Consider the following 144,179-nt stretch of genomic DNA (forward strand, 5'->3'; position numbering starts at 1 on the left):
GCATGGGTATATGTAAAATGACACCCCAAAACACATTCCCCACCTTCTCCTGAGTACGGAGATACCAGATGTGTGACACTTTTTTGCAGTCTAGGTGGGCAAAGGGGCCCATATTCCAAAGAGCACCTTTCGGATTTCACAGGTCATTTTTTACAGAATTTGATTTCAAACTCCTTACCACACATTTGGGCCCCTAGAATGCCAGGGCAGTATAACTACCCCACAAGTGACCCCATTTTGGAAAGAAGAGACCCCAAGGTATTCGCTGATGGGCATAGTGAGTTCATGGAAGTTTTTATTTTTTGTCACAAGTTAGTGGAATATGAGACTTTGTATGAAAAAAAAAAAAAAAAAAAATCAGCATTTTCCACTAACTTGTGACAAAAAATAAAAAATTCTAGGAACTCGCCATGCCCCTCACGGAATACCTTGGGGTGTCTTCTTTCCAAAATGGGGTCACTTGTGGGGTAGTTATACTGCCCTGGCATTTTCCAGGGGCCCTAATGTGTGGTAAGTAGGTAAATGACCTGTGAAATCCTAAAGGTGCTCTTTGGAATGTGGGCCCCTTTGCCCACCTAGGCTGCAAAAAAGTGTCACACATGTGGTATCGCCGTATTCAGGAGAAGTTGGGGAATGTGTTTTGGGGTGTCATTTTACATATACCCTTGCTGGGTGAGAGAAATATCTTGGCAAAAGACAACTTTTCCCATTTTTTTTATACAAAGTTGGCATTTGACTAAGATATTTCTCTCACCCAGCATGGGTATATGTAAAATGACACCCCAAAACACATTCCCCACCTTCTCCTGAGTACGGCGATACCAGATGTGTGACACTTTTTTGCAGCCTAGATGCGCAAAGGGGCCCAAATTCCTTTTAGGAGGGCATTTTTAGACATTTGGATACCAGACTTCTTCTCACGCTTTGGGGCCCCTAGAATGCCAGGGCAGTATAAATACCCCACATGTGACCCCATTTTGGAAAGAAGACACCCCAAGGTATTCAATGAGGGGCATGGCGAGTTCATAGAAATTTTTTTTTTTTGGCACAAGTTAGCGGAAATTGATATTTTTAATTTTTTTCTCACAAAGTCTCCCGTTCCGCTAACTTGGGACAAAAATTTCAATCTTTCATGGACTCAATATGCCCCTCACGGAATACCTGGGGGTGTCTTCTTTCCGAAATGGGGTCACATGTGGGGTATTTATACTGCCCTGGCATTCTAGGGGCCCTAAAGCGTGAGAAGAAGTCTGGAATATAAATGTCTAAAAAATTTTACGCATTTGGTTTCCGTGAGGGGTATGGTGAGTTCATGTGAGATTTTATTTTTTGACACAAGTTAGTGGAATATGAGACTTTGTAAGAAAAAAAAAAAAAAATTCCGCTAACTTGGGCCAAAAAAATGTCTGAATGGAGCCTTACAGAGGGGTGATCAATGACAGGGGGGTGATCAATGACAGGGGGGTGATCAATGACAGGGGGGTGATCAGGGAGTCTATATGGGGTGATAACCACAGTCATTGATCATGCCCCTGTAAGGCTTCATTCAGACGTCCGTATGCGTTTTGCGGATCCGATCCATCTATCAGTGGATCCGTAAAAATCATGCGGACGTCTGAATGGAGCTTTACAGGGGGGTAATCAATGACAGGGGGGTAATCAATGACAGGGGGGTGATCAGGGAGTCTATATGGGGTGATCACCACAGTCATTGATCACGCCCCTGTAAGGCTTCATTCAGACGTCCGTATGCGTTTTGCGGATCCGATCCATCTATCAGTGCATCCGTAAAAATCATGCGGACATCTGAATGGAGCTTTACAGGGGGGTAATCAATGACAGGGGGGTGATCAGGGAGTCTATATGGGGTGATCACCACAGTCATTGATCACGCCCCTGTAAGGCTTCATTCAGACGTCCGGATGCGTTTTGCGGATCCGATCCATCCATCAGTGGATCCGTAAAAATCATGCGGACGTCTGAATGGAGCTTTACAGGGGGTAATCAATGACAGGGGGGTAATCAATGACAGGGGGGTGATCAGGGAGTCTATATGGGGTGATCACCACAGTCATTGATCACGCCCCTGTAAGGCTTCATTCAGACGTCCGGATGCGTTTTGCGGATCCGATCCATCTATCAGTGCATCCGTAAAAATCATGCGGACATCTGAATGGAGCTTTACAGGGGGGTAATCAATGACAGGGGGGTGATCAGCACAGTCATTGATCATGCCCCTGTAAGGCTTTATTCAGACGTCCGGATGCGTTTTGCGGATCGGATCCATCTATCAGTGCATCCGTAAAAATCATGCGGACATCTGAATGGAGCTTTACAGGGGGGTAATCAATGACAGGGGGGTGATCACCACAGTCATTGATCATGCCCCTGTAAGGCTTCATTCAGACGTCCGGATGCGTTTTGCGGATCGGATCCATCTATCAGTGCATCCGTAAAAATCATGCGGACATCTGAATGGAGCTTTACAGGGGGGTAATCAATGACAGGGGGGTGATCACCACAGTCATTGATCATGCCCCTGTAAGGCTTCATTCAGACGTCCGGATGCGTTTTGCGGATCGGATCCATCTATCAGTGCATCCGTAAAAATCATGCGGACATCTGAATGGAGCTTTACAGGGGGGTGATCAGGGAGTCTATATGGGGTGATCACCACAGTCATTGATCATGCCCCTGTAAGGCTTCATTCAGACGTCCGGATGCGTTTTGCGGATCGGATCCATCTATCAGTGCATCCGTAAAAATCATGCGGACATCTGAATGGAGCTTTACAGGGGGGTGATCAGGGAGTCTATAAGGGGTGATCACCACAGTCATTGATCATGCCCCTGTAAGGCTTCATTCAGACGTCCGGATGCGTTTTGCGGATCCGATCCATCTATCAGTGCATCCGTAAAAATCATGCGGACATCTGAATGGAGCTTTACAGGGGGGTGATCAGGGAGTCTATATGGGGTGATCACCACAGTCATTGATCATGCCCCTGTAAGGCTTCATTCAGACGTCCGGATGCGTTTTGCGGATCCGATCCATCTATCAGTGGATCCGTAAAAATCATGCGGACGTCTGAATGGAGCTTTACAGGGGGGTAATCAATGACAGGGGGGTAATCAATGACAGGGGGGTGATCAGGGAGTCTATATGGGGTGATCACCACAGTCATTGATCACGCCCCTGTAAGGCTTCATTCAGACGTCCGGATGCGTTTTGCGGATCCGATCCATCTATCAGTGGATCCGTAAAAATCATGCGGACATCTGAATGGAGCTTTACAGGGGGGTGATCAATGACAGGGGGGTAATCAATGACAGGGGGGTGATCAGGGAGTCTATATGGGGTGATCAGGGGCTAATAAGGGGTTAATAAGTGACGGGGGGGGGGGGGGTGTAGTGTAGTGTAGTGGTGCTTGGTGCTACTTTACTGAGCTACCTGTGTCCTCTGGTGGTCGATCCAAACAAAGGGGACCACCAGAGGACCAGGTAGCAGGTATATTAGACGCTGTTATCAAAACAGCGTCTAATATACCTGTTAGGGGTTAAAAAAAACACATCTCCAGCCTGCCAGCGAACGATCGCCGCTGGCAGGCTGGAGATCAACTCTCTTACCTTCCGTTCCTGTGAGCGCGCGCGCCTGTGTGCGCGCGTTCACAGGAAATCTCGGCCATCGCGAGATGACGCGTATATGCGTGACTGTGCGCAGCGCTGCCACCTCCGGAACGCGATCCTGCGTTAGGCGGTCCGGAGGTGGTTAAGGACCAGTTCAGGTCTGAAGTCACTTTGTGAGGCTTACATAATAGAAACCACCCAAAAATGACCCCATTTTAGAAACTACACCCCTCAAGGTATACAAAACTGATTTTACAAACTTTGTTAACCCTTTAGGTGTTCCACAAGAATTGATGGAAAATGGAGATGAAGTTTCACAATTTCACTTTTTTGGCAGATTTTACATTTTAATCCATTTTTTCCAGTAGCAAAGTAAGAGTTAACAGACAAATAAAATTCAATATTTATTACCCTGATTCTGCGGTTTACAGAAACACCCCACATGTGATCGTAAACTACTGTACGGGCACACGGAAGGGCGCAGAAGGAAAGGAACGCCATATGGTTTTTGGAAGGCAAATTTAGCTGAACTGGTTTTTAGATGCCATGTCCCATTTGAAGCCCCCCTGATGCACCCCTACAGTAGAAACTCAAAAAAGTAACCACATTTTGGAAACTATGGGATAAGGTGCCAGTTTTATTGGTACTATTTTGGGGTACATATGATTTTTTATTGCTCTATATTACGTTTTTTGTGTGGCAAGGTAACAAAAAAATTTATGTTTTGGCACCGTTTTTATTTTTTATTTTTACAGCGTTTAACCGAGGGATTAGGTCATGTGACTTTTTTTTATAGAGCAGATTGTTACGCACGTGGCAATACCTAATATGTATACTTTTTATTATTTATTTAAGTTTTACACAATAATAGAATTTTTGAAACCAAAATAATGATATTTTAGTGTCTCATAGTCTGAGAGCCATAGCTTTTTTCGTTTTTGACCAATTCTCTCAGGTAGGGTCTCATTTTTTGCGGGATGAGGTGACGGTCTGATTGGTACTATTTTTGGGGGCATATGCCTTTTTGATCACTTGCTGTTGCAATTTTTGGGATGTAATGTGACAAAAATGGCTTTTTTTTTACAGTTTTTTTTTTACGGTGTTCATCTGAGTGGTTTGGTCATGTGATATTTTTATAGAGCTGTTTGTTACGGATGTGGCGATACCTAATATGTATATTTTTTAAAATGATGTTTTAGTGTCTCCATGTTCTGAGAGCTATATTTATTTTTATTTTTTTACTATGCATTCTGTATTCAGAATGCTATTATTTTCCCTTATAACCATGTTATAAGGGAAAATAATAATGATTGGGTCCCCATCCCGATCGTCACCTAGCAACCGTGCGTGAAAATCGCACCGCATCCGCACTTGCTTGCGATTTTCACGCAGCCCCATTCACTTCTATGGGGCCTGCGTTGCGTGAAAAACGCACAAAATAGAGCATGCTGCGATTTTCACGCAACGCACAAGTGATGCGTGAAAATCACCGCTCGTGTGCACAGCCCCATAGAAATGAATGGGTCCGGATTCAGTGCGGGTGCAATGCGTTTAACTCACGCATTGCACTCGCGCGGAAAACTCGCCCGTGTGAAAGGGGCCTTAGTATTTCTTGCAGGGCCACTTTAAGTTTCCAATCCACCACTGACTGTTAGGGCTCATGCACACGAACGTATTTTCTTTCCATGTCCGTTCGGTTTTTTGGGCAGACCGTATGCGGAACCATTCATTTCAATGGGTCCACAAAAAAAAAAAACTGAAGTTATTCTGTGTGCATTCCGTTCTTCTGTTCCGCAAAAAAATAGTACATGTCCTATTATTGTCCGTATTACGGACAAGGATATGACTGTTCTATTAAGGCCAGCTGTTTTGTTCCGCAAAATACGGAATGCACACGGATGGACGCAGACCGCAAAATACATACGGTCGTGTGCATGAGCCTTTAGACTGCATGTACTGCACTATTTATGAAAACTATGAGGGAAGAATCAAGACTTTCCCTCCTTGCACTGCACCCCTCTCCTGACAGGACCCAATGTAATACTAAACTGAAGGACCAGTATTATTTGTATAACATACCGAGAGCATTTATTAAAAACGTACTGCAGAAAACCAGCTCCATAGGAAATCTTCTACAGTTGACCTCATAATCCGCCCCTCTGCGCATGCGCCACAACATAACACAACGCCAAGGTACTTGATCCCGAGTGTGACGTCGAAGTCAGCCCCTTGCTGGCTTGTTCTGCGCATGCTCGCCGTCACCTTGCTCAGCATTGGTTTATTGGCGGATATTCCCACGCATGCTCACAGTGAAATAAATGTACTGCGCATGCTCGGTGAGCCGGGCCAGGCGCTGGAGACGGCAAAATGATCATGGCGCTGAGTAAAACATTCGGCCAAAAGCCGGTGAAATTTCAGCTGGAAGAAGATGGGGAATTTTACATGATCGGCTCCGAGGTATTAGACTATTAAGTTCGGGGGTAGAACCCTAAAACACCGCAGAACTGAGCGGCTTAGAGCAGCCTCAGAGACAAAGGCTGTGGAGGGGGTGGGGGGAGCTGTGGACAGGAATATGTGGAGAGCATAACAAAAGGGTGATTGTTCCAGCTCTACCTGCATGGCCTCTTCCCATCTCCCTTGGTAACCATATTTTGGGGTACACGGGGTGACTGGCTCATGCTGGGCATATTACAGGGGGGTCTCCTATGTGTAGGGTCTGACAGATGTGTTTCTGTTCACAGGTGGGGAACTACCTGCGCATGTTTAGGGGTTCACTGTACAAGCGGTACCCCTCCCTCTGGAGACGCCTGGCCACAGTCGAAGAAAGGAAGAAAATTGTCGCCTCTTCACACGGGAAGAAATGTAAATGTCGCTTTTATGGTTTTCTTGCAGAACTGGTGTATGTGCCATAGGTTTATAGCCCAGCAGGGGGAGGTCTGCAGAAAGCCTGTGCCCCCTCGTTAGATTCCTTCTTATAGGACAATCTACAGAAAGTGTCTGTGCCCCAGCATTAGATTCCTTGTTATAGGACAATCTACAGAAGGTGCCTGTGCCCCCTCGTTAGATTCCTTCTTATAGGACAATCTGCAGAAAGCCTGTGCCCCCTCGTTAGATTCCTTCTTATAGGACAATCTACAGAAGGTGCCTGTGCCCCCTCGTTAGATTCCTTCTTATAGGACAATCTACAGAAGGTGTCTGTGCCCCCTCGTTAGATTCCTTCTTATAGGACAATCTACAGAAGGTGTCTGTGCCCCCTCGTTAGATTCCTTCTTATAGGACAATCTGCAGAAAGCCTGTGCCCCCTCGTTAGATTCCTTCTTATAGGACAATCTACAGAAGGTGTCTGTGCCCCCTCGTTAGATTCCTTCTTATAGGACAATCTGCAGAAAGCCTGTGCCCCCTCGTTAGATTCCTTCTTATAGGACAATCTACAGAAGGTGTCTGTGCCCCCGTGTTAGATTTCTCTTCTTATAGGACAATCTGCAGAAGGGGGTCTGTGCCCCAGCGTTAGATTCCTTCTTATAGGACAATCTGCAGAAAGCCTGTGCCCCCTCGTAAGATTCTTATAGGACAATCTACAGAAGGTGTCTGTGCCCCAGCATTAGATTCCTTCTTATAGGACAATCTGCAGAAAGCCTGTGCCCCCCCGTTAGATTCTTATAGGACAATCTACAGAAGGTGTCTGTGCCCCAGCGTTAGGTTCCTTCTTATAGGACAATCTGTAGAAAGCCTGTGCCGCCATGTTAGGTTCCTTCTTATAGGACAATCTGCAGAAGGGGTCTATGCCCCAGCGTTAGATTTCCTTCTTATAGAACAATCTGCAGAAATGGTCTGTGCCCCCGTGTTGGATTCCTTCTTATAGGACAATCTGCAGAAGGTGTCTGTGCCCCCGTGTTAGATTCCTTCTTATAGGACAATCTGCAGAAGGTGTCTGTGCCCCAGCGTTAGATTCCTTCTTATAGGACAATCTGCAGAAAGCCTGTGCCCCAGCGTTAGATTCCTTCTTATAGGACAATCTACAGAAAGTGTCTGTGCCCCCGCGTTAGATTTCTCTTCTTATAGGACAATCTGCAGAAAGCCTGTACCCCAGCGTTAGGCTACTTTCACACTAGTGTTAATATTTTCCGCTATTAACATCTATCATTGGGTCTCAATACCGGAAAAAAAAAATGCTTCCGTTTTGTCCCTATTCATTGTCAATGGGCCTAAAACATAACGGAACGGAGTGCTCCAAAATGTATTCCGTTCCGTTCTCATACCAGAGAGCAAACCGCAGCAAGCTTTCAGTCCTGGGATGTGGAGCAAGATGGATCCGACATGACCCACAATGCAAGTCAATGTGGACGGATCCGTTTTATCTTGACTTTCAATGGAGTTCATGGCATCCGTCTTGGCTTTGTTAAAGATAATACAACAGGATCCGTTCATAACGGATGCAGATGGTTGTATTATCAGTAATAGAAGTATTTTTGCTGAACCCAGCCAGATCCAGTAAAAACGCTAGTGTGAAAGTAGCCTTAGATTTCCTTCTTGTAGGATAATCTACAGAAGGTGTCTGTGCCCCAGCGTTGGGCTACTTTCACACTAGCGTTAATATTTTCCGATATAGAGATCCGTCATAGGGTCTCAATACCGGAAAAAAACGCTTCCGTTTTGTCCCCATTCATTGTCAATGGGGACAAAACGTAACTGAACAGAACGGGGTGCTCCAAAATGCATTCCGTTCCGTTCTCATACCGGAGAGCAGCATGCTGCGGTTTGCTTTCCGTCCTGGGATGCAGAGCAAGATGGATCCGTCATGATCCACAATGCAAGTCAATAGGGACGGATCAGTTTTCTGACACAATAGAAAACGGATCCGTCCTCCACTGACTTTCAATGGAGTTCATGACGGATCCGTCTTGGCAATGTTAAAGATAATACAATCGGATCCTTTCATAACGGATGCAGATGGTTGTATTATCAGTAACGGAAGCGTTTTTGCTGAACCCTGCTGGATCCAGTAAAAACGCTAGTGTGAATGTAGCCTTAGATTTCCCTTCTTATGGGACAATCTACAGAAGGTGTCTGTGCCCCCGCGTTAGATTTCCTTCTTGTAGGACAATCTGCAGAAAGCCTGTGCCGCCATGTTAGGTTCTTTCTTATAGGACAATCTGCAGAAAGCCTGTGCCCCCTCGTTAGATTTCCCTCATGTCACATTTGTCATTAGGAAATGGTTGTGGCTCTGGGAGACGACTGATGCACGAGGGCCACACTATTCCCTTGCTATGGCTACAATCTGTATAGGATGTAATACAGGAGATTGCTTAGTGTTCGTGAATGGTTGAAAGCTGCAATAAAATTGTCCCTTTAACCACTTACCGTCACGCTAACGCCGAAAGGCGTCATTTCTGCGGCGCTCCCAGGTCACACTAACGCCAATAGGCGTCATCTCGCGTGAGCCGAGATTTCCTGTGAAAGCGCGCACACAGGCGCGCGCGCTCACAGGAACGGAAGGTAAGAGAGTTGATCTCCAGCCTGCCAGTGGCGATCGTTCGCTGGCAGGCTGGAGATGTGTTTTTTTTAACCCCTAACAGGTATATTAGACGCTGTTTTGATAACAGCATCTAATATACCTGCTACCTGGTCCTCTGGTGGTCCCCTTTGTTTGGATCGACCACCAGAGGACACAGGTAGCTCAGTAAAGTAGCACCACTACACTACACTACACCCCCCCCCCGTCACTTATTAACCCCTTATTAGCCCCTGATCACCCCATATAGACTCCCTGATCACTCCCCTGTCATTGATTACCCCCCTGTCATTGATCACACCCTTGTAAAGCTCCATTCAGATGTCCGCATGATTTTTACGGATCCACTGATAGATGGATCGGATCCGCAAAACGCATACGGACGTCTGAATGGAGCCTTACAGGGGCGTGATCAATGACTGTGGTGATCACCCCATATAGACTCCCTGATTACCCCCCTGTCATTGATTACCCCCCTGTCATTGATCAACCCCCTGTAAAGCTCCATTCAGATGTCCGCATGATTTTTACGGATCCACTGATAGATGGATCGGATCCGCAAAACACATACAGGCGTCTCCCTGGAGCCTTCCAGGGGGGGTGATCACCCCATATAGACTCCCTGATCACCCCCCTGTCATTGATCACCCCCCCTGTCAGGCTGCATTCAGATGTCCGTATGATTTTTACGGATCCACGGATACATGGATCGGATCTGCAAAACACATACGGACATCTGAATGGAGCCTTATAGGGGGGTGATCAATGACAGGGGGGTGATCACCCCATATAGACTCCCTGATCACCCCCCTGTCATTGATCACCCCCCTGTCATTGATCACCCCCCTGTCAGGCTCCATTCAGACATTTTTTTGGCCCAAGTTAGCGGAATTTTTTCTTTTTTTTTTCTTACAAAGTCTCATATTCCACTAACTTGTGTCAAAAAATAAAATCTCACATGAACTCACCATACCCCTCACGGAATCCAAATGCGTAAAAATTTTTAGACATTTATACTCCAGACTTCTTCTCACGCTTTAGGGCCCCTAGAATGCCAGGGCAGTATAAATACCCCACATGTGACCCCATTTCGGAAAGAAGACACCCCCAGGTATTCCGTGAGGGGCATATTGAGTCCATGAAAGATTGAAATTTTTGTCCCAAGTTAGCGGAAAGGGAGACTTTGTGAGAAAAAAATAAAAAATATCAATTTCTGCTAACTTGTGCCAAAAAACAAAATTTCTATGAACTCGCCATGCCCCTCATTGAATACCTTGGGGTGTCTTCTTTCCAAAATGGGGTCACATGTGGGGTATTTATACTGCCCTGGCATTCTAGGGGCCCCAAAGCATGAGAAGAAGTCTGGTATCCAAATGTCTAAAAATGCCCTCCTAAAAGGAATTTGGGCACCTTTGCGCATCTAGGCTGCAAAAAAGTGTCACACATCTGGTATCGCCGTACTCAGGAGAAGTTGGGGAATGTGTTTTGGGGTGTCATTTTACATATACCCATGCTGGGTGAGAGAAATATCTTGGTCAAATGCCAACTTTGTATAAAAAAAATGGGAAAAGTTGTCTTTTGCCAAGATATTTCTCTCACCCAGCATGGGTATATGTAAAATGACACCCCAAAACACATTCCCCAACTTCTCCCGAGTACGGAGATACCACATGTGTGACACTTTTTTGCAGCCTAGGTGGGCAAAGGGGCCCATATTCCAAAGAGCACCTTTCGGATTTCACAGGTCATTTACCTACTTACCACACATTAGGGCCCCTGGAAAATGCCAGGGCAGTATAACTACCCCACAAGTGACCCCATTTTGGAAAGAAGACACCCCAAGGTATTCCGTGAGGGGCATGGCGAGTTCCTAGAACTTTTTATTTTTTGTCACAAGTTAGTGGAAAATGATGATTTTTTTTTATTTTATTTTTTTTCATACAAAGTCTCATATTCCACTAACTTGTGACAAAAAATAAAAACTTCCATGAACTCACTATGCCCATCAGCGAATACCTTGGGGTCTCTTCTTTCCAAAATGGGGTCACTTGTGGGGTAGTTATACTGCCCTGGCATTCTAGGGGCCCAAATGTGTGGTAAGGAGTTTGAAATCAAATTCTGTAAAAAATAACCAGTGAAATCCGAAAGGTGCTCTTTGGAATGTGGGCCTCTTTGCCCACCTAGGCTGCAAAAAAGGGTCACACATCTGGTATCTCCGTACTCAGGAGAAGTTGGGGAATGTGTTTTGGGGTGTCATTTTACATATACCCATGCTGGGTGAGAGAAATATCTTGGCAAATGACAACTTTTCCCATTTTTTTTTTATACAAAGTTGGCATTTGACCAAGATATTTCTCTCACCCAGCATGGGTATATGTAAAAAGACACCCCAAAACGCATTCCTCAACTTCTCCAGAATACAGAGATACCAGATGTGTGACACTTTTTTTGCAGCCTAGGTGGGCAAAGGGGCCCATATTCCAAAGAGCACCTTTCGGATTTCACTGGTCATTTTTTACAGAATTTGATTTCAAACTACTTACCACACATTTGGGCCCCTAGAATGCCAGGGCAGTAGAACTACCCCACAAGTGACCCCATTTTGGAAAGAAGAGACCCCAAGGTATTTCGTGATGGGCATAGTGAGTTCATAGAACTTTATATTTTTTGTCACAAGTTAGTGGAATATGAGACTTTGTAAGAAAAAAAAAAAAAAAAAAAAAAAAAAAATCATCATTTTCCGCTAACTTGTGACAAAAAATAAAAAGTTCTATGAACTCACTATGCCCATCAGCGAATACCTTAGGGTGTCTACTTTCCGAAATGGGGTCATTTGTGGGGTGTTTGTACTGTCTGGCCATTGTAGAACCTCAGGAAACATGACAGGTGCTCAGAAAGTCAGAGCTGCTTCAAAAAGCGGAAATTCACATTTTTGTACCATAGTTTGTAAACGCTATAACTTTTACCCAAACCATTTTTTTTTTTTACCCAAACATTTTTTTTTTATCAAAGACATGTAGAACAATAAATTTAGAGCAAAATTTATATATGGATCTCGTTTTTTTGGCAAAATTTTACAACTGAAAGTGAAAAATGTCATTTTTTTGCAAAAAAAATCGTTAAATTTCGATTAATAACAAAAAAAGTAAAAATGTCAGCAGCAATGAAATACCACCAAATGAAAGCTCTATTAGTGAGAAGAAAAGGAGGTAAAATTCATTTGGGTGGTAAGTTGCATGACCGAGCAATAAACCGCTAAAGTTGTGGAGTGCCGATTTGTGAAAAAGGGCCTGGTCTTTAGGGGGGTATAAACCTGTGGTTAAAGAGGACCCGTCACCTCTCCTGACCTGTCTGGTTAGTAACTACTTGCATTTCCCATGTAATACCAATTCTCTAGCATCTATTGTTATCACTGTGATGTGCCATTCCTTTATTATTCAGGCTGTACAGGGACACACGCCCAGCTGGTAACACCCGTCTGGACCTTTATTGCAAGCTGCTAATAATTCTCATAAGTTCTAATGGCAATAATAATGGAATGGCACATCCTAATCATAAGAACAGATGCTCCAGAATGATTACATGGGGAATGCAAGTAGTTACTAAACAGACATGTCGGGAGAAGTGGCAGATGCTCTTTAAATTATTTCTTACCGATGGCAAACCTCAGGGGTGAGAAGGATCAGACAGTTGGATTTCAACATGCTTGATCTTTTTATACTTGAGGATGTAAGGCATTGCCATTGGTGTCTGTCAGTGGCTTACTCCCTAACCCCATTCAGAGCACATGCATGCTCAGCTGAGCGGTGTATGGGGAGAGGTAAAATAACTTTTGGCCAAATGAGCATTCGACTGACAGCTTCTGACATGTATGGTCAACTTGACTGGTGACAACCAGTTGGGGCTCGTCTTTCCAGACTCCTGAATGGCAGATCTGCTTATTGCTGTATGACGAAGCTTTTGGGGTCTGAGAAGACTAGATGATAAGCTGTGAGATCACTTGTGGCTTTGGTGGTGGCCACCTCTGTAGAAGCTGAGATGGTGGTTAGGTTGTTTGCCACCCACATTCTTCAGATACTTAAAGTTGAATGAATATTTGACGCAATGTTTTTTAAGGCTTCTTGTTGGAGTCCCTAGCTAAGCCAGCACTAGAATGGCAGGTAGTAGTGGCCGCTGCTTGGTATTGTGAAGTTGGTATAACATGTGTTTTTTTATTCTTTTGTAGATCACGGGTACACAACATTAGCTACTAGTGTCACCCTGTTGAAAGCATCAGAAGTAGAAGAGATTCTTGATGGGAATGATGAAAAATACAAAGCGGTTTCTATTAGCACAGAGCCTCCAACTTACCTCAGGTAAGCAGGATTTGGTATACTAAAGTTTTAAGCTGCCCATACACCTTCGATAGCCGTGGCTGGCAGCTATTCCTCCCAGTACGCATGCATGCTCAGCCAAGGATCTGACATGTTTAAAGGCAACATGGCAATTCCTTCTTTCCCATAACATCTGCTGTTATAGGACAGTAGGCACACCTTTATAAATACAAGAGGGTCAGCTGGCCCTGCAGAATTTGGCAGGTTCGACAACTTTGCTCTCTTTCTGTATGGTCGATTTTACGCCAGATCTGCATAAAGCGCAGTTTACGAATAGACTGATTGCACTCTGTACGGTTTGTGCTAGAAAGCGGCAGTAGCGTTGAATGAGCGTTCTGAGAGTAAGGCCCCTTTCACACTGTTACGTATTCTCACGGTGCGTTCAGTGAAGCTCACACAATTTTGCAAGCAAATTCGGTCAGTTTTGTCTGCAATTGCATTGTGTTTTTTTCCGTATAGGTGCAATCAGCTTTGCGTTTTTCAGAGTTACATCCTAGCAACCATCAGTGAAAAACGCATTGCACTCGGACTGCATCCGGATGCAATGCATTTTTCACGGAAGCCCTATTCACTTCTATGGGGCCAGAGCTTCATGCAAAACGCAGAAATGATGTGTGAAAACCAATGCTCCTGTGCACAGACTCATTGAAAGGAATGGGTCAGCATTCAGTGCGGGTGCTATGTGTTGACATCACGCATCACACCCGCGCGGAAAACTCGCTCGTGTGAAAGGGGCCTAAGGGTCCTTTTTTGGCCAATTATTGGGAACAAGCATCTAGAGGAATGCTCTTTCCCAGTGATTGGCCCATATAATCGATCAGGTGATGAATGAGAGCGCTTTTTTGTCGGCTGATGGGCATCTATCATCAGGCTGAAAGACACCTGATAATCGTCAGTATGTCTCCCTGTGTAATAAGGGACGCGCTGATGATAATATTCAATAGAACTGAATGAGGGAGGAACAACTGCAGTAGCAATGCTTCCTCCGACATTCATTTTGCATCTGTCTGTGTAATCAGACTGGTACAAACGAGCGCTGATGGATGTGTTATCGGGCAGTGTAATAGGAACCTAAAGCACAAGTCTTCTCAGTCTGTGTACATGCAAACAGGGATAGTGGAAATGAATCACGAGGGTTGAATGGCATTTAAATCTAATATCTCAGTATGGTAAATTCCAGATGGCCACAATATTGCTGCATATTATGGCTCATATTACAGCAGCAAACAACCTCCCCTAATGTTTTAATGAACTGACCATAGAGCTGTGCAGTCACCTGAAATACCAGCCCGCCAGGTCATTGTAGCACCCCCCCCCAGCGTCCTCCGTGCTACAGATGTGGACATGGACCATGCTGGTAAGTTCATGGAGAGGACAGCTTTCGGCAGTGATCACGTGCTATTGATCTTCTTTTGACATAGTCTGTACTTGTGGTCCCTGTTTGGGTATACACTGCTTGTGTACTTTTCAGCTGCCCAGAAAAATAAAATGGCATAGTATTGTGGTGTCACGCTAGCTGGCAGCCATATGTAGTGTTGGAGCAGTGCTGATTGAACGCTATTTGTTACTCTGCTGGTACGGATTTGACAGTAGGAACACTTCATGTAAAAAGGATGGACACTATAATAAATCCCTGACTGACCCCAGTGTGGTGGTTTGGGCACCATTTGTATCCTATCATGCAGTGATCTAGAAGAGCTTGGTGACATTCATTATAAACCGATGCCATGACCCAGATGTGAACCGGGCTAAAACCCCTACTATATAGTTTACAATGGCCTTCTTAGAAGCATAGATTTACCTGCACTTGCGTTCTTTACGATGTATACATGTATTATTTGCTCTTCTTGGGTTCCATTTTTTTGGGATGTGCCTCAGCTACATGTATGTTTTCACTGTAGGGAACAAAAAGCAAAAAGAAACAGCCAGTGGGTTCCAACTCTGCCGAACAGCTCTCACCACCTGGATGCTGTGCCCTGCTCTACTACCATCAATAGAAACCGCTTGGGTCGTGACAAGAAGAGGACCTTCCCGCTGTGGTGAGAGGCTTACTTTTTTTTACATCGTTGTGTATCTATTATCAACATTAGTGCTTTTTAATGTGGAACCTATCAGTATTTCATATTGCCCTTAGTTAAGGCAGCAGGAATCTGACAGGTTCCCTTTTTAAGGGGTTTTCCAGTGGTATAATATGGATCATCTATCCTCAGGATATGTCATCAGTATCAGAGCAGCGAGGGTCCGACACCCAGCAGCCCCGTCGATCAGCTTCTTGAAGGGGTTGCAGCGCTCGTGCGAGTACTGTGTCTTAAAGGGTTTCTATCACTTCGTTTGACATATTTAGCTGTCAGACACTAGCGATCCGCTAGTGTCTGCTCTAACAAACCATCCTAATATAATAGGTTTTGGGGCAGCCGTTTCGCTAAAAAAAGAACTTCTATCTATATGCTAATGAGCCTCTAGGTGCTATGGGGGCGTCATTAGCACCTAGAGGCTCCGTCTACCTTCATAAACTGCCGCCGCCCAGCGCGTCCCTCCAGCCCGCCCATCTCCTGCTGAATGCGATCCTCCCCGTGCGCGTCTCTGTTCGGCGCATGCGCAGTGAATATCTGACCGCTTCCCTGCTCAGACATCTCCACTGCGCCTGCTCCGATGACATCATAGTGCTCCGAGGAACAGGCGCAGTGGAGATGTCTGTGCAGGGAAGCGGTCAGACATTCACTGCGCATGCGCCGAACGGAGACGCGCACGGGGAGGATCGCATTCAGCAGGAGATAGGCGGGCTGGAGGGACGCGCTGGACGGCGGCAGTTTATGAAGGTAGACGGAGCCTCTAGGTGCTAATGACGCCCCCATAGCACCTAGAGGCTCATTAGCATATAGATAGAAGTTCTTTTTTTAGCGAAACGGCTGCCCCAAAAGCTATTATATTAGGATGGTTTGTTAGAGCAGACACTAGCGGATCGCTAGTGTCTGACAGCTAAATATGTCAAACGAAGTGATAGAAACCCTTTAAATATTTACCTGCACACATTGTAGTGGTGGCGCAGTACAACTGCTTGTCCCATTGAAGTGAATAGGAAGAGTAGGTTTGACGGGAACCTGTCATATTGAACATGATGTCTGAGCTGCAGGCAGCGTGTTATAGAGCAAGAGGAGCTGAGCAGTTTGGTATTTAGTTTTGTGGGAAAAGATTCAGTATAAATTATAATTTATACATTTAAATTCCTGCTCGTTCTGGGTTTTAAAGTCAAGGAGGCGGTCCTATCGGTGATTGACAGCCTTCACTCTGACTGTGTATACAGAGATAGCTGTCAATCACTAATAGGACCGCCTCCTTGACTTCAAAGCTCAGAATGAGCAGGAATTCAATTCTATACATTATCATTTATACTGAACCACAAAACTATATATCGGTCTGCTCAGCTCCTCCTGCTTTGCTGCCTGTAGCTTCCATTGCATTTTCATGGTGACAGGTTCCCTTTAATTACAAGAGAGATGGCATGCAGTTAAACTTTGAAGAAGATGCAGCGCTAGCATGAGTACTGTAGCCCCTGCCCCATGCTGATAGGATAGTGATAACCTGAACAACTTCTTTAATCCCTTCCCGACCAGCGCCGTAATAGTACAGCGCTGGCCTGGTCTTTAAAGATAGCGCCCGCCCCTGAGCGCAGCAGGCGCCATAGCCACGGGGGGCCACCTGCTTCCTATAGCGGACAACCGCGGTGCATGTCCACAACCGGCAGTAATGCCGATCGCGGACATTTTACCCCTTATCCTGACCACGGCATCTGAGCGTGCTGAAAACTGAAAGCACTCGCTTCCGGTTATGCTCCGGCTCCCCCGTGCAGCGATTGGAGGAGGTGGAGCATGTGTGCAGCAGCCCCTTTCTTTGTGAATGACAGGAGGCTGCTGCATAGTATTTCCTATGGAGCCCTTGCCTGTAATAGGGCTCTATAGGAAAGTAGTAAAATCATCATAGATTCCAATGCAAGTGCATTGGAGTCTGAGAATAGCAATCTAATGATTACATGTTATAATTCCCTATGGGAACTATAAAAAAGTGTAAAAAACAAATTCAAATCACAAAATAAAAATAAAAGAACAAATTATTTTTTTTTTTTTAAATACACATCATGGGTGTCACTATGTGCGAAAACGCACATAGTATAAAAATATATTCCCCATACGGAAAAAAGCCATTTTTGGTCTCCATTTTCTACAATTTTTATATTTTTTTTTATAAAAAGTGATCAAAAAGTCATACACACCCCAGAATGGTATCCATCAAAAGTTCAGATCGCCCCGCAAAAAATTAGCCCCCATACAGCTCCGTACACATAATTACAAAAAAGTTATAGGGGTCAAAATATGGCGGCAAAAAAACTGATTTTTATTTTATTTTTTTCCACTTTTTAATTTTCAAAACGCAAGAAAAACTATACATATAAGGTATTGCCGGATTCGTACTGACCTGTAGAATAAAAGTAACCGGTCAGTTTTATCGTACATCGAACGTCGTAAATAAAAAAACTCGCGTCCGGGTCTGCAGTTCCGTTCCCGAAAAAATAAATAAAAATAGAACATGTCCTATTCTATTAGTGCCGGCGATGTGCGGTCCGCAAAATGCTACCTACATGTGAATGGAGCCTTATTCTCAATCTTTACCTTACAGGCTGGAGTTGCACCGCTCAGTAAATCTTCCTCCCATTAGTTGTATATCACAATAAAGTTGTCTGAGTTGATTGCCCATATTACATAGCAATACGTTTTCATGTTTTGATTTTTTTTTTTTTCTCATAGCTTTGATGATCATGATCCAGCAGTGATTCATGAAAATGCTTCTCAGCCAGAGGTGCTTGTTCCTATCCGACTGGACATGGAGATTGATGGGCAGAAATTGCGTGATGCCTTTACATGGAACATGAATGGTACTTTTGGCTTCAAATCAAATGTGTTGTATTTTGTGATCATTGTTTTGTAAAGCGCCTTAACTGAAAAATGCATCACTGCAAGTAGAATTTACTGGTAGTTCATCTAAAAGGAGACTTCACATGGTGGTTTCGTTTCCATAGGGTATATTGTGTACTACTTATAAGGCCATACAAATATACACATTTCCTTCAAAATAATGTATGTGCACACAGTCAGTTACTTCAGACAATACTCGCTTGTTGGTGGTCAGAACGCTGAGATGTGCACTGATCACTAGAACACTTCAGAGATCTTCAGGAGAATGTCTTCACACTTTTTTTTTTTTTTCTCTCTCGACATGTCACTATCCATATAAAACAAAAAAGTTTAAATCCTGCAGTTCTTACTTTGGCCACTGCATAAACAGGTTGCAGAGCATGTCGAGAAAGCTCCCATAGTAGTCAGTCATCTCCTGTCTATTGTGTCCTGTTGTCCATTTGGCTGCTGTAAACTGTACGTCTAAATGCAGAAAACGGCAGCTAAAGTAAGAAGGCTTTCCCCTCAATCATGTAAAAACAAAATCGACAGAGAAAAAGGAATATGCATCTGGTTTTAGTCACTGTATTTTTTGCTTCATAAGACACACCTGACGATACACATGTGGGTTTTAGAGGAGGAAAAAGAATTCCTCAGAACTGACCCCAAACCAGACCCTTAATCTTCATCAGACTTCGGACCCTTTTTAGAGCTCACGTTAGACATCAGATCAGATGCCCATCAGAGATAAAATAAATAAATTCACTTACCTTTCCTGCTCCGCCACTACTCTCCAGGTCTGACTATCTCTGCTGCAGCTGCTCTCCCTTTTCTTCTCCGGCCTGCACAGCACTGTCACCTGACTGCATGCAGTGTCTGGGCATACTGCACTCATGTTCTGATACTGTACACCAGGCATCCTCAAACTGCGGCCCTCCAGCTGTTGTAAAACTACAACTCCCACAATGCCCTGCTGTAGGCTGATACCTGTAGGCTGTTTGGGCATGCTGGGAGTTGTAGTTTTGCAACAGCTGGAGGGCCGCAGTTTGAGGATGCCTGCTGTACACAGTCAGAGCAGGGCAGCGTACTGCCATTTCCCCCCAACTTTTGGGGGTTAAAAATGCGTCTTGTAGAGTGGAAAATACAGTGTGTGTATATATATATATATGTGTGTGTGTGTGTATATGTATGTGTATATATATATATATATATGTATGTGTGTGTGTGTATATATATATATATATATATATATATATCTCTCTCTCTATATCTCAACATTGCTCTGGACTTACACCATAAGGCATGGACTATAGCCATTCCAATTAAAGAGGTTTTCCAGGACTACAATATTGATGGCACAGTTCTATATTCTTTGATATGCCACCAATATCAGATAGGTGCAGGTACCTATTTCTAAAACCGGGGGCCCCAAAGTAAACAAGAGCACATGCAAACACGGCCACCCTCCGTTCATTTCTATGGGAGTTCTGAAAATAGCTGAGCTCCGGCTTGGCTACTTCCAGAACTTCTATCGAGGTGAATGGAGAGGTAGCCGTGCATGCGTGGTCTGTGCTCTCCATTCGCTTCTATGGGAGTTCCAGAAATAGCAAGGCGTGCCCACTCTGCTACTTTCAGAAATCGCCTTAGTGAGTGAAGGGTGGCATGGTACACTCTCCTTTGCTTTGGGAGCCCCGATCTAGGGATAGGTGCAGATCCTATGTAGCATTGAATCAAAACGACAGCTCCCGATGCCTGGATATGTTGCGCGGGAAGGAGCAATCCCCATACACCTGGTGAAGAGATAATCTCAGCAACAATTTCCCAAATTGTTGCTGGGATTATCTCTTCACCAGGTGCAGATCCTAGGCATATGCCACCAGTGTCTCAGATAACATAATATCTCCACTGTGAGAAGTTGTACATGGAGTAGTATCGCATTCATCTGCTCTTCATTTTCTAACCAAAGCTTCCCTGTGGACCCAAAGCCAAAAAGTGTTGACCATGTGGGGAAGTTTGAGGCTTGTTGCAGAATTGAGATGTTAGATGCTTTGATATGTATGCTGTTTTTAGTATGTTTTGGGTTTTCTGGGGGTGATTGTTTTTCTTTTCTTTTTCATCTACAGAGAAATTGATGACTCCAGAAATGTTTGCAGAGATTCTCTGCGACGACCTAGACCTCAACCCTCTTGCCTTTGTCCCAGCTATTGCTTCAGCTATCCGCCAGCAGATAGAGTCTTATCCTACTGACAGCATTCTGGAAGACCAGTCTGACCAGAGGGTCATCATCAAGGTACATCTGACAATGTAATCGGTCTTCACCGTGTGCCTTAACATTGCAACAATGGCTTATGTGCATTTTCAGCTGACTCCATTGCATGTTGTTGCGGTGTGTTGCATGGGTTTCTTAGAAGCCTACAAGATTGCATATTTAACAGTTTGATTATCCATGGACATTGTGTTGTTTTCATACCTGGATGATGTTTTTTTTTTTTGCATGGCACTTGTGTATGAGTATTTTCCTAACATCAAAAGGCTGGCCGTGTGTGTTCCGAATCTGCATAATGTCTCCGTATCGAGACTATTGCTGTGTTGGTGAATGAAAGATAGCGGCCTCACTTTGTGGTTTGCGGTTTTTCTCCTTTTGCTCTTCCTCAGCTAAATATCCACGTTGGGAACATTTCCTTGGTTGACCAGTTTGAGTGGGATATGTCAGAAAAAGAGAACTCCCCAGAGAAGTTTGCCCTGAAGTTATGTTCGGAGCTTGGCTTGGGTGGCGAGTTTGTTACCACTATTGCATACAGCATTCGTGGGCAGCTCAGCTGGCATCAGAAGACTTATGCATTCAGGTAGGAGATGCTACTGGTGCAAGTACAACAGCAAATTGTGGCAAAACGCATGTACAAACACCTTGTGTGAATGGAAGTTGATATTTTTTTAATTTGATACTGGGGGAGATTTATAAAAAAAAAAAAGTGATGTAAAGGAAAACTGGATTAGTTTCCCCTAGCAGCGAATCAGAGTTCACCTTTCATTCTCCAGAGGAGCTCTGAAAAATGAAAGGTGGAATCGAATTGGTTGTCATGGGCAACTAAGCCAGTTTTCGTCTACACCACTTTTGATAAATCTCCCCCACTGATAATTATTTTTTTTTTTTTTTAGCTAAAAGATGCACTTAAAAGGCAAGAAACGGCCCGACTAGATAGGATTGTCCAGCCATACTTTAGTCTTGGGTCTTATTAGAAATAGAAAGATGTAACTGTATGCTGGGTGGGTCAGGTTGCGGAGCCAATATCGGTCTCCCCAGCAAATATCCTGTACAAGTCCCATTCATTTGAGTAGGACCTGTACACAATACCTGCTGGGCATCCGATCATTGCCATGGTAAGCTGACCACCCATAATGCACTTGTGGCTCTCTGCGCTCCGCCGCCTGGGCTGGAAATGCACATGCAGTTTTTGAGGCAAAGCCAGAAGTGAGTCTTGGAGGAAGCAGAAGTCGTTCTTATATATTTCCCGATCCCTTTGACGTTGCCTGCTCCCATGACCACTGGTCAATCACAGGCCACAGCAGCTTAAATGGTATATCTCTGCTGTGATGTAGCATTCAAGTCGCTATGAGATTAGCCCTGTATTCGCTGTAGGATTTCTACAAGACTGTGCCAGGATCTTGCAGAAAATGCCGTAGGCTTGTAAACGGTGAGGGCAACTATAGCCGTTATTCCACTGCAAGGTACTGGTTCTACCATACTATACTGTTTTGGTACCTAGCAGTTTGTTTTCCACTGTAGATATGGTACCTTCTCAGTATAACAGTTAGCTGTGTTTTAACTAATCACCGGTGTGGTTATGTAACCTTCATGGTGCCGGCTTGGAACCTACTCATATGTGATTCCAAACAAGTGCTAGGTACTGTCTGCAGCTTTACTTTTTACATTCATTTCTAGTTTTAGTTTTACTTTTAAAGGGGTATTCCCATCTTAGACAATGGGGGCATATCGCTAGGATATGCCCCCATTGCCTGATAGGTGTGGGACCCGCACCTATATCGAGAACGGAGCGGGGAGCGCTGTGGCTGGAGGACCCCAGATTTCCCGGGGTCCGTCCACCACCAAGCGCTAATCCCCACCTCTCCCATAGAAGTGAATGGAGCGTGCCACACATGCGCGGCCCATGCTTCCATTCATTTCTATGGGGCAGACTGCAATAGCCGAGCCAGTGCTCGGCTATTTTCGTCGGCCCCATAGAAATGAATGGAGGGCGCATGCGCAGTGCGCTCTCCTTCACTTTCGGTGCTCCGTTCTTTTTATAGGTGCGGGTCCCAGCGGTGGGACCCGCATCTATAAGACAGTGGGGGCATATCCTAGGGATATGCCCCCATTGTCTGAATGAGAGAATCCCTTTAAGGGTAAATGCACACGTTTAGGATTTATGTGCGGACAAATTGGTGCGGATTTGCATGCGGATTTTCCTGTCCGCATTGAACTAAATGGAGAAAATCCAGACAGGAAAAATAAAATAAATTGACATGCTGCGGATTTTAAAATTGGCGCGGGAAAAATCGCCATCTTGTGCAGAAAATCCACACACAATCCTGATTGTGTGCATTTAGCCTTAAGGATTGTCCCACAATAAACACTTAGCCAAGCACTATCCTGTGGATAGGGGATATCCTTTGCTGTCCATGGAGCGCTGATCCCTGCTGAGCTGACACTTAGCCGCTATACACAGGCTAGGGGATAAGTGTTTGTCGTGGGACAACACCTGTAAGGAGGTTTTTCACTTGTTTGCCTTTTTAAGTGTTTCAGTTAGGGTACTTTCACACTAGTGTTTTTGATTCCGGCAGACAGTTCCGGGAACTGACTGCCAGATCCGGCATGCCATGTACAAACGGACAGCCTTTTTTTCCGGTTCCGTATCATCCGGAATAACTGATCCAGTATTTAATTTTTTTCAAAGATCAAAAGTTAAAAATAGCTCCTCCTAAGTCCTGGCGCATGCGCAGACTGGAAAACCGGATGCGGCAATTTACGAAACACTTGGTACCGGATCCAGAATTAATACATCTCTATGGAAATTAATGCCTGATCCGGCAAGTGCGGTATTGTTCCGGTATTTTGGCCAGAAAAAATACTGCAGCATGCTGCAGTATTTTGTCCGGTCAAATACCGTACAAGGGACGGAACAGAAGACATCCTGATGCATACTGAACGGGTTGCTTTCCATTCAGAACGCATTAGGACAAAACTGATGCGTTTTTTTTTTCCGGCATTGAAACCCTTTTACTGGATTTCAATACCGAAAAAGAATAACGCTAGTGTGAAAGTACTCTTAGACATGTCACAGAAGTTTAAAAGGTGGCATCCAACAACTGGGACACCCTTGTCTGGAAAAAAGGGACACCGTAGCCATTCTATTTGAACAGTGACAACATGTGTGTCTCTTTCACGAATTCTGCTTCCATACTACTTCTGATTTTGTTTTTAGAAAATGGAAAGTCACATGCTGCAGATATATTTTATGCTGAGAGTGCGCAAAGTGTTAGTATTTTTGTGGATTCTTTGGGCACAAGCAGGATGTTTTCAGATTATGCAGCATTTGTGGTTAACTCAAGTGTTCTCGTGAATTGCTGCGTGTCTACATATTCTGGAAAAGTGAAACAGTGTTTTTGTGTCACTGTCAGGATGGAATGCAGATGAATCCCTTTTACCCTCCTTTAAACTCAGCACAAAATAGTTCTCCCTTGGGTCCTTTCCAGGAGAATTTGTGATTAAAACTTAAAGGGTTTCTGTCACCCCATTAAACCGTTTTATTTTCTTTACTAATAATCCCTATAGTGCGATCTCATGATACATAAGCAAATTAATCATTTTGGTTCAGTAGAATTTGCTAAAAATCGATTTTTAAAATATGCTAATTACCTTGCTACCAGCAAGTAGGGCGGCTACTTGCTGGTAGCAGCCGCATCCTCCGATGGTAATGACGCCCCCTCGGCATGCTGATTGACAGGGCCAGGGAAGGGAATCGTTCTCTGCTGGCGCTGTTAGAATTTGAAATCTCGCGCCTGCGCCTTACCTGTCTTCAATCGGCGCAGGCGCACTGAGAGGCGCCGCTCTCTCCGACCGCTCCATCCTCAATGCGCCTGCGTCGATGACGTCATCAAGTACACCCGGAAGAGATTTATTATTAATAATCGTTGGTGGTATAGTGTTAATAACTGTCATTTTTATAAAATTATTTATTCCCATTTCGTTGGTGGTTTTTGTGGCAGCATGCTTATTATGTACATACTTACCTGATTCGAGCATCCAGCGACGTCACCAGACTCTCCGCCTCCTTCCAGCGATGCCGGCGTCTTCTCTTCCGGGTGTACTTGATGACGTCATCGACGCAGGCGCATTGAGGATGGAGCGGTCGAGCGAGCGGCCGCCTCTCAGTGCGCCTGCGCCGATTGAAGACAGGTACGGCGCAGGCGCGAGATTTCAAATTCTAACAGCGCCAGCAGAGAACGAGTCCCTTCCCTGGCCCTGTCAATCAGCATGCCGAGGGGGCGTCATTACCATCGGAGGATGCGGCTGCTACCAGCAAGTAGCTGCCCTACTTGCTGGTAGCAGGGTAATTAGCATATTTTAAAAATCGATTTTTAGCAAATTCTACTGAACCAAAATGATTAATTTGCTTATGTATGATGAGATCGCACTATAGGGATTATTAGTAAAGAAAAAAAAAAAAAACGGTTTAATGGGGTGACAGAAACCCTTTAAAGGGGTGGCCACTTTACGTACTGTTACCAGCACATGCGAAGTAATATCTACTGCTCTGCTGGGGGGTGCTCCTAATTTATCATGTGATTTATGCTGCAGGCATGTATTACTATAAAGGAAACAGAAAATTATATTACTTGTAAATGTGTGCAAATCAGCATGTGTGGTATATAACACCGGGGGGGCTGAAAAAAAATGCAAATGGATGCATCTTTACGGTATGGTTTATGTAATTTTTGCATACAGTGCTCACACAAAACACAAGGTAACATACTTAGAAGCCACCTTCTGGGATTTTTTTTTATTATTGATTTACATATTTTGTATTGGAGGTTTTATTACAAACATTGCGCCATTTGGCTTGTTATACAGTGCATAGTAGCTGGACAAAGCTGTTCTTTGATAAACTTGTTTCAGACCTAAAACAGCTTAGAAGATCCTTCAGGAGAAGTTGGAGTGGGCTGTAGGACAAGCAGCCAGCCTGACGGATCGATCACTGAACAGCTTTCTGCACCCGCTATATGGTGTGAAACGCAGAAGCCAGCTAGTGCAAAATCTTAAATAAAAACCTGTTACAAAAATGGTTTTGCTCAAAATGCATGTAAATCCAGTATTGAAAAGGGTGTCTAAGTTAGGAACACATCTTTTGATTTAAATATGGGATGGATGCAAATAATAGGGATCATGGTAACCCAAATTCTTTATTTACTGACTGGAGACAAGAGACATTACCTAGCTTTTTTTCAGAATTGTGGCATATGCAGTTCTGTACTAGATCTATATTTGCCTATGATCCAATAGAAAAAAACTGATAAGGGTTTAACAGAAATAAACAGTTATTTCTATAGAAATTTTTTTTTTTTTTAAGGTCTCATGCACACGAATGTTGGCGGCTCGTGCCTATATTGCACCTTCAAACAGCGGGTCCGCAATATACAGGCATCGGCCGTGTGACCACCGTGTCACTGATGCAGACCCAGTCACTTGAATGGGTCCATAATCCAGAAGTTGTGGTGTGGAACGGGGGCACGGAACCCCACGAAAGCACTACGGAGTGCATGTAGTGTATGCACTACATTTTCGTGGTGCGTATCATGGACCCCATTCAAGTGAATTGGTCTGCGTCTGCAGATGGTGGGCACAGGGTCGGTGCCTGTGCATTGCAGACCACAGTTTGTGGTCTGCAGCACGGGCATGGCCGGCACGTGGTCTAAATATTTGTAACTGAGGGATTGCCAGTAGCAGCTGATACCTTATTGTTGTGGAGTCTGTCGTTTTTCTGATATTTGTCACATAACATCTTAATACTTTATTTCAGTGAAAACCCCTTGCCAACAGTGGAAATCGCTATCCGAAATACAGGTGACGCAGACCAATGGTGTCCTCTTCTGGAGACCCTCACAGACGCAGAAATGGAAAAGAAGATCCGTGATCAGGACAGGAACACCAGGTGCCACCGTCGTTTCATACGCTTTTCCTTCCGGGCTTCTCGCCGGGGTAGAATATAGACAACCATGTGGCACTTCCTCGGAGCATCCGCGAGGAAGACTTTTCAGCTTTTGCGCACCAGCCTATGAAGTGATGTGTGTCTATCCGTGTCTGTGCTGTCGTGCTTCAGCCAGTGGAGCTGCTCTTTTAATTATCGCACTTTGCAAGTGTTGTGTTGGTATTTCATTTGACTATAGCTGGTGGGATTGGACATTTCTCCCAGTGCTCGCCATTAGCTTAGTAGCACCATCTGTGCCCAATTCCCCTGATTAGAAAAGTATTTCTGTTTAAATGCTAATCCCGGTTCTTGGCCCTGAGGCTTAATGCACTTATAATTGATTCCCAACTTCTAGCATCTTTGTCTCACATTGAGATAGTCACCCTCTTGCCTCATAATTATTTTTTTTTATTCCCTCTTACTGGGACCTACAATTTTGCAGGTTCCTCTAGCAAGAATACATCCCTATGACTAAAGAGTGCCCACAGCAGAATCTTTAATGTTCTTTAGTATTCTTTATATTGATAGGTGATACTTAAACCTGGTGCCAAAAATATGCGTGTGTAATGTCGATATAGATATAGCTTTGCTGCTTCAAACGCTAACCATAATCCTTTAACTTTTGCTAGTTCCTGTAAAGTATAAGGCTACTGGTACATGCTGGGTTAATGGAACATGAATCGCCACTGATTATATTACAGGTGGCGGCTTTATGAAGTACTTATGTGCAGTATTAAGACTTGTAATTTTCCTTTTACGTGAAATGGCAGTGTAGTGACAGTATTAATGTTTTCATGGACGGTTAGGAGCTATGTTTTGGGGAAGGTTGGCTCACGCTGGTCGGAGAGCCTCTTTCGGCAGAAGTCAGAATTTAAACGGTACACATGGACGGACGGATTTATCTGAGGTTTAGAGTTCCTTGATTTTTCCTGTGCATTACTTATCATAAAGTTGATCAAAATTGGAGCAACTCATAGCAGATATCCCCCCCCCCCCCCCCACCCCCCCTTGAATTTAAAGGGCTTATGGACACTAATGACTGTAGCACTCCCCTCGTTGTTGTATAAGCCGGAATTGCATGACTAATCGACTTGCTGGTATTGTGAGAACCTACGTGTAGCTTCTAGTTTTTGATGATTTCTTTTTTTTTCTTCAGTCATTGAGGACATTCGGATCTATATTGAATGTAGGCATGAGAGTTGGGTTCCGTGTTTTAGTGGAATACTTTCTTATATAATCTGCAGCAGCACGTGCCTTTTGTGAAGAGTGTATGTTCTTGTGGTTGATGTTTGCCCAAATAATGGTGGCAGAGATGGCTTGGAAGAGCACAAGAGGTGTAGGTCATGTTTCCTAGTAGCTGTATTGAAATATCACAGAAAACGCTGTGAATGTACTAACATTTTGAGTCTGTACATAAATGCCTTACCTACCATAGGGAAGGAGATCCTTCAGTTTGGCACTTTACCTAGTAAAAAAAAAAGTGACCACGATGAAGGAAATTTAGGGGTATTTTTATTGCCTCCAGTGTTCTACTTATACACAAATGCATGTGTAAATCTGTTCCAGATAGGTTTTCTCTTTAAACTAATAAGTAGGTGGTTTTGATTTTCATTTTAACCCTCAGCACTTATTGTGGTAGGTCATAGCGGTAAAACACACCACCATGTTGAAATCAATGAGCCTGACCATTTTAATAAAGTAGTGCCAAGTTGTGCACTAGCTGACTTCTCCTAGTACTGTGGTTTTTAATAAAAGGCTCCTTTTAGGCCTCAGTATTTTCCATCATCAGGTGTGCGTTTTCACTTCTCCAGCACTAGGCTGTGAGATTACAAGGATGTCATTCCCCATCAACTTGATCTAGAGCAGAATTGTCTAACGTTTGGCCACTGGCATGCAGACGTGTATACAATGGCCTTAGCAGTTGGCATTTCACATTTTGAAGTGGTGCCATCGTTACATTTTATGCTGCCGTTTTGTATAACGTGACTCTTGGCAAGACAGTTGATTAGGAGATGGAGGCTAATTTTGGGATGCTGGTTTTTGGTTTTATGTTGGCTTGTTGGAGAGCGCCTGGAAGGGTATCTGAATTATATATTCAGCAAAGAATGTTTTTTTTGTTTTGTTTTTCAAGTGGCCAGTGTGAAACTAAAACCCCTCCCCCATGAACATAACCTGATCCTCTGCCTTAGTGTTAAGAAAACGCCTACAACCTCCTTATCATTTACCTTGCCCCTCTTCTCTTTTCCTCCCTATAGGCGTATGAGACGTCTTGCCAACACTGCACCAGCCTGGTAAACAGTCCCCTCCCGACGAAACTTGCGGTTCACATCCTGGAGATGGAACCTCGCCCCATAAATAAACAAAAAAGTAATCATAAAAAAAGAAAAGAAAAATGTAAAAAAAAAAATTCTAAGACTAAAGAGTTGTGGAGGAGAGGAGGGTTACCTTAGCACCTCTTGAGCCCAAATCAGAAGGTGTAGAGGACCCACACATTCCACTTTCAAAGCAGCTGGGTGCTGCCTAGTTTGACTCCCTCATCCTTTCCTTCCATGTACAGAGTGTGAAGCTTTAGTGCTACCTGACTACCGGAAGACCTGAGACAGATGTCCCAAGCCCTCCTTTATACCTGTGTACGTGATATGTAAAGCTTTTTTGTGTTCTATTTTTAATTTGTATAGGTGCATCATGCACTTGTAGAGAACTTTTTAAATAAACCTAATGCTCAGTATTTTGTATTGAGGGTTTTGCCTTTTCTTTCCTATTCCTTTTGCTCTAACCTGGCAGGTCTGTCCTGCTTAAAATCGCATGTTTGGTAATAGATATAATCTGTGCTTCATCCAATTATTACTGTTGTGAATGGATCAAGCTACGGTAAGAATCGGACCTATTTTGTTGACCATTAAATTGATGCACAAGTCTAAAGATTAGAAAACGTATTTATTTAAGACGTCCAGGAAATTTGGGTTTAAAGGGAACCTGTCATCACCTTTGTGCTGCCCATACTAACGGCAGAATAAAGTAGTGACAGGTGAGATGATTTCGGCGGTCTCATTTTTAAGTTAAAAGTAAGTGGTTGCCGAGAACAAACATCACAATCATTGCAGACTGGAAAAGAGTCACGGCCACCTGAGAAGAGTCCTGGTTATTTATGAATTCCTGCTCTCCCGCCCACCTGCTGATGATTGACAGACTTCTACCTAGTTTTCTCTCTAGGAGAGAACTGCCAATCATCAGCAGATGGGTGAGAGAGCAGGAGATTAGGAATAACCATGACTCTTCTCAGGTAGATTTGACTCTTTTCAAGGCCTGGGCTGCAATGATTATGATGCTGGTTCTCAACAACCACTTACTTTTAGCTCACAAGTGACACCCGGCTGAAATCAGCATTTCTGTCACTATTTTATGCTGCCCCCAGTGAGGTCAGCATAAAGATGATAGGTTCCCTTTAATACAGTTAGGGTATGGCCACATGGGCAGGTTTCCTGATGCAGTTTTGGAAACCAAAATCAGGAGTGAATAAAAAAAATAGTCGTATACGTTCTCTCCTTTTATGACCCAGTTTTGATTTTGGCTTCCAAAACTGCATGGAGAAACCTGACCGTGTGGCCGTACCCTTGCTTTAGTCATCTTGAGGCTGTTGATCAGTGTCCCATTGGTTTCTTATATCTTCTGGTAAAGGGTTGTAGTTGGGGTCTGAGGGAGGATCATCAAATAGTTGTTTCCTGCAGAAGACATTAAAGACAAGGCTGCTCATCATAGCACAATGAATAAAGTTCTTGGTTGTATTCATACTTCAGAAGGTAATAGGTATGCTTGGTTTTTCAGAGTGCACTCCTTGAACACGTCCTTGTCTCCATGCCATATTTTGTTTTAATACAGTGCATTATCCAGTACAAGATGTTCTGATTTAAAGTCTCTGCAAATAGTGTCTTAACGCAACCACTGCCTATTAGCTGAACTCCTGCCAGCATACTATATCAACACATGGCTGAAGTTAGGACACGTCATCCGGGTTTATCATACTCACAGAATTAATGGCGTAACTAACAGCTTCTTTCCCCCTGGTTGGTTTGGGAAAACATCCTCAAGAAAGAAGTAAATGTGCCCAGCTGCGATGCCTGAAATAGGGAAAAAACCATTCAAATGACGTGGTGTGAAAAGAGAGCCAACTGTGAACATGTGTAACATAAGGTTATAATGACTTCACAGTACACCTAGAAGAAATAGATCTTACCTAGTGCATCCACAAGGATGGAATCGCCCACTAGTACGGAGATGCATATAAACACCCAGGGCAGGTAAGGGGCCTGAACTGTCACAAGTCCAAGGATGTTGATTCGGACCAAAGGATTTCTGCGGCACCAAACGTACATCAACATCAGAGTAAAAGCCGGACCCAGGAACAAGAGATTGACAAAAAGACCAAATGTCTGTCTCTTGTTTAGGAGAAAAGGGGGATAGTGAAATATTTAGGTATACATGATTAGATTATTAAAGGGGTTTTCTGAGATTTTGATAATGATGATCTATCTTCAGGATAGGTAATCAGTATCTGATGGGTGGGGTTCTGACATCCGGGACCCCTGCCGATCAGCTGTTTCAGAAGGCATTGGCGCTCCTGTGAGTGCTGTGGCCTTCTCGCTGCTTACCAAGCACAGGCCGTACATTGTATAGCAGCTGTGCTTGTTATCTCGCACAGCCACTGTATAATAATTATATCCTGTTAATGAAGTCACTGGCCTATTGTCCGGATACACATTCACTTTTATACAGTGTTGGTACCAACAGAAAATGTCTAGGTTCAACAATTTTGATCAGTCTTAGGGCTCATTCAGACGGCTGTATGCTGTCCGCAGAAATGCGGATCCGTATTTTTTTTGCGGATTAGATGCTGTCCCATTCACTTCTATAGGGCCCTTTTCTTCCATTGCTCGGCAAAACAAATGAAACATGAACATGTCCTATACTTGTCAGTGAAAATCAGGACATGGCCCTATTGAAGTCTATGGATCAGCAAAAAAAACGGATCCGTCTGAATAAGCCCTTATGATAAATGAACTGGGCACTCTCAGGATACAGGGATCACACAGATATTTATTAATATATAAGGCAAAAAACGACAATAAAAGAGAGAATATGGCCCTCCTGTAGGAAAGCTATGTATAAAACAACACTTGCTCACTATAACCGGCACTCTGACTCTAGATGGATATTATAAACTACACATGGCATATTCTAACATTAAAACGACAATAAAAAGGTACATCATAGATTATTCACACAATAAAAGAATCGCACAATTAAAACGCATATATATCGCAAATGCTGAATTTTTACTGGGAAAACTACAATTGCGAGTTGTTCCCCAACTCACTGGCAAAGTTGTGAAGCTCCAAGGTAACAGTTAGAGGCACCGTGACGTGATAGTCCCACAACAAAACAGGTATAGCGGCGTCCCGCTCTATATTCAACCAGTAGCGTCCCACTGGGCTAATAGCATTTGAGTCTTGTTAAATCTCTTGTCAGCAAATATTTGATGAAAAAGATAGTCTTACCGGAAAGATTCTCCTCACCACTTCGCTGCACACCGTCGCTCTGCTGGGTCGTGTTTTTAATTACCTCCAGGCTTTTTTGAGCGGTCAGGTTGTTAAAATCCCACGTAGGTAAAAGTTTGGCATGTGCAGCCCGGTCTCTGCTGTAGGCTGTCACGAATTCTTTATACTTGAACCTTATCGTGGTGTTTAGCAGTATGGACAGCCTTAAGGAGTGAGGACCAATAGATAGTGCCGGAACCTCGCACCATACTGCTAAACACCACGATAAGGTTCAAGTATAAAGAATTCGTGACAGCCTACAGCAGAGACCGGGCTGCACATGCCAAACTTTTACCTACGTGGGATTTTAACAACCTGACCGCTCAAAAAAGCCTGGAGGTAATTAAAAACACGACCCAGCAGAGCGACGGTGTGCAGCGAAGTGGTGAGGAGAATCTTTCCGGTAAGACTATCTTTTTCATCAAATATTTGCTGACAAGAGATTTAACAAGACTCAAATGCTATTAGCCCAGTGGGACGCTACTGGTTGAATATAGAGCGGGACGCCGCTATACCTGTTTTGTTGTGGGACTATCACGTCACGGTGCCTCTAACTGTTACCTTGGAGCTTCACAACTTTGCCAGTGAGTTGGGGAACAACTCGCAATTGTAGTTTTCCCAGTAAAAATTCAGCATTTGCGATATATATGCGTTTTAATTGTGCGATTCTTTTATTGTGTGAATAATCTATGATGTACCTTTTTATTGTCGTTTTAATGTTAGAATATGCCATGTGTAGTTTATAATATCCATCTAGAGTCAGAGTGCCGGTTATAGTGAGCAAGTGTTGTTTTATACATAGCTTTCCTACAGGAGGGCCATATTCTCTCTTTTATTGTCGTTTTTTGCCTTATATATTAATAAATATCTGTGTGATCCCTGTATCCTGAGAGTGCCCAGTTCATTTATCACAAGTTGCACGTTATTTTTAGTGGACTGGGTGAGTCCACTTTACTGAGTGCACCTCTGCTTGGTCTTTGTGTGTTCCTGTGCGCCTCATTTACTACTTTTTTTACTGAATAAGCCCTTAGTCTATGATTTTTGCAGAAAGGCAAAAAAAAAAAAAAACCTGAGGTAAGAGCCTGCACAAATAAATCCATGATGTAGGTAATCTGACTGATACATGTAGGAACTATACAGGCATGGCAGTGCAGGAATTGGCAGGATAGTGGCATTTTTATTGAACACTAGGTGACTATAGGTATTTCATTTAAGGCTGGGTTTACATCAGCGTTATGCATTCCATTATAGTTTTCCGTTATAACGGAATCCTTAAGATGGAAATCAAAATGGAAGCCTTTAAGAGGCATTCTGTTTTGATCCGTCATAATAGAAGTCTATGGGCAAGCATAACTGATCCGTCTGGTTTCCGTTCTGCAGGACAGAAAACAAAGTTCTGTCGACAGGGCTTTGTTTTCCGTCCTGCATAACAGAAACCAGACGGATCCATTATGCTTGCCCATAGACTTCTATTAATGACGGTTCAAAACGAAACGCCTCTCAAAGGCTTCAGTTTTGCATTCCATTCTATTCGGAACCTATAACGGAATGTCCTAACGCAAGTGCGAGCCCACCCTCACTTGATGAATGTGTGCACCACCATACAAGCTTGGTGCTGTGTGCATGAGGCCTAAGACTGCTATCACACGGTCTTAACACATGCATTCTAACATCCATATTACGGCACAAAACCTGACCTTCAGCAGTCAAGCAATCTGCGCTTTTTTCGCATAAAAGGATACGGTAATGATGAGTCCTCCAAAGAGAAACATGAATACAAAATCCGCTGTGCGCCCCCTAAAGGACGTTTCTTCTAACATTTTAGAATATCTATACCTGGATAGAACAAAATATCTGTAAAGGAAACTAACAAGATGACAGAACCAAATGAAAGGAGTTGTCTGATTGGGGTGGCAGGGCATGGGCTGAAAATAAAATACACTCCTCACCTTGTCATAGCCTTCTGTCCATGTGTATATTCACGTCACACTTTTGCTTCAGCAGGTACCATTAAACCTGGGCTACACTGACTTCACTGACTTTTTGTAGCTAGCCTGATTGATTTTAACTATTGAGTGACAGCAGCAGTCCACAAGATTGTATTCAACTGAATGCATTCGTTTGGACTGCAGTTGTAGTTCAACAGTTAAAATCAATCAGTCGCACTACAAAAAGGTGAGAGAGAGAGAGAATTTTTAGATCTCCGGCAACAAATTATAACTTTTATATGTTGTTCCCTTTCTCCAGTACCTCTGCTAGAATTTTTAGAATAAATTCACAACTGGTTGTTACCAGTTGGGGGTGTGTCCCTGCACAGTCTGCCACTGGCAGCACAGATTGGATAGTGTCAGACTGTAGGGACACACCACCAACTGGTACCACAATGATGGGCCTTTATTTGTGAACTTCTAGCACAGGGATGCTCAACCGGCGGACCTCCAGCTGTTGTAAAACTACAACTCCCACCATGCCCTTCTGTAGGCCGTCCGGGAACGATGGGAGATGTAGTTTTGCAACAGCTGAAGGTCCCCAGGTTGAGCATGCCTGTTCTAGCAGGAACAAGAGAGGAATGCCCAACACAGTCATGAGAATAAATCCTCCAGAACTAACACATGGAATACTTATTTACTAAAATGGGCATAACAGAAGAGGTGACTGGTCCGATTTAAGATCATGCATTGTAGGCTACTTTCACACTCACATTTTGGGCAGATCCGTCATGGATCTGCAAAAACCGATCCGTTACTATAAGGCTACTTTCACACTAGCGTTCAGGTGTCCGCTCGTGAGCTCCATTTGAAGGGGCTCACGAGCGGTCCTGAACGCAGCTGGACGGCCCTGATGCATTCTCAATGGAGGCGGATCCACTGAGAATGCATCCGCCTGCCAGCGCTCAGCCTCCGCTCCGCTCAGTGAGCGGACACCTGAACGCTGCTTGCAGCGTTCGGGTGTCCGCCTGGCCGTGCGGAGGCGAGCGGATCCGTCCAGACTTATAATGGAAGTCAATGGGGACGGATCCGCTTGAAGATGACACCATATGGCTCAATCTTCAAGCGGATCCGTTCCCCGTTGACTTTCAATGTAAAGTCTGAACGGATCCGCTCAGGCTACTTTCAGACTTAGAAAATTTTCTAAGTTATAATGCAGACAGATCCGTTCTGAACGGATGCAAACGTCTGCATTATAGGAGCGGATCCGTCTGATAAAACATCAGACGGATCCGCTCCGAACGCTAGTGTGAAAGTAGCCTAATACAACCGCATGCATCTGTCTTCGATGGATCCGTTACAATAATACAACGGCATGCATCTGTCGGATCTGTTTGTATGATCTGTAACATAGCCAAGACTGATCCGTCATGAACTCCATTGAAATTCAATGGGAGACGGATCTGTTTTCTATTGTGTCAGAGAAAATGGATCCGTCTCCGTTGACTTGCATTGTGTGCCAGGATGGATCCATTTGCCTCCGCTTCATCAAGCGGACAGCAAAACACTGCAAGCAGCGTTTTGGTGTCCGCCTCCAGAGCGGAATGGAGCCTGATCGGAGGTAAACTGATGCATTCTGAGCGGATCCTTTTCCATTCAGAATGCATTAGGGCAAAACTGATCCGTTTTGGACCGCTTGTGAAAGCCCTGAACAGATCTCACAAACGGAAAGCCAAAATGTGAGTGTGAAAGTAGCCTTATCTTGTCACATTAATAAGGCCAGTGACATACCGTATATTCTTTTTATTAAACTTGTCATTATTTAGAGGTCAGGTCCTTACTTATAGGTGAGGATACGTAAAAACCATATTGAAAAGAAAACTGAAACTCAGCTCTCCAAAGTACAGAAAATTGGTTACTAATCTCCAAATCTGTGAAAAGAAAACATCAAAATATTAATGAACTTATTGATCATAGTTTTCTCTTTGGATATGCACCGAGTATATTTGTAAAAATGAATAAATACTAAATAAGGAATAATAATAATAGTGCTGGGGAAAAACAAATCTCTTGCAAGCCAATAGAGCAAATTTACTACAAATGATGATGGCTCGGGCACTATTTAAAATATTAAAATATGCAAATCACTTCACTACCAGCAAGTAGGGCGTCTACTTGCTGGTAGCCGCCGCATCCTCCTTTTAAAAAACCGCCCCCTCCTCCTGTTGATTGACAGGGCCAGCGAGCGCTCTCCTCCTCCGGCTGGCCCTGTCAGCATTTCAAATCCCGCGCCTGTCTTCATTCGGCGCAGGCGCTCAGAGAAGGACGCTCGCCTCCTCAGCACTCCCTCAGTGCGCCTGCGCCGATGACGTCTTCTCTTTTGGTAACGTCATCAGCGCAGGCGCACTGAGGGAGTGCTGAGGAGGCGAGCGTTCTCCTCTCAGAGCGCCTGCGCCGAATGAAGACAGGCGCGGGATTTGAAATGCTGACAGGGCCAGCCGGAGGAGGAGAGCGCTCGCCGGCCCTGTCAATCAACTGGAGGAGGGGGCGGTTTTTTAAAAGGAGGATGTGGCGGCTACCAGCAAGTAGACGCCCTACTTGCTGGCAGTGAAGTGATTTGCATATTTCAAAAGATCGATTTTTTTATGAAACGAAGCCACAAACCAAGGTAAGAGTCCTATATAGGGAATAGTCGTTCAAAAAGGATTTTAACAAGCCCAAAAATGATAAATGTGTTTTGGGGGTGACAGAAGCCCTTTAAAGAAATACTCCCTGATACTGATATATGACTGTATTCTAAAGATGTTATATATTGTTATATGAAGTAAAAAATTTACAATAAAAATCTAATATAAAAAAAACGACTCCCTTTTTTTTTTTTTTCGACTTGCATTTCAAATAGATATTAGAACTCTTTTACTAATAGTTACATCTTTAGATGCTTACTTTATACAAATTCACATTTATTTTCAGTTACTGCATCATGTGGCTTAGACAGGACTAACCATTCTGTCCTTCTACTTGTAGTGTAACTGTCATGTTTCCATATAAAAAAATCTATGTTGGCATATGTTACTGCTGCTGCAGCATTATACATAAAGCAATCTTTAGTTTCTTCACATAACACTGGTTTCCTTGAGTATTTCTCTTAGTTACGGTTGTTTTGAATCCTCTGCCAGTTCTGAGGCCAAAGCTGCCTTCCCGAACTTGACATACACACTTCCTTTTTCCAGCAGCCAATCAGATTGGACTACTGAGACACGCTTCGTCCCTCTGTCTTCTGTTTATACTAAAGGACCGGCAGACAAGCCATAGCAACAATCTTTTAAGGGACCAGTGGAAAGTGACAGGGGTCATTAATGAAAGCTGTTCTTATAAGATAATTACAGATCTTTTGACAATCACTGACAGACTAACTCAGGTATACATGCCTAGCTCTAATAAACTAGCAAATAAAAATAAAAAATTAGTTTGTGTACCCCAGAAAGTAATTTTCTCTCCTTCCTGTGCAAAGAGAAACTACAAGCAGAGTCTGAAGGAAGATTATCATCTGCTGTATCTCCGCCACTCAGCAGCTCTTCTTTCTTCCTACTACAGCCCCCACCTCCTCCACACCAGCATAGAATGCCTAGGATCACTAAGGTATGAAAACATTAGATATTTCACGAAAACTTAAGTGTGATCATCGCGCTATTAAGAGATTTGTGGCTGATTCAGAGCACAGACAGGTTTGTGCATATAAAGGCACATTGAGGAAGATTTCTGCCAGATCCATGCATCGGATCAAGAGAGCAGTTGCTAAAATACCATTACATAGCAGCAAACAGATATTTGAAGCTGCTGGAGTCCCACGGACATCAAGGTGTAGAGTCCTCTAGAGTCTTGCAACTGTGCATAAACCTTCTATTCGGCCACCACTAACCAATGCTCACAAGCAGAAACGGCTGCATTGGGCAGAAAAATACACGAAGACTAATTTTCAAACAGTCCTGTTCACTTCGGCAGATTATATCCCCTATATACTGAACAAGAGCCACATCCACGGCACCTCCCTTTCGGAAACTTCTTAAAAATGTGATTATCCATTCGATCCTGACAACAAAGGGATCCCTAGACTCGCCCATTTCAGCATGCTACCAAGTCATAGGGACAGGCAACTTCCTGGCTAAAGCTGAACTTGAACACTTCTGCAAAGCACTTATCGCTAAATTTACCCCAGCCCAAGATCCTACATGGTTTGAAAGATTGGCACTGGGCCCAGCTACCCCCGAAGCAAGCATCTTATCTCCATTCTCTATAAGGCTTTAAATTCTCCATCAGAACAAAGTACTCCTGACTATATTAGAGCTTGGGAGAGGGATTTAACAATCACTCTTTCAGCACCTGACATAGCAAACGTCCACAAGAAATCGCATGGCTTTTCTAGGTGTGTAAAAGTCCAAGAGCATTCCTTTAAAACCATGACGCGTTGGTATAACGACCCCAGTAAACTTAATAGGATGGGACTGAGGAGCTCTAACCTATGTTGGAGACGCAAACAACACGAAGGGACCCTGCGACACATAATGTGGTCTTGTCCCAACATCCGCCTCTTCTGGGACCAAATAGAACAAACAATTAATAAGATTTGTAAGTCTAGAATCCAGCTCGCACGGTCATCAGTCCTGTTGTGGCTACCCTCCCCCACCTGGAAACCGTCGATATCAGACCTACCAACAATATTGGTTCAGGTAGCAAGGCTACTGATTCCAATGCACTGGTTCCAAGCAGAACCTCCCACCTTGGAGCAGTGGTTGTCTAGGGTTGACCAGATATGCCTGATGGAGGAATTGGCGAACTGGGCAGATAGGTGACATTCTAAATACCTTGGAAAATGTTCTGCAAGCAAAAAGCATCATAAACGCAAACACGCACGCCAGATAACACACCCGAACGTCAGCTTATTTCAGTTCTATGGCTCCGGACATAAGGGGATCAAATGCAAAAAGGCTTCCATGCCAGAAACTGTTTGCTGCTCCCTCTTTTTTCTATTTATCCTGGTATCCCTGGGAAATCCATTTTAATGCCACAAGTTTACCTAAGTTGAATGTTCTAAATGTTTAATCTCTACATTTTGCAGTGACCTGTTGCTCCCCTCATCATCTTCCCATACCCCTTACTGTCTCCCCCTTCCCTCCTTAATTTCTACCTTCTCCCTTACCACCCCCCCCCCTTTTCGCAAAGAAGGTCTAAAACTTCTGAGTTATTGAATGCTCATGTTATTGCCGCTTATTCACCCTGTAATATTTCAATATAGTCTACTGAAAAACTCTTAATAAAAAGAGATTTGTTAAAAAAAACTGTCCTTTTCATTGATGAGTGCCGTGCAACCCTGGATGGTCCAGATGGATGGAGTAGTGGATGGTTAGTGAACGGCCACCCTGTTCCAACAAGGCTGCAACGTCAGCAAGGCGGTGGTGGAGTCATGTTTTGGGCCGGAATCATGAGAAGAGAGCTGGTCGGCCCCTTTAGGGTCCCCGAAGGTGTAAAGATGACCTCAGCAAAGTATGTGGAGTTTCTGACTGACCACTATCTTCCCTGGTACAGAAGGAAGAACTATGCTTTCCGTAATAAAATCATCTCCATGCATGACAATGCACCATCTCATGCTGCAAAGAATACCTCTGCATCAATGGCTGCTATGGGGATAAACGGAGAGAAAGTCATGGTGTGGCCTCCATCCTCCCCTGACCTTAATCCTATTGAAAACCTTTGAAGCATCCTCAAGCAAAAGATCTATGAGGATAGGAGGCATTTTACATCCAAACAGCAGCTCTGGGAGGCTATTCTGACATCTTGCAAACAAATTCAAGCAGAAACTGTCCAAAAACTCACAAGTTCAATGGTTGCAAGACTTGTGAAGCTGCTATCAAATAAGGGGTCCTATGTTATAATGTAACGTGACCTGTTAAAATGTTTTAAAATAAAGTGTTTTGAAACTTACTGTGCGTAATAATTTGGAACAGTGCATTGTAAGTTTTTTATGTTTAAAAAAAATACTGTTATCATTAGGTTTGTTCAATAAAATTTGAATTGTACTCTTAATAGTTGATAACATGAGAATTTAGGTAAATGAGAAAAATAGCATAATAATGTGGAATAGGGTGTAGAATGGACGGTGCTGTGCTTGGTGAGAATGGAGAAGGCCGCAGTGTTTTACTTTTAAGTGTTTTACAGCTCCTATAAACTACAAAGGAGAAACAGTATGCATGCATGGTCACCTCTCTGAAATGCAGAGCATAGGACCTGAGGACCTCTTTCTCCCAATATAAGGGAGTCCAGGAGAAAGGACTTGCACCTCTCAGATATCTATGGCATACCTTCTAAATAAAAGATCACATTGGGTAAAACACTACTGCACAGCCTGAGGGTTAATGCATGAGACAGGGATTCAAAGAACACCAAAGAGAGAATACAAGTTGGGTTGAGCGAACCCGAACTGTAAAATTCGGGTTCGTACCGAACTTTTGGATTTTTGGACCCCAAACTTTTCAGTAAAAGTTCGGGTTCGGTGTTCGGCTATTTTATGGCTCTTTTTGAAAGGCTGTGGAGCAGCCAATCAACAAGCGTTTAACTCTGTGCCCTTAGAAGATTTCACAGCCATGCCTACTAATGGCATGGCTGTGATTGGCCAGTGCAGCATGTGACCCAGGCTCTATATAAGCTGGAGTCACGTAGCGCTGCACGTCACTCTGCTGTTACTAGTGTAGGGATAGGATGCTGCTGCTGTGAGGGAGAGAATAGGAAAGAATCTTTAATCAGAAGTGCTTGTTAACTCAGTGATCTACATAGATTTAGTTGTGTGGGTGCAGTGCACAATCTTTTTACCCTGCCCTGAGCCCAGTGACACAGAAAAATAACTTTTATCCATCTGTTAGTTAGGTGGGCGGCGGCGGCCATTTTATGCAAGCTCAGTGCACTAGCATAGCATATGTGCTTTTGTGACATTCAAATCCAAGCTTGAAATACTTGTCAATGTGAAATAGAAGTAGGGGTGGGCGATAAAGACGATATAGACGATATAGGCAATATGCGATATAAATTTGTGCCACGATATGGATTTTGAGCATATCGCCTATATCGCCGGACCGCGATATGATCCTGAGCCGGCACAGTGGAGAAGGAGAGAGTCCCTCCCTCCCCACTGTGCGCGGCTGCCGCTGACCACCAATGACAAAAGAGGAGGAGGGGAGGGACTGACAGTAAATCATTGAGTTTTCACGATCTCAGTGAGCGCGTGAAAACTCAAATCCGATGGTATATTCTAACCCCCAGGCGTTCCCATGGTGACAGGGACGCTTGCCTGGGGGTTAGAACATACAGGGCCACGCCGCTGACAGTAGAACATTTTAAAAACTAATCAGTAACTTTAACTTTATTAATTGGTGATCTCTTTACTGTATACCTTACTAGGTCTTCGCTCCGGTAACAGCAGGCAGTGCGGGGGGCGGCGCTCACTCACTGACGTCACGCGCCTACTCCTCCCACTAGGCGACGCAGGCGCGTGACGTCAGTGGGTGAGCGCCGCCCCCCGCACTGCCTGCTGTTACCGGAGCTAAGACCTAGTAAGGTATACAGTAAAGAGATCACCAATTAATAAAGTTAAAGTTACTGATTAGTTTTTAAATGTATTCCTGTGAGCGTCGGGGGGGGGGGGGGGGGGGGATCTGTGGATGGCACCGTTTAGGGGGGGGGGAATCTGTGGATGGCACCGTTTGGGGGGGGGGGGGAATCTGTGGATGGCACCGTTTAGGGGGGGGATGATCTGTGGATGGCACCGTTTAGGGGAAGGGGGGGGGGGGGATGATCTGTGGATGGCACCGGTTAGGGGAAGGGGGGATGATCTGTGGATGGCACCGGTTAGGGGAAGGGGGGATGATCTGTGGATGGCACCGGTTTAGGGGAGGGGGGGGGATGATCTGTGGATGGCACCGTTTAGGGGAGGGGGGGGATGATCTGTGGATGGCACCGTTTAGGGGAGGGGGGGGATGATCTGTGGATGGCACCATTTAGGGGAAGGGGGGGATGATCTGTGGATGGCACCGTTTAGGGGAAGGGGGGGGGGGGTGATCTGTGGATGGCACCGTTTAGGGGAGGAGGGGGATGATCTGTGGATGGCACCGTTTAGGGGAGGGGGGGATGATCTGTGGATGGCACCGTTTAGGGGAGGGGGGGGGATCTGGGGATGGCACCGTTTAGGGGAGGGGGGGGATCTGGGGATGGCACCGTTTAGGGGGATCTGGGGATGGCACCGTTTAGGTGAGGGGGGGGATCTGTGGATGGCACCGTTTAGGGGGATCTGGGGATGGCACCGTTTAGATGGGGGGGGGGGGGGATCTGTGGATGGCACCATTTAGGGGAGGGGGATCAGCTCCCTGCTGTTGTGTGCACAAAGCACAGGGCAGCAGGGAGAGTGTAAAGTCCTATTCACCCTAATAGAGCTCTGTTAGGGTGAATATGACAAGGGTTCTAGCCCTTAAAGGGGTTGTCCCACTTCATTAAATACGGTTACATTAAATCATTGCCCCCCACTGAACATTTCTTCCAATACATGTAATTAAAAAAAACTTAGCATTCAGCCTAAAAACGCTCCTTTCTCTCTCCTTTGTTTGTGCTGGTATCCCATGGATACGGCCACATCTCGCCGGCCGCATCCATGCCGCACCTGCGCACTGGTAACTATTGCGATCCTACAGCCGGCCTCTCCCTCACACTGTGAGCGCGCACGTCCCATAGTTTTGCGCGGGCGCCCAATCATAGCAATGTATTACTGTTTTCTGGCAGCAGGAGGGAGCGCACAGCGTCATAGCAACCGAGGACGCCGTGCGCTCCCTCCTGCCGCCGGAATACAGTGATATACTGCTATGATCTATAAGAGAGTATCACTGTATTCCGGCAGCAGGAGGGAGCGCACGGCGTCATAGCAACCGAGGACGCCGTGCGCTCCCTCCTGCCGCCGGAATACAGTGATATACTGCTATGATCTATATGCTTTTTATCCGGGGCCAGGGTCCCGAATCAAACTACCACTGCCCCGAACCTCGCAACAAAGTCAGCAGGAGCCCCAGCATCTTCTCCTATACCTTGCCATGCGACATTCGCAGCTCCAGCCGCCGCATCTGCAGAGGCAACGGGACGGGCTGTGACGTCATGCTGAGCGTCCAATCAGCTGGCGGCCATGTCCTTCTACTCCGGTCCTGTGGTAGTTCTTACCTCATAACCATGAGTGCTGTCGGCGAGCCGCCTGGGAGCTTCAGCAAGAGGCTGCTGGTGACCGGCGGGGCGGGCTTCATGTAAGTGACTTGGCCCGCCGCCAGTGCTAGTAATCTTCTGATGACAGCCTGTGGGTGCAGTGTAGGGACATTACTGGGGGCAGTTTGGAAAGTTACTATGGGCACTATAGGGACATTACTGGGGGCATGAACATTACCGGGGGCAGTTGGGGGTCATTACTGTGGGCGTTATATAGAGACATTACTGCAGCCGGAATACAGTGATATACTGCTATGATCTATAAGAGAGTATCACTGTATTCCAGCGGCAGGAGGGAGCGCACGGCGTCATAGCAACAGAGGACGCCGTGCTCTCTGGTGCCCAGAAGGAGTCCAGGCGGCAATCCACAGATGCCCCCCACCCCATAAGTGCCATCCACAGATCCCCCCACCCCATAAGTGCCATCCACAGATCCCCCCACCCCATAAGTGCCATCCACAGATCCCCCCACCCCATAAGTGCCATCCACAGATCCCACCCACCCCATAAGTGCCATCCACAGATGCCCCCCCCCCATAAGTGCCATCCACAGATGCCCCCCCCATAAGCTGGGTAATAGGTCAGTGATAATATCAGACACCGGGAAAGCTGGGTAATAAGTCTATAAGACTTATTACCCAGCTTTCCCGGTATCAGATATTATCAGATACTTATTACCCAGCTTTCCCGGTGAACAATATTATTACAGACTTATTACCCAGCTTTCCCGGTGTCAGATATTATCGCTGACTTATTACCCAGCTTTCCCGGTATCAGATATTATCACTGACTTATTACCCAGCTTTCCCGGTGTCAGATATTATCACTGACTTATTACCCAGCTTTCCCGGTGTCAGATATTATCACTGACTTATTACCCAGCTTTCCCGGTGTACAATATTATTGTACACCGGGAAAGCTGGGTAACAAGTCTGTAATAATATTGTTCACCGGGAAAGCTGGGTAATAAGTCAGTGATAATATCTGATACCGGGAAAGCTGGGTAATAAGTCAGCGATAATATCAGACACCGGGAAAGCTGGGTAATAAGTCAGCGATAATATCAGACACCGGGAAAGCTGGGTAATAAGTCAGTGAATATATCTATCTATATCTAGCACAGATCATATGGCTACTAGCTAACATGCATTTGGGCTGTAGTGATTTATTGTTTTTGCTGCACAGAATGGGTTTGTAACACAGGTTTTATGTGTAACAGTGTATTAGAATGCAGGACAGCCACAAGTTACTACATTAGTTCACTATCATTGGTCAGTGGTCACTGAGTGATTCCCCAGCAGGGGGATGGGCTTTACATACTCTGCAGGCTCCAGAAGGATGACTCATCCACATGAACGAGCATGCAAGGACTGAACTCTCAGGGTGAGTCATGAGGAGGCGTGGCCAGCCTTCACTCAACTGCCTGAGCCAAACCAGGAAGTTATCAGGACATTTACTGTTCGTAAGAATGAAAAAGCAAAGTGGGACAACCCCTTTAAGGAGACTAATAGTTATTAAATAAAAAGTAAAAAAAAGTTTAAACACGTCCCCCCAAATATAGAAAACAATATATCGCAATATATATCGCATATCGCACATGCTTAAAATTATATCGCAATATAGATTTTAGGCCATATCGCCCACCCCTAAATAGAAGCTTGCAATACTTCAATAATTTTCTGGGTTTAAAAAATCACCCATTTTTTGCAAGACCATACATCTGGGGCCTTTGCAGCATTTGTCAGTGTGAAATCCGATCTTGAAATACTGCAATAATTTTCTGGGTTTAAAAAACACCCATTTTTGGCAATACCCTACATCTGGGGCCTATGCTGCATTTTTTTTTTTGTGAAATACAAGCTTGAAATACTGCAATAATAATCTGGGTTTTGGCAATATCCTTCATCTGGTGCCTTTGCAGCATTTGTCAGTGTGAAAGATAAGCTTGAAATACTTCAATAATTTTCTGGGTTTAAAAAAACACCCATTTTGGGCAAAAAACTTAATTTGCAGCCTTTGCTGCATCTGTCAGTGTGAGATACACGTGTTAGATACTGGTGTTCTATTCTGTTATTTAAAAAAACACCCACTTTGGGCAAAATACTTAATTTTGCAGCCTATGCTGCATTTGTTAGTGTGACATACAAGCTAGAAATACTGCAATAATAATCTGGGTTTACAAAAACACACATTTTTGGCAATATCCTACATCTGGTGCCTTTGCAGCATTTGTCAGTGTGTAAGACAAGCTTGAAATACTTTCAATAATTTTCTGGTTTTAAAATAACACCCATTTTTGGCAATACCCTACATCTGGTGCCTTTGCAGCATTTGTCAGTGTGAAAGACAAGCTTTAAATACTTCAATAATTTTCTGGGTTTAAAAAAACACCAATTTTGGACAAAAAACGAAATTTGCAGCCTTTGCTGCATCTGTCATTGTGAGATACACGCATTAGATACTGGTGTTCTATTCTGTTATATTAAAAAAACACCCATTTTGGGCAAAAAACTAAATTTGCAGCCTTTGCTGCATCTGTCAGTGTGAAATACACGCGTTAGATACTGCTGTTCTAATCTGTTATTAAAAAAACACCCACTTTGGGCAAGATCCTAAATTTGAGAAATATGAGGAGAGCGTCAAATAAGGGTCGTGTTGCTGCTGGTGGAGCTCCTGTTGCAGGGAGAGGAAATGGTCGATCTGTGCCAGCTACACGCACAAGTGAAACACCTTCCTCAGGTGGGAGTAGGCGACAGAACCTTCAGCGTTATTTGGTCGGGCCTAATGCGGCTCTACGAATGGTGAGGCCAGAACAAGTACAGGCTTGCTGACAGTGCCTCCAGTTCCTTTACATTGTCTCCCACCCAGTCTCCTTCTGAAAGATCAGAGTTGGCACCTGCAGCCCATGGCCATCAGTCTTTTACCTCACCCCCTTGCAAATCAGCCAAGCAGTCTGAGCCCCAAGTCATGCAGCAGTCTCTTCTGCTTTTTGATAACTCTGCTAGCAGGGTTTCCCAGGGCCATCCACCTAGCCGTGCCCCAGAAGTGGAAGAGATTGAGTGCACTGATGCCCAACCACTTATGTTTCAAGATGAGTACATGGGAGGACCACCGCAGCATGTCTCGGATGATGACGAAACACAGGTGCCAACTGCTATGGCTTTCGAAAGTGTGCAGACCGACAAGGAGGGCAGGGGTGAAGACTGGGTGGAAGATGATGTGGAGGACAATGAGGTCCTCGACCCCACATGGAATCAAGGTCATGCGAGTGACCTGTGTAGTTCGGAGGAAGAGGCGGTGGTCGATCAGAGCCACCAGCACAGCAGAAGAGGGAACAGGGTGCAAAAGCGGAGCGGCCGTCCCCTAGACAGTGCGCCTGCTACTGCCCACCGCAGCAAGGGACCGAGCACACCAAATCCAGCTCCAAGGAGTTCCCTAGCGTAGCAGTTCTTCAGACAATATGCTGACGATAAGACACGAGTGGTTTGCACGCTGTGCAATCAGAGCCTGAAGCGAGGCATAAACGTTCTCAACCTGAGCACAACCTGCATGACCAGGCATCTAAGTGCAAAGCACGAGCTGCAGTGGTGTAGACACCTCAAAAACCAAGAAAGGTCTCTGGCTCCTCATGCTTCCTCTTCTGCTGCAGTCTCGGCCTCTTCATCCACCTCTGGAGTGACAGTGCCACCTGCCACCCCGCAAACAGAGGATCTGCCAGCAACACCACCAACTGGGTCACCAAGCATCTCCACAATGTCCCACGGAAGCGTTCAGCTCTCCATCTCCCAAACCCTGGAGCGGACGAGGAAGTACCCCCCTACCCACCCGCGATTCCTGGCCCTGAATGCAAGCATTTCAAAATTACTGGCCTTTGAAATGCTGTCATTCCGTCTGGTGGAGATGGAGAGTTTTAAAAGCTTTATGGCGTGCCATCCCTTCCCTGCACAACCAAGTGGGGGACAAAATCAGGTGTGCACTGCGCAACGCCATCTGTGGCAAGGTCCACCTAACTACGGATAACGGTCAGGGATGTTATATCTCCATAACAGCACACTGGGTAAATGCAGTGGCGGCTGGGCCTGAGGCGGATAGCAGTTTGGCGCATGTCCTTCCACCACCGAGGATTGCAGGGCACTTCAGTTTGCCTCCTGTTGCTTCCTCCTCCTACTCTGCTTCCTCATCCTCTATTGGCTCCTCATCCGGTCAGCGTAACACCTTCACCACCAACTTCAGTACAGCCAGGGGTAAACGACAGCAGGCAGTTTTAAAACTTATCTGTTTGGGGGACAAACCCCACACCGCGCAGGAGCTGTGGACGGGCCTTGAACAACAGACCGATGAGTGGTTAGTGCCAGTGAGCCTCAAGCCTGGCCCGGTGGTGTGCGATAATGGGCAAAATCTCGTAGCAGCTCTGGGACTAGTCAGTTTGACGCACATCCCTTGCCTGGCGCATGTGCTGAATTTGGTGGAGCAGAGGTTCTTTAAAAATTACCCCAATATGTCAGAGCTGCTGCATAAAGTGTGGGCCGTCTGTGCGCGGTTTCAGCGTTCTCACCCTGCTGCTTGCCTGTCAGCGCTGCAGCGTAACTTCGGCCTTGCAGCTCACCGCCTCATATGCGACGTGCCCACAAGGTGGAACTCCACCTTGCACATGCTGGCCAGACTGTGCGAGCAGCAGAAGGCGATAGTGGAGTTTCAGCTGCAGCACGCACGGGTGAGTCGCTCTGCAGAACAGCACCACTTCACCACCAATTACTGGGCCTCCATGCGAGACCTGTGTTCCTTGTTGCGCTGTTTCGAGTACTCCACCAACATGGCCAGTGCCGATAACGCCGTTCTCAGTGTTACTATCCCACTTCTATGCCTCCTGGAAAAAACGCTTCTGGCAATGATGGAAGAGGATGTGGCACAGGAGGAGGAAGAGGGATCATTTCATAGGGTTTCCGGCCAGTCATTCACAAGTGGCTCCGAGGGTGGGTTCCTGCACCCACAAACGCCAGGTACACAATAGTCCAGCCAGGGCACAGTTCTGGAGGATGATGAAGTGGAGGATGAGGAGGAGGAACCGTGTTCACAGCAGGGTGGCACCCAAACCAGCTCATGGCCATCACTGGTGCTTGGCTGGGGGGATACAGAGGACACAGACGATACACCTCCCACAGAGGACAGCTTTTCGTTGCCTCTGGGCAGGCTGGCACACATGAGCGATTACATGCTGCAGTGTCTCCGCAATGACCGCCAAGTTGCCCACATTCTAACTTGTGCTGATTACTGGGTGGCCAAGCTGCTGGATCCCTTTTACAAGGACAAAGTACCGTCTTTAATTCCGTCACTGGAGCGTGATCGTAAGATGCGCGAGTACAAGCGCACGCTGGTAGACGCACTGCTGGTGGCATTCCCACCTGACAGCAGGGGCACAGTGGAAGCACAAGGCGAAGGAAGAGGTCGCCAACGCAGCTGGGGCACCACCAGCACCTCAGAAGGCAGGGTTAGTTAGCATGGCCGAAATGTGGAAAAGCTTTGTCAGCACGCCACAACAACCAGCACCACCAGCTGATATGGAACGTCTTAGCAGGAGGCAGCATTTCAGCAACATGGTGGAGCAGTATGTGTGCACACGCCTACACGTACTGAATGACAGGTCTGCCCCCCTTCAACTTCTGGGTCTCCAAATTGGGCACATGGCCTGAGCTTTCCCTTTACGCCTTGGAGGTGCTGGCCTGCCCTGCAGCCAGTGTATTGTCTGAACGTGTGTTTAGCACGGCAGGGGGCGTTATCACAGACAAGCGCAGCCGCCTGTCCACAGCCAATGTGGACAAGCTCACGTTCATTTAAATGAACCAGGCATGGATACCACAGGACTTGTCCGTACCTTGTGCAGAATAGACATGTATACCGGCCTTACCCAGCCGTTGTTATACAACAGCGCTATTGATCATTGTTTTATTCGGGATCATTTTCAGGTGAAATTCACAAATTTTGGGCTGTGATATACCACTGCTATACTTAGTAGACAATTAAAAATATTCACTAATTTGTTACATTTTCGGGTAAAATTCACAAATTTTGGGCTGTGATATACCCCTGCTATACCTAGTAGACTGGTAAACAAATTTCACTAATTTGTCTGTTACATTCTCAGGTGAAATTCACAATTTTTTGGCTCTGATATACCCCTGCTATACCTAGTAGACAGGTAAAAACATTTCACTAATTTGTCTGTTACATTCTTGGGTGACATTTGACAATTTTTGCCGTGATTAAACCCCTGCTCTGCATAGGTGACAGGGACATAAATTTCTAAAAATCGTCTGTTACATTGTCAAGTGACATTTTACCAATTTTGCAATATACAAACCCCTGCTCTGCATAGGTGACAGGGAATTAAATAAAAATAATCTTCTTTAATTGACGCGCGCCCCCTCCTTTCATTCAATGCTTAAAGGATAACTGTCATATTTATTATTTTTTTTGCTAATGTGTAGGGCAAGTGATAGGTAACAATTTTGCAATAGACTTTATTTAGCCAAAACGTTTATTTTTGGTAGAAAACTGGGGCTGAAATGGCCCTTAGCAGCACTCTTCAAATGTGCGTTGCTAAGAACCATCCGTCTCCTGATGACAAAGGGGAGACGGGCTGTGCAGACGCTATGCTTTAGCCTCCCGTGCTTCCCTGGGAGACAGAAGGCTGGGCACAGAAGTCTTGGGAGTTAAAATTACATTTATATTCAACCTTTCTATGCAATCTAATGCTCCGTTACATTCACTGACCTGCGATCCCTGTGATAATAATTAATGAAGCAGTCGCCGGAAGTAGAATCACTGTGCGCAGTGAGCCGGCTGCTGCTTCATGAATTATTATCACAGGGATCGCAGGTCAGTGAATGTAACGGAGCATTAGATTGCATAGAAACGGGGAATATAAATGTAATTTTAACTCCTAAGACTCCTGTGCCCAGCCTTCTGTCTCCCAGGGAAGCACGGGAGGCTGAAGCATAGCGTCTGCACAGCCTGTCTCCCCTTTGCTAATAGGAGACGGATGGCCCTTAGCAACGCACATTTGAAGAGTGCTGCTAAGGGCCATTTCAGCCCCAGTTTTCTACCAAAAATAAACGTTTTGGCTAAATAAAGTCTATTGCAAAATTGTTACCTATCACTTGCCCTACACTTTAGCAAAAATAAATAAATATGACAGTTATCCTTTAACAACTTGTCCCACATTTGCGCTTCCATAATTTGTTACACTTTTCCGCTCGATCATATTTAATTTCAAACAATTAACCTCCCTTGGATGTGGTATCCCTTTCTCACGCTCCCTCTCCGGCGTGGAACCCTGATTCGCTGCTAACCGTGATCAACATCGTTGGCGCAGAAAAGAACATCGAAAGTTGATAGAGCAGATATCCAATTGGATCGTGGACATCACGGGAACGTGCGACATGGTGGAGCAGTATGTGTGCACTATTCAATAAAAAAAATCCTATTAAAAAAAAAGTACGCTTTTTTTCCATTGGAAAGACACTTTTCAATGAAAAAAATGGCAAAAAAAAAAATCTTCCCCATATGTTTGATATTGCCGCATCCGTAACGACCCGGACTACATAAGTATCATGTAAATTATCCCCATAAAAAAAGACAGAATTTCTAATTTATTCTTAGTTGCCATCGAAAAAAAACGTAATAACAGAGGCAGGTGGCAGCAGGCCACGCACAGAGGCAAGTGGCAGCAGGCCACGCACAGAGGTAAGTGGCAGCAGGCCATTCACAGAGGCAAGTGAAAGCAGGCCATGCACAGAGGCAAGTGGCAGCAGGCCATGCACAGAGGCAAGTGGCAGCAGGCCATGCACAGAGGCAAGTGGCAGCAGGCCATGCACAGAGGCAAGTGACAGCAGGCCATGCACAGAGGCAAGTGGCAGCAGGTCATGCACAGAGGCAAGTGGCAGCCATGTACGGAAGCAGATGGCAGCAGGCCCAGCACAGAGGCAGCAGGCCACAGACACGGAAGCAACAAGCCGGGCACAGAAGCCCTGAGGCGACACACCGGGCACAGAAGCCATGAAGCGGCACGCTGAGCACAGAAGCCGTGAGGCGGCACGCTGGGCTGCATACAGAGCGTTGGTAAGGAGAGGAGAAAAGGCCCCATTCCAGCTGCTGACTTTTTCAGGCGCACTGAGGCGAGATCCTACTGAACTCCACATGCACAGAGGCAGGGTTAAGGAACAGCGGATCTAACCACCAGCTGCATTACTCACTTCATCAGGGTTAGGAGCAAGCCAGGGGACCTCCGCATAAGAGGGCCATCAGAGAACCCACCTAAAGATTCGGACTCCACAGAGTCAGGCAGTAAGCCATGCACCGCCAGGTGGGTTTCGGGCTGCTAAGAGACCTCTACCCCGAGAGGTTTTAGCAAGGCTATTCGAGACCTGGAAGGAGAGGCCCGACACCTCCCAATCCTAGTGCCAGCCTTAGGCCCTAAAAGTTCTTGTAGAATCTCTTCAACTCTAGAGCAGAGAACCTCTCTGAGTCCTTCCAGGAACAGGACAGGAAGAACACTGGTGAGTGGAGGTGGGAGGGACCTTTTTAACCTCTCTGTTTCCTGTCCCAAGAAGGTCAAAGGGGAGCATCCTCCTGTTATGCTGTCATGAGGGATGAACTGGAAAGTAGTAAAATGTAAAAAAGACTATATGTATTTAGGATCACTGTAATCGTACTGACCCAGAGAATAAAGATATTATGTTATTTATACCGAAAAATAAACATCGTAAAATTTATAACGTAAAAACGCAGTGGCAGTATTGTTGTTTTTCCCATCTCCCTCCGAGAAAGAGTTAATAAAAGTTAATCATAAAGTTATGTGTATAACAAAATGGCACCATTAAAAACTACAACTTGTCCCGCAAAAAACAAGCCCTAATAAAGCTATATAGACGGAAAAATAAAAAAGTTATAGTTCTTGGAACACGACGATGAAAAAAGGAAGAAAAACGCTTGGTCAGTAAGGCTCAAAACAGGCTGGTCACTAAGGGGTTAACCATCTCAGATTTTGTTTAAAAAAAAATATCTGAAGAGAGAGATCAGTTCAATCTTAAAAAACACAGTGGTTTATCTTTTGAAGTATTATTAAAAAAAGAAACATCCATAGACCGATCCGTGAGGAAAGAGTCAATAAAAAGGTCTGCTTCTTTTCTTAAGGACATTTTTTTAACTGGACTCCGGTCCCAATAGAAGTGGATTGTCTAGGGTGATGGCTAACCTCCAGCACTCCAGCTGTGGTGAAACTACGACTCCCAGCATGCTCCGTTCATTTCGATGCAGTTGTTAGAACAGCGAAGCAAGTGTGCATCTTCATGGTCGTAGTTTTACCACAGCTGGAGTGCCAGAGGTTAGCCATCACAGGTCTAGGATCTTTTGCCACAGTCCAAAGGATATACATTACATACCCTGATAGTTGTGTCTTCCTGCACAACAACTCTAGGTGAGTGTGTTACCATATCTACCTACAAACTGACATGTTTGCTACAATCTTGTCTGTGATGAGTTCCTCTCTTTTTCTATTGCACACCACTGTTATGGTATATAGAGTGAAGAACACATGAATAGATAGCTTCCTGCTATGGAGGCATTTGGCACACCACGTCTTACACTGTTATCATCCAAGCAGAGGTATTTCGTTCCCAGGCGTCAGATCAGACAGGTCACTGGCTGCTACAGGACAAACTTCCCTCCATAGTATGAACACTATGCAAAGAAGAGGAACAGCTCAAAGTCCAACCCGCAGAGAGCCTTCAGCTGAAGATGGCACCGAGACAACGTTTATCCTGTTTTCTCTTGCATTGTCTCAGGACAAATATGTGCCGTTCTGTTTCACTGGAAGAATGAATGTCACATTATCTGACCATAAAGAAAAGGTAATGCTACTGAACGTGCCCTACATGTTGTAGGTGAAGGACAATGAGAAGCTTTAAAGGAAATCTCTCCCCACTTCCCAGTGTATAACAAATGGCCATACCTTCTAGTTCACTTTACCATCATGGCAATTATACCTCTGTTAGGAATATCGCTGTTTCCTTTCTGCAGAAAATCAAGTTTGTTTGATATGCTAATTAGCCTTCAACGACAGGGCGTGATTAATGGTTGTAAGTGCCCAAGCCCATCTCTACTCAACTTCGCATTGCTGCCCTTTGCGCCTTCATGTTCGCCCCCTTCCCTGCAACGTCACGATCTACACAAAACTCAACTGCTCTGCACATGTGCAATATTTCAGCGAGACACACAATAACCAGGTGGGTAGAGTTTTGTGCAGATTGTGACATAGCAGAGGAGGGGCAGACATGAAGGCGCAAGTGGCGGCACTGGAAACGTAAGTAATGGCATGCCTGGGATCTTCATGAAGGAATATCTGGGCGCTTGAAGGGGTTGTCCGCTTTTTTATATTGATCACCTATCCCAGAGGTGTATCCAGGCGTAGTGCGGCGCGCAATTATTTTTACCCTTTACTCCTATAACTCCGCCAAACTCATAACTACAAAGCCAATCCCCTTTTCTATCAGACACACACTTGTGTGTCTACTGTCTGATAGAAAATGGGGATTGACTAGGCCACTCCAGAACCTAGATATGCTTCTTACGGAGCCACTCCTTGGTTATCCTGTCTGTGTGCTTCGGGTCATTGTCATGTTGGAAGACCCAGCCACGACCCATCTTCAATGCCTCTGACTGAGGGAAGGAGGTTGTTGCTCAAAATCTCACAATAAATGCCCCCATTCATCCTCTCCTTAATGCAGTGCAGTCGTCCTGTCGCCTTCGCAGAAAAGCACCCCCAAAGCATGATGTTACTACCCCCATGCTTCACAGTAGGGATGGTGTTCTTAGGATGCAACTCATCCTTCTTTTTCCTCCAAACACGACGAGTGAAGTTTAGACCAAAAAGTTCTACCTTGGTCTCATCTGACCACATGACTTTCTCCCATGCCTCCTTTGGATCATCTAGATGGTCATTGGCAAACTTCAGACGGGCCTGGACATGTGATGACTTGAGCAGGGTAACCTTCCGTGCAATGCATGATTTAAAACCATGACAGCGTAGTGTTCTACCGATAGTGACCTTTAAAACTTTGGTCCCATCTCTCTTCATGTCATTGACCAGCTCCTCCCTTGTAGTTCTGGGCTCATTCCTCACCTTTCTTATCATCAGTGATACCCCATGAGGTGAGATCTTGCATGGAGCCTCAGTCCGAGGGAGACTGACAGTCGTCTTTAGCCTCTTACATTTTCTAACAATTGCTCCAACAGTTGATCTATTTTGCTGCTTGGCAATTGCCCCGTAGCCTTTTCCAACCTTGTTGAGGCCCACAATTTTGTCTCTGGTGTCTTTTGACAGCTCTTTGGTAGTGCTCCTGGTAGTAGTTGGCATCTGACTGACTGTGGGGTGGACAGTTGTCTTTAAAGAGCTCAGACAGGTGCTACTAAGTTAGATTAATCAGTGGAGTAGAGGTGAACTTTTTAAAGGCACAGTAACAGGTCTTTGAGAGCCAGAATTCTTGCTGTTTCTCATGTGTTCAAATACTTATGTTCAGCAGTGCAAGACAAATCCATTCATTAAAAATCATACAATGTGATTTCCTGATTTTTTATTTTTTTTGTCTCTCAGAGTGGGAATTCACCTCCAATGTGAATTTCAGACCCCTTGCAAAATATCAACCTCATGGTATAAAGTGTGAGACCAAACTAAGTAGGGAATGCAGTAATGACCATGGGCTGCATCTGACAAGAGGTGTGGTCATTAGCAAACAACAACACTGAGAATCAAGAGACTGTCAGTTAACCTCATGTGCAGTCAGTCTCTCCGATCTTCAAACCTCTGTCACAGAAAGTATCGTGACAGTACCCACCGACATTGCTTGATGCCGGTGGGTACAGCAGGGGCCCCTGGGCATGGCTGTCAGCAACTGACTGCCGGGGGAGACACCAACCTCTGATCAAGAAAATGCAGTTTCTGCAACCGCTTGATCAGTGTGTACTGTGCATAGCATGAGCCAGGAAGGGGTTAATGTTCATGGAGGGGGGAGTGTTTCTATCCCTAGAGTCTGAGTAACCACACCAATATAGGGTAAAAACATGGTGGCAATACTGGTACATACAAGACACTGGCTCTGTACTATATAATTGTACATTGCTTGCTCTTGCTACAGTTGAGTCTATAATGACTGTCTGTGCCCCGTGCCTGCCCCTGGGCTGGCTGAAGATGGAGGGGAGACAGTGGGGTCACTTGACTACAGCCTACAGGCCACTGGCCAGGCCAGTCAAGTTGGCAACACCAGGGCAGAGCTTCTCCAGGCTCCTCTTGGGAAACACAGCAGGGCGGGACCACTGTTCCCACATAGAGATGGCCTTGCGGTTCGCCCGGCGGTCGTTTCGCGGCAAACTTTGCTTGTTCAATTTTCGCCAAACATGCGAACATATGGCGATGTCCGCCAGCGCCATATTCTTTTGCATTGCGCCGAACTTTGACTCATGACACATCCATCAGGTAGGACAGGATAGCCAATTGAGACGTTTCAGCACATGTACACACCCCCTACCCTATAAATAAACCCGATCTGGTCGCCATTTTACATTCTGTCTTTTGCCAGTGTATGGAGAGGTTGCTGTGTGAAGCAGGGGCAGACTGTTAGGGACACCAAATGCTAGCTAATAGGTTCACAAAAGTATTTTTAAGGACTGGTATAGGTGTGCTATCGATAGGTGTGACATACTGATGGGTGTGATATACTTATAATATACTTTCTAACATAGAAACTATAATATAGTGCATTTGTATTGTGCAGCAGTTGTGTGCGGTTCTGCTGCGATACTGCAGTTATACAGAGGGACAAACGCTATTGGAATAACTAATTGCAACTGGTGTGATATACCAGTTGGCCCCAAAAAAAACTGATTGAGGCAGGAGTGTGAGATACCTATAATATAATTTCGATATAGTGGATTTGTATTGTGCAGCAGTTGTGTGCGGTTCTGCAGCGATACCGCAGCTATACAAAGGGACAAAGGCTATTGGAACAACTAATTGCAACTGGTGTGATATACCAGTTACCCCCAAAAAAACTGATTGAGGCAGGGGTGTGATATACCTATAATATACTTTCTACAGTTGCAAGAAAAAGTATGTGAACCCCTTCGAATGATATGGATTTCTGCACTTATTGGTCATAAAATGTGATCTGATCTTCATCTAAGTCACAACAATAGACAATCACAGTCTGCTTAAACTAATAACACACAAAGAATTAAATGTTACCATGTTTTTATTGAACACACCATGTAAACATTCACAGTGCAGGTGGAAAAAGTATGTGAACCCCTAGACTAATTACATCTCCAAGAGCTATTTGGAGTGAGGTGTCAGCCAACTGGAGTCCAATCAATAAGATGAGATTGGAGGTGTTGGTTACAGCTGCCCTGCCTTATAAAAAACACACACCAGTTCTGGGTTTGCTTTATACAAGAAGCTTTGCTTGATGTGAATGATGCCTCACACAAAAGAGCTCTCAGAAGACCTGCGATTAAGAATTGTTGACTTGCATAAAGCTGGAAAGGGTTATAAAAGTATCTCCAAAAGCCTTGCTGTTCATCAGTCCACGGTAAGACAAATTGTCTATAAATGAAGAAAGTTAAGCACTGCTGCTACTCTCCCAAGGAGTGGCCGTCCTGTAAAGATGACTGCAAGAGCACGGCGCAGACTGCTCAATGAGGTGAAGAGGAATCCTAGAGTTTCAGCTAAAGACTTACAAAAGTCTCTGGCATATGCTAACATCCCTGTTAGCGAATCTACAATATGTAAAACACTAAACTAGAATGGATTTCATGGAAGGATACCACAGAGGAAGCCACTGCTGTCCAAAAAAAACATTGCTGCACGTTTACAGTTTGCACAAGAGCACCTGGATGTTCCACAGCAGTACTGGCAAAATATTCTGTGGACAGATGAAACCAAAGTTGAGTTGTTTGGAATAAACACACAACACTATGTGTGGAGAAAAAGAGGCCCAGCACACCAACATCAAAACCTCATCCCAACTGTAAAGTACTGTTGGGGCTGCTTTGCTGCATCAGGGCCTGGACGGATTGCTATCATCGAAGGAAAAATGAATTCCCAAGTTTATCAAGACATTTTGCAGGAGAACTTATGGCCATCTGTCCACCAGCTGAAGCTCAACAGAAGATGGGTGTTGCAACAGTACAATGACCCAAAGCATAGAAGTAAATCAACAACAGAATGGCTTAAACAGAAGAAAATTGTCATGGTCTTACCTTCTTGCTGTTCTCCTTCGTTTGACATGTGCTGGCGGCCATCTTGGTTTCTGAGTTTCTTGTAGCCTCCACCCTGCGGCTCCTCCTTCCCACTGGGAGGAGCTGGATGCCTAGCTCATATATATAGGAGGTCTGTGGCTTCAGTTCCTTGCTTGGTCCTCCTGTGTTCACATGCTTCTAGACTGCTGCTGCTTCTGGTTCCTGATCCTGGTTTCGTCCGACTACCCTGCTGGTTCCTGATCCTGGTTTCGTCCGACTACCCTGCTGGTTCCTGATCCTGGCTTCGTCTGACTACCCTGCTGGTTCCTGATCCTGGCTTCGTCTGACTACCCTTCTGGTTCCTGACCTCTGGCTTCGCAAAGACTCTGCTTCGGTTTCGCCATCCGTTTGGACTTTTGCTTTACAGCTTTATTTTCAATAAAGCCTTCTTATTTTCACTTATCCCTTGTTGTACGTCTGGTTCATGGTTCCGTGACAAAAATACGCCTTCTGAAGTGGCCCAGTCAGAGTCCTGACCTCAACCCGATTGAGATGCTGTAGCATGACATAAAGAAAGCGATTCACACCAGACATCCCAAGAATATTGCTGAACTGAAACAGTTCTTTAAAGAGAAATGGTCAAGAATTACTCCTGACCGTTGTGCACGTCTGATCTGAAACTACAGGAAACGTTTCGTTGAAGTTATTGCTGCCAAAGGAGGTTCAACCAGTTATTAAATCCAAGGGTTCACATAATTTTTCCACCTGCACTGTGAATGTTTACATGATGTGTTCAATAAAAACATGGTAACATTTAATTCTTTGTGTGTTATTAGTTTAAGCAGATTGTGATTGTCTATTGTTGTGACTTAGATGAAGATCAGATCATATTTTATGACCAATTTGTGCAAAAATCCATATCATTCCAAAGGGTTCACATACTTTTTCTTGCAACTGTATATAGTGCATTTGTATTGTACAGCAGTTGTGTGTGGTTCTGCAGCAATACCGCAGCTATACAAAGGGACAAACGCTATTGGAACAACTAATTGCCACTGGTGTGATATACCAGTTGCCCACCAAAAAAACTGATTGAGGCAGGGGTGTGATATACCTATAAAATAATTTCTATATAGTGCATTTGTATTGTGCAGCAGTTATGTGAGGTTCTGCGGCGATACCGCACATATACAGAGAGACAAACGCTATTGGAACAACTAATTGCAACTGGTGTGATATACCAGTTGCCCCCCAAAAAAACTGATTGAGGCAGGGGTGTGATATACCTATAATATACTTTCTATATAGTGCATTTGTATTGTGCAGCAGTTATGTGCGGTTCTGCAGCGATACTGAGAGAAAACCACTATTGGAACAACTAATTGCAACTGGTGTGATATACCAGTTGCCCCCCCAAAAAAACTGATTTAGGCAGGGGTGTGATATACCTATAATATAATTTCTATATAGTGCATTTGTATTGTGCAGCAGTTGTATGCGGTTCTGCATCGATACCGCAGCTATACAGAGGGACAAACACTATTGGAACAACTAATTGCAACTGGTGTGATATACCAGTTGCCCCCCAAAAAAACTGAGGCAGGGGTGTGATATACCTATAATATACTTTCTATATAGTGCATTTGTATTGTGCAGCAGTTGTGTGCGGTTCTGCTGCGATACCGCAGCTATACAGAGGGACAAACGGTATTGGAACAACTAATTATAACTGGTGTGATATACCTGTTGTTGCCCCCCAAAAAACTGATTAAGGGGTTTGATATACCTAATTCCAGCAAATAATCATTAAGGGGTTCTATATACCTGCTTCAGAAAATACTGCTCTTCTATAGGGATTTTGTCACAGGGTCATTTTAAAAATGACAGGCAGAGGAAGAGGCAGGACATTCTGCAGGGGTGGTAGGGGTCGGGCAGGTGCACCAGGCCGTAGCCTAATAGGGAAGTTGTAGAAGGTGCGTGCGATTACGTCAGTCTTCCACCCTCCTCATCCTCTGTATCAGCACCCTCCTTACTCTCTGCTGTGTGCACCCCCAAAGACACCACCACCACGATAGCCCCTCCACTCGAGTCAGAGGAATTATTTTCCCATCCATTACCAGACCTTACCGATGCGCAGCCATTCTTGGCATCGGATGAGGAAGAGGAGGTAGCAACGGCCGCCACCCAGCGGTCTGACGATAGTACCCAGATCAGCCCAAGGAGGGTGGTCCCCGCTGTTGCTGCCTACTCCGAGATCTCTAATGTCAGTGGTGGTGAAGGTCACGATGATGACGTGTCGATGGAGGTCACGTGGGTGTCCACAAGAGAGGAGGAGGAGGGGAGTTCAGAGGTAGAGACGGAGCAGCAGATAGGGAGGAGAAGGAGGAGACCAGGCAGTGCACAGGAGGCAAAAAGCAGACTGCAAATGTATCTGGAGCGAGCTATCCACCATGCACGGTCACCTATGCTGCTCCCAGGACTCCGGCACATGGCTCAGCAGTGTGGGCTTTTTATAACGTGTCAGCTGCTGACAATAGTGTTGCAATCTGCAGCCTGTGCTGCTAACGCATAAGTCGTGGTAAGCCCAACACTCACCTTGGGACAACCATCTTAAGAAGGCACCTGGCCTCCCATTACCGAGCCCAGTGGGAGCAACACCGTCAGAACCCACAAAGCCACACTCCCGGTGCTCCATGTCCTGCCTCTTCTCCTCTCTCCTACCATTTGTCCTCCACTCCACCTTCCACCGTGCCATAGTCGCATTCATCTGGCAAAAGGCAGGCTTCCGTGGCCAAAATGTTCGAACGTAAAAAGTTGATGACGCCGGATAACCCTCTTGCCCAATGGCTGACCGCCGGCTTGTCAGAACTGCTAGCCTGCCAACTACTGCCATATAAACTGGTGGACTCGGAGGCCTTTAGAAAATTTGTGGCCATTGGCACACCGCAATGGAAGGTCCACGGAAGGAAATATTTCTCCCAGAAGGGCATCCCAGAACTATATGGCCATGTTCAGCAGCAAGTGAATGTATCTCTGGCACACAGTGTCGGTGCCAAGATACATCTTACCACAGACATGTGGTCTAGCAAACACGGGCAGGGAAGGTGCATAACTTTTATTGCCCACTGGGTAAACCTTCTGATGGCTGTCAAGCATGCAACCCATGGCACCCGTGTGGATTTGGTGTTACAGCCACGGATTGCATGCAGGCCTGCCTCTTCTTCTCTTCCTCCTACTCCATCCTCCGTATCCTCCTCGGCTGACTCCTCCTTTTCCACTGCTACCGCGTCTTCCGCTGCACCCCCTCAGCTCCCCAGAACCTATTCGACGTGCCAGGTGAGACGTTGCCATGCTGTGCTGTGGCTGTTGTGCCTGGAAGCGAAGGGCCACACCGGTCCTGCACTCCTTTCAGCTCTGTGGTCACAGGCCGATCAGTTGCTAACCCACTCAATTTGACAGTTGGAAAAGTGGTGTGCGACAACGGTGCCAATCTGCTGAGCACACTGAAACAGGGCAAAATGCATGGCACACGTCCTGAACTTAGTCGTGCAGCGATTCGTTGCCAAATACCCCGGGGTCCAGGACGTCTTGCGGCAGCCCAGGAAAATCTCTGGCCATTTTAGAAGATCTTACACGGCCATGCGGTGACACCACTTGCCCGTCAGACGTCTGATTTGTGACTGTCCAACGCGCTGGAAGTCCACCTGTTTGATAGGCTGCTCCAGCAGAAATGTGCCGTTAATGACTACCTGTACGAACTCTGCGGCAGGACAGGTTCTGGGAAGCTTTTTTTTTTCTTTCACCGTGCCAGTGGCTGCTCATGCACGAAGCATGCAGACTTCTGCGGCAATTTGATGAGATCACCAAACTGGTCAGTCGCAGCCAGGGCGCCATCAGTGACATCGTACCTTAGGCCTTCTTTCTGGAGCATGCATTGCATCGTGTCATTGATCAAGCTATCGAAGAGCAGGAGCAGGAAGATGAGGAAGTCGCAATGCTGAATGAATTCCCAGGGGGGGGGCTACTACATCTGAGACAAGTCAGCAGGAGTCTGAAGAGGAGTCAGAGGAGGATGGTGCCTGGAGGGAGGAGGAGCAAGAAGAGCAGGCTTTAAACCTTTCTGGGATGCCTGGTTTTGTCCGTGGATAGGGGGAGGAGACGACATTCTCCTGGGCTATGAACAGGAGCCAGGCCGCTCCGCCACTTTCAATTTAGTGCAAATGGGGACTTTTATGCTCCAGTGTTTGAAGAGGGACCCCCGTATAAAAGCATGAAGGCCAATACTGGGTGGCAACATACTTACACCCCCAGTACAAACACAAAATGGCGGACATGTTACCAGCATCACAGACAGCTGTCAGAATGCAGCATTTCCAGGCCTTGCTTTGAGAGATGCTGCATTCTGCTGTTTCGGGCTCTGGCAGTGGAATTTCCACCCACAAAGAAACAGTTGCGGGTACCAATCCTACCGCGCATGCAAGAAGAGAGCGGTTTGAAGATGTGTTGGTCACTTCGAATATGAGATCATTCTTGCAAGCAACCCATCGACAGCCGCCCTCCGGATCCAGCCTCAGAGAACGCCTAGACCGACAGGTGTCCGACTACATCGGGTTAACGGCCAATGTGGACGCTCTGAGAAGCGAGGAACCCCTTGACTACTGGGTGTGCAGGCTTGACCTGTGGCCAGACCTGGCCCAATTTGCCATGGAACTCTTTGCTTGCCCCTCGCCCAGTGTCCGGTCCGAAAGGACGTTCAGCGCAGCAGGGGAATTCGTGACCAATAAGCGCACTCTCCTAGCTCACAACAGTGTGGACTACCTCACATTTCTAAAAATGATTGAGACATGGATCTCAAAGGAATTCAACACCTGTGACGACCATGTTTAAATGAATTTCACCGATTACCATTGGGGGGTTTCAAGAGGGGGGATTTCGTTAGCCATGTTTTTAATCCAATTTTATATTTTAAGTTCTTTTAAACAAATGTATTTGACATGTATTTGTACTGGCCTGCAGTAAAATTGATATCCAATGACCGTCTCATATACCTCCAGCCACATAATCACTTGATGTTTTATGTCCGGTGAATGCCTAATGTTTGGCGCCTGTACTCCACTGGTCTGCAGTAAAATTGATATACAATGACTGTCTAATATACCTCCAGCCACATAATGACTTGATCTTTTCTGTACGGTGAATGCATAATTTTTGTGGCCTGTAAACTAACTGGCCAACAGTAAAATTGCTTTACGGTGACCGCCTAATGTACCTCCGGCCACATAATCACTTGTTCTTTTCTGTACGGTGAATGCATAATTTTTGGGGCCTGTAATGTAACTGGCCAACAGTAAAATTGTTATACGGTGACCACCTAATGTACCTCCAGCCACATAATCACTTGATCTTTTCTGTACGGTGAATGCATAATTTTTGCGGCCTGTAATGTAACTGGCCAACAGTAAAATTGTTATACGGTGACCACCTAATGTACCTCCAGGTACATAATCACTTGATCTTTTCTGTACGGTGAATGCATAATTTTTGGGGCCTGTAATCTAACTGCCCAACAGTAAAATTGTTATACAGTGACCGCCTAATGTACCTCCAGCCACATAATCACTTGTTCTTTTCTGTACGGTGAATGCATAATTTTTGGGGCCTGTAATGTAACTGGCCAACAGTAAAATTGTTATACGGTGACCACCTAATGTACCTCCAGCCACATAATCACTTGATCTTTTCTGCACGGTGAATGCATAATTTTTGGGGCCTGTAATGTAACTGGCCAACAGTAAAATTGTTATACGGTGAACACCTAATGTACCTCCAGGCACATAATCACTTGATCTTTTCTGTACGGTGAATGCATAATTTTTGGGGCCTGTAATCTATCTGGCCAACAGTAAAATTGTTATACGGTGACCGGCTAATGTACCTCCAGCCACATAATCACTTGTTCTTTTCTAAAGTCAAAATATTTTTATTGAAGTATATTCATAAAAGAACAGAAGTACAAAGTACATACGTGTAAATGAATATATAGTACAGCTAGAACTGTTCAACACACGCAGGTGAGCGCAGTTATAGATGAGCAACAAATCCCTTTTCGAGGGAGCGGAATCACAGGTCTGCATAGATGGTAAATATGAGTTTACAAGTTGTACAGAAATAATATACAAAGAAAAAATCAAACAATAATAATAAAACATAGGCTCTACAATTCCTCAGAGTGCACCAGAGAGGGGGGAATGAGGACATACATGGATGCAGAATAGTCTTCTGCCAATTTTCCTAAGGAGAGCAGGAGATCAGGGGGGGAGCATATATCTAGAAGACTTCCAAATACCCCATGTTTTTTCATATTTTTTTGTGTTACAGGTTGTGTTGCTGGATGCAGAGGCCATGATTTGTTCATATAGACAAGTTTTGTTAACCCTTTGTGTGACCTCAAGTATAGTGGGCGGGTATGGAGATTTCCATTTGGAGGTGATCGCCAATTTGGCTGAGAGGAGGATATGACAAACTATACCTCTAAGTGAGCTAGGCAGAGAAGAGAATTCGGATTTTAAGTCTTTTTCCCACGATATCAACGGTGTGGATTTATTGAAGTTATCTTTGTTACTGAGTTGGGAATAAATAGGGCGAAGGGTTTTTGAGATTTGAGTAGGAATTGACCAGATCTCAATTAGTTGTCTATTGATGGATGGTAAAGTGGGGTTTTCAGTTAGGAAGTGCCTGATTCTAAGGTATTTGTAAAATTCAGTGTTGGGAACCTTATATATGCTATGTAGGCATTCGAAGGACTTTAGGTTTTCATTCTGATAAAGTTGGGGGATTTCTGTCAGACCATATCTTCTCCATGTACCTACACCCAAGTCGGGGATAAGATGGTCAAGGACCGCTAAAGGGGTTGGATTCATATTGGAAGGAGCCTCTTTGCTAGTGAGGGAATGATATTTTATCCAGCATTTTAGGGCATTAGAGGCAAGGAAAGACAGTTTAGGATTGATAAACTTTTCGGATAATGAGGCTATGAGTATATCTTTGAGGTTTCCTCCTATCACTTCTGTGGAGTCAATGTGAGTCCATTGTTTAGAAAAGTCTAATTTCCACCAGCTCTCCAGGGGGCTTATTTGTGACGCTAAGTAATAGTCATAGATATTAGGTAGGCTAATGCCTCCTACTTGTTTCCTGATGTGTAGGATTTTGGATGCAATTCTAGCCTTTTTCCCATGCCATAGGAAGGCGTTCAGTACCTTATTACATTGCGAGAAGTATGCTATAGGGATTTTGATGGGTAGGACCCTGAATAAATAAAGGAATTTTGGTAATGCGAACATTTGAAAGGTGGCCAGTCTGCCAATCCAAGACACCTCAAATTTATCATATTGGTCAAGGTCTTTTTTGATGTTAGATAGCAAGGAGGGGTAATTAGCTAGAAAAAGACCATGGGTTGAGGAGGTAAGGTTAATACCTAGATATTGAATTTGGTTAGGTTGCCAATCTAAAATGAATTTTCCTTGGAGAGGCTGGATTGTTTGGGGGGACAAGTTAATGGGTAATGCTTGGGATTTGGAGGAGTTTAGTTTGTAGTAAGATAGTTGGCCGAAGTGAGTAATAATGTCTAGGGCTGAGGATAGGGAGGATGTAGGGTCTGTAAGCGTGAGTATTATATCATCAGCGTACAAACTCAATTTATGAACGCGGTCTGCTATCTGTACGCCTAGTACTTTCTCCTCCATTCTTAGGGCTTGGGCAAGGGGTTCGATGGATAATATAAACATTAGGGGGGACAAGGGGCAACCCTGTCTGGTTCCGTTGGAGATGGAAAATGGTTTGGACAGAGATCCATTTACCCAGACTCTGGCAGATGGGTCTTTATATAGGGCTTGGATACACTTGTTCTTTTCTGTACAGTGAATGAATAATTTTTGAGGCCTGTAGTCCTCTGGCCTGCAGTAAAATTGTTATCCAATGACCGTCTAATATACCTCCAGCCACATAATCACTTGATCTTTTCTGTACGGTGAATGCCTAATGTTTGGGGCCTGTACTCCCGTGGCCTAAAATAAAAATTGTCTAGGCTCCAGCAGGGCACATTTTTTAGAGTTTCCCTTTAAGACGCATAAGGCTACTTTCACACCTGCGTTAGGTGCGGATCCGTCTGGTATCTGCACAGACGGATCCGCACCTATAATGCAAACGCTTAGATCCGTTCAGAACGGATCCGTTTGCATTACCATGAACAAAAAAATAAATAAATATATATTTTTTGTTCATGATAATGCAAACGGATCCGTTTTGACTTTACATTGAAAGTCAATGGGGGACGGATCCGTTTGAAAATTGAGCCATATTGTGTCAACTTCAAACGGATCCGTCCCCATTGACTTACATTGTAAGTCTGGACGGATCCGTTTGCCTCCGCACGGCCAGGCGGACACCCGAACGCTGCAAGCTGCGTTCAGGGGTCCGCCTGCTGAGCGGAGCGGAGGACAAACGGTGCCAGACTGATGCATTCTGAGCGGATCCGCATCCACTCAGAATGCATTAGGGCTGGACGGATCCGTTCGGGGCCGCTTGTGAGAGCCTTTAAACGGAGCTCACAAGCGGAGCCCCGAACGCTAGTGTGAAAGTAGCCTAAAAATGGCCCCTGATTAAAATACATATTTTTTGTGGGATTTTTTGTCATTGGTCCCCCTCTAGTATGTCACTGTCCATGTTGTGGGACGATTTGTGCACTTCTAGTAAGTATTTTGTGGCTGCAAATATGACCTGAAGGTTTTTTTGGTTCGTCTGCCATTAAAGTGAATGGGGCCCACCGCTAACTTTTGGTTCGCGAACATTTGATCGCGTTCACGAATCATCCCGGCCGATGTTATTCCATCACTATTTCCGCCCTCCTCTCTCCCGCCTGTTTTATGCCCGGCCTGCCAGGGCTGCGTCTCAGTCACTGGCGTTACCACGCACTGAGCGCAGCCCTGGCTGCCTGATGGATCATGCCTAGTAGAGGCTGTCAGCAGCAGCCTTTAGCAACCAAGCTAACAAACTGTGATCAGTTGTTCTGAAGTTCAGAAGGGGAAGGGGTTGCGCCCGCGCAGGCATGTAAATACTGTATTCCGTGTGAGCAGGATGTCTTCCTTCCACCTTGACTGTGCGGCCTGTGCCATCAATAGAAAAAAAGTAGACAACCCATTTAACTGCTTATTTTCATATGAAATAAAACTACTTTCTCTCTAGAACAAAGCCAGTGAGTGAAAGGTATCATTACATTCAGTTGAACTAGCCCTACAAGGCTTTGTGCCTGGTTTAAAAGTGAATTTCACAGTGATAGATTTAAGAAATCTCATCCACACACTGTAAAAAAAACTGACCTGCGATGCAGAAGATGACATCCAAATCTGCAGTGGAAAATCTGCGGTGTATCTAGCCAAAATCCATAACACATTGTGCAGATTTCGATGCAGCAACTCTGAGGACCTGCGATATATAATGACATGCTGCCAATTTAAAATCCACACCACAGATGAAGTTATGGGCGAACCCTCCGCAGGGCGTGGATGACTACTTACGGTAAAATCTCATCTGTTTCGCTGCTACTATAAGGGTGGGTTCACGCTAGCATTAGGGATTCCGTTATGGCTTTCCGTTATAACATGGATATAACGGAAAATAACAGAATACCCAGACAGAATGCAAAACGGAAGCCTTTAAAAGGCATTCCATTTGCTTTCCGTCCTAATAGAAGTCTATGGGAGAGCATAACGGATCCGTCTGGGTCCCGTTATGCAAGACGGAAAACAAAGTCCTGTCGACGTTTTGATTCCCATAGACTTCTATTAGGACAGAAAGCAAACAGAATGCCTTTTTAAAGGCTTCCGTTTTGCATTCCGTCATAATACAAGTCTATGGGCAGAAGAACGGATCCGTCCTTCCTTCTTATGGATTCCGTTATAACCATGTTATAACGGAAAGCCATAATGGAATCCCTAACGCTAGTGTGAACCCACCCTAAACGGTGCAGACAATTCCACTAAGAATATCTTAGCAGTTAGGGCTCATGCACCTAACCGTGTGTCGGCCGGGCCTGTATTACGGCCGGCAAACAGCGGGTCAGCAAAATACGGGCCTGTCCATTCTGGCACCGCATCACTGATGCGGACCCATTCACTTAAATGGGTCTGCAATCCGGAAGGTCGGTGTGGAACGGAGGCACGGAACCCCACGGAAACACCATGGAGTGCTTCTGTGGGGTTTCTGTCCGTACCTCCGCACTTCAAAAAAGTAGTCCATGCACTCCTTTTTTGCAGTGCAGACTGTCGGATGCGGATCGCAGACCCCATTTAAGCTAATAGGCCGGTGCCCGTGCCCTGACCGGCACACGGCCGCATGCATGAGCCCTTACACTGTGCAGATGTATTCATAGGTCGGGTCCACACGTGACTGATTAGCTATGGATTTGCTGTCATGGATTCTCAAGCGGCAAATCCACTGAGTTGTACTGTACTAGGAAAGCGGATGAGAATTTTTCAACTCTCATCCACACGCTGCGTACAAAAAGCGCAGCATAAACTGACTTGTGGTTTGGAATTTAAATCTGGAGTGCGTCAATTTACACCGCGGATGATGTCCGCTGGATTTTCAGTCACTTGTTAACCTAGCCTAAGGCCTCATTCACATTTCCGTTTTTCACCGACGCGTGCTGTCCGCATTTTCTGTGGACAGCACATGTACCAATTGATTTTAATGTGTTTGTTCACATATCAGTATTTTTTGACTGACTGTGGTTCAATGAAAAATCCCGGAGACAAGCACTACTTTGGTCTCTGATGTGGCCCAAACACGTCCATTATAGTCTATAGGTCCGTGAAAAAACACAGACACAACACAACGTCTGTGTTAGGTTCGTGTTTGGTCCATTTTTCACTGACCACCAATTGGAGATGTTTTTAAAAATAATAATTTCAGCTGAGCAATGTCCGTGGAATACGAATGGCACAAAGAGGGCAAAAAAACGGACACACGGACCAAACACGAACATCTTCACCAATGAAACATGGAATGGCTTTTTTCACGGGCTTGAAACAGACACGGAAATGTGAGCGACGCCTTAGGACTCATGAACACGAACGTGTGCAGCCCGCAAACAGCGGGTCCACAATATGCGGGCACCAGCTGTGTGCGCTCCGTATCATGGATTCACTTGAATGGGTCTGCAATCCGCAAGATATGGAGCGGTGCGGATCGGAGGTATGGAGCAGAAGCACTACGGATAGCTTCAGTGGGATTTTTGTCCGTATCTCCGCACTGCAAAAAAATAGAACATGTTCTATTATTTTGTGGTATGGACTGAATCTTGCACATCGTGGACCCATTCAAGTGAAAGAGTACGCAAATGGCGGGCACGCGGCTGGTGCCAGTGCATTGTGTAGCGCTATTTGCGGCTTGCTGCACGTGACGCAGACGACTGTGTGCATGAGGCCTAAGGGCTCATGCACACGACTGTATGTATTTTGCTGTCCGCAAAACATAGATCCGCAAAAAAATACGGATGATGTCAGTGCGCATTCCGTATTTTGCGGAACGGAACAGCTGGCCCCTAATAGAACACTCCTATCCTTGTCCGTAATGCGGACAATATTAGGACATGGAACAGACACATGGAAATTGAATGCACACAGAGTCATTTCCATTTTTTTGCGGCCCCATTGAAGTGAATAGTTCCGCATATGGGTCCCCCAAAAAACGGAACAGACACGGAAACAAAATACCTTCCTGTAAGTGAGCCTCTGCTGACCAAACACCATGGGTCCATGAAAACTGGGCATCGTAGACTTGCCTATACCATATATCAGGGATGCCCAACCTGCGGCCCTCCAGCTGTTGCAAAACTACAACTCCCAGCATGCCCTTAAAGCCTACAGCAGGGCATTGTGGGAGTTGTAGTTTTACAACAGCTGGATGGCTACAGGTTCAGCATCCCTGCCATATATGATACCCCCTGCTCTGTGTTTATGGGGAATACCAGTGTATGGGCAGTGTTCTCGGGGTCATGGTCTTGGTCACTGACCAGTGGTTACACACCAGTGGGCACCTCATGTGGCACTTCCAGCTGCTTTACAGACACGCACCTGTAGCCTTTTGAAGATCAGATCTGGGTTGAAATAAATCTGGAATGGGCTGACCAGTTGCATCTGCTGCAGAGGAGACAAGGACCGAGGTCAGTCACAGGGGATCACATCTGGCACTGGATGACAGGTGGCAGCGGGCACTTACCACAGCGGCTGTGGTGAGGAAGCAGGCTGTGGTGTACGCCCGGGTGACGCTCGGAACGTGCTGCTGAGCCATCGCTCTCGCCCGGTGCCCGCGGTTCTGGAGCAGCTGCTGCGGTCCGGGACAGTCGTGTTCTTCCCGGTGCCTGTCAGAGCAGGTGGCTCCCATGGCATCCTCATCGGTGAGGTGAACCCTGGAGGCGCTGGCCCTGTGCCAGCACTTCCTGCATTACCAGTCTGCCCTGCTGTATACCTCTCCTTGTATTAGGGGAATATAATCCCCTTCATTTCAGAGGAAAATCATTGTAATCGTTTGAGGAGGATTTTTGTAGCGGATTTCAGGCTGAAATCAAATCGGTGATCATCCGGTATCCAGTGCAAGAAAGGGGCATTATAGACCATGGGCCGAATATTACAATTCTATTTTATATTAGAATGCACTAATATTACAATTATATTTTATATTACAATGCACTAATATTATAATTATATTTTATGAGGCTCATATTACAATTATTCTGTGTGGATTTTCCACCTGAATTTTTGTGTGGAAAATGCACATCTAAATAGATAAGATTTTTGTACATGGTGCAGACATTTTTTACGTGGAAATTGACCTGCGGTATGAATTTTATAATTCACAGAATGCCAATCGTTTGTGTGGATTTTTCAGTGCAATGAAAAGGGTGAGATCTGTGGCTAATCCACATTAAAATCCGTGACAAAATCTGCAAGTAACACATGTAGATTTTGATATGGATTCAGAGCAGAAACGCAGCAAAAACCACATGAAAATCTGCACAGAAAATCTGCATAAACTGCACTGCTGTGTGCATATAACCTTCCTGAGGTAGATTTCCAAGGAAGAATATGGTGTCTTACGGAGGCACCTGTAGTTACTCTGGATTCAGCTCTGCTGAACCCGGACACGTCCCAATTTTCACCCAGGCAGGTCAAGGGAATTTTCTGGAGATCCGGTGACGTACCGGGCTCTCCATAGGGTAAGCTAGGCGGAGGCTTTCGCCCAGCTGTGAGCCCGGTGACGTCAGCAGCACTGATGGGTGGGCTTTAGCGCTGCCCTAGCCTGTAAAACGGCTAGGGCAGTACTAAAGCCTGCCCATCAGTGCCGGTGACATCACTGCCAACACCGGTAGGTGAAAGCCTTCGCCTAGCAGTGTGAAAATCTAAACAAGCAAGCACTTGCCCTGCACGATTCAGCACAGGGACAGGGAGGGCATCGGGGCATGAAATGCTCATGTCAGAGGGGCTGCCTGGGTGAAAAAGGGGATATTGTCCGGGTTCCTTTTTTTATTTTATAAATACTTTTTTTTTTTACACTTCTTTTCATAGTTTCCATAGGGAACTATAACAAGCAATCATTGGATTGCTATTCTTATAGACTCCAATGCATTAGCATTGGAGTCTATGAGGGTTTTACTATATTTCTATGGAGCGCTGCTACAGGCAGGGGCTCCATAGAAATGACTAAGCAGGAGGCCAGGGGTTGCTGCTAACACTCCCCGGGGGAAGCCCGAGCACACCCGGAAGTGCCCGCTTCTGGGTTTTCAACATTCAGATGTCGTGGTCAGGATTGACCATGGCATCTGAGAGATCAAATGTCCGCGATCGTCATTACCGCCAGTCTCAGACATTAGCCGCGGATGCCTGCTATATGAAACAGAGCAGAGCAGGCATCATACTTAAAGTCCTGACCGTCGATGTATATAGCCGTATGGCGGTCGGGAAGGGGTTAACAACTTATGTCTGGACCTCACAGTTCAGGGTACTGCAATGAAGGAGCCATGGCACTTATACTTTAACCCCTTAACGCATAATGCCATACATGTACAGCAATTTTATGGAACAGGCTGCTACAGTTAGCGGCAGGCATCCGACTGCAGTGACAGGGAATGGCCATAACGCTGAAACCCGTAATTTAACCCCTCAGATGCCGTGTTCAACAGTGATTGCTGCATCTGTGAGGTAAGGCAGAGGTAGGCGGCTCCCTCTGCCGTCCGATCAGAGCCCCCACAGTGAAATCGTGGTGCTCTGATTGGTTACCATGACAGCCCTGGGGCCTGCTGAGGCTTCCTAGGGCGGTCATAGTAAACTTCCTGCTCAGCTGTGCATGAGGCACAGTTCAGTTGGGAGCGCATCAAAATACCATTGGGACAAGGGATCAAAAAAAATCCCAGTTTCTAGCCCCCTAAACGGTCTACCAGTTATTAAAGGGAATCTGTCACCAGGATTTTGTGTATAGAGCTGAGGACATGGGTTGCTAGATGGCCGCTAGCATATCCGCAATACCCAGTCCCCATAGCTCTGTGTGCTTTTATTGTGTCAAAAAATCGATTTGATACATATGCAAATTAACCTGAGATGAGTCCTGTCCCTGAGATGAGTCAGGCTGCAAGGCACCAGTGCTAATCACTGAGCCACTGTGCTCAATCAGAGCCCTCATTGGAGAAAGATCTTCGTAACCTACTGTAAATGGCAATTTCTCCATTGACAGCTTCAATCCACAGGAATAGACTGGGGGGATAGTTATTTACTCCTTACATTCCCGGAGTCATAACTTTTTTATTTTTCCGTTAATATAGGCCTATGAGGGCTTCTTTGTTGCAGGACAAGCTGCACTTTCTGATGTCATCATTTAATATTGCATATGATGTAGTGGGAAGCTGAAAAAAAAATTGCAATTGCGCTACAGATTTATGGGTTTCATTTTTACTGCGTTCACTATGCGCTAAAACTGACCTATTAGGCCAGCTCCACATATCTCCGGCGATCCAATTCAATTCCGCTCTGGTGTGAGGTAGAAAATTCCAGAGGGGAACTGAAGCCAGAACTGATCCCATAGTTTTCTACAGGATCATTCATATTTATCCGATGCATTACTGATAAACAGTCAAATGTGCTGGACAGAAAAACGCTACATGCAGTGTTTTCATGTCCGGCGCTATCAGATTATAGATGCCAGATCTATGCACTGAATTGCTATGCACATGCCATATTTTTTGCCCTATAAGACGCCCTTTTTTCTCCCAAAAGTGGGGGGGGGGGGGGAGAAATGTCAGTGTATCTTATGGGAAAAATACTAAGGAGCACTTCCTTTATGGAAGCACTCATTAGTACAGGAGGATCGGGAAACGGTGAATGCAGCGCTCCCCGGGCTCTGTACTCACTGCTTCCTGGTCCTAGGTTGCTCACTGTGCTGTGACTGTGAAGAGCGTGAGGATGTTGGCTGCTGTGACCTCACGCTGTGCATGTTGGGTCACAGCACAGTGCTCAGCAGGCTGAACTAGAAGAGTGTGGATGTGAGGAGCGGCAGAGGTGTCCAGAGCAGGAGAGGTAAGTTAATTGTTTATTAATGTTTGCTCTGAGCCTGGGGGTCTGATCTGAGGACTTCTTGGGGGTCATTCACATCCGGCTCTGATCTGAGGTCTGCTTGGGGGGGTCATTCACATTGGGCTCTGATCTGAGGTCTGCTGGGGAGGGTCATTCACATTGGGGGTCTTATCTGAGGTCTGCTTGGGGGTCATATTCACATTATGGGTCTGATCTGAGGTCTGCTTGGGGGTCATTTACATTGGGGGTCTGAATGGGGGGTTCTTATTCACATTGGGGCTGTGATCTGAGGTCTGATTGGAGGTCTTATGAACATTGGGGGTCTGAGCTGAGGTGTGATTGACATTGGGGGTCTGAATGGAACTCTGAGCTGAGGTCTGATGAAAAATATTTTTTTCTTATTTTCCTACTCTAAAACCTAATATTTTTAAAAACTCTTTTTCTTTTCTAAGGGACATGAGGGTGCAATGATTAGATTGCTTCTCACATACACTTGTGAATTAATACAGTAGTATATATGTGGGCTGCACCTAGGCCACATGACCAATGGTCGTGACATGTCATAGACCAAGGGGTCACAGTGGAGGCTACCCTTGTACAGTCCTGATCAAAAGTTTAAGACCACTTGAAAAATGGCAAAAAATCATATTTAGCATGGCTGGATCTTAACAAGGTTCCAAGTAGAGCTTCAACATGCAACAAGAAGAAATGGGAGTGAGACAAAACATTTTTTGAGCATTCAATTTAATGAAAACAACGAATAAACTGAAACAGGCTGTTTTTCAGCTGATCAAAAGTTTAGGACCACATGCCTTTAAAAGGCCAAATCTGTGCAAAGATGTGGATTCATTGTCATTTTCTGTCAGGTAGTCACACATTGTGATGGCAAAGGCAAAAAAACTCTCCCTTTTTGAACGTGGTCGGGTTGTTGAACTGCATAAGCAGGGTCTCTCACAGCGCGCCATCGCTGCTGAGGTGGGACGCAGTAAGACAGTCATTTGGGATTTCTTACATTCTTAAATGATCCTGAGGGTTATGAAACAAAAAAGTCAAGTGGAAGACCCAAAAAAATTTAATCAGCACTGAGCTGGAGGATCCAATTGGCTGTCCGCCAAGACACTGGACGATCCCCGACCCAAATCAAGGCCCTTACTGGTGCTGACTGCAGCCCCATAACCATCACACGGCATCTGAGACTGAAGGGCTTCAAAAACAAAAAAAAGTCTTTAAAGACCTCGTCTCCTTGAACGCCACAGAACTACTCGTTTGGACTTTGCAAGAGAGCACCAAACATGGGACATTCAAAGGTGGAAGGAAGTTTTATTCTCTGATGAGAAAAAATGTAACCTTGATGGTCCTGATGGTTTCCAACGTTACTGGCATGACAAGCAGATCCCACCTGAGATGTTTTCTACGCGCCACAGTGGCGGGGGCGCCATAATGGTCTGGGGTGCTTTTTCCTTCAGTGGAACAATGGACCTTCAGGAAGTGCAGGGGCGTCAAACGGCCGCTGGCTATGTCCAGATGTTGCAGAGAGCATTCCTCATGACGGAGGGCCCTCAACTGTGTGGTAACGACTGGGTTTTTCAACAGTACAACGCTACAGTACACAATGCCCGCAGGACAAGGGACTTCTTCAAAGAGAATAACATCACTCTTTTGGCCCATCCTGCGTGTTCCCCTGATCTAAATCCAATTGAGAACCTTTGGGGATGGATGGGAACGGAAGTTTACAAAAATGGACAACAGTTCCAGACAGTAGATGGCCTTCGTGCGGCCGTCTTCACCACTTGGAGAAATGCAGTACGCAGCCCTGCAGGGTATTGCGATGGTGAGGTCACGGTTAATAGGCAAACGAGGGTTGCTCTTGGTTACTCACAGTTCATAGGAGACCCTGGGCAGGCATACAGCAGTGATGGAGAGGCTGGCACAGAAGTCCTCTGGGGCACTCTCAATGTATAGGGACCAGGCCGGTGGTAGGTGAGGTGCCCTGGATGTTGCAGGTTTAATGTACCGCTGGCAAGATCCCTTTAAGTTCGTGACGCCAGTGCCGGTAACAGTGGCACACCGATTTATAATAGGAATAATTGAGGAACACGTTGTTGTGGTGAACCAGAAATTCCTTTTATTGAACAGTTAACTATTTACAGTCTTTTGGTAAAGTTCCATATGTCACAGTAGCAGTCACAAGCAGGCTTATATAAATGGCAGGCACAATGTTCTTGCAAGATACTCAGAGGGTTAACACACTTACAGATCAGGCCGTACTTTTCCTCAGAAATCCTGTCTGTCTTTATCCCAAGGCCCGTATGCCCTATTGTTAGCTTTATCCTTGGTTAGGGAATCTTCCTCAGGTATATATCCTTGCTTTCCTATAAAATCCTTCTGCCCTTCAGCTCTCTTGTCTGGCTGGAATACTGGCTCTGCTTTGCTCTGTTATGGGAACTTGTTTTTCTCAGAAGGCAGACCCTTCTCCTGGTGGGGCAACTTCTGAGCTTGCTTTACTCAGGAACCTCAGGCAGGCTAGACTGAACTCACTAGCCCCCTGGACTACACTGTCCTGCTCTTTCCTGTCTGGACCTTACTATATATATTAGGTCCCTCTACTGTCTTGGAGGTGGAACTACACCCTAACAGGCCTGACACAGGAAATACACAGGAAAATCACATTAAACATCATATAAAATACAATGACCATATTGACCCTTGTGTAGTGCCCACCATTACCTAGTGGGACACTACATACCCCGTTGCTTTGACGTTGCCCGTCCTCGGCGCAACACAAGGGGCCCGCCCAGCTGGAGACTGCAACCTGAAAGACAAAATGAGAAACAGGCATATACTACGAACACAACTCTTTGCAATATAAATATATCAGGCAGCTCTGCTGGCAAAAGAACAAGTGCGGTGAAAAGGAGCGTCGTTCTCTTCATACAGGATAGAATAGGGAACAGGGGCGCTGACCTGGTACAGCGTATCAGGAATAACCAGGATAGTCCATAATGATAGTCCATAATGATAATGATAGAAAATGCAAATATCACATAAGTTCCTGGAGGCTCAAAAGAACAAAATGAGTCCGTACCCGGGTCTTGTAAATAGTTAAACAGGGGTTTCCCGGGAGGGGCTACTCTGGCCCACAATGTAGTCTCCGAATCTCACAGGTGGGTGCCCCTTAGTAGACCGCGTGGACCTTCTTACTGGCAGAGGTTCTTCCTGCCTTGGTTCAGGAGGGTCAGAGGAGTCCACAGGCTCTGGGACAGGTCATCCTGGGGTTGAGGACTAGCAGGAACTGGAGCTGGTACCACCAAGTTCAACCAGGGTGTGAGGAACCAATGAAGTGGCTCTTTATCATGTATCAGCTTTACAACAGCCTGCATAGGATCAGCAGATTGGGCTGGCAACTCAGGCTCAGGAGACTCTGGCTCAATATCCCCTGCTGCAATTTCTCCTTTTATGCAGGGTTTTAAATGATTCCTGTGTACAATTTGGGATCCTTTATCTTCTCTGGAAATTTGATAAATGTGGGCCTCAGCATTAGGGTTAGCAGAAATGACGTAGGGAGTCCTTTCCCACTTACTGTCCAATTTACTGGTTCGGTGGTTATTTTTCAACCACACCATGTCTCCTAAAGCTAAAGGTTCCGCATGAGCAACCAGGTCATAGTCTCTCTGCTGTCGCTCTTGGGCACTTTCCATGCGCTCCTGAACAATTTCCTTAGCATTAAAGAGGACCTTTCATCAGAATCAAGTATGTAAACTGAATATGCATACATGGAGAGCGGCGCCCAGGGATCCCCCTGCACTTACTATTATCCCCGGGCGCCGCTCCGTTCTCCGGTTATAGGCTCCGGTAAAGTCATAGTTAGGCTCCACCCATTTGAGCCTGCCGCAGTCTCCTTCTCCTATGCTGTAGCGCTGGCCAATCGCAGCGCTCAGCTCTTAGCTATGCTATGAGCTGAGCGCTGCGATTGGCCAGCACTACAACATAGGAGAAAGAGACGCCGGCAGGCTCAAATGGGTGGAGTCTAACTATGACTTTACCGGAGCCTATAACCGGAGAACGGAGCGGCGCCCGGGGATAATAGTAAGTGCAGGGGGATCCCTGGGCGCCGCTCTCCATGTATGTATATTCAGTTTACATACTTGATTCTGATGAAAGGTCCTCTTTAAGGAGACGTTTTTGATGCTCCACCACCCAATCAGTCTTTGGTAGTGGATTGATGACATCAGGCACCTGTACATCCAGGGAGTGGTCAGCAGGTAGCCTCCCTTGACGGCCGAACATCAGATAGAAGGGCGTGTACCCGGTGGAGCAGTGAATTGTATTGTTATATGCATACATGAGTTGTGGCAGCAGAGTAGGCCAATTACCCCTTGTCTCAGGGGGTACTGCTCTCAACATTTCAATGAGAGTTTGATTCATCTTTTCACAGAGTCCGTTACCTTGCGGATGATAGGCGGTGGTCCGGACTTTCTGGCAATTATGTAGCAGGCACATCTCTTGGAACAACTGTGATTCAAACGCAGACCCCTGGTCGGTGAGGATCCTCTCTGGGCAGCCGTAGGGCAGGAGGAAATGCTTCCAGAACGCCTCTGCCGCAGTCTTGGCTGTCAGGTCTTTCACAGGCACTGCTACGACAAACTTAGTGAAGTGATCAATAATGGTCATGGCATAAGTATACCCTGAGCGACTTGGTTCCAACTTCACATGATTAATGGCAACAAGTTCTAAGGGAGTTTTACTCACGATAGGATGGAGAGGCGCTCTCTGGTCATGGCGTTAACTTCTCCCTACGGCACAGGCAGTACATTCCCGGCACCATTTCACAATGTCTTCACTCATCCCGATCCAATAGAACCTCCTGCGAATGGTGGCCTCAGTTTTCTGCACGCCGAAGTGTCCGGACTGGTTATGATACATCTCTAACACCAGACTGGCGTCTCGACGTGGTATGAGGATCTGGTACACCCTATCGCAGGATACTGGATCCAGGCTCCTTCTAAGCAATATGCCTTTTTGAAGGAAGAGTTGGTGGCGATGTCTCCACAGTCTCAATAGTTCTGGGTCTGCACTCTTCCTGCGGACTCTCTCAGGAGTTCTCCCACTAGTAAGGAAGTCGAGCAGTTCACCGAGGACTCTACTTTCTGACTGGAGCTTAATTCACCTTTCTTGTTCGCCCCTGGACTCAAGAATATTTGATGAAGAGGAATCAGCAGCTGAGTGATCTTCAGTGCAAACATTATCCTGCTGAGCAAATTTGTTGTAAAACGCCGGCATCTCCACCTCTTCCCAGGCATCCTTAGGTTCATCTGGTGCTTCTGTAGTGGGGAGCCGAGACAAGGCATCAGCATTATCATTAGAGCGGCCTGCCCGATATTTCACAGTGAAGTCATAGTTGGCAAGGCGGGAGGCCCATCTTTGCTCCAGAGCTCCCAACTTGGCTGTATTCAGATGTGCCAGGGGATTGTTGTCCGTGAAGTCGACAAACGGAGTGGCAGCAAGGTAGTCCTTGAACTTTTCAGTCACAGCCCACACTAAGGCAAGGAACTCCAGCTTGAAGGAACTATAATTCTGATCGTTTTTCTCAGCTCCCCTCAGGGATCTGCTGGCATAGGCAATCACCCTCTCTTTGTTGTCTTGCACCTGAGCCAACACGGCTCCTAGCCCTCTTTTACTGGCATCCATGTAGAGGTGAAACGGCTTCTGATAATCCGGGTAACCCAGGACAGGGGGTTCAGTCAGCTTCTTCTTTAGGAGCTGGAAGGCAATCTCCCATTCTTCATTCCATTCAACAGGGATAGGAGTCTTTGGACTCTTCTTGGGATGCCCCCTTAGGAGTTCCTGGATCGGATCCGCAATTTGTGCAAAATGCGGGATGAAGCGTCTATAATATCCTGCAAAGCTGAGGAAACTTCTTACCTCTTTCACGGTGGTGGGAGTAGGCCAATTACAGACAGCAGCAAGTTTATCAGGATCAGGCTGGACTCCTTCGGCACTAACAACGTGCCCTAGGTACTTTACTGCTGGTTTCAGCAGATGGCACTTGGACGGCTTGATTTTAAGGCCATATTTAACAAGGACTTGAAACACTTCAGCCAGGTGTTTTAAATGATCCTCATACGTCTTGGAGTAGATAATGACGTCATCCAAGTATAGCAGTACAGTCTCAAAGTTCTTATGGCCTAAACAACGCTCCATCAACCGCTGGAACGTCCCTGGAGCGTTACACAGTCCGAAAGGCATATAATTAAATTCAAACAGACCCATAGGCGTAGTGAAAGCGGTCTTCTCCCGATCTTCTGGGGCCATAGGTACCTGCCAGTACCCACTGGTTAAGTCCAGAGTGGAGAAGTAGGCTGATGACCCCAGGGCAGTCAAGGACTCTTCAATGCGTGGCAACGGATAAGCGTTTTTATGGGTGATTTGATTGATTTTTCTATAGTCCACGCAGAACCTAATGCTGCCATCTTTTTTTCGAACAAGAACTAGGGGCGCAGCCCAGGGACTATGACTGTCCCGGATTATATTAGAGTCTTTCATTTCCTGTATCATCTCTTTCACGGACTGATAGGTAGTAGGCGCATGGGTCTGTATCTCTCCTTAATAGGAGGATGAGAGCCAGTGGGTATGGTGTGTTTGATTATACTGACCTCTCCGTAGTCCGTGGAATGCTTGCCGAAAGCCTTGTGGTGCTCTTTCACCAAATTCAGGACTCCCTCTATTTGCTCCTTCGGGGTGGATTCGTTCCCCACATGAAGTTCCTCCCACCAGGTTACTGAAGAGGCGCTGGCAGGTGCGCTGCTGCTCTGTGCGGTTTGGAACGTCTCCGTGGCAGGCAGACGGATAACATCCTGGAAGGATATCTGGAAAAGCTGAGCAACGGGGCAGTGCTTAGAGAGAGTAACAGGGTGATCACCAAAATTAATCAAACAGACAGGCACTTTACCTTGGGATACGGTCACCAGGCTCTTGGCTGCTCGCAAAAAGGGATGATTCTCAATTTTGATAGGCTCCACTAGGGCTTGATAGTCCAGGTCCTGGATCCCTAGCACAGCGCGGCACCATAAGATGATCTGGGAATTCGGTGGCAGGATTACCGGTCGGTTATCCGGGCAGTACAGATTTCTCCTTTTCCATTTGCGAATCTTTGCTGAGCACACAGCACACTGATAGTCTTTTGAATGACTCTTTTGGAAGCAGGTGAAGCTGAAGGTATGGATTGGTTCAATGCCTCCAGCACCTCGGAGTAACAATTTTTAAAGACATTAGTCCCTAGGATCACGGGGTGTCCCCCTTTATCTCCGGCTTGCACCACAATCACACCTTGCTGTGGTAAGGTGGCTTCTCCCACCTGAAGGGTAGGTTCACAGTGCCCATGAACTTTCACCGGCTTGCCATTTCTGGCAATCAGGGCCGGTGCAAGGATTTTTGCCAACACAAGCGAGGCTACATTTTGGCACCCCCCCCCCTCGCAGCTCACCTGGCCCTGGTCCCGTCTGCAGCAGCTGGCTTCTCCTCTGAGTGGTCCTGGTATCTTCTCTCTGCTTCAGACAATCGCTGGTTTGAGGACCGTATTTTTCGCCCTCTAAGACACACCTAGGTTTTAGAGGATAATAAGAAAAATATATTTTCCATTACACCTCAGGTCAGACCAACAATCAGACCCCCAATCTTAATCAGACCTCAGCTCACAGCCCCAATCAGACCCCCAATCTTAATCAGACCTCAGATCAGACCCCCATGTCAGACATCAGCCCCCATCCATCAGCCCCCCATGTCAGCCATCAGCCCCCATCCATCATGCCCCCATGTCAGCCATCAGCCCCCCATTTCACATTTCTCCCCCTCCATGTCAAATCACCCCCTATGTCACATCAGCCCTCCATGTCACATTTCTCCCCCTCCATGTCACATTTTTCCGCCCTCCCCCAGGGTGCGCCCTAAGGCAGCCGCTTGGTCTGCCTTATGGTAGCACCGGCCCTGCTGGCAATGATATCCAGCCAGGATTCTGGTGGCTGGGTAAGGAGACTTGAATCCTAGAATTTATCAAAGGCGGGTCGTTGGATGGTGGTGACCTGAGACCCAGTATCCAGCAGGGCTTCAAAAGGTATCCCGTTGATGCTTATGTTAATCTTTGGACGAGATCCTACGTATCTAGGCATCCAACTTTGATCCTTCGGACCTACTGTTCTACCTCCCCAGGGGCGGTCCTCGGCCTCGGGGGTGGCCCGTTTAACTGCCAACACGTTGATTCAGTATGTCCATATTTTTTACAATAGTGGCAGACAGGTTGCTTGCGGTTCTTAGACCGGTAATTCGGTCGTCCATCCGGTTCTTTGGAGTATACCTCTTTATATGCAGGTGGGAGGAGTCTTTGAGGTAAGGGGCTCTAGTCTTCCAAGAACAATGGTCTTTCCCATTCCTCTATTTTCCTGCACACCTTTTCCAGGCTTTTAGTGAGATGGTTAACTTGCTCCATTAATGCCGCCACCACATCTGTTACTGGAGCCTGGGTGGCTTGACTGGCTCCGGACTGCCTCACATTAATAGTCTTTGACTGACAGGCCTGAGGTTCAAGGGAGGCCGCTGGCCCCGTGGGCGGGTTTTGGCCTAGGATACTGATGGCCAGCTCTTTAAAGTCCAAAAACGCACAATTGGGGTGTTGGGCCGACAGCATCCTCAGCTGGCCCTTTAAGTGCTCAGTGTTTACACCCGCTATGAACTGCTCTCTCAGAGTCCGGTCCTGGTCCTCCGCCTCCCTGGGGTCCACCTGGACCACGGCCCTCAGGGTCTCTTGCAGGGACAAAGCAAAATCACGGAGTGACTCACCAGGCTGTTGCTTCCTGCTGAAAAATTGCATCTTAACTTCGGACACCGTTCTGGCCTCAAATATGGTGCCGAGGCGATCAAAGATCTGTTCCAGGCTACTCTTTTCAGAACGGGGCCATGACATGACTTCCCTGCGGGTGGCCCCTTCTAACTGTGCTAAAAAGGATCTCCATTTGTTGCTCAGCAGAGATAGGGTAGAGCCGGATCTGGTCTCTAAAGTCCTTCAATTTATGGGCTTCCCCGGAATATCGCGGGAACCAGGGGGCCCCAAAATTATATGGCATGGTCAGTGGCATCAGGCTTGATGCTGCCGCAGCGGCAGGCGCCCTATTATCAGCTGCGTGCACTTCAGAAGGCATATCGGGGGCCATCTGCCCCGCTTCTTCAGGTGCGGACATATCGTTGCTAAGGGGGCTATGGGGTGAGTATGGCCCTTTAAGGAGCAGCGGAGCAGGCCAAGATCCGAATCGGATGTGTTCTCCTCTGGATCAAGTCTCTTATTTCTAAGAAGGGACCTCCCCTCAGCTTCCCAGCAAGATCGGAATTCACCCGGTGCTCAAATATCAAGAAATCGGTGCGTACCGAAAGTTTACTTACTCCGGTGATGCGCAGTCCAGGTCTCGCGAGGCACGGGATTACGTCGTGCGGAGGTCCCACGCGCAGCGTCAGGATATAGGCGCGGCCTCTCGGAGCTCCGGGATTCAAGGTAGGCGGTATCTTTTCTACAGACAGGGTGGTACTTTTCCTCTCTTTTCTGCGCCAAACGGACACAACGAGGCGCACTGATAGTCCAGTTAACTTAAGCGGCCATCTTTGAGTATAACGCTGTCTATTCACTGACAGCAAGCGGTGACTTAGAAGCGGCAAAACAGTCCACAGAGATAAAATTTTCACACCGCGATTTTTACAGTTCTTGGCCCAGCAATTTTGCGAATAAACAGATAGGGCTTTATCACTTTATGGCAATAACGGCACACAGTTTATATTCCACAATGGCGTAGGAATGATCGGATCCTGTTCGTGACGCCAAAATATGCAGTACGAAGCCCTGCAGGGTATTGCAATGGTGAGGTCACGGTTAATAGGCAAACGAGGGTTGCTCTTGGTTACTCACAGTTCATAGGAGACCCTGGGCAGGCGTACAGCAGTGATGGAGAGGCTGGCACAGAAGTCCTCTGGGGCACTCTCAATGTATAGGGACCAGGCCGGTGGTAGGTGAGGTGCCCTGGATGTTGCAGGTTTAATGTGCCGGTGGCAAGATCCCTTTAAGTTCGTGACGCCACTGCCGGTAACGGTGGCACACCGATTTATAATAGGAATAATTGAGGAACACGTTGCTGTGGTGAACCAGAACTTCCTTTTACTGAACATTTAACTATTTACAGTCTTTTGGTAAAGTTCCATATGTCACAGTAGCAGTCACAAGCAGGCTTATATAAATGGCAGGCACAATGTTCTTGCAAGATACTCAGAGGGTTAACACACTTACAGATTAGGCCGTACTTTTCCTCAGAAATCCTGTCTGTCTTTATCCCAAGGTCCGTATGCCCTATTGTTAGCTTTATCCTTGGTTAGGGAAACTTCCTCAATCCAGAGAGCAGGAACAGCTCTTACAAGAGCTAGTAGTTATGCCAGGGGAGTATAGCAAATCTTCAGCGTATAGCAATCCCCCAGCTGTCGATCAGTTACCCAAACACCAGCCTCAACTTGGTAAAGGGTAAAAACAGGAACACTTTAGTGAGGGCTACCCGCCCGTATTTATGCAGGTCCCCATCTGGTGGACACTCCCCTAGGGGACCAGATGGAAGACTGTGACACAGGACAGATATGCAGCAATTCAGGATACACAGACACAATACATCCCCACAATGCATCATGGTTTCCTCCTCTCTGCCCTGGAGACACCCGAGGAGTAATTCAATTATCTCTCAGGACAAAGGGAAATCGCCAATACACATGTGGGGACAACAGGACAGAAATCACCATTTAAAGGGTTTCTGTCACCCCATTAAACCGTTTTTTTTTTTTTTCTTTACTAATAATCCCTATAGTGTGATCTCATGATACATAAGCAAATTAATCATTTTGGTTCAGTAGAATTTGCTAAAAATCGATTTTTAAAATATGCTAATTACCTTGCTACCAGCAAGTAGGGCGGCTACTTGCTGGTAGCAGCCGCATCCTCCGATGGTAATGACGCCCCCTCGGCATGCTGATTGACAGGGCCAGGGAAGGGAATCGTTCTCTGCTGGCGCTGTTAGAATTTGAAATCTCGCGCCTGCGCCGTACCTGTCTTCAATCGGCGCAGGCGCACTGAGAGGCGGCCGCTCGCTCGACCGCTCCATCCTCAATGCGCCTGCGTCGATGACGTCATCAAGTACACCCGGAAGAGATTTATTATTAATAATCGTTGGTGGTATAGTGTTAATAACTGTCATTTTTATAAAATTATTTATTCCCATTTCGTTGGTGGTTTTTGTGGCAGCATGCTTATTATGTACATACTTACCTGATTCGAGCATCCAGCGACGTCACCAGACTCTCCGCCTCCTTCCAGCGATGCCGGCGTCTTCTCTTCCGGGTGTACTTGATGACGTCATCGACGCAGGCGCATTGAGGATGGAGCGGTCGAGCGAGCGGCCGCCTCTCAGTGCACCTGCGCCGATTGAAGACAGGTACGGCGCAGGCGCGAGATTTCAAATTCTAACATCGCCAGCAGAGAACGATTCCCTTCCCTGGCCCTGTCAATCAGCATGCCGAGGGGGCGTCATTACCATCGGAGGATGCGGCTGCTACCAGCAAGTAGCCGCCCTACTTGCTGGTAGCAAGGTAATTACATTATTTTAAAAATCGATTTTTAGCAAATTCTACTGAACCAAAATGATTAATTTGCTTATGTATCATGAGATCGCACTATAGGGATTATTAGTAAAGAAAAAAAAAAAAAACGGTTTAATGGGGTGACAGAAACCCTTTAAACATACAATGTCACAACCCTTACACAGACATTTAACATATCCCCAGATAGCTCAAGTCTGAGTGCATATTATTAGGTGAATGGCACTCAGACTACACGAATACAATAAAATTAGCTATCTGGGTACCCTCACATAACATACAATACAATTCCAAAGACAGATGGTTCTGTCACACACCTCAAAACCCCACATATCCCCATAATGTATACATCCATGGATAGCTCTGATCTGGGTGAACAACATATCCAAAAGTCACTCAGATCCGAGCAGGGGTTCGAGAATTCCATGGAAGTCACATTTGGCCACAGTTTCACAGATTTAAGCTGTGCGGCCAGTCTGTCTTCTCCTTCAAAGTTAATATGGGCCATAATCCTGGGGCAAGAGGCTGGCAACCAGGCCCCTCCAAAACCCAGTGGCGAGGTTGGTTTCGCCACACATCTCCCCCTCCCAGGGAAGACTAACCAGATACCTGACCTCACGCCGGTCGGTATCTGAGTTAGTCTGGCAGTCCACCCACAACCCAATACTGGACCTGTTGAATTTTGGGGCCTGGCTCTGTTCTGTATGTCCCCAGCTGTTGAGGGGGCATCTGCTACTCCTTTCTTCCTTGTTTTTCTCTAGCTTGGAGCTGTAGGTACTTGGTGGGCAGAGGCCGACTGCTCTCTGCCCAGATGCCAGCTTTTCCGCTGGGGTAGCCTGTGGGAAGTCCGGCTCTGGAGAAGAGGCTAGAGGAGGGCAGAGGCCAACTGCGCTCTGCCCAGATGCCAGCTCTTCCGCTGGGGTAGCCAGTGGGGAGTCAGGCTCTGGAGAAGAGGATAGAGGAGGGCAGAGGCCAGCGGCGCTCTGCCCTGATGCCAGCGCTTCAGCTGGGGTGCATGGTGCCAACTCCTGCTGGGTAGTAAATGAACGGTTAGGGCAGAGGTCAGCGGCGCTCTGCTCTGATGCCAGCTCTTCTGCTGGAGAGGGGTCAGTGGGGTTTAAAGCCTTACCCACTACCCCCAGTATTGGGCTGGGAGAGAGCTGTGGAGGGGGGCTATCACTTACCCCCTCCTCTGGATACCCCATCTGCCGCTGGGGAGAGAGACCAACTGTCTCCTCTCCCTGAAGAGTATACTGCCGCTGGGTAGTGAGACCGACTGTCTCCACTACCAGTGATTCTGGTTGTTGCAGAGATGAGGGACCGACAATCTCCTCTCCCTGTACTCCCAGTGGCAGTTGGGGATCTGGGCCGCCTGCCCAGCCACCCTGTTGGGCCGGTGGAGTGACTACGGTTCCATCTCCACCTGCCGACTGGGGTTCCTCCCAGTACCAGTCTATGAAGTCCCCTACCTCCACAGTTGGTGAGGAAGTAGGGGATAACTCAGCTGCAGGTCTGGGACTGGTATCCAACTGTCTTGTATCTTGCGCTGGGCTTGAATGGAGTGAAACAACTGTTGATAATCTTGCTCCAGCTCCCACTCCCTTTGGACCAGAAAGGTCCGATCTGCCCTCACCCCACTAGTTGTAGGCCAATTGTGCAAGTCCCCCCTGTAGTCAGTAATGTCCCAAAATCTAGACTCTTCTGTGCTTCCAAAGTCAATGTCTTCAAAAGACTCCCACAATAAACCAGGGCCATTATATTCCTCACCCTCGGGCTTGGCGTACTCCTCCATCCATGGAGACTGTCGTACTGTGTCCCACCATAGTGCTTGGTAAGCGTCATCCAGCCAGGTTTCCTGCCATACCAGTGTCTCAAGCTCTGACACCCACTCCGTCAATGATTGCTCTCCCAGTAGAGGTAGTCACAGCGCCAATCGGATTCATAATCTCTGCTCCTCACTGGGAAGACTCTCACCCCTCCGACGCTGCATGTCCTCCAGGGCCTGGTGCCATACGCCTTTCCGCTCGGCATCCCTGTAATCCGGGTGATCTTCCTCATGGAGTGCTGGGCAGGAACCAACGGCATCCATATTGCTGTAGCCAGGGGCGCTGTACGGATACTAGCGTTGCCCTCAATTTTGTAAATCCACGAACGGTGTCTCCGAGCTGCTTCTCCTCTCACTAGGACGCCATCCCACTGCTTGCCACCAATGTAACGGATCTTCTGGCACCCCGACCGGATACCTCTGTTGATAGTTGCTCCTAGTGCTTCCCGAGGACTCCAAGCAGTCCACTTGACACTGTAAGCGCTGCAGACCCCACGAACCGCCGAAGCTTGGTTGAGGTCTCACCGTCTTCTACCCACCCTGGACCTATGACAAGGCTCCAGGCTCCAGTGGGTGAACCTCTCCTTAATCCAGAGAGCAGGAACAGCTCTTACAAGAGCTAGTAGTTATGCCAGGGGAGTATAGCAAATCTTCAGCGTATAGCAATCCCCCAGCTGTCGATCAGTTACCCAAACACCAGCCTCAACTTGGTAAAGGGTAAAAACAGGAACACTTTAGTGAGGGCTACCCGCCCGTATTTATGCAGGTCCCCATCTGATGGACACTCCCCTAGGGGACCAGATGGAAGACTGTGACATAGGACAGATATGCAGCAATTCAGGATACACAGACACAATACATCCCCACAATGCATCATGGTTTCCTCCTCTCTGCCCTGGAGACACCCGAGGAGTAATTCAATTATCTCTCAGGACAAAGGGAAATCGCCAATATACATGTGGGGACAACAGGACAGAAATCACCATTTAAACATACAATGTCACAACCCTTACAGTAAACACAGACATTTAACATATCCCCAGATAGCTCAAGTCTGAGTGCATATTATTAGGTGAATGGCACTCAGACTACACGAATACAATAAAATTAGCTATCTGGGTACCCTCACATAACATACAATACAATTCCAAAGACAGATGGTTCTGTCACACACCTCAAAACCCCACATATCCCCATAAACCTGGCTGGATGACGCTTACCAAGCACTATGGTGGGACACAGTACGACAGTCTCCATGGATGGAGGAGTACGCCAAGCACGAGGGTGAGGAATATAATGGCCCTGGTTTATTGTGGGAGTCTTTTGAAGACATTGACTTTGGGAGCACAGAAGAGTCTAGATTTTGGGACATTACTGACTACAGGGGGGACTTGCACAATTGGCCTACAACTAGTGGGGTGAGGGCAGATCTGACCTTTCTGGTCCAAAGGGAGTGGGAGCTGGAGCAAGATTATCAACAGTTGTTTCGCTCCATTCAAGCCCAGCGCAAGATACAAGAGGCTGGCAACCAGGCCCCTCCAAAACCCAGTGGCGAGGTTGGTTTCGCCACAATATGTACCCTAAAATGGTACCAAAAAAACTGCCACCTTATCCCATAGTTTCCAAAATGGGGTCACGTTTTTGGAGTTTCTACTCTAGGGGTGCATCAGGGGGCTTCAAATGGGACATGGTGTAAATAAACCAGTCCAGCGAAATCTGCCTTCCAAAAACCACACGGCGTTCCTTTCCCTCTACGCCCTGACGTGGGGCCGTAGAGTGGTGTACGACCACATATCGGGTGTTTCTGTAAACCGCAGAGTCAGGGCAATAAATATAAAGTTTTTTGGGCTGTTAACCCTTGCTTTGTTAGTGGAAAAAATTTATTAAAATGGAAAATTTGGCAACAAATTGAAATTCTGAAATTTCATCTCCATTTGCCATCAAAAGGGTTAATGTTTGTAAAATCAGTTTTGAATACCTTGAGGGGTGTAGTTTCTAGAATGGGGTCACTTTTGGGTGGTTTCTATTATGTAAGCCTCACAAAGTGACTTCGGACCTGAACTGGTCCCTAAAAAGTGAGTTTTTGAAAATTTCTTAGAATTTTCAAGATTTGCATCTAAACTTCTAAGACTTGTAACGTCCCCAAAAAATAAAATGGCATTCTCAAAATGATCCAAGCATGAAGTAGACATATGGGGAATGTAAACTAATAGCTATTTTTGGAGGTATTACTATGTATTATAGAAGTAGAGAAATTGAAACTTAGAAATTTGCTAATTTTTCCAAATATTGGTAAATTTGGTATTTTTTTATAAATAAAAAAGAATTTTTTTGACTCCATTTTACCAGTGTTATGAAGTACAATATGTGACGAAAAAACAATCTCAGAATGGTCTGGATAAGTAAAAGCGTTTTAAAGTTAGAGTCCCTAAGGGGTTAAGGACCAGTTTAGTTCTGAAGTCACTTTGTGCTTACACAGTGGAAACCCCCCATAAATGACCCCATTGTCGAAACTACTCCCCTCAACTTACTCAAAACTGATTTTACAAACTTTGTTAAACCTTTAGGTGTTCCACAAGAGTTAAAGGAAAATGGAGAAGAAATTTCAGAATTTCACTTTTTTGGCAGATTTTACATTTTAATCCATTTTTTTCTTTAACACATCGAGGGTTAACAGCCAAACAAAATTCAATATTTATTACCCTGATTCTGTGGTTTACAGAAACACCCCACATGTGGTCATAAACTGATGTAAGAGCACATGGCAGGGCACAGAAGAAAAGGAGCGCCATATGGTTTTTGGAAGGTAGATTTTGATCGACTGACTTTTTAGATGCCATGTCCCATTTGAAGCCCTCCGATGCACCTTACAGTAGAAACTCCCAAAAAGTGACCCCATTTTGGAAACTAGGAAATAAGGTGCCAGTTTTATTGGTACTATTTTGGGGTACATATGATTTTTAATTGCTCTATATTACATTTTTTGTGAGGCAGGTAACAAAAAAAATTGCTGTTTTGGCACAGTTTTTATTTTTTACAACATTCATTTAACAGAGTAGAACATGTGCTATTTTTATAGAGCAGGTTGTTACGGATGCAATGATATCAAATATGTCTACTTTGTTTGTTTCAGTTTTACATAATAAAGCATTTTTTAAAACAAAATTATGTTTTTGTGTCTCCATTTTCTGAACGCCTTATTTTTTTATTTTTCTGCCGATCGTCTTATGCAGGGGCTTGTTTTTTGCAGGAAAAGTTGATGTTTTTATTGGTACAATTTTTGGGTACATATGATTTTTTGATCATTCATTATTACACTTTATGGGGCAAGGTGACCAAAAAATTTGTAATTTTGGCACAGTTTTTATTTATTTATTTTTACAGCGTTCACTTGAGGGTTTAGGTCATGTGACATTTTTATAGAGCAGATCATTACGGACGTGGCAATACCTAATATGTATACTTTTTTTTATTTATTTAAGTTTTACACAATAATAGCATTTTTGAAACAAAAAAAATTATGTTTTAGTGTCTCCTTTTAGTGTCCTGGTCAATAGTCCAGTTCCGATGCTTATGTGCCTACTGTGCACTGTAGGCTGTCAGTGCCGAACAGGGTCAAGAATGGACACTCTGTTCTTTGGCTATGCAGTTGCAGATTCAGGAATCTGTGTAGCATTGTGGTTTCAACTTTCTACCATAGACAACTTTCTACCATAGCCAGCAATTTGTATTCTTCTAGTAGTTCTATGAGAGCAGACATGCTAGCCCTACTCCCCATGTGCATCAGTAGGACCACTTTAGATAGGTACCAACCACTGTACACCTGGAACACCCCAGAAGACCCACTGTTTCAGAAATGTTCTGACCCAGTCTAGCCATCACAATTTGTCCCTTGTAAAAGTCACTCAGTTCTTTACATTTCCTATTTTTTGCTTCCAATATATCAGCCTCAAGAAACTGTTCACATGCTTAACTGGTGCCACTATAATGAGAAAATCAATGTTATTCACTTCTCTTGTCCTTGATTTTAGTGCTGTGGCTGATCGGACTGAGGGTGGTGTCAAAATGCAAGCGTGATGCAGCCAAAAGCCCTACATCAATACGGTTCTAGGCAAACCACACAGAGAAACAAGTTAACACTTTATTTCATTAGCTAACTGTGTTGACAGTGGTCTTTAGGCCGCATTGTGGGCACACTTCATCTGTGGTTCAGCTGTGGATATATGTGGGACACCACCCTATAACCAACCAGCAACCCTATTCCAGCCGTATGTGGTGACACTTTAAGAGACATCTTGAGAGAGACTGACAAACCCTAGAGGGTTCTGATGGTAAACTATAAAAAAAAAATTTGATTCCTCAATTGTTGATACCTTTTAATGGCTAACTGAAGAGATGATAACACAATTGCAAGCTTTTAAGACAACTGCGGCTTCTTCCTCAGGCAACTTTTTAACAGTATCTGATTATTCACATATTTATACACCAAAGTACATATGAATAATGAACTAGACGAGACAAGTGATGTAAAGCAGATCAATATGAATGGAGGAGGAAAACAACAGTTGCAGTAGTAAATTGAAGCAATTATAGATAAGGAGTATGAAAGTGTAAAAGTCTTTCAATAGATATCCAGTTTATGAATGCGATCAACTCAAGAAGTCTGAGGATGTCCTTCTACATCTATACAGAAACTACACTGCGTGCAGAATTATTAGGCAAATGAGTATTTTGACCACATCATCCTCTTTATGCATGTTGTCTTACTCCAAGCTGTATAGGCTCGAAAGCCTACTACCAATTAAGCATATTAGGTGATGTGCATCTCTGTAATGAGAAGGGGTGTGGTCTAATGACATCAACACCCTATATTAGGTGTGCATAATTATTAGGCAACTTCCTTTCCTTTGGCAAAATGGGTCAAAAGAAGGACTTGACAGGCTCAGAAAAGTCAAAAATAGTGAGATATCTTGCAGAGGGATGCAGCACTCTTAAAATTGCAAAGCTTCTGAAGCGTGATCATCGAACAATCAAGCGTTTCATTCAAAATAGTCAACAGGGTCGCAAGAAGCGTGTGGAAAAACCAAGGCGCAAAATAACTGCCCATGAACTGAGAAAAGTCAAGCGTGCAGCTGCCAAGATGCCACTTGCCACCAGTTTGGCCATATTTCAGAGCTGCAACATCACTGGAGTGCCCAAAAGCACAAGGTGTGCAATACTCAGAGACATGGCCAAGGTAAGAAAGGCTGAAAGACGACCACCACTGAACAAGACACACAAGTAGTGTTGAGCGAACAGTTCGAGCATAGTTCGGGTCCGTACCGAATTTTGGGGTGTTCGTGACACGGACCCGAACCCGAACTTTTTCGTAAAAGTTCGGGTTCGGGTTCGTCGTTCGGCATGTATTTTGGCGCATTTTGAAAGGCTGCAAAGCAGCCAATCAACATGCATCATACTACTTGCCCTAAGATGCCATCGCAGCCATGCCTACTATTGGCAAGGCTGTGATTGGCCAAGTGCAGCATGTGACTCAGCCTCTTTATAAGCTTGTGCGCACGTCGGGACGTGCTCACTCCCGATGTGAATAGAACAGGGATAGACGCAGCTGATGCTAGGGCGAGAATAGGCAGGGATAATTGAATAACTGGAAGCAAATTTCTCTCCTCCACCTGTGATTCATCTGAACAACTGCAGCTGAGCTGCTTTTTTGATAGGGATTGGCTATTTTTAGAGTGGCCAGAGTGATTTTTCCATCCACATGTACCTGGGCTGACCGCCGGCCGCCATTTTGCGACTTGTAGTGCTGCAGCAGAAGCTGCCACAGTGTGCATTCCAAAGCTCCAAACAAGTCAGACATCTACACCTGGGATTCAGACCAATAGCGATTTAGCAGCACAGTCCAAGGCTATTTTTTTTAAAGGTTGTGCAGACCATTTTGTGGCACATGTTACTGGGCTGATAGGCGGCGGCCATCTTGGGACTAGTGCTGCAGCACAATCTCTCCCAACGTCCATTAATCACTTGTAATAGTGGTCTGTGCCATAGAAATCCTACATCAGGGACTTGGGTGTGCTTGTGTCACCCCTACTAATACCAGTCCACCTGTAATCCATACAGTGAAAAGCCATAAAGTATTCCAGTGAGGGAATTTTTATTTTATTTAAAAAAGGCCAAGTTAATTTATCTGGCGTTCAATATACTAGATACAGTTAGGCCTGCGTTTCATACATCTGGAATTAGCAAACTAATGTGCTGGGGTTGGGAAAACATATATGTACCCATACTAGAATCTGTCAAAGAAAGCGGTACTCACATATAACAGTCATTCCATCTGTAATCCATACAGTCAAAAGACTGAAAGTATTCCAGTGAGGGAATTTTTTTTATTTAAAAAAGGCCAAGTTAGTTTATCTGGCGTTCAATATACTAGATACAGTTAGGCCTGCGTTTCATACATCTGGAATTAGCAAACTAATGTGCTGGGGTTGGGAAAACATATATGTACCCATACTAGAATCTGTCAAAGAAAGCGGTACTCACATATAACAGTCATTCCATCTGTAATCTATACAGTCAAAAGACTGAAAGTATTCCAGTGAGGGAATTTTTTTTATTTAAAAAAGGCCAAGTTAGTTTATCTGGCGTTCAATATACTAGATACAGTTAGGCCTGCGTTTCATACATCTGGAATTAGCAAACTAATGTGCTGGGGTTGGGAAAACATATATGTACCCATACTAGAATCTGTCAAAGAAAGCGGTACTCACATATAACAGTCATTCCATCTGTAATCCATACAGTCAAAAGACTGAAAGTATTCCAGTGAGGGAATTTTTTTTATTTAAAAAAGGCCAAGTTAGTTTATCTGGCGTTCAATATACTAGATACAGTTAGGCCTGCGTTTCATACATCTGGAATTAGCAAACTAATGTGCTGGGGTTGGGAAAACATATATGTACCCATACTAGAATCTGTCAAAGAAAGCGGTACTCACATATAACAGTCATTCCATCTGTAATCCATACAGTCAAAAGACTGAAAGTATTCCAGTGAGGGAATTTTTTTTATTTAAAAAAGGCCAAGTTAGTTTATCTGGCGTTCAATATACTAGATACAGTTAGGCCTGCGTTTCATACATCTGGAATTAGCAAACTAATGTGCTGGGGTTGGGAAAACATATATGTACCCATACTAGAATCTGTCAAAGAAAGCGGTACTCACATATAACAGTCATTCCATCTGTAATCCATACAGTCAAAAGACTGAAAGTATTCCAGTGAGGGAATTTTTTTTATTTAAAAAAGGCCAAGTTAGTTTATCTGGCGTTCAATATACTAGATACAGTTAGGCCTGCGTTTCATACATCTGGAATTAGCAAACTAATGTGCTGGGGTTGGGAAAACATATATGTACCCATACTAGAATCTGTCAAAGAAAGCGGTACTCACATATAACAGTCATTCCATCTGTAATCCATACAGTCAAAAAACTGAAAGTATTCCAGTGAGGGGATTTTGCTTATAAAAAATAATATATTTCATTGTGGTGCGAGTTGAATCGCAACAATGAAGAAAAATACTATTAAGGGACGCGGTCGTGGTGGTGTCCGTGGAGCCTCTGTTGCTGGTAGAGGACGTGGCCGTTCGGCCCCAGGCGCACACAGTAGGGAACGAACTCCCTCAACTAGCCGGCAGAATGTACCGCAATATCTCGTGGGGCCCAATGCCGCTCTTAGGATGGTAAGGCCTGAGCAGGTACAGGCATTAATCGATTGGGTGGCCGACAGTGCTTCCAGCACGTTCACCACATGGTCTTCCACCCAGTCTTCTGCGGAAAGCGCACAGGTGGCACCTGAAAACCAAGCCCATCAGTCTGTCACATCACCCCCAAGCATATCAGGGAAACGGTCTGAGCCACAAGTTATGCAGCAGTCTCTTCTTCTGTTTGAAGACTCTGCTTCCAGGGTTTCCCAGGGGCGTCCACCTAGCCCTTCCCCAGTGGAGGAAGACATACCATGCACTGACGCACAACCACTTATGTCTCCAGATGAAGAGGACATGGGAATACCACCACAGCAGAGTCACCGACTCTCTGATGATGACGAAACACAGGTGCCCACTGCCGCGTCTTTTTGCAGTGTGCAGACTGAACAGGAGGAGGTCAGGGAGGGAGACTGGGTGGAAGACGATGCAGAGGATGATGAGGTCTTAGACCCCACATGGACTGAAGGTCGTGGCGATGACTTTCACAGTTCAGAGGAAGAGGTAGTGGTGAGACCGAGACAACAGCGAAGCCAAAGAGGGAGCAGGGGGCCAAAGCAGACGAGCCGCCGCCCCCAGAGTTCGCCTGCTACTGGACATCGCCAACAGGGACCCAGCCCCACAAAGGCAGCTTCAAAGAGTTCCCTGGCATGGCACTTCTTTAAACAATGTCCTACCGACAAGACCCGAGTGACTTGCACGCTCTGCCATCAGAGCCTGAGGCGAGGCATTAACGTTCTGAACCTCAGCACAACCTGCATGACCAGGCATCTACATGCAAAGCATGAACTGCAGTGGGGTACACACCTTAAAAACCAGGTGCTGCCTCGGCTTCCGCCTCGAGAGGAATGTTGCCACCTGCCGAGCAGCAAACAGAGGATGTGCCACCGACACCACCACCACCGCCACCGTCAACTAGCGTCTCCACTATATCACACAGCAGCGTTCAGCTCTCAATATCTCAAACCTTAGAGAGGAAGCGCAAATTCCCCCCGAGTCACCCTCGAGCCCTTGGCCTGAACGCCAGCATTTCTAAACTGCTGGCCTTTGAAATGCTGTCATTACGGCTGGTGGACACAGACAGCTTCAAACAGCTGATGGCCATGGCTGTCCCGCAGTATGTGGTTCCCAGCCGCCACTACTTCTCCAAGACAGCCGTGCCTTCCCTGCACATGCAAGTGTCCGATAAAATCAAGTGTGCACTGCGCAACGCCATTTGTGGCAAGGTCCACCTAACCACAGATACGTGGACCAGTAAGCACGGCCAGGGACGCTATATCTCACTAACTGCACACTGGATGAATGTAGTGGCGGCTGGGCCCCCGGCGGACAGTTCCTTGGCGCACGTCCTTCCGCCCCCTAGGATCGCAGGGCATCATTCTCTGCCTCCTGTAGCCTCCTCCTCCTACTCGGCTTCCTCCTCCACTGCTTCCACCAGCTCATCCGGTCAGCCACACCTTCACCACCAACTTCAGCACAGCCCGGGGTAAACGTCAGCAGGCCATTCTGAAACTCATATGTTTGGGGGACAGGCCCCACAGCGCAAAGGAGTTGTGGCGGGGTATTGAACAACAGACCGACGAGTGGTTTCTGCCGGTGGGTCTCAAGCCAGGCCTGGTGGTATGCGATAATGGGCGAAATCTCGTGGCAGCTCTGGGACTAGCCGGTTTGACGCACATCCCTTGCCTGGCGCATGTGCTGAACTTGGTGGTGCAGAGGTTCATTCACCACTACCCCAACATGTCAGAGCTGCTGCATAAAGTGCGGGCCGTCTGTGCGCGCTTCCGCCGTTCACATCCTGCCGCTGCTCGCCTGTCTGCGCTACAGCGGAACTTCGGCCTTCCCGCTCACCGCCTCATATGCGACGTGCCCACCCGGTGGAACTCCACCTTGCACATGCTGGAGAGACTGTGCGAGCAGCAGCAGGCCATAGTGGAGTTTCAGCTGCAGCACGCTCGCGTCAGTCGTACTGCCGAACAGCACCACTTCACCACCAATGATTGGGCCTCCATGCGAGACCTGTGTGCCCTGCTGCGCTGTTTCGAGTACTCCACCAACATGGCCAGTGGCGATGACACTGTTATCAGCGTTACAATACCACTTCTATGTCTCCTTGAGAAAACACTTAGGGCAATGATGTTAGAGGAGGTGGCCCAGGTGGAGGAGGAGGATGAGGGCTCGTTTCTAACACTTTCGGGCCAGTCTGTTCGAAGTGGCTCAGAGGGAGGTTTGTTTAAGCAGCAGAGGACAGGTTCACAAGTCGCCAGCCAAGGCACTGTACTGGAGGACGAGGAGGATGAGGAGGAGGAGGTGGAGGGGGACGAGGATGACGCAAGTTCACAGCGGGGTGGCAGCCCAGGCCCATCACTGGTGCGTGGCTGGGGGGATACGGTGGACGATGACGATACGCCTCCCACAGAGGACAGCTTGTCCTTACCCATGGGTAGCCTGGCCCACATGAGCGAATATATGCTCCAATGCCTGCGCAACGACAGCAGAGTTGCCCACGTTTTAACGTGTGCAGACTACTGGGTGGCCACCCTGCTGGATCCCCGGTATAAAGACAATGTGCCCACTTTAATTCCTGAACTGGAGCGCGACCGTAAGATGCGCGAGTACAAGCGCACGCTGATAGAGGCGCTCTTGAGAGCATTCCCACATGTCACAGGGGAACAGGTGGAAGGTGAAGGCAGAGGAGTGGCAAGAGGTCGCCAACGCAGCTGTGTCACGGCCAGCTCATCTGAGGGCAGGGTTAGCATGGCAGAAATGTGGAAAAGTTTTGTCTCCACGCCACAGCTATCTGCACCGACACCTGATACGGAACGTGTTAGCAGGAGGCAGCATTTCACTAACATGGTTGAACAGTATGTCTGCACACCCCTCCACATCCTGACGGATGGTTCGGCCCCATTCAACTACTGGGTTTCGAAATTGTCCACGTGGCCAGAGTTAGCATGTTATGCCTTGGAGGTGCTTTCCTGCCCGGCGGCCAGCGTTTTATCTGAACGCGTATTCAGCACGGCAGGGGGCGTCATTACTGACAAGCGCAGCCGCCTGTCCACAGCCAACGTGGACAAGCTGACCTTCATAAAGATGAACCAGGCATGGATCCCACAGGACCTGTCCCTCCCTTGTGCAGAGTAGTCCTTATTAACTGCCTAAAACATGTCTTGGGCCACTTCTTTATTTGATACAAATTTTATGAAACCCACAGTTGAATGAAACTCTTCTCTGTCTGGGCGCCGGGGCCTAACCAGATGAAAGTGGCCGGTTAAACTAACGGGTGACATGAAGCCATAACCTCTGCCATGCTACCTCTGTCTTCTGTCTGGGTGCTGAGGCCTAAGTCAAATAAAGCGGTCTTCTGCTGTGCTGGGGGATATGAAGCTAATCTCTGACCTCTCTCCTCTGTCTGGGTCCAAAGGCCTAAATCACTGAAAGAGGCCTTCTCCTGTGGTGTGTGATATGATGCCAGAATATGTGCTGTGGGGCCTCTCTCCTCTTCCTGGGTGCAGGGGTCAAATAAACTAAATTGTGGCCTACTCCTGTGGTGGTTGATATGATGCCTGATTCTCTGATGTGGAACCTCTCTCCTCTGTTTGGGTGAAGGGGTCAAAGTAACTAAATGGTGGCTTCTCCTGTGGTGGCTGATATGATGCCAGAATATGTGCTGTGGTGCCTCTCTCCTCTTCCTGGGTGCAGGGGTCAAAGTAACTAAATGGTGGCTTCTCCTGTGGTGGCTGATATGATGCCAGAATATGTGCTGTGGGGCCTCTCTCCTCTTCCTGGGTGCAGGGGTCAAAGTAACTCAATGGTGGCTTCTCCTGTGGTGGCTGATATGATGCCAGAATATGTGCTGTGGTGCCTCTCTCCTCTGTCTGGGTCCAAAGGCCTAAATCACTGAAAGAGGCCTTCTCCTGTGGTGTGTGATATGATGCCTGAATATGTGCTGTGGTGCCTCTCTCCTCTTCCTGGGTGCGGGGGTCAAAGTAACTCAATGGTGGCTTCTCCTGTGGTGGCTGATATGATGCCAGAATATGTGCTGTGGTGCCTCTCTCCTCTTCCTGGGTGCGGGGGTCAAAGTAACTCAATGGTGGCTTCTCCTGTGGTGGCTGATATGATGCCAGAATATGTGCTGTGGGGCCTCTCTCCTCTTCCTGGGTGCAGGGGTCAAAGTAACTCAATGGTGGCTTCTCCTGTGGTGGTTAGTATGATGCCAGAATATGTGCTGTGGGGCCTCTCTCCTCTTCCTGGGTGCAGGGGTCAAAGTAACTCAATGGTGGCTTCTCCTGTGGTGGCTGATATGATGCCAGAATATGTGCTGTGGTGCCTCTCTCCTCTTCCTGGGTGCGGGGGTCAAAGTAACTCAATGGTGGCTTCTCCTGTGGTGGCTGATATGATGCCAGAATATGTGCTGTGGGGCCTCTCTCCTCTTCCTGGGTGCAGGGGTCAAAGTAACTCAATGGTGGCTTCTCCTGTGCTGATTGATATAAAGCTGATGGTTGTGCCATCTGACATGGTTGCCAGGGTCTGATTCAATGGGGGCCTACTCCTGTGGTGGGTGATCTAAATGCCTGATTCTCTGCTGTGAAACCTCTCTCCTCCGTCTGGGTGTAGGGGTCAAAGTCTTTCAAAGTCGCCTTCTCCTGTGCTGATTGATATGAAGCTGATGGTTGTGCCATCTGACATGGTTGCCGGGGTCCCATTAAATTGTGGCCTACTCCTGTGGTGGTTGATATGATGCCTGATTCTCTGATGTGGAACCTCTCTCCTCTGTTTGGGTGAAGGGGTCAAAGTAACTAAATGGTGGCTTCTCCTGTGGTGGCTGATATGATGCCAGAATATGTGCTGTGGTGCCTCTCTCCTCTTCCTGGGTGCGGGGGTCAAAGTAACTCAATGGTGGCTTCTCCTGTGGTGGCTGATATGATGCCAGAATATGTGCTGTGGTGCCTCTCTCCTCTTCCTGGGTGCGGGGGTCAAAGTAACTCAATGGTGGCTTCTCCTGTGGTGGCTGATATGATGCCAGAATATGTGCTGTGGTGCCTCTCTCCTCTTCCTGGGTGCAGGGGTCAAAGTAACTAAATGGTGGCTTCTCCTGTGGTGGTTGATATGATGCCTGATTCTCTGCTGTGAAACCTCTCTCCTCTATCTGGGTGTAGGGGTCAAAGTCTTTCAAAGTCGCCTTCTCCTGTGCTGATTGATATAAAGCTGATGGTTGTGCCATCTGACATGGTTGCCAGGGTCTGATTCAATGGGGGCCTACTCCTGTGGTGGGTGATCTAAATGCCTGATTCTCTGCTGTGAAACCTCTCTCCTCCGTCTGGGTGTAGGGGTCAAAGTCTTTCAAAGTCGCCTTCTCCTGTGCTGATTGATATGAAGCTGATGGTTGTGCCATCTGACATGGTTGCCGGGGTCCCATTAAATTGGGGCCTACTCCTGTGGTGGGTGATCTAAATGCCTGATTCTCTGCTTTGAAACCTCTCTCCTCCGTCCGGGTGTAGGGGTCAAAGTCTGTCAAAGTCGCCTTCTCCTGTGCTGATTGATATAAAGCTTATGCTTGTGCCATCTGACATGGTTGCCGGGGTCTGATTCAATGGTGGCCTACTCCTGTGGTGGGTGATCTAAATGCCTGATTCTCTGCTGTGTAACCTCTCTCCTCCGTCTGGGTGTAGGGGTCAAAGTAACTAAATGGTGGCCTACTCCTGTGGTGGGTGATATGATGCCTGGTTCTCTGCTGTGGGACCTCTCTCCTTTGTCTGGGTGCTGTGGTCAAAATAATAGTAAGTGACCTTCTCCATTGGTGGGTGACTTGAAGCCTGATTCTGTGCTATGGGACCTTACTCCAATTAATATTGTTTAATTTTTATTTATTTTATGTTAACTCATCATTTCCCTATCTACATTTGTTTGCAGGGGATTTAACTACATTTTGCTGCCTTTTGCAGCCCTCTAGCCCTTTCCGGGTGTGTTTTACAGCCTTTTTAGTGCCCAAAAGTTCGGGTCCCCATTGACTTCTATGGGGTTCAGGTTCGGGATGAAGTTCGGGTCGAGTTCGGATCCCGAACCCGAACATTTTTCGAAAGTTCGGCCGAACTCGTCGAACCCGAACATCCAGGTGTTCGCTCAACTCTACACACAAGCTGAAACGTCAAGACTGGGCCAAGAAATATCTCAAGACTGATTTTTCTAAGGTTTTATGGACTGATGAAATGAGAGTGAGTCTTGATGGGCCAGATGGATGGGCCCGTGGATGGATTGGTAAAGGGCAGAGAGCTCCAGTCCGACTCAGACGCCAGCAAGGTGGAGGTGGAGTACTGGTTTGGGCTGGTATCATCAAAGATGAGCTTGTGGGGCCTTTTCGGGTTGAGGATGGAGTCAAGCTCAACTCCCAGTCCTACTGCCAGTTTCTGGAAGACACCTTCTTCAAGCAGTGGTACAGGAAGAAGTCTGCATCCTTCAAGAAAAACATGATTTTCATGCAGGACAATGTTCCATCACACGCGTCCAAGTACTCCACAGCGTGGCTGGCAAGAAAGGGTATAAAAGAAGAAAATCTAATGACATGGCCTCCTTGTTCACCTGATCTGAACCCCATTGAGAACCTGTGGTCCATCATCAAATGTGAGATTTACAAGGAGGGAAAACAGTACACCTCTCTGAACAGTGTCTGGGAGGCTGTGGTTGCTGCTGCACGCAATGTTGATGGTGAACAGATCAAAACACTGACAGAATCCATGGATGGCAGGCTTTTGAGTGTCCTTGCAAAGAAAGGTGGCTATATTGGTCACTGATTTGTTTTTGTTTTGTTTTTGAATGTCAGAAATGTATATTTGTGAATGTTGAGATGTTATATTGGTTTCACTGGTAAAAATAAATAATTGAAATGGGTATATATTTGTTTTTTGTTAAGTTGCCTAATAATTATGCACAGTAATAGTCACCTGCACACACAGATATCCCCCTAAAATAGCTAAAACTAAAAACAAACTAAAAACTACTTCCAAAAATATTCAGCTTTGATATTAATGAGTTTTTTGGGTTCATTGAGAACATGGTTGTTGTTCAATAATAAAATTAATCCTCAAAAATACAACTTGCCTAATAATTCTGCACTCCCTGTAATGCGGAGATGTGAACAGAGCCTGATGTCTACATTGTGCCTATCTAATAGTGTGTATCTGTGAACTTTATGAGTTAGATGAAGGACCAGGATTCTTGTTATAATAGAAAGTCGCAATCAGGACACTGTACTGGCTACAGTTCTCTTGAATTCCAGAGAAGAATAAAGAAGGTCTGGCTGTAATTTTACTTTAGTATGTGAATAACCTTAAGGGTCAATGTCTGGGACAATGAGTCAGTTTATGTTTAGCTTTAGCCAGCAATAAATTTTAAAGAGAAACAAGAAATCCCACAAGGAGCGAAGCAGCAGCTGCTACGAAAAGCAATTTTCTCCTTCATAATTTCAATATCCCACTGACCTAATTTTACCTCGCTAATCTGCCATCAACCACAAGAAATAGAAGCTATGTGTCTAATGATAAGTCGGGGGAGCCAGGCAGCGTCTTATTTCCTTCTTCAGCTCCTTTTTGTGCTTAATATAGAAAATTTGTTTTTCTTTTGTCCCATTGCAGATATGCGTCATGGTTTCTGGGGTTTACAACAAAACAGGAACAGGGTCAAGTCTGTAACCCATTAAAAGTACAGAACACATTTCCATCAGCTGCAGATTCTATGTGTCCTCAATCTATAGTTCAGCAGGATGCAAATACTTTTAGTAAATGTGCTCTCAATTCAGTATTTCTTTTCTTGCTGAACATTACGCTCTTTCTTAAAGCCTCACTGAATGAAGTTTACATGCCATTTCAAAATAGATCAAAATACAATTGTCATGGCTCTGTGGTTGCTCCAGCTTGGGAAGTAGAGCAAGGATAGCTTGTCCACACTCATGTAACCCATACATTAGCACCAGAGCTAAGGTTCATAATGCAGTTTATGCTGATGTGCTTTCACTGCCACCTAGTGTTTACTGGGAAGCATAGCATTATCCTGTAATTGAGCTACACTGGAACGGCTCTTGAGCCTAACTCCCAGCTCCTCTGCAGATCAGCTGTTTGCGGGAGCTCTGGTCCTGGGAGCAGGCACCACTGTGTACTGGTCTTGCCAGTATACTGCAGAGCTGTTCCAGGCAGTAAATGTTTAGTAAGCAGGCACTTCAATAGGAGCAGCCAGTCACCAGTACTAACCAGGCATGGCCGCTACACAGTGGATACAGTTTGGTAGCTCTGGACCCTCACTGATTTGATATTGATAACCTATCCTCAAAATAGGTCATCAATATCTGATTGGTAGGGGTCTGACTCCTTGCACCCCCGACTATCAGCTGTTGAAGAATAGGCCGTACTCGCTTGAGCACTACATTCTCTTTGAGATTACACTGCGCATAATCTCGGATGTCTAGGTGTCACGCTTCGGTGTGGGAGGGAAACACTACACCGAACATAGGAGGGAAGGGGGGAACAGGGAATCAGGCCTAAAAACTAGGGAAGTAAAATGAACATCTCCTAGTGAAAACCCTAACTAAAATCCTGACTAACTAACAGTATGAACAGACCCCAAAGGTAGGTGAGTTCATACGCAGGAATACGTAGAGTCCTATCTAGCCCTATAGGACCCTGGTACAAATGGCAGGGACTAGACTATCTGTTCCTACAAAAGGAAGGACGAACAGGAGTCTCCTACAGGCCTAATACAAATAGGGAAAAGCAACACACAGAACCCAAACAAAATACAAAAGGGAAAGGAAAGATTTAACTTCAAAGGAGCAATGGAAGCACCAGGAACTCAGCCAAGATCCAACCACAATCTATCCAAAGTTCCAATCAGAAGCTATAAACCGCACAGCATTGTGGGAGAAGCAACTACACTGAACAAAAATCTAACCGGAGCGCACTAATCAGAGTCTGGAGACTTACTTGAGATGTTTTGTCTCTGAGAACCAGGAGGAGTGGTCTTCGTTTTTGTTTTTGGCAGAGTTTGCCATAAATAATCATAGACATGAATCCACTGGGTGTCCGGAGGTCACCCGTAAAAGGGGGGTACTGTCACGGACATTCCCGTGACAGGAAATTGGTGAGACTGGCAACAGGTGGTTTGATCTGACATGTTTTCTGTTTGGATCAAATGACATCTGTGTTGTTTCTGGTGCTTGCCAACCTTCTTTCCCCAGGTGTGGCTATTAGGGTCATTTAACCTTCTCTATTTATACACTAAACAAAAATATAAATGCAACACTTTCAGTTTTGCTCCCATTTTGCATGAGCTGAACATCTGAAACATTTTCTACTTACACAAAAGACCCGTTGTTCTCAAATATTGTTCACAAATCTGTCTAAATCTGTGTTAGTGAGCACTTCTCCTTTGCCGAGATAATCCATCCCACCTCACAGGTGTGGCATATCAAGGTGCTGATTAGACACTATGAATATTGCACAGGTGTGCCATGGACTTCCCACAATTATAGGCCATACTGTAATCGTCCAACGTCACGGGTCAATGATAGACGGGGTGGACAGTCATGGAGTCTGATCTGTCCCTATATCTGGCCCTAGGCTGGATAGCCCTGCCTAAGAACGGAATAGCCGCCCTGATAAGGACGATCCCGTGTTCTGGAACCTCCTTGTGAGACCTGAATAGACCCTATAATCCAGGTGAGTCCCTACTACGGGGCCTGCTCTAGGTACACAGAACAAAACAAAAAACGGATATAGATTAACAGTATAGGGAGCAATAGACCACCCACACTCATGGATGCTGCGTCTTGAGGGTGGACAGTTGCTTGCAAAGATTATGTCATGAAAGGTGCACAGACAACCACAGGTGTGATTATCTATCAATATGTATCATCAAATAGGCGATATCAGTGTGTAGCCCTCACACACCAGAATTAATGTGTGATGTTCACACACTGGAAGTCGCCGTACACATTTGTACATGCAAGTGTATAGTTAAGATGTGTATACACGCTAGGCACCAGGAGCACTGCCTATAGTGGCATGAAATCAGGTGCCAGTGTCCCAATTGTGATTGTGGCCTGTGAAATGTTGGTCCACTCCTCTTCAATAGCTGTGCAAAGTTGCAGAATATTGTCAGGAACTGGAAAACGCTGTCGTATACGCCGATCCAGAGCATCCCAAACATGCTCAATGGGTGACATGTCCGGTGAGTATGCTGGCCATGCAAGAACTGGGATGTTTTCAGCTTCCAGGAATTGTGTATAGATCCTTGCAATATGGGGCCGTGCATTATCATGCTGCAACACAAGGTGATGGTCGTGGATGAATGGCACAACAATGGGCCTTAGGATCTTGTCACGGTATCTCTGTGCATTCAAAATGCCATCAATAAAATGCACCTATGTTCATTGTCCATAACATACGTCTGCCCATACCATAACCCCACCGTCACCATGGGCCACTCGATCCACAACGTTCACATCAGCAAACCGCTCACCCACACATGCTGTCTGTCTGCTATCTGCCCATAACAGTGAAAACCGGGACTCATCCATGAACAGAAAGCCTCTCCAACGTGCCAGATGCCATCGAATGTGAGCATTTGCCCCCTCAAGGCGGTTACAACGATGAACTTCAGTCAGGTCCAGACCCCAATGAGGATGACGAGCATGCAGATGAGCTTCCCTGAGACAGTTTATGCAGAAATTCTTTGATTATGCAAACCGATTGTTGCTGCAACTGGTCCGGGTGGCAGTCTCAGACGATCATGAACATGCTGGATGTGGAGGTCCTGGGCTGGTGTGGTTACACGTGGTCTGCGGTTGTGAGGCCGGTTGGATGTACTGCCAAATTCTCTGAAACGCCTTTGGAGACGGCTTATGGTAGAGAAATGAACAATCATTGCACTGGCAACAGCTCTGGTAGACATTCCTGCAGTCAGCATGACAATTGCACGCTCCCTCAAACGTTGCGACATCTGTGGCATTGTGCTGTGTGATCAAACGACACATTTCAGAGTGGCCTTTTATTGTGGGCAGTCTAAGGCACACCTGTGCAATATTCATGCTGTCTAATCAGCACCTTGATATGCCACTCCTGTGAGATGGGATGGATTATCTCAGCAAAGGAGAAGTGCTCACTAACACAGATTTAGACAGATTTGTGAACAATATTTGAGAGCAACGTGTCTTTTGTGTAAGTAGAAAATATTTCAGATCTTTCAGTTCAGCTCATGCAAAATGGGAGCAAAACCGACAGTGTTGCGTTTATATTTTTGTTTAGTGTATAAATAGAGAAGGTTAAATGACCCTAATGGCCACACCTGGGGAAAGAAGGTGTGGCAAGCACCAGAAACAACACAGACGTCATTTGATCCAAACGGAAAACATGTCAGATCAAACCATGTGTTGCCAGTCTCACCGATCTCCTGCCACCTGTCACGGGAATGTCCGTGACAGTACCCCCCTTCTATGGGTGACCTCCGGACACGCAGTGGAATCATGTCTATGATTATTTATGGCAAACTCTGCCAAAGACAAAAATGAAGACCACTCCTCCTGGTTCTCACTGACAAAACATCTCAAGTAAGTCTCCAGACTCTAATTAGTGCGCTCCGTCTGTCCGTTCGACTGAGGATGAAAAGCCGAAGAAAAGGACAGTTGTACCCCCAATTGAGTACAGAACGCTTTCCAGAATCTGGAAACAAACTAAGTCCCACGATCCGAGACCATGTCAGAGGGAATGCCATGGAGTTTCACAATGTTGTCAACAAACACTTGTGCAAGTGTTTTAGCATTAGGTAGGCCCGGCATGCTATAAAGTGCACCATTCCTGAAGAATTAGGTAAATCAGTGATAAAATCCATTGATAAGTGAGTCCATGGTCTGGACGGGATGGGCAATGGAAGTAGAGATCCGGAAGGCCGAGTATGTGTCACCTTACCGCATGCACAGGTACTACAGGCTGACACATAGTCCTTACCACACTTATGCAACCCCGGCCACCAGAATCTACGAGAGATGAGGTCAGCAGTGGATCTGCTCCCAAGGTGTCTCGTAAGAACCATACAGTGATGTTCCTTAAACACCCTGTGACACAATTCCGATGGCACAGAGGGACAAGAATCCGGTGCATCTCCCTGGGCCTGTAACACCTTCACCTCTGTCAGGGTATAGAACGGATATCACCACCCCTTCCGACAGTATAGGACTCGGATTTTCAAAATCACCACCTCCAGGAAAACTACGTGACAAGGTATATGCCTTGACGTTCTTAACCCCAGGATGATAGGTGACAGTGAATTTGAATCTGGTGAAAAACAAAGACCATCTGGCCTGCCTCGGGTTCAGTCTTTTAGCCGACTCCAGGTAAGCCAGGTTTTTGTGATCTTTAAACACTGTGATCGGATGAATCGCCCCTTCCAACCAATGACTCCATTCCTCAAAAGCCAGCTTAATGGCCAGTAACTCTGTGTTCCCCACATCAAAATTAAGTGTCAGAGGAGGACATACAACATGTGAAAATACGTCCTGAGAGTTGGGGCCCCTAGATCTCTCTCTCAGGCATCTATCAATGCGAATAGCAAAAGACATAGCAGCCTCCAGAGACACTGGGGTTTCATAAAAGGCCAAAGCATCCTTCAGCCTCTCTGATAACCCTTGACAAAACTGGCTACGGAGGGCCTGATAGTTCCACTCCGTATCCGTAGCCCACCTACTAAACTCAGAGCAATAAATCTCAGTGCAACGATCACCCTGACGAAGCCCGCGCAGCTTGGTTTCGGCTAGAGAGGTCCGATCCGACAGTGGCGTAGCGTGGGTTGCCAGCACCCGGGGCAAGCCAAGTATTGCGCCCCCCCCCCATCCTTTGGACACGCCCCTTTTTACAGATAATGTAGTAGATATCATCTGAAGTCCTATGTAACACCACAGATAACACGGTGATAACTCTCTGTGTACAGATAATATAGTAGATGGGTGTGAGCCCCCAGAATTCAGAACACGCACAGTGTGACCTGAAGTATGGGGCCAGGCTGCTACAGTGTGGGCCAAATTCTATATCCACCCTCCCATCACTACAGAACATACAGGGTAGTACAGTGCCCCATACCTCTTACATCCAGTGATGTCTCCTTTGATGTAGATGTTCTCTTTCCTCATCTTCTCCTTTCCGACCAGAGCACCATTTTTCAGCCATTTCTTGTTTCTGCAGTTTTACAAAAAAAAAATCTTAGTTTACTACTTTTCCATCATCCTCCCATCTTCTGGACAAATCATCCTACCATCCCCAATACTCTGCCTGCCGTGCTCCCCAATATTATACTGCAGAAACAGATAAACCCCCTGATAATAGTAGTACCATGCAGATAGTGCCCTTTAATAATTATTGCCACACAGTGCCCTAAAATAACTGCGCCCAGCAAATAGTGCCCCTGATATTAATAGAGCAAACATAACGTCCCCCAAAAATAATTGCGGTAAGCTGATACTGTGCCAAGGTGTCCCCACAGTAATAGTGCTCCCAAAGGTCCCACCAATAGGAATAATTCTCTGCTAGAGCACACATGGTAGTAATAGTGCTCATACAGTACCCCCAACATGTCCCCACTGTGCCCCAGAAGTAATAATGCTCCCATAGTGCCTATACTAGTAATCATGTTTCCCCTAGAACCCCAGTAGTAATAAAACCCACCATAATGCCCCCAGTAGTAATAATTCTTCTTATAATGTGACAGTGCAAACAATACCCCCTTTTTTAATGCCCCCAGTTGAGCTAATGTCCCCATAGTGCCCCCATATTGCTCCTCTCCCCACTTCCTCCTAGTGCCCCCATAATGTACCAGTATAAAATGCCCCTTATATAGTACCCCAGTAGATGCCCTCAGTTTCCTCAATAATTTGCAAGTCTAAAATAGATGACCCCATAGTACTCCTCTCTCCCCTTCCCCATAGTACCCACCATAATGTGCCCCAGTATAAAATGCCCCTATACAGAGCCCCCCATATAAAATACTCCTTCTTTGTGGCCTCAGTAGATGCCCCCAATAATGTGCCAGTAAGAAGTGCCCCCATAGTGCCAGTAAAAAGTGCCCCCAATAATGTGCCAGTAAGAAGTGCCCCCATAGATGCTCCCACAGTGCCCCCAATAATGTGACAGTAAGATGTGCCCCCATAGATAACCCCCACAGTGCCCCGCAATAATGTGCCAGTAAGATATACCCCCATAGAGGCCCCTCAATCATATGCCAGTAAAAAGTGCCCCCCAATCGTGTGCCAGTAACAAGTGCCCCCCATAGATGGCCCCCCAATCATGTGCCAGTAGCCAGTATTGTACCATATAAAAAAATAAACACTTATACTTACCTCCATGGCAGCAATTCAATGCAGGCCTCTTCCGGCCTGTGTCCCGCACTGTACAGCTCAGGCGGCGCGTGTGCCGCCTGCACCGGCCTCTGATAGGCTGCAGGCACTAGGCCTATAGCCTATCAGAGGAACGGGGAAGGGAGACGCCTCTCCCTCCCCTGCCCCACAGCACATCCATGTGTATTGCTGTCTTGAGGACGGCGATACAGATGACTATGGGGATGAGCGCTTCCACAATGGAAGCGCTCATCTCCCTGTGACCTGCCGCCGCCCCCTACTTGTGAGCATGGCCGCGCCGCCTGGGGTGATCGCCTCACTTTGCCTAATTGGCAGTGCGGCCCTGATGACGCCCCCTAAAATTTTGCGTCCGGGGCCGCTGTATGGAAAAGGTTAACAGTCAGGCTCCCTCCCTCTCCCATCGGGGGGCTGCTGTGCCTTGACAGGATGGGGTGACAGAGGGAGGGAGCCCCCCTCCTTACCCTTCCCCGTCTGCTCAGTTGTGGCCACAACCGAGCAGACGGGGAAGGTTCCCATGGCAACAGGACGCCTTCTCAGGCATCCTGCTGTCCATGGTGCTGAACAGATCTGTGCTAAAGTGTAAGTAAAATACAGTACAATATACTATATAGTGTACTGTACTGTATTATACAGACATCAGACCCACTGGATCTTCAAGAACCAAGTGGGTCTGGGTCAAAAAAAAGTAGAAAAAAGTGAAAAAAGTAAAGATAAAAAAAAAATACACTACACATATTAGGTATCGCCGCGTCCGTAACGACCTGATCTGTAAAACGGTCATGTTACTTTCCCCGCACGGTGAACTCCATAAAAATAAAAAAATAAAACTATGAGAAAATTTAAATTTTGCCCACCTTACTTCCCAAAAAAGGTAATAAAAGTGATCAAAAAAGTCGCATGTACGCCAAAATAGTACCAATCAAACCGTCATCTCATCCCGCAAAAATCATACCTTACCCAAGATAATCGCCCATAAAACTGAAAAAACTATGGCTCTTAGACTATGGAAACACTAAAACATGATTTTTTTTGTTTTAAAAATGAAATCACTGTGTAAAACTTACATAAATAAAAAAAAAGTATACATATTAGGTATCGCCGTTTCCGTATCGACCGGCTCTATAAAAATATCACATGACCTAACCCCTCAGGTGACCACCGTAAAAAAATAAAAATAAAAATACCACATGATCTAACCTGTCAGATGAATGTTGTAAATAACAAAAAAAAACGCTGCCAAAAAAGCTATTTCTTGTTATCTTGCCTCACAAAAAGTGTAATATAGAGCAACCAAAAATCATATGTACATATGTACCCTAAACTAGTACCAACAAAACTGCCACCCTATCCCGTAGTTTCTAAAATGGGGTCACTTTTTTGGAGTTTCTACTCTAGGGGTGCATCAGGGGGGCTTCAAATGGGACATGGTGTAAAAAAAAACAGTCCAGCAAAATCTGCCTTCCAAAAACCATATGGCATTCCTTTCCTTCTGCACCCTGCCGTGTGCCCGTACAGCAGTTTACGACCACATATGGGGTGTTTCTGTAAACTACAGAATCAGGGCCATAAATAATGAGTTTTGTTTGGCTGTTAACCCTTGTTTTTTAACTTGAAAAAAAATATTAAAATGGAAAATCTGCCAAAAATGTGAAATTTTGAAATTGTATCTCTATTTTCCATTAAATCTTGTGCAACACCTAAAGGGTTAACAAAGTTTGTAAAATCAGTTTTGAATACCTTGAGGGGTGTAGTTTCTTAGATGGCTTCACTTTTATGGAGTTTCTACTCTAGGGGTGCATCAGGGGGCTTCAAATAGGACATGGTGTCAAAAAAACCAGTCCAGCAAAATCTGCCTTCTTAAAACCATACGGCGCACCTTTACCTCTACGCCCTACTGTGTGTCCGTACAGTAGTTGACGGCGACATATGGGGTGTTTCTGCAAACTACAGAATCGGGGCAATAAATATAGCATTTTGTTTGGCTGTTAACCCTTGCTTTGTTACTGGAAAAAATGGATTAAAATGGAAAATTTGCCAAAAAATCTAAATTCTGAAATTTTAACACGATTTGCCATTAACTCTTGTGGAACACCTACAGGGTTAACAAAGTTTGTAAAATCAGTTTTGAATACCTTGAGGGGTGTAGTTTATAGAATGGGGTCATTTTTTGGTGGTTTCTATTATGTAAGCCTCGCAAAGTGACTTCAGACCTGAACTGTTCTCTAAAAATTGGGTTTTTGAAAATTTCTGAAAAATTTCAAGATTTGCTACTAAACTTCTAAGCCTTGTAACATCCCCAAAAAATAAAATATCATTCCCAAAATGATCTAAACATTAAGTAGACATATGGGGAATGTAAAGTAATAGCTATTTTTGGAGGTATTACTATGTATTATAGAAGTAGAGAAATTTAAACTTGGAAATTTGCAATTTTTTACAAATTTTGGGTAAATTTGGTAATTTTTTAAAAATAAAAATGATTTTTTTTTTACTTCATTTTACCAGTGTCATGAAGTACACTATGTGACAAAAAAACAATCTCAGAATGGCCTGGATAAGTCAAAGCGTTTTAAAGTTATCAGCACTTAAAGTGACACTGGTCAGATTTGCAAAAAATGGCCAAGTCCTTAAAGGGATTCTGTCAACTTGTATAACCCAAATTCTGATTTTAAACTTGTCATGATCCACAGCTTACCTTGAATCGGGTATGCTGTTTGTTATTGTAATCCGTCCAGCAGTTTACAAGAAAAACGACTTTTATAAAACCCTGAAGGTGCCCAGAGGGGCGTTATGTTCCCCTTTGTGTGCCCAGTAACGCCCCTCTTACAGTGCCCAGAACGCCTTCCTCCAGAATCCCTAACTGCCCACAGCGTCTGATCCCTCTCCTCCCTCTCCCTGACGGCCGAGCGAAGTCTCGCGCGAGCATCGGATGTCACTGGGCTCGGCGCATGCCCAGTGACGACGATGAAGCTCCTGCCCTCAGTCTCCTGCAAATCGCACTGGCGCAGCCCTCAGTGGGTACTGCGTCTGCGCGAGACTTCGCTCGGCCGTCAGGGAGGGGGAGGAGAGGGATGAGACGCTGTGGGCGGTTAGGGATTCTGGAGGAAGGCGTTCTGGGCACTGTAAGAGGGGCGTTACTGGGCACACAAAGGGGAACATAACGCCCCTCTGGGCACCTTCAGGGTTTTATAAAAGTCGTTTTTCTTGTAAACTGCTGGATGGATTACAATAACAAACAGCATAGCCGATTCAAGGTAAGCTGTGGATCATGACAAGTTTAAAATCTGAATTTGGGTTATACGAGGTGACAGAATCCCTTTAAGGTGAAATAGGGCTTAGTCCTTAAGGGGCTAAGCAAGGAAATAACCACATCGACTCGCCTTTTCTCATCTCCAGATGAGTGTGGACATAGCCTAAAATACAGTTTGCACACCTCCCTAAACAAAATGAAATTATCACGTCCCCCATAAAATCTGTCCAGGAGGGCAATTTTAGGTTCCAGATTGGTTTGGTCTCCACCACTACCACCAGGACCAACAGCCTGTGATCTCTGCATCTGCGAGACGGGCGTGCGGAGGTCAGCTACCTCCAAAGATAGCCCTTGCAGCTGACCTGCCAGTGCAGCAATAGGATCCATGGCTGCGCACGAACAAACAACAAAAAATATGACGGTTTTGGCGGTTTATAATGTCACGCTTCAGTGTGGGAGGGAAACACCACACCGAGCATAAGAGGGAAGGGGGGAACAGGGAATCAGGCCTGAGAACTAGGGAAGGAAAATGGACACCTCCTAGTGATAACCGTAACCAGAATCCTGACTGACTACCAGTATGAACAGACCCTAAAGGTAGGTGAGTTCATACGCAGGAATACGTAGAGTCCTATCTAGCCCTATAGGACCCTAGTGCAATCCTATGGTTTTCGACACCTTCTCTGGGGTTATATCACTGTCCAGGAGGTCAAGGTCTTCTTGAGAAACCGTGGGAAGCCCGACAGACTGGATGTAGCGACCCTCCTCAAAAGTCCTCGAATCATCATACAGAATGGAGTAATATGTTCGAAAGATCTCCACAATTTGGTTGGGGTCAGAAAGCACATTGCCATTTGAGTCACACAGATAAGGAATATGTGTCACTGGTCTATGTCCCTTTGCTAAATTAGTAGGCAAGCAACCCAATTTGTTACTATGGCAGAAAAGGTTGACCTTCTCAATTGTTTCTTTTGTTCTAAAATGAATTTTCGTGAATCTAATATTATCTCGCATAAGTTCCCGAATGCGCATGTGGGCCCCCGCCATTTTGTCTTCCACCGTCGAGATGTGTTGCTCTGCCTCGTCTTAACGATCATTGTGTGAGGCGTCTTTTTTCTGGCGTGCCTGCAATGCAGCCGATAAAGTTGCCGACAGTGTGTTTTGTATGTCGAGAGTAATTTTCTTGGCTACTAGTGTTGAGTGAAGCGAGCTTCGGATCTATGATCCGTAGTTGCTTCGGTCAAAACTTTACTTGAATTCTGTACGGAGATTCATCTCTGTACAGTATTCAAATGTATGGGCTCCGGAGGGTCAAGTTCGTATTCCTGAAGTCTTGCTGGACTTTGGTGAATAACTTGATTATTTTTAAACTTTAAAACCATTTTAAAACATGGATCCGAAGTCAGCTTCAGTACCAAGGTACCATTCGGTACCAAAGCCAGCTTCGCTCAACACTATTGGTTACCTCGGTTGCCAGTTTCTTGTAGTTAATGTGGAGGTGATAGGAGCTGGTTGTGGCAGGTGCAGCACTATGAAGTGCCTTTTGCGCTGTGGCATTAGAAGAATTTTGATATCTCTGACTTTTAGTCTAACCAGACTGTCTATTACTCTGTAATTCCTCTAGCTCTGTTCTATGGAAACAGTAGGTTTAAAGAGCACACCAACTGCTTGAAATAACTTCTTTATTAACTTCAACTTTTCTTCATATATAACACTGCCGCCTCCACAGCAGATAGAGCATCTACATAACACGTGTTGAAAAGATATCACAAAATGGCAGTATGCATAAGATAGTGGTTCAACTGTTCAATCTTGTCATTCAACATAAAATGGTGGATATATTTCTCTCTTGAGTATCTGTACTCTCACTTTAAGTTATTTAAGCACTTTATGATCTCTCTGAGAGATATATCTGAGGTCTAACTAATAGTTCTACTTGCTAAATTTTCTCGCAATTTGCAGTATGCAGTTAGCAGTAACTATTTGCAGATTGGTTGAGTATGATCTGGTATGGTTGTATGCAATTTGGATTGCAATATGGAATTTGTATTTGGATTGTGAACTTTGTAGTTTGCAATTGTATGGTATTTGCAATTGGTGGAACTGTAAGTAAACACACATATAACTGGTTCAGTAATAATTCTAATCACTATATTAACAGTAGGAACATTATATAACTGTTTTAGGCTACTTTCACACTTGCGGCAGAGTGATCCGGCAAGCAGTTCCGTCGCCGGAATTGCCTGCCGGATCCGTCAAAATGAACATTACCGGACATTTTTCATGCAACGGATCCGTGGTTCCGTCGACGGAAATTCAAGCCGGATCCGTCAATCCGTTGCATACCGTAGACACTTTTTGATGGATCCGTCTGCCAGATCCGTTGTAATAGCGGATCCGTCTGTTCCGATTTCTTCAGTTTTTAAATGGAAAGACGGATCCGGTATTCAAATTTTAGAGATAAAAAGATGCAATCTGTTAAGCAAATACTACAGTGGCTATAAAAGACAACCAAAGGTCACTTACCACTCAGAAGTTCCTTCTGCAGATTGCAAAGATGATGCCGGACCATATTCGTTCTGGATTTCAGGCTCTAATTCTGGTTTCACGCTGGAGAAGACGTCTTCGAGCCAGATGGCAAAGAAAGCGTTGCTATTGGGTGCATCCAATAACCTCTGCAAGAATAAGAAGGGGAATTTTTGAAACTCTGTTTCCTAAATTGAGGGATTATCCTGAAAAATTCTTTAACTACTTACGGATCACCGTAGAAAGTTTTGATGATGTTTTGCAACGTGTGTCACTTCACATTCAAAGACAAGGCAACACTTTCCGCCGCTGTGTTTCCCCAGCAGAACGCCTATTGTTGATCATAAGGTAAAGTACATACTTATTATATATAGTACCAATTAATTTCTGTCAAAAAAAATTTAAGCTGCTCTTTGGTAATGTGAAACCATAAAAGTTTTTGAACCAAAATTTGCTCAGTTTTTCTGGGATCACTGTACAAAGTGCCTAATTTTGGCCACAATTGATGCTCAGCATTATTATTTTTAATTCTACATCTTGTATGTTAAAGTTTTAATCCATATAATGGTCATTAACGATGTAGAATGAACTGTGATCAATATCGGTCACCATGGAGAAGAAACCTTTATCGTTGTTTTTTCCCAAAAATTTTATTGCCCACATAAAAAATCTTGTCCAAAAATATTGAAATAAGGTCCCATAGAATTGTGTCTGATTGATATACCTTGTATATTATGTTATTTGAAAATCTAATACCCTAATATTTTTTATTTTTTAGGTTTCTGGCAAGTGGAGAAAATTTCAGCTCACTCCATTTTCAATTTCATCTTGGCATATCAACTGTTTCCACAATTGTGAAGGAGACGTGCCGTGTTTTGTGGGATCAACCGCATGATGAATTTATTCCACATCCAACTAGACAGCATTGGACAGAAATTGCAGAAAAATTTTGGGACGTTTGTCAGTTTCCCAACTGCATAGGTGCGGTAGACGGGAAACATATTCGGATTATCAATCCCCAAGGAACCGGATCAGAGTTTTTCAACTATAAGAAATATTTTTCGATTATACTAATGGCCATCGCAGATGCCCAATATCGTTTTGTTGCCGTCGATGTAGGGACTATGGACGCACAAATGATTCAATGGTATTTAAAAATTCTTATATGGGCCGTAGTCTATATAGCAGACAATTTGATTTCCCTCTGCCTCAACCACTGCCAGGTACTGATGCCCCACCCATGCCGTTTGTATTGGTTGGTGATGAGGCCTTCCAAATGTGTGGAAATCTTCTGAAACCGTATTCAAGCCGCGGATTAGATTTAAAAAAACGCACATACAACTACCGCTTGACCAGGGCTCGAAGAATGGTTGAATGCACATTTGGAATTTTGGTCGCAAAATGGAGGATTTTCACCAAACCAATTCATATGAAGGTTGAATTGGTCGATGAGGTTGTAAAGTCTGCTGTTGTGTTACACAACTACCTCCTTAAAAAAGAACCACTCAATTTGGAACAGATACCGGAGGACAGCGAGATGGCAAGCATTCAAAGTTTTGGACCTCGGTCAAGTGTTGCGGTTTCACGTATGAGAGACTGTTTTGTGGATTATTTCTGCTCTGAAGCAGGAAGGGTGGACTGGCAGGACCGATTTGTATAAACATTTTGCGATTCATTTTCAAATAACCGTTAATTTCTGTTTATTTGCCTGTTTTTTGTTGGTTACAGTTTGTTGCATTTGTTTTCAATTGGATTTGTGGTTCAATAAATATTGTTTTTCAACGTACTTGAAATTTTCATTTAATATATTTATTTGTCCACGATAGAGGAGAAACACATTCTTGCATTGCTACACTGATGATGTTATATTATGTGAGGCATGTTTATAGAGAGTTATTTTCAATCTCCCCACGAGAGAAGCGACACATACTTGAGTCGCTCCACTGGCGCAGGTAGATTTTATCAGGCCTGTTATGTAGTGAGGTTTAATCTGCCCACGCTAGAGGAGCGACACATACTTGTGTCGCTCCACTGGCGCGGGTAGATTTTATCAGGCCTGTTATGTAGTGAGGTTAAATCTGCCCACGCTAGAGGAGTGACACATACTTGTGTCGCTCCACTGGCGCAGGTAGATTTTATCAGGCCTGTTATGTAGTGAGGTGTAATCTGCCCACGCTAGAGGAGCGACACATACTTGTGTCGCTCCACTGGCACTGGTAGATTTTATCAGGTCTGTTATGTAGTGAGGTTTAATCTGCCCACGCTAGAGGAGCGACACATACAGTACAGACCAAAGGTTTGGACACACCTTCTCATTCAAAGAGTTTTCTTTATTTTCATTACCATGAAGGCATCAAAACTATGAATTAACACATGTGGAATTATATACATAACAAACAAGTGTGAAACAACTGAAAATATGTCATATTCTAGGTTCTTCAAAGTATCCACCTTTTGCTTTGATTACTGCTTTGCACATTCTCTTGATGAGCTTCAAGAGGTAGTCACCTGAAATGGTCTTCCAACAGTCTTGAAGGAGTTCCCAGAGATGCTTAGCACTTGTTGGCCCTTTTGCCTTCAGTCTGCGGTCCAGCCCACCCCAAACCATCTCGATTGGGTTCAGGTCCGGTGACTGTGCAGCACCCCATCACTCTCCTTTATGGTCAAATAGCCCTTACTTTCAAAGTTTTCCCAATTCTTCGGCTGACTGACTGACCTTCATTTCTTAAAGTAATGATGGCCACTCGTTTTTCTTGACTTAGCTGCTTTTTTCTTGCCATAATACAAATTCTAACAGTCTATTCAGTAGGACTATCAGCTGTGTATCCACCTGACTTCTCCTCAACGCAACTGATGGTCCCAACTCCATTTATAAGGCAAGAAATCCCACTTATTAAACCTGACAGGGCACACCTGTGAAGTGCAAACCATTTCAGGGGACTACCTCTTGAAGCTCATCAAGAGAATGCCAAGAGTGTGCAAAGCAGTAATCAAAGAAAAAGGTGGCTACTTTGAAGAACCCAGAATATGACATATTTTCAGTTGTTTCACACTTGTTTGTTATGTATATAATTCCACATGTGTTAATTCCTAGTTTTGATGCCTTCAGTGTGAATTTACAATTTTCATAGTCATGAAAATAAAGAAAACTCTTTGAATGAGAAGGTGTGTCCAAACTTTTGGTCTGTACTGTACTTGTGTCGCTCCACTGGCGCTGGTAGATTTTATCAGGTCTGTTATGTATTGAGGTTAAATCTGCCAACGCTAGAGATTGGACATTTTTAAAGACCTGTTCTACATATACTAAAGTTATCTCCCATTGCTGGAGGAGCGGTTCGCTTCAAAAGCAATGTGAGATGTTAACTTTTATTAAAAACATTTTTAAAAAAATACAAAACAAATTAAATTTTGAAATAAAAAATATTTTATTTGAAAAATAAATATATTTAAATAATATAAATACATTTTTTTAAAGAACAAAAAAAAAAGGCTACAAATGCCTGTGGGTAGGACCGGTGGGAGTAGAAGGTGGGTCCCCCTCGTTCCTGTTCCTGTGCCCCTGTGGACATATAAGTGTGTGTTGGGGCAAGCACAACAGAGGGAGTATGCAATCTGGATGGGGGAGCAGGAGAAGGAGTTGACCGAGCAAGAGTAGAAGGAGTGGTGAAACTGGTAGCAGGAAAGTAATGAGGAGGAGAAGGAGAAAAATGTTGAGAAAAGTGCTCGGTGGATTGGGAATGGGGATGGGGAGGCTGGGATGGGGGCTGAGGAGGTTGGAAAGGGGGGTAGGTAGTTTCGGAAGGGGGTTGTTGAGGTTGTGATGGGGGATAGGACATGGATGGGGGATAGGGCATGGATGGGGCATGGATAGGGGATAGGGCATGGATGGGGAATATGATGTGGGGCGGTGCTGTACTTGCCACAAGACACTGTCCACCTGTCTTCGGGCCTCAAACAGCTGGTCGGGCGTAAATCGTTCCATCACGGGGAGCAACGATAACCAATAGTGATGCACAGGACCCAATTGCGACGTATGCACCGCCCCCTCCTGCAGATGTCGCACTGTGTCCTCCAAGCGGCAACTCTATTGGTGAATCCCATTAAGGACTTGTAAACGAGCCTTGTGAGATCCTCGTAGTCCGAGTGACGGCTCTTACCGGTCCTCTGGCGACGCATCAATGCCTCAAAAAGTGGTGCCATTGTGGCCATTGTTAAGTCGCCAGAGGGCACAGGTAGGGGAACATTGAGGTCCCGACCAGCTGTTGTAGTGGGACGAGAGGGACCCGTGGTGGGCGGCTCTTCGGGGGCCGCCTCTGGTGCTCCAGCCTCTGGAAGGACTTCACGAGGAGGTTCGTGTGCCCGAGTACTGCTAGATGTGTGTAAAGGAAAAAAAGGAAAAAATTATGAAAAATATGAGAACTATATGTGGATGTCCCGGACAGAGTGCCAAATGACAATCTGCCTGGGCCACACACATAGATTGGAGATTAACATTCATAATTATTTTAAATATTAGAGCTTACCTTCGCAGCTGTAGGGTTCGTCTGAGAAAACCTAATGCGGCCGCACACCGGTACGGCCGCTTTTGGCTCGCTCTTGAACCACTCGGGCGCTTGACCTCCTCGTTATAGTCCATCTTATAGCGGTCCCTCATTGAACACCACTGCACCAGGATCGTCGTCCCTGTCCACAATAAAAAAATAATAATAAAAAATTAAAATTAATATTATAATTTTTTTTTATCATACATCAAAAATGGTTTAGTATTTGATTGAACCTGCCACAACAACAATAAAAAAAATATTGATGTTCACTATAGGTAGCAGCGACCAACTTCAACCAGACACAAAACCAATTCTGAATGAAAAGTAGAAATGTGCATTATACAAAGTTATACTGAATACTTACAGCACTCCTCCCATTGACTGTCATTGAGGTCGTCCCAATTTGGCACTATAACTTCGCATATCTCAAGCCAGAGGAGCCGGGTAGCATGATGGTCTGCGTAGCGGCGGTCGGTGTGGTCCCACAGTTGTGGTCTGTCCTCCACCATCTGGATGAGGAGTTCATTGTCGATAATCAAACCGCCAAATTCCTCCTCATCCATTCTGGTGGAGCCTCTGGAACCCTCAAAAATAGAAAATAAATAAATAAATTAGAACCTCATGTTTGACAGATTTGCAATTAAAAAGACTCATTGAGGAAATACTCACACGAACACGACCGCCGCGTGCTCCCCGACTTCCTCTGGCTTTTGCTTGACGACCTCTATTGGAGTCAACGGGACGAGCGGCCTGTAATAGAAATAACAATAATTAAAAAATTCAAAAAAATTCATATTATTGAGCCAAAAAAAAAAAAGACATTTTAAAAAATTACCGCTTGCTGTCCTCCACCACCGACTTCCTCCTCTCCTGCGGTCTCTGGGCCAGGAGGCCTCTCCTCCAAAGATGATGACTGTGAAATAAAAAAATGAAATATTTAAAATGCGTTCATAAGATTTTAATGCTGAATGCTTACAAAATTTTCTTACCGTATCATGTCTACGAGGACGTCTTGGAGGAGAGGTCCCGGCCTCAGTAGAAGATGATGAGCCTGTAGAAAAAAAAGTAAATAAATTAGATTTGAACTATTAATATTACAACAAACCCACACAAATAATACTTACTTAACACTCTAGTAGAAAATTTTAAAATTTGAAGTTCTGACTGGCCTGTTTCAGTTTTCCTTTTTCAGGATCTTGCGAGCAAGGCAAAAATTTATTTTTTCTTTGAAAAATATTTTTGTTTATATTTTTTGGATTACATGAGAAAATAAATAAATAAGAGAGTTACCATGTTGTAGGAGTACTACCCATAGCATCCACTAAGTACTTGCACCACATGCATTGCCTATGCAAAAATACATAGGCACTGCATGTGGAGCAAGTACATAGTGGATGCTAGGGGTAGTAGTCATCAGGACTACTACCCCTAGCATCCACTATGTACTTGCACCACATGCATTGCCTATGCAAAACTACATAGTCACTGCATGTGGAGCAAGTAGATAGTGGATGCTAGGAGTAGTAGTCATCAGGACTACTACCCCTAGCATCCACTATGTACTTGCACCACATGCATTGCCTATGCAAAACTACATAGACACTGCATGTGGAGCAAGTAGATAGTGGATGCTAGGAGTAGTAGTCATCAGGACTACTACCCCTAGCATCCACTATGTACTTGCACCACATGCATTGCCTATGTAAAACTACATAGGCACTGCATGTGGAGCAAGTACATAGTGGATGCTAGGAGTAGTAGTCATCAGGACTACTACCCCTAGCATCCACTATGTACTTGCACCACAGGCATTGCCTATGCAAAACTACATAGGCACTGCATATGGAGCAAGTACATAGTGGATGCTAGGGGTAGTAGTCCTGATGACTACTACCCCTAGCATCCACTATGTACTTGCACCACATGCATTGCCTATGCAAAACTACATAGGCACTGCATGTGGAGCAAGTACATAGTGGATGCTAGGGGTAGTAGTCATCAGGACTACTACCCCTAGCATCCACTATGTACTTGCACCACATGCATTGCCTATGCAAAACTACATAGTCACTGCATGTGGAGCAAGTAGATAGTGGATGCTAGGAGTAGTAGTCATCAGGACTACTACCCCTAGCATCCACTATGTACTTGCACCACATGCATTGCCTATGCAAAACTACATAGACACTGCATGTGGAGCAAGTAGATAGTGGATGCTAGGAGTAGTAGTCATCAGGACTACTACCCCTAGCATCCACTATGTACTTGCACCACATGCATTGCCTATGTAAAACTACATAGGCACTGCATGTGGAGCAAGTACATAGTGGATGCTAGGAGTAGTAGTCATCAGGACTACTACCCCTAGCATCCACTATGTACTTGCACCACAGGCATTGCCTATGCAAAACTACATAGGCACTGCATATGGAGCAAGTACATAGTGGATGCTAGGGGTAGTAGTCCTGATGACTACTACCCCTAGCATCCACTATGTACTTGCACCACATGCATTGCCTATGCAAAACTACATAGGCACTGCATGTGGAGCAAGTACATAGTGGATGCTAGGGGTAGTAGTCATCAGGACTACTACCCCTAGCATCCACTATGTACTTGCACCACATGCATTGCCTATGCAAAACTACATAGGCACTGCATGTGGTTCAAGTACATAGCGGATGCTAGGGGTAGTAGTCCTGATGACTACTACCCCTAGCATCCACTATGTACTTGAACCACATGCATTGCCTATGCAAAACTACATAGGGCCCCACTGGTGGTACAAGTACATAGTGGATGCTAGGAGTAGTAATCAGTGGCGTCGCCAGGGGGGGGCCAGAGGGGGCCACGGCCCCCCCTACATCATGCTGTGCCCCCCCATGTGCCCCCCCAACTAAAATGACCCCCCCCCAAGTGAGCCGCCGCCGCCGCTGGGCACAGGGAGATGAGCGCTTCTATTGCGCTCATCTCCATTGTAAACTGCCTGTGCCAGCGGAGCGGAGGTGCAGGGGAGGGAGAGGCGTGTCCCTTCCCCTTCCTCTGATAGGCTGCAGGCAGGCCCAAAGTGGAGGAGAGGCCCCGCCCCCTAATTGCTTCTGTTTATCTTTCTAAAGCTAAAGGACCTTTGATGATGTCATCACAGGTCCTGTAAGGGAACTGCACAGTGTAAAGTGTAGTTCCCAGGTTAGAACAGTGCATCTGCCAGGACCTGTGATGACATCATCTTCAACATCACAGGTCCTGCAGAATCTAGCAAAGGAACTGCACCAAAAATGGTGTAGTTCCTAGGTTTCAAAGGTATATCTGCCAGGACCTGTGATGACATCATCACAGGTCCTTCAACCCCTAACAGCAAGTATTAGAGGTTCACAAGCAGCTCTGCATTGATCCATACAGACTGGAATGGAGAGGTAAGAGGAGGTCCTCCACTTCTCATCATTTCCCCCCCCCCCCTCCATGCCCTGTTTTTACTCATTGCTCACTCATGTATAATACTTCAGACAGTTACAGTGACCACTACCTCATGTACCTCACACACACACAGTGACCATAATGTATAACTGACCACATATTTCTATAAACACTGCATCTACAGTATTATACCTTGTATGCCTCACATATATATATATATATATATATATATATATATATACACACACACACTGCATATATTAAACAGTATTATAGATGCAATATGTACAGATATATAGTATATACAGCAGTGCACTGATATGTGAGGTATGAGGTATAATAGATGCTGTGTGTACAGATATCAGTACACTTCTGTATATACTATATATGTGAGGTACGAGGTATAATAGATGCTGTGTGTACAGATATCAGTACACTTCTGTATATACTATATATGTGAGGTACGAGGTATAATAGATGCAGTGTGTACAGATATATAGTATATACAGCAGTGTACTGATATCTGAGGTACGAGGTGTCAGTACACTGCTGTATTTACTATATACCTGTACACACTGCATCTATTATACCTCGTACCTCACATATTACACTACTGTATATACTGTATACCTGTATACACTGCATATATTATACCCCGTACCTCACATATCAGTACACTGCTGTATTTACTATATACCTGTACACACTGCATCTATTATACCTCGTACCTCACATATTACACTACTGTATATACTGTATACCTGTATACACTGCATATATTATACCCCGTACCTCACATATCAGTACACTGCTGTATATACTATATACCTGTACACACTGCATCTATTATACCCTGTACCTCACATATCAGAACACTAGGGAATATACTATATACCTGTACACACTGCATCTATTATACCGCGTACCTCACATAACTGTACACTGCTGTATATAATATACATCTGCATCTATTATACCTCTTTTGTGTGCCAGGGCTGTTTTTGTAATCCCAATCCGGCCCTGATGGCATAAATTATAAAACGCAGCAGCAAGAATAGTTCATGGAACAAAGGGAGGGGCTATAAAAGGGGAATGGGGGCCCAATTTAGATTCCTGCTATGGGGCCCAGTGATTTTTATGTACGCCCCTGGCTGCAGGCACTAGGCCGGCAGCCTATCAGAGGCCGGCGCAATGACGTCATCGTGCCGCCTGAGCCTTACATTACAGCGTGGGACACAGGAAGAGGCTGCATCGCATCACTGACCCTTAGGTAAGTATAAGTGTTTTTTTTTGTTTTTTTTTACAATAGTGTTACTGCCACATTGGGGGGGGGGGCTTATTACAATACTGGCACATGATGATGGGGGGGACTTAATACTGGTACATGATGATGAGGGTGGACTTAATACTGGTACATGATGATGGGGGGACTTAATACTGGCACATGATGATGGGGGGGGACTTAATACTGGCACATGATGATGGGGGGGGACTTAATACTGGCACATGATGATGGGGGGGGACTTAATACTGGCACATGATGGGGGGGACTTAAAACTGGCACATGATGATGGGGGGGACTTAATACTGGTACATGATGATGAGGGGGGACTTAATACTGGCACATGATGATGGGGGGACTTAATACTGGCACATGATTATGGGGGGACTTAATACTGACACATGATGATGGGGGACTTAATACTGGCACATGATGATGGGGGGACTTAATACTGGAACATGGGGGGGCTTAATACTGGCACGTGATGGGGGCTTATTACTGGCACGTGATGGGGGGCTTATTACTGGCACGTGATGGGGGCTTATTACTGGCACGTGATGGGGGCTTATTACTGGCACGTGATGGGGGGCTTATTACTGGCACGTGATGGGGGCTCTTGTTACTGGCACGTGATGGGGGCTTATTACTGGCACGTGATGGGGGGCTTATTACTGGCACGTGATGGGGGGCTTATTACTGGCACGTGATGGGGGCTTATTACTGGCACATGATGGGGGGCTTATTACTGGCACGTTATTGAGGGCACTTATTACTGGCACATTATTGGTGGGCACTATAGGGGCATCTACTGAGGCCACAAAGAAGGGGTGTTTTATATGGGAGGCTCTGTACAGTAGCATTTTATACTGGGACACATTATGGTGGGTACTATGGAGAAGGGGAGAGAGGAGTACTATGGAGTCATCTACAGGGGCACTAAGAAGGGGTATTTTATACTTGCAAATTATAGGGGATACTGAGGGCATCTACTGGGGCACGATATATGTGACATTTTATACTGGTACATTATGGGGGGCACTAGCAGGAAGGGGAGAGAGGAGCACTATGGAGGCATTTACTGGTGCACTATATAGGGGTATTTTATACTGGCACATTATGGGGGACATTAGCTCAACTGGGGGCATAAGGGGGTATGTTTTGCACATTATAAGGAGAATTATTACTCCCCCATGGTATGACCCCCTAGTAGCAGCACCAGCCTCTCCCTGCTCTGTGACCCCTCTGCCCCTTCTCCAAATCCTTATTATGAAATCTTTCTCATTAGGATAAAACACAACATCAGCTCCGCCGAGCCCCCGGCCAAGTGTTGAAGTGGCGTCCGAGATCCCCAAGGGCCAAGTAACTGTAAGTGTTCATGTGAAATATGTTTATTTTATATATGTACACTCCTGTGAGAGGCGGGGAGGGAGATCTGTGGATGACACTGTTATGGAGGGGGAAATGGGGATGACACTGTCATGGGGTGGATCTGTGGGTGACACATATAGCATAAGATGCTATATACGGTATGTGGCATCCACAGATCCCCCCATAGCAGTGTCATCCACAGATCCCCCTCTCTATAAAAGTGTCATCCACAGACAGCTGGACTTTTCTTTCCTGTTGCGGTTTTAGGTATTGGGTAAAGTATTGCAGCATTTCTAAGCGTACTTGTGTAAATGTATCGTTGTTATAGCTGCCCCCCCCTACTTTTGTCCTGGCCCCCAGTGTGCCCCCCCAAAATTTGAAAGCTAGAGACGCCACTGGTAGTAATCAACAAGACTACTACTCCTAGCATGATCTATTTACTACAGCTTCTACATAGGAGCTGCTTATATTTCTTTTCCTTGCAAAGACAAACCAAAAAAAACAAACTTTCTACTCACCTCTAATGGCGTCCACCCTTCTCCCTCGCAGGCAGGATCAAAGAGAGAACAGGAAGTAGACTGCGCCCACAGCTCCTCCTATTCGATTGCGCAGGCGCAGAAAGAAAAGCCGGATCCGTCGATCAGGCAAACGACGGAAATATTTGCGACGGATCTGGCTCTAATGCATTCCTATGGAGAAAAACGCCGGATCCGTCATTCCGGGAAGTCTTCAGTTTTTTTCGCCGGAGAAATAACCGTAGCATGTTGGTGACATGAGATAAAGATGAGGGTCTAAAAGAAGTGTTGTCCCTTAACTTGGGCGATTATCTGAAAAAAGGATATCTGAGAAACAGAAAGATGAAAGAAATGAGTGCCGTTTGCTGAGGAAATCCTGTCAGAATGTGTTAGTTTGAACATACTAGAGGTTCTTTGCACATAGTGGCAAAACTGATTCTGGAAGGATGAAGTAAATTTTACCACAGGCTCTTTGTCAGTAAGAAGATACATAGAAGTATGAATCGTTGAACAGAAAGACTTTAATAAAGTTATTTCATTTAACAAATCGGTGTGGTGAGTTATTCTTTTTGGAGTGCCTAGATGAATGCAGCAGACCAGTGCAGTGTTAAGGAATCTCCAAGGTCTTATGTTATACAGGCCCATTACTGCCCCTCAGTGGCTTACATTTGGAAAACATTTATTCTGTATGGACCTTGAACAATATTATACTAAATAATTTTATTTTACTCTTTATCCATGCAAACATTTTTAATAGTTTCTCATCTGTGATGTGGGAACAGCTCTTCAGTTTCCAATTTTCTTTATAAAAAAAAAAGCTTATCAGAGTTCACAAGGAGAATTTTTTTTTTAAGATAAAGGAGTTAATAAAAAAGAGATTCGGTCCCTGCTGCTTTTTACTTCTTGGTCCTGTCTCAACATGCCAGAACTGCCAGGAGAGGAACACTTAGACAATCACTGGCCTTAAGGAATGGGTATGGTGCACGACCCTTACCACCTACCCCTGTTCGCGGAGAAAAGTGAAAAAAGCAGATATGTCAAGTGGTAGGGGGCACTCAACTATCTGGTGTCAGATGGACAAGGATGCTATAAACAGTAATCTCGCAATTATATTTATTCAAATAGAAACTGGTAATAGTGGTGATGTGGTCCACTTCGGTGGATCGCTAAAAACAATCGTGTAGGACAAAAATATACAGATAGAAACATAACATCACACAATATGGCGCCAAGGAAAAAAATGTACCCATAAAATGAAAAATAATAAAAATCAGAATAAAAAATAAAAATAAAATGAGGATGAAAAAATGTCACTGATTGCTCCTAATGGTTGGTGATGTGCAATAGGAGCCTGATCGTTGGAGCTCAAGTGCTCTTGTTTGAAACATATAAGCCTGTTTGAGTCCACGATATACAAGTCTATTTAGGTCCGCGGTACCGTGAACTACAAGGACTTCGGATGATCAGGGTATCCAGGTGCAAGCAAAAATCTCTTGTCTGAGATATAGTGCTGTGTATCAGAAATGGTTAATGCAGCCTGCTTTCTATATACCGTTGCCCCAATAAAGGGCATGCACTATGGTGAGCAATAGGCAGCTGAAAAATAACATTAGCATGGGTACATGTGTGGTTTGTACTTTATACCAGGAGTACTTTACCCCTCCAGAAGACATTTGGTCCGGTTGTGGTTCACTTGGGTGATCCGGTCTACATGCGGTCAGATGCCAAGTGTGTGTCTAGGACCTTCCGCCTTGTTCCACGTGATCTCAGGTCATGTTATCAGAGAAGATCCACGTGATCGGAGGGGAGAGGTCAGGAGGCTGGATTTCCTTAGGTGATTTCGCTGCTTGAGGCGCGCGCCTATTAAGCTGGAAGCGAAGTATAGCTGGTATTTGCTGCTGCGATATTTGAAAATAACGCTGCTGCGATTTATAAAAAATGGAGCCACATGGATATCTGGAGCCACATGGACACTAAAGTCAAGAGAATTGAAACTTATAGCTTTGATAAAAGTGTTTTTTTGTGATGAATCAGTTAAATCTGCAGATGACATTTTCAAAGACTTAGAGAAATTCCTGCATAAACAATTGAGGAATAAATGGGAAATCAGATCGCTGAATCAATTTTTACACAGCGGTCTGATTCCCAAAGGTTTACAATTGAGTAAAGAACCAGCTCAGGATTTAATATGTGACTCGTTTAAATTAGAATGGGAGATGTTCCTAAAAGAACAATCCTGCCAACTCATAAGACTGATCATTAAGAGATGTACAGAAATTCTAGAAGACATAACAAAACAAATAGTGAGTTTAAAAACTACTATAGAGATGTTACCACAAGACGCCACCTATACTAAGTGGCAAGAAAGAATTTGTAAGAGTCTGGACTCTCTCTAGAGAGAAATAATGAATAAGAAAACCAAAAAGTGACATACTAACAAAATGAACAGTCAGATACAGGATACCCCAATACAGGGATACACTCAGACACAGGAATCAATAGAACCACAGAGCAATGACAACTACAACCACAATAATATATCGACCACCAATAGATTTGAAGCTCTGTCATCTCCCCTTTTTTTTAGATCACACTCCCCCACATTACAAGACAAGGAGACGTCAAGCACATTCCCCCACCCTACCTCGGGGTCCGATAAAACCACAGACACAGGCACGAACACACGATTACAATTTGCGACAGCACCATCACAACTACAGATACAACAGGGAACAGAATTACCCACAGAGACATCAACAACATCACAAGGAACACTACAACTCCAGGGTACCTATACGGACACACAACCACGATTACGGAGATCAATTCATAGAGGAAGACACAAACAGAATAAGACCAGTACACAACCAACACAGGAGACATCTATAATAGTAAATCTTAGTGACACTGAATTAACCCCAACACAAACTTCACTTTAGAATAAAGGTCTCAAATGATCACCCACTACCCCCCTTGACAAGTTTTCTACCTTTTTAGGGATAGAAAAATTTGTAAGAAAACTTTGTTTGAATAAATACTTTATCAAAAACCTATAATTAAGGAAAAACCCGACCCCACCCCGTTTGTACATACGGACCTTAAGATTTCTTCTAAGAAATACCCTAGACAAGAGATCAGTTATGAGATTGCCACCTTTAAAAAGAATGTAGAAGTAGATTTACGCAAACTGAAATACCCTAGGGTTATAAATAATCTTACTAAAAAAGAATTTGAAGCCAAACAATTACAGTCTTGCAAAAATTTAACAATAAGACCTGCTGACCATGGGTTAGGTGATCCTAAATACTACAGACTATGAGAAAGAGTGTAGGAGACAACTCATGGATACAGTCACATACAACAAACTCCCATCAGATCCAACACATGAATATCATCAGCATTTGATTGCCTATGCAAAAGTTGTCTGGATAAAGAGATATTGTCAATCAATGAGTCTAGATACATTATTGAAATTCAAAAGCGGATACCAGTCTTTTACTGCATCCCTAAAATTCACAAAAGCCTTATTAATACACCAGGAAGGCCAATTATATCAGGCATAGGCTCTATCTCCTCCAATCTATCGCAATATATCGATAAACTTTTACAACCTACAGTAAAGAAAATTCCATCTTTTATAAAACATACCACGAATATCATTACAACACTTAAAGATATTGCATTTGAGGATGACTGGACCCTAGGCACCATAGATGTGACTGCCTTATATACAAGTATAGAACACACACAAGGCATGTGAGCCTTAGAAAAGCAATTGAACAGTAATAGTGGTCTCCATAAGGATCAAATCTCCTTCCTATTGGAGGGAGTCCACTATATTCTCCACCACAATTATTTTTCATTTGATTCAGATTTTTTCGTACAAAGGCGGGGGACAGCCATGGGCACCAGATTTTCCCCCAGCTACGCCAATCTATTAATGGCCCAATGGGAAGAGGATACCATCCAACTCAAGCTGGGGACAAGTCTGGTGCTCTGGCGACATTACATCGACGATGTTATCTTTATTTGGAGAGATTCAGACACGTCTTTAGAAGATTTCCTACATAATATCAACATAAACGACAGGAATCTACATTTTACTAGCTCTATCAGTAAGACCCAAATTGAATATCTTGATCTACTGATAACTAGGAGTGATGAAAAATTGGTGTGCAGCACATATTATAAACCCGTCATGTGCAACAGCTATATTCCCTATAACAGCTGCCACCTTCCTAGGTGGCTTCTTAACATCCCTACCAGTCAGTTTAGGAGAATTAAGAGAAAATGTTCGAACACAACCCAGTTCGAACTAGAGGCTGAAAAACTGAAACACCAGTTTATGACGAAACAATATCCAGATAGTCTGTTAGATAGATCCCTAAGTAAGGTTAGGGCTATGAACAGAGAGAATTTCTTTACAAAAGATCAAAAAGGAAAAGAGATCCAATCTCAGAAAGACACTAGTCGTGTCATTCTACCGTTCAACGCCCATTATAAATCAGTAGATAAAATTATCAGGACTCACTGGCACCACCTTCTAGGTAATAAAATTATTGGTAGCACATTAACCGATCCACAAATAGTTTACACCAGAGCACCCAATTTGGGCTTACAATTGGCACCTACAGTCAAAAATAGGACTACACATAACGATTCCAATTGGCTCCGTTTTAAGGGATTCTTTAGGTGCGGAAGATGTAACAATTGTCGCATTACAACATTCCCAAAAAAACACATGCATCCAGTCAACCCCAAATCCCTTCACATATACGATAAGAGACGGCTTAACATGTGATTCAACGGATGTTATCTACCTTCTTGAATGTCCTTCTGGTAGGCAGTATATAGGCAGGACAAAGAGAGCCCCAAAAACAAGAGTGTCTGAGCATGTAGAAAATATTAAAAAAGGTTTTGAATCCCACACAGTGTCATGGATGGTGTTGCAGAAAACTGGAAGTTATAAATAAACATCTGACTGACTTGATCCCATACTAAGGAACATATGGGTGAGCCCTATAAAAACCCCTAGAGCTCTCCCTGACTGCTTTGCCCATGCAAAGATCTTTATGATAGAAAATTGCATGCCCTCGTACCTAGACTGAGTGACACCTGAAAACCCTATAATAGTGAGGGGACACGACCACCGGCTCCCTGCACTTAGTACGGAGGGAGTCAGGGTCACCTAGAATCAAGCCAGCACAGAAACACAGATAAAGTAAAAGACTTCTGAGAAACCAGCAGTTGCAGCCTCTTGCAGTGAACACAATCCAGGAAGTAGTATAAACCGCAAAGTGAAGCAGTATGGGAGGGAATATAAAGGGAGGCAATCAGTGTAAATAGATGACAGCTGGGAGAAGGAAAAGAGATGACAAAGTGAAACCAAAACAAAGAACATCATGCAAGAGGTACAGAAGAATGTCTGCCACAGCTTCTCAGAGAGCTTGCGGTGACAGTACCCCTCCCTCTACAGTGGACTCCGGACACTCAGAGATTACCTTCTCAGGATGGGACCTATGGAAAGCCCTGATAAGACGAGTGGCCTTAATGTCCGCCACTGGGACCCACATCCTCTCCTCAGGACCATAACCCTCCCAATGAACGAGGTACTGGAGAGAACCGCGGATAATGCGAGAATCCACAATCCTAGAGACCTGAAATTCAAGATTACCATCAACAACAATCGGAGGAGGAGGCAAAGAGGAAGGTACAGTGGGTTGAAAATACGGTTTTAATAGGGACCTGTGAAAAACATTATGGATCTTCCAAGTCTGAGGAAGATCAAGACGGAAAGCAACGGAATTGATGACGGACAAGATCTTGTAAGGCCCAATAAACTTAGGACCCAACTTCCAGGAGGGAACCTTCAGTTTGATATTCTTTGTAGACAACCACACCAGATCACCCACATTCAGGTCCGGACCAGGCACACATCTCTTATCCGCCACACGCTTATATCTCTCACTCATCCTCTTCAGATTACCCTGAATCTTTTGCCAAATAAATGACAAAGACGAGGAAAATCTCTCCTCATCAGGTAAACCAGAAGACCTCTCTCCAGAGAATGTCCCAAACTGCGGATGAAACCCATATGCACCAAAAAACGGCGACTTATCCGAGGACTCCTGGCGATAATTATTTAAAGCAAACTCAGCAAGGGACAAAAATGAACACCAATCCCCTGATTCTCTGCCACAAAACAGCGCAGATATGTCTCCAGATTCTGATTGACGCGTTCGGTCTGGCCATTCGACTGCGGGTGAAAAGCAGAAGAGAACGACAACCGAACCCCCAAGCGAGAACAGAAAGCCTTCCATAATCTGGAAACAAACTGCGTGCCTCTATCAGAAACTATGTCTGAAGGAATGCCATGCAATTTGACAATGTGATCAACAAATGCTTGCGCCAGCGTTTTAGCATTGGGTAACCCAGGAAAGGGAATGAAATGCGCCATTTTGCTAAAACGGTCCACTACTACCAGAATCACAGTCTTCCCTGAGGAATGAGGCAGGTCCGTAATGAAGTCCATGGACAGATGCGTCCAAGGACGGGAAGGAATGGGTAACGGGAGGAGAGAACCCGATGGCCGTGAATGAGGGACCTTGGCACAAGCGCAGGTCTCGCAGGCTGCCACAAAACCCTCAACCGTCTTACGAAGAGCCGGCCACCAGAATCTCCGAGCAATGAGATCCACTGTGGCTCTACTCCCCGGGTGCCCAGCAAGGACACTTAAAAACCTTGTGTCGTAAAGCGAGAGGCACAAACAACCTCCCAGGAGGACAAAGATCAGGAGCCTCTGCCTGGGCTGCCTGAACCTCTGCCTCCAAATCAGGATAAAGAGCAGAGACGACCACCCCTTCAGCCAAAATGGGACCCGGGTCTTCAAAGTTCCCCCGTCCCGGAAAACAACGTGACAGGGCATCCGCCTTCACATTTTTAACCCCAGGGCGGAATGTGACAACAAAATTAAACCTAGAAAAGAATAAAGACCATCTGGCCTGTCTCGGGTTCAGACGCTTGGCTGATTCCAAGTAGGCCAGATTCTTATGGTCGGTAAACACGGTAATAGGGTGTCTGGCTCCCTCTAGCCAATGGCGCCATTCCTCAAAAGCTAATTTGATGGCCAACAACTCCCTATCTCCCACATTGTAATTTCTCTCTGCGGAGGAGAGTTTCCTTGAGAAAAAGGCACACGGTCGCCATTTGGCAGGAGAGGGACCCTGAGACAAGACCGCACCCACACCCACCTCAGAAGCGTCCACCTCAACAATGAAAGGCAGAGAGACATCAGGTTGTACCAAGATGGGAGCGGAAGCAAAACTCTCTTTGATACTAGAAAAGGCCTTAAGCGCATCTACCGACCAGGAGGAAAAATCTACCCCCTTTTTAGTCTTATCAGTGAGTGGCTTAACAACAGAGGAATAATTCAAAATGAACTTCCTGTAATAATTGGCAAAACCCCAAAACCGCATCAGCGCCTTCTGATTCTCAGGAAGCTCCCAATCAAGCACAGTGAGGACCTTCTCAGGGTCCATGCGAAAACCAGAAGCGGAGAGAAGAAAACTCAGAAATTGAATTTCTGGAACCGCAAACACACATTTTTCCAGTTTAGCGTACAATTTATTCTCCCGCAGAATGAGCAAGACCTGACGTAGGTGGTCCCTATGAGTTTTTAAATCAGGAGAAAAAAAATCTAAATGTCATCTAGATACACCAGTACAAATTTCCCCATTAAATGATAAAAAATGCTGTTCACAAAATGTTGGAAGATGGCTGGAGCATTCATCAAACCAAAGGGCATAGCCAAATTCTCGAAATGACCCTCAGGGGTATTGAAGGCCGTCTTCCATTCGTCCCCTTTGCTGACCCTGACTAGGTTGTATGCCCCTCTTAAATCCAACTTAGAAAAAACTTTAGCCCCAACAATCTGGTTAAACAGGTCCGGGATCAGAGGAAGCGGATTATGGTCACGAATTGTGATACAGTTCAGCTCCCTGAAATCCAGACATGGTCTTAAAGAACCATCTTTTTTCTTAACAAAAAAAAAACAGCGGCAACAGGTGACTTCGAGGGTCGGATGTGTCCCTTTCTCAGGCTCTCAGAGATATAAGTACGCATAGCGACTCTTTCAGGTTGGGAGAGATTATATAAACGTGATTTTGGCAATAGGGCAATTGTAGTCCCGGTGAGGGGGCAGCTCCTGGACACCACTCTCTGAAAACACATCCGAAAATTCAGAGAGAAAAGATGGTACAGTCTTGGTAGAAACCTCTGAAAGAGACGCCGTCAGGCAATTCTCTCTGCAAAAGTCACTCCAACCATTTATTTGCCTTGCTTGCCAATCAATGGTGGGGTTATGTTTAGTGAGCCAGGGTAGCCCCAACACTAGAGGAGTAGGTAATCTGCTTAGGACGAAACATGACATATCCTCAACATGAGCGTCACCCACAGTCAAACGGATATTGTGAACTATGCCCTTTAACGATTTTTGAGAAAGTGGAGCGGAATCGATAGCAAAAACAGGTATATCCTTTCCCAAAGTGCATACCTGGAAACCATGTGTTATAGCAAATTGATTATCAATGAGATTGACAGCTGCTCCACTATCTACAAAAATCTCACAAACAATGTTCTTGCTATCTAGCGCCACCCTGGCAGGTAGGACAAAATGGGAACTACAAGCAAACGGCAAACCTTCAATTTCCGCATCAACCTTGCCAATAGTAACAGATGGAAAGTTTTTAGAGGGTTTTTTTCTTTTTGTTTCTTTATTACCCTCAGAAAACTCCCTGAATCTCCTAGAGGGGCAAACATTTGCCAAATGATTTATACCTCCCCAACAGAAACAAACCCTCCTCTGAGAGCTGAATCCTCTACTATCAGAGGCAAGCAAACCCAGCTGCATGGCCTCCACCTCAGAGGGGATTGAGAGAGGCTGAGACCCCTGCGCACTGAATGAGACCGTCCCACTGTCCTTGAACTGAATATGACAGGAAGGATTGATCTCTCCTCTCTCTCTAAGACGCCTGCCAATACGAAAAGCTCGAGACATGGCAGACTCCAAGGAGGCAGGTCTCTCATGAAAGGCAAATGCATCTTTCAATCCCTCCGAAAGACCATGGCAAAATTGACTTCGGAGTGCAGCATCATTCCAACCAGTATCAGCTGCCCATCTCCGAAATTCTGAACAATATATCTCTGTGGACTGTTTACCCTGGCATAAAAGACGCAGTTTAGATTCAGCCAGAGCAATACGATCCGGGCAGGCTCGGACTGGCTCACCGGGAAGCCGGTGAAATGCCCGGTGGGCCCCTTGCCTGTCTGCTTATACTACAGCCAGAGCCACCAGCAGAGCAGTTACTATACTTTCAGGCACCTGGCTGTTATCAGGTGCTGGACTGCAGCACTGGCACACATATCATTTTACTTTGGTGAAAGGGACAGCACAATACTTTGCAGCGCTTGTTCCTTTCTCCAAAGTAAACTTCACCGACACGACATGAGCAGACAGCTCCCCCCCTCCTCTCTGCAGTGTGATATTCCATCATGTGTGAGGAGGGGGCGGAGCCAGAGGAGCCGACAGCCAGGCAGCAGCAGGAGATAATGGAGACGCTGCTCTCTCTGAGCCACTGTGCCTCCACTAAGTTCAGTCCTCTTCTCTCACTGGTCCCACTACTCCACACAGCTGCACTGGGGTAAGTTACTGTGGGAGGGAAGTGGGAAGTTAGGAGAGTCCTGAAGCTGCTGCCCCTGCACATCTTGTATCCCTGTTCCAGCCCCTCACAGACCTTTCCCACCAACTATCTCACCTATACTTTATACAGGGCAAGAAGTTATGTCTCCCAGTGTCCCCCTCTTCCCTCTCATCAGTGGCATTTCACACTTTCCCAGCCCCTCACCCCCACATAATATGTAATGTCTAATGTCTCTGGAGCAGTGGCGTGCACACAATCCATGGGGCCCCGGTGCAAAACTGAACCATGGGGCCCCCCTCCCCGTCACCGCCCCCCCCCCCAACCTCCCTCCACCAGCAGCAGAGTTAGGCTACTTTCAGACCTACGTTAGGTGCGGATCCGTCTTGTATCTGCACAGACGGATCCGCACCTATAATGCAAACGCTTGTATCCGTTCGCATTACCATGAACAAAAAAAACAAGATAATGCAAACGGATCCGTTTTGACTTACACTAAACGTCAATGGGGGACGGATCCGTTTTCAATTGCACCATATTGTGTCAGTGAAAACGGATCCGTCCTCATTGACTTACATTGTAAGACAGGACGGATCCGTTTGGCTCCGCATCGCCAGGCGGACACTAAAACGAATCTGCAAAGACGGATCGGCACCTATAATGCAAATGCTTGTATCCGTTCAGAACAGATCCGTTTGGCTGCAAGCAGCGTTTTGGTGTCCGCCTCCGGAGCGGAATGGAGGCTGAACGGAGGCAAACTGATGCATTCTGAGTGGATCCTTATCCATTCAGAATGCATTGGGGCTGAACTGATCCGTTTTGGACCGCTTGTGAGAGCCTTGAAACGGATCTCACAAGCGGACCCAAAAACGCCAGTGTGAAAGTAGCCTAACTCTGCTATATTTCTGTGGCCTGCAACCTCTGACTGCCCAGTTGGGCTGAAACTACTACACCCAGCATGTTCTGGCAGTAATAGTAAATGGATATTGGTGCAATTCTGAGCTACTAGTCTATATAATACAATATAATATTATATAGACTAGTAGCTCAGAATTGCACCAATATCCATTTACTATTACTGCCAGAACATGCTGGGTGTAGTAGTTTCAGCCCAACTGGGCAGTCAGAGGTTGCAGGCTGCAGAAATATAGCAGAGCTAGTTATAAAGCCAGCCCCCATCAGACCCTACTCTGAACTCACTGACCATAAATGTGATGAGCAATTCTAAGGACCTTATTTTTTATTTTTTTTTTACAAATCTTATCTTCACTTCCGGACCGGCACCGGCTTCTTCGCGCTCTCCCGAAAGCTTTTCCGGCGCCTTCTCCCCGCTGCATCTCGGCGTTGTTGTGCACCTGCGCAGCCTAGGGAAACGTCATGTCCGGTGCGGCCACCCAACAGGAAATGACTAGCCACGCCGCACCCGCACGGGGAGGAGAATCAGGGGGACGAGACTCACTCAAGGAGGGTAGGGCTGGCCTGGCCTGGCACTGCTGCGCAGAAACGCAACACTGGGCGGCGGGCCCCGGGTGGGCCGCCCGGGTTAAGGCTGTTTCACACGGGAATCACGCTCTGTGTGTGAGTGTGATCCTCCGCTCTAGACTTGCAGGAGCGCACAGCATTATCATGATTTATAATGCTATGTGCCTCTGCTTGACCTTATTTCTACAGAATCATACTGACAGCTTTATGTCGCTGTGTCCAGAGCGGAGGTTCACACTCACACACGTGTGAAACACTCACTCGCTCGTGTGAAACAGCCCTTATACAGGCAGGCACAGCACTACTGCAGGGCGGGGCCAGGGGTCCACAGGCAGCTGGGCCCCCTGGAGTGCCGGGCCCAGTCGCAACTGCGACCCCTGCATGTACGCCCCTGCTCTGGAGGTTATATCAGTACTGCAGCGATATAAGAGGAGTGGCTGATATCAGTCACATAGGATGTAATGTCCCTGAAGGTTATATCAGCGTTGGAGCGTTATAAGAGGAGCAGCTGATATCAGTCACATATGATGTAATGTCTCTGGAGGTTACCGTATTTTTCGCCCCCATAAGATGCACTTTGACCCCCCTGTGCCCCTGTGTCTTATGGGGCGAATGCTGACATTTTTACATCGCAGGCTGCGATGTATGAGCGAGCGGGGAGGGACTGGGAGGAGGAGCTGGGGGCCGGCAATTGCGGCAGGGCTGGTGCAGTCACTGTACTCCGGCCCCGCCGCTCCAGTGCTGCAATATTCAAATATAAAATGTCTCATTCAATTAAAAGTGATTAAACATGCCCCCCCCCCACTTTTAATATTACCGTACACCCTAACAGCTTCTGTAGAATGCAGGCTGGGCGGGCGGCAGCATAACTCCCTGATGTCACTTGCCTGCGCCACCTACTTTATGAATCAAGCAGGCGGCGCAGGCACGTAACGTCAGTGAGTGACGCGCTGGCCGCCCGGCCTGCCTGCCTGCGTAGTACAGAAGCTGTTAGGGTGTACGGTAATATTAGGAGTGAGGGGGCATGTTTAATCACTTTTAATTGAATGAGACATTTTATATTTGTATACTGCAGCACTGGTTCTGTGGATGACAGTTTTATGGGGGACATCTGTGGAGGGCACTGTTAAGGGGTGGGGGGTCTGTGGATGGCACTGTTATGGGGTGGGGTGGTCTGTGATGGCACATCCATAACAGTGCCATCCACAGATCCCCCATAACAGTGCCATCCACAGATCCCCCATAACAGTGCCATCCACAGATCCCCCATAACGGTGCCATCCACAGATCCCCCATAACGGTGCCATCCACAGATCCCCCATAACAGTGCCATCCACAGATCCCCCCATAACAGTGCGTCATCCACAGATCCCCCCATAAGGCCTCATGCACACGACCGTTGTTGTGTTCCGTTCCGCAAAATGGGGTTCCGTTGTTGCGTTTCGGTTTTTGTTCTAAGTCAAGTTTGCCATGCAAATGATAGGAAAAAAACGGATGCGGACATGTGGACGTGGATTACAATCTTGTGTGCCTTCGCGTTTTTTCACGGTCCCATTGACTTGAATAAGTCCGCAAACCATTTTCCGTGGAAAAAATAGGACAGGTTATATTTTTTTGACGGACTGGAACCACGGATCACGGACGCGGATGACAAACGGTGCATTAGCCGAGTTTTCAACAAACCCATTGAAAGTCAATGGGTCCGCAGAAAATCATGAAAAACGGAACAACGGACACAGAATAAAACAACGGTCATGTGCATGAGGCCTAACAGTGCGTCATCCACAGATCCCCCATAACAGTGCCATCCCCAGATCCCCCCATAACTGTCCTTCACAGATCCACCCCCATAACAGTCTCCTTCACAGATCCACAGTAACAGTGCCATCCACAGACCACCATTAGTTCCAAACCCACCAAAAGCACACCTTTTGGTTAAAAATATATTTTTTCTTATTTTCCTCCCCAAAAACCTAGGTGCGTCTTATGGGCCGGTGGGTCTTATAGGGCGAAAAATACGGTATATCAGTACTAGAGCGTTATAAGAGGAGCGGCTGATATCAGTCACATGTGATGTAATGTCTCTGGAGGTTATATCAGTGCTGGAGCGTTATAAGAGGAGCGGCTGATATTAGTCACATATGACTGTGGATAGATTATCAGTATCTGATTGGTGGGGGTCTGACATCCGGGACTAGGGATCAACTGATATAGATTTTTTTTAGAGCCGATAACCTGTGAACTTTCAGGCCGATAGACGATAATTTATACCAATATTTTGTGCATTTTCACAAATTCCTACACAAATCTGTTGTTAAATGAAGAGATGCCATTATATATCTAAGATTAAATATTTATACTTAATATTTTGGTGTTTTTTTTTTTATTTAATAACTATCTCCCCCTTAGGGGCTAGAACCTGGATCCCTTGTCCTATTCACCCTAATAGAGCTCTATTAGGGTGAATAGGACTTCACACTCTCCCTGCTGGCCTGTGCATAGTACACATGGCAGCAGGGAGCTGACTATGGCAGCCAGGGCGTCAGTAGCGTCCTGGCTGCCATGGTAACCGATCAGAGCCCCGCAATTACACTGCTTGGGCTCTGATCAGAAGCTGCCACTGCCACCAATGAAGATAACTTGCCCATTAATTAAAATATAGCGACACCTGACTTCTATGAGAGGTAGCTGCGATCCGTGACAGTTAACCCCTCAGGTGCAGCTATATGATTCACCCGCCTCCTATATTTGAATTAATAACTGAGTTAACATCATTGGTGGCGCAATGGCCACAGCGCCTCCCCTCCTCCTCCCCTCTTGCCTCTCACTGGTGGCAGCAGCGGCACAGGGGGGAGGGACCGCTTCCTTCTCCCCTGTGCTGCTGAGGGAACATTGATCGCGTTGATAGCAGCGCGATCCATGTTCGCGATTCGTTATCGGCAAGGTTAGATGCTGATACCGATAACTTTGAAAATCCTGAATATCGGCCGATAATATCGGTAAATCCGATAATCGGTCGATCCCTACCTGGGACCACTGCTGATCAGCTGTTTGAGAAGGCACCGGGGCTCCTGTGAGCGCTGTGCCCTTCTCTGTGATTTTTCTGGGCCATGTGACATCACGTTCAATGATCAAGTGGCCTAGGAGCAGCTCAGCCCCATAGAGGTGAAAGGGGCTGAACATGATACCAAGCACAGCGGCTATAGGATGTACGGCGCTGAGCCTGGTGAGCTGTGCGGAGGCCGGGGCACTACTGCCAGCACTTCAATAAACTTATCCTTTTGAATATGCAGGAAACATTTCCTTCACTTTGGATATTGTTTAGGCTGGCTGGGGGACTGGGTGGTTCATCTAGGAAATGGAATGTGTGACTGCTGTCCACACTACTGACTGTAAATAACAGATACAGTTATCAACTAAATGAGTTGCTTAAAGGGAGTCTGTCGTCACAGTTTCACCTTTTTAACCCTTCCCATAGCTTTCGAGCAGCATTACAGTTGATAAAAACGTTACCTTTATAAGCAATCGTGGACTTATAAAACTGGCAAATCATCTTAGTAGGATATGCAAATGAGGGCTCGCAAGTGCCCAGGCGCGGCGTCAACCTTGTAGGTGCTGAGATCCCGCGCCTGCGCACTGAGTCCATCGGCCGGCACATGCGCACTGCGATGTCCATTCCTGGTACGGCATCACAGTAATTACGGCTAACGGACTCAGTGGGCGGGCAGAGGGAAAGGATGAGCGGGGGGAAGCGACGATAAGGCAGAGCTGCCTGGGCACCTACGAGGTTGATGCCGCCCCTGGGCACTTGCGAGCCCTCATTTGCACATCCTACTAAGATGATTTTTGCCAGTTTTATAAGTCCACGATTGCTTATAAAGGTAATGTTTTTATCAACTGTAATGCTGCTCGAAAGCTATGGGAAGGGTTAAAAAGGTGAAACTGTGATGACAGACTCCCTTTAAAGAGAAACTATTTGATATAGTGCAGTGCACAATACTGTTCTGTTTAGCATACTGTTACTGTATTGTGTGCTAAAATGCATACATTCATGTGTGCGAGACTGAAAAATGAACAAGTTATATCTCCAGCTCTAGGGTGGGCCCCCAAAATCAATTCCACTGGTGGGCCCTAGGCACCCCAGTCCGACACTGGATCCGGGTCATCATATATCTGCCCCAGGGCTACAAAAAATTCATCCACCGATCGGAGGGGCCGTGTCCCCATCGGCAGCGAAAAGGCCCAAGACTGAGCATTATCCCTGAGCAGTGAGATGATGATCCCGACCCTCTGCTCCTCATCACCAGAGGAATGGGGAAGTAGGCGAAAATGGAGTTTGAAAGCCTCTCTAAAACGAACAAAATTCTCACTACCCCCGGAGAACGTATCCGGAAGCGAGATCTTAGGCTCGGAACAAACTCCATGAACGCAAGCAGAAACGGTCACCTGAAACTGAGACACGGTTTTACGGAGATCTGCTACCTCCAGTGAAAGACCCTGTGTGGCGAAACCAACCTCGCCACAGTGTTTTGGAGGGGGCTGTTTGCCAGCCTCCTGCCCCAGGATTATGGCCCATACTAACTTTGAAGGAGAAGACAGACCGGCCGCACAGCTTAAATCTGTGGAACTGTTTTAGGCAGGAAAGCCATGTGTCACGGGGTTCCGAAGGTGCACTCGGTCCCCCATCGCCCGCAGACCTGTTGCTTAGCTTTGGGAATGAGGATTTGTGCTTGACCTCATTCCCAGGGCGGCTTTGCTGGCTGGGTGGCTCCCTGCTCCTAGTCTGCCTTGAGCGCCGAGCTGATCACTCGGTGCTCGACTGGTTGGCCTGTCGGTCATGTGACGCTGGCCACGTCACATGACCCTCACTCCCCACTATAAATACAGGCAGCCTGCTGGCCACAGGTTGCCTGTTAATTTCTAGGTTCCTGGCTATTTGTTGGACTTTTGAATACTTACCTGATCCTGTTCCCTGACGATCCTCTGCCTGCTCCTCCTGTACTGCGCATCCATCCTGGTATTGTGACCTCGGCTCCCACCTGACTACTCTCTTAGGACTCCTCTTGTACTTCGCTACTCTCCTGGTATTTGACCCCGGCTTCTCCTGACCATTCTTTGCTTAATCCGTTGTACTGAGTAGCTCTCTTGGTTCTGACCCGGTCCGTTCATGTTCCGTATTTTGTCTTGTCTGTCTTCCCTGCACATATCCTAAGTTAGGGACTGCCGTCCAGTTGTCCCCTGTCATCAGGACTCGTGAGGCAAGTAGGCAGGGCCAGGGGTGAGGGTGGAGCGCAGTGGTCACTACCCTTCCCCCTGTGTGTGTGTGGACGTGACCGTTACACCATGCTTGCGGCCGGCCAAATGTGACTTCCATGGAATTCGGGAACCCCTGCTCGGATCTGGGTGATTTTTAGATATGTTGTTCACCCAGATCAGAGCTATCCATGGATGTATACATTATGGGGATGTGTGCGGTTTTGAGGTGTTTTCTGTGTTTTGGGGAAAAATGTGTGTTTTCTGTCTGTGAGTGATTAAGTTAGCCCATTACGTTTGGTAATTGTATTTTGTTGATTGCGTCTCAGACAATGCCAGTGTGTTAGTTAATTGCGTCTCAGAAAATGCTCATTGTATTTTGTTGATTGCGTTACAGACAGAGGGAAGGGGATTTTGTGTACAATTGCTGGGAAGGTTTGAATACTGTAAATGCATGTGATTGGCTGTTTTTACAAAACCCTGTGGGTGGTAACCTTGTTGGAAGATGTGTAGAAAATGCTTGTGTGTTAAAATAAAGAGAGTTCCTGTTTTTATACCTTCATGAAGTTTTGGCTCATGTTTGGGGAATGGGATAACTTCACTCTTGGGGATTGCTATATCACAATACTTCCCTGAGTATAAGCTCTTGTAAGAGCTTGTTCCTGGTTCCTGCTCTTTGCATTTAGGAGAGGTTCACCCACTGAAGCCTGGAGCCTTGTTGTAGGTCCAGGGTGGGTAGGAGACGGCGAGACCTCCACCAAGCTTCGGCGGTTCGTGGGGTCTGCAGTGCTGACGGTGTCAAGTGGAGAGCTTGGAGTCCTCTGGAAGCACTAGGAGCATCTATCAACGGAGGTACCCGGTTGGGGTGCTAGGCGTTCCGTTACACCCTGCATGCGGTCAATCAAGGCTGAAACCGGATCCATGCTTAAGACGGTTATCGCGATTTATAATGTCACGGATGGTGTTGCAGAAAAGGTGTCAGCGCTGGAAAAAGGACATGGGGCACAATCGAATAATGAGTACCTGTTCAGATGGATGTAGGTACGGCAATGCTTGTAGTACGAGTAGAGTCTTCAGAGCATTTACAGTGCGAGACGGGTAGCAGTTCTTCTTGCTCTACTTCAAAAAAAGGCGCGCGCCGCTCCGGCCGGCAGGAATCCGGGAGCGTAGCGTGTGACGTCACACCTGTCGTACGGATACCCCCGAGGACCAAAAAGCCAATCCTATGCGTTTCGAAACCTACGGGCTTCTTCGTCAGGGATGGTTGCTGTAGTCAGTCCTGTGGAGTAAATAGGCATCCGGTTCCCATGGTAACTGCTAACCACTTCAACACTATTGTTCTCAGTCTGCATGTTAGAAGGAGATATGCGGTGTGTTCTGTGAGACAGTGACAGGTCTCACGCAGGGTAGAGGCAAGGAAGGGGTGGATAGTTCGGTCCACATCCCTATTCCACCACAGGCGAGACCAGCTGGAAGTAATCAGGCTGGCACAAAGCACCTCCCAGGGTGTCAGCAAGGGGGGAGTGTGTTACCTGTGGACAGAGGCCTGGAGGCTCTGTCTGTGTGCTATCAGCTGGGCAAGGCTGAGGGACCACAAGGCTGGGAAATAGCCTGGAGTTGGGTGACGAAGCGACGCCTGGGAGGGTCACAGGGCTATAGTCAGGCAGACTACTAAGACCCAATCCCCCACTGTGAGGAATATGGATTAATATTTACTGTCAGCCATGTCCTCACACCCCCATTTGCTGACAGATAGCAGAGGTAGTGAACTCCAC

At 45.7% G+C, this 144,179-nt stretch overlaps 2 protein-coding genes across 2 annotated transcripts; one reads left to right on the forward strand and one right to left on the reverse strand.

Annotated features, from left to right (window-relative positions):
• The first annotated feature begins 5,938 nt into the window (after positions 1–5,938).
• SMARCB1 (SWI/SNF related, matrix associated, actin dependent regulator of chromatin, subfamily b, member 1) lies at positions 5,939–29,431 on the forward strand. Its single transcript, XM_040416376.1, has 9 exons — positions 5,939–6,083; positions 6,368–6,488; positions 13,364–13,493; positions 15,413–15,550; positions 18,314–18,441; positions 20,584–20,750; positions 21,116–21,306; positions 26,539–26,670; positions 28,962–29,431. The coding sequence occupies exons 1-9, from the start codon at positions 5,994–5,996 to the stop codon at positions 28,999–29,001; spliced, it is 1,137 nt and encodes a 378-aa protein (XP_040272310.1). The 5' UTR covers positions 5,939–5,993; the 3' UTR covers positions 29,002–29,431.
• Positions 29,432–30,223: 792 nt separating this feature from the next.
• Positions 30,224–70,249, reverse strand: DERL3 (derlin 3). The gene is made up of 7 exons (XM_040416377.1): positions 70,085–70,249; positions 69,940–70,005; positions 36,086–36,159; positions 34,043–34,136; positions 30,941–31,136; positions 30,734–30,824; positions 30,224–30,428 (listed from the first exon to the last, which is right to left on the reverse strand). The coding sequence occupies exons 1-7, from the start codon at positions 70,247–70,249 to the stop codon at positions 30,326–30,328; spliced, it is 789 nt and encodes a 262-aa protein (XP_040272311.1). The 3' UTR covers positions 30,224–30,325.
• Positions 70,250–144,179: the final 73,930 nt, after the last annotated feature.

The sequence above is a fragment of the Bufo bufo genome, chromosome 2 (assembly GCF_905171765.1).
Source record: "Bufo bufo chromosome 2, aBufBuf1.1, whole genome shotgun sequence".
Taxonomy (NCBI): Eukaryota; Metazoa; Chordata; class Amphibia; order Anura; family Bufonidae; genus Bufo; species Bufo bufo.

What these genes read in the sequence shown, in the direction of transcription:
- SMARCB1 (XM_040416376.1), top strand. Translation starts at nt 5,994, where the DNA reads ATGATCATGGCGCTGAGTAAAACATTCGGCCAAAAGCCGGTGAAATTT. An exon ending in CTCTTCACACGGGAAGAAAT is followed by an intron (nt 6,489 to 13,363) that starts GTAAATGTCGCT and finishes ATTCTTTTGTAG; the next exon opens with ATCACGGGTACACAACATTA. An exon ending in AAGAGGACCTTCCCGCTGTG is followed by an intron (nt 15,551 to 18,313) that starts GTGAGAGGCTTA and finishes TTTTTCTCATAG; the next exon opens with CTTTGATGATCATGATCCAG.
- DERL3 (XM_040416377.1), bottom strand. Translation starts at nt 70,249, where the DNA reads ATGGGAGCCACCTGCTCTGACAGGCACCGGGAAGAACACGACTGTCCC. An exon ending in CTTTTCAATATGGTTTTTAC is followed by an intron (nt 34,137 to 36,085) that starts GTATCCTCACCT and finishes TGTTCTATCCAG; the next exon opens with GTATAGATATTCTAAAATGT. An exon ending in CATCCTTGTGGATGCACTAG is followed by an intron (nt 30,825 to 30,940) that starts GTAAGATCTATT and finishes TCCCTATTTCAG; the next exon opens with GCATCGCAGCTGGGCACATT.